General features: G+C 44.6%; 1 protein-coding gene across 3 annotated transcripts; it reads right to left on the reverse strand.

The window, feature by feature from the left end:
- Positions 1–28,564: 28,564 nt before the first annotated feature.
- Positions 28,565–119,297, reverse strand: LOC138750798 (interferon-induced, double-stranded RNA-activated protein kinase-like). 3 transcript variants are annotated; one of them, XM_069912935.1, is made up of 17 exons: positions 119,202–119,297; positions 118,964–119,107; positions 114,294–114,423; positions 102,808–102,950; positions 96,111–96,240; positions 90,668–90,753; positions 65,193–65,241; positions 63,353–63,381; positions 61,720–61,750; positions 60,766–60,794; positions 59,860–59,979; positions 59,044–59,127; positions 56,955–57,138; positions 39,989–40,123; positions 36,038–36,142; positions 35,371–35,433; positions 28,565–31,434 (listed from the first exon to the last, which is right to left on the reverse strand). In XM_069912935.1, the coding sequence occupies exons 2-17, from the start codon at positions 119,092–119,094 to the stop codon at positions 31,330–31,332; spliced, it is 1,554 nt and encodes a 517-aa protein (XP_069769036.1). In that variant the 5' UTR covers positions 119,095–119,107; positions 119,202–119,297; the 3' UTR covers positions 28,565–31,329. The 3 variants fall into 3 exon arrangements, with proteins under 3 accessions (XP_069769036.1, XP_069769037.1, XP_069769039.1); XM_069912936.1 differs by lacking the exon at positions 59,860–59,979; XM_069912938.1 differs by lacking the exons at positions 96,111–96,240; positions 102,808–102,950.
- Positions 119,298–122,070: the final 2,773 nt, after the last annotated feature.

Raw genomic sequence — 122,070 nt, forward strand, 5'->3', positions numbered from 1 at the left:
AAAACTATAATAAAAGAAATAATATAAAGATAGTGGGCCTTAAGGAAGATGAAGAAGGCAAGAATATGAGAGAATTTATAAAAGATTGGATCCCCAGGGTCCTAGGAAGACCAGAATTACAGGAAGAAATGGAAATAGAGAGGGCACATAGAACATTAGCCCCGAAACCACAACCGCAGCAAAAACCAAGATCCATTTTAGTAAAATTCTTAAAGATATACAACAAGAGAAAATATATTGGAGAAAGCAAAGAAGAAAATAAGAGAAGACAAAAAGCCACTGGAATACAAAGGTCAAAAAATTTTTTTCTATCCAGACATAAGTTTTGAACTCCTGAAGAAGAGGAAGGAGTTCAATACAGCAAAAACGATCTTATGGAAAAAAGGATATAAATTTATGTTAAAGTACCCAGCGGTACTTTAAATAGTACTTAAAATAGTTATTCCAGGGCAACAAAACAGACTATTCTCGGATCCAGAGGAAGCACGAAAATTTGCAGAACAACTACAAAACAAGCAGAGATGAAGACATGTAATGAGAGTAAAAATGACCACGAACTATATGTATGTGTGTGTATGGGTATAAATATATATATAGAGGTGTATGTATATATGTGTATACATGAGTGTATCTGTATTTAGAGAAAAATATATAGAGTATAGATAAGAAATAATAAGGGAATGAAAGGGAATAGAGGGAATAAAGAGGGAATTAAAAGAGTGACCTTTGTTATATATGAAAATTGAAATCTTTTCCAGGGGGGGCTGGGGGGGGCTGGGTGGGGTTACGGTCACTGCAAAATCAGTTGACGTTTGCGAGTGAATTCGCAAATCCAAATGGAGAGGGGAGATGTGGTGGCCCGACAAGGGATAAAGGGCAACTCAGGAGGGGGAGGGGAGAATGGGGTTAAAGAAGTTTTAAATAGGAGAATAAGGAAAATCTTTGATGTTTTAGAAATGTTGTCTTATAAAGTGTTCAAAACAAGAAAGCAGAAATGGATAAGAAGGAAAGGTGATGATGGAGAAACGGAAAGGGAAGATAAACAAAATATGAAATGGCTACGTTGAACTATATGACTTTAAATATTAACGGAATACATAACCAAATCAAAAGGAAGAAACTGCTAAATTTACTGAAAAAAGAAAAAATTGATATAGCATTTGTGTAAGAAACACATTTAACTGAATTGGAGCACAAGAAATTAAAGCGAGATTGGGTAGGACATGTAACAGCAGCGTCGTATAATTCAAAAGCAAGAGGAGTAGCTATATTAATCAGTAAAAGTATACCAATTAAAATAGAAGAGGAAATAATAGATCCAGCAGGGAGATATTTAATGATAAAATGTAAGATATATTCAGAGTTTTGGAATCTACTCAATGTATATTCACCTAACGAAGAAGATCAAAAGTTTATGCAAGATATTTTTTTTAAGATAGCAGATACGCAAGGGAACATATTAATAGGAGGGGATTTCAACCTGAATTTGGATTCAAATATGGATAAAACTGGGAAAAAAATTAACAGAAAGAACAAAGTAACCAAATTTATAATTAAATCGATGCAAGAAATGCAACTTTTGGATATATGGAGGAAACAACACCCAAAGGAAAAGGAATATTCATATTACTCGGGTAGACATAAAACATACTCAAGAATAGACCTATTTCTGTTATCAGCTCGTATGCAAGATAGAGTAAGAAAAACAGAATATAAAGCTAGAATATTTTCGGACCATTCACCCTTGATATTGACAATAGAGTTAGAGGACATCCCTCCAAGAATGTATAGATGGAGAATAAACTCCATACTACTTAAAAGGCAGGATTTTAGAGAATTCATTGAAAGACAAATTAAAATGTACTTTGAAATAAATATAGAATCAGTGAAAGATAAGTTTATACTATGGGATGCAATGAAAGCTTTCATTAGAGGGCAAATAATAAGTTATGTAACCAAGATGAAGAAGGACTATAATCAGAAAACAGAGCAGTTGGGAAGGGAAATAGTAAATATAGAAAAAGAATTAGCAATGAAGGAAAATACAACTAAAAGAAGAGAATTGGCAGATAAAAAAAATAAAATATGAAACACTACAAACATATAAGGTGGAGAAGAACATAATGAAGACAAAACAGAAATATTATGAACTAGGGGAAAAAACGCACAAAATTCTAGCATGGCAGCTTAAGACAGAACAAGCTAAGAAAATGGTATTGGCATCAAGGAAAAAAGACAAACAAATCACATATAATCCAATGGAGATCAATGAAAACTTTAGAGAATTCTATGAACAATTATACCAAACTGAAAACGAAGGGAAAGAAGGCAAAATAGATGAATTTTTAACTAAAATTGAACTACCAAAATTACAAATAGAGGAACAAAATAAATTAACAGAACCATTTGAAATAGTAGAAATACAAGAGATAATAAAAAAACTACCAAATAATAAAACACCAGGAGAGGATGGATTCCCAATAGAATTCTATAAAACATTTAAAGATTTATTAATATTTCCCCTCCTGGAAGTAATCAACCAGATTGACAAAACACAAAGCTTACCAGATTCATGTAAAACAGCAATAATTATAGTAATACCAAAGCAAGGGAAAGATCCACTCGCACCAGCGTCATATAGACCAATATCATTATTTAACACAGATTATAAGATAATAGCTAAACTATTAGCAAACAGATTAGCAGAGTATGTACCTAAAATGGTACATAATGATTTATTAAAAAAAGACGCACAACAGACAATATTTGTAAATTTATTAACTTAATTCATGCAGTAGAAGGGAGTAAAGCGCCAACACTAGCAGTTGCTTTAGACGCAGAGAAGGCCTTTGACAGAGTAGAATGGAATTATTTATTCAAAGAATTGCAAAAAAAATTCAGTTTACCAGAGAAGTATATTAATTGGATTAAAGCATTATATAAGGGGCCATTGGCGAAAGTGACAGTAAATGGATATATATCAAAGCAATTTAACTTAAGCAGATCAACAAGGCAGGGATGCCCACTATCACCCTTATTGTTCGCGTTAGCTATAGAACCACTAGCAGAATTGATAAGAACAGAAAATAAAATAAAAGGGATAAAAATAAAAGACAAGGAATATAAAGTCAGTTTATTTGCGGATGATGTTATAGTATACTTAACAGAACCAGAACTATTAATAAAAGAATTATATAAGAAATTGAAGGAATATGGAGAAGTGTTGGGTTACAAGATTATCGTAAATAAAAGTGAAGCAATGCCAATGAATAATGCGGATTTCTCAAAATTTAAGAAGGAATCACCATTCAGATGGCAAATGCAAGCAATAAGATATCTAGGTATACAAATAAATAAAAATCTCGGCCATCTATATAAACTCAATTATTATCCACTAATGAAAAAATTACAGGGAGATTTAGAGCATTGGAAAGATTTACACTAATAGGAAGGATAAACTGTATTAAAATGAACATTTTCCCAAGGATATTATACCTATTTCAGGCATTGCCAATACACTTGACAGAGAAATTCTTCAAGGAGTTAAAGAAAATAATAAGGAAATTTTTATGGAAAGGGGGGAAACCGAGGATAGCACTAGATAAATTAACAGAATGGTATAAACAAGGAGGCTTACAACTGCCAAACTTTAAAAATTATTATAGAGCCGCACAATTAAGATACCTATCAGATTTTTACCAAACAAGGGAAAAGCCAGATTGGACTAGATTAGAACTAGAAAAAATAGGGGAAAAGATACCTGAACACATATTATATTAATGGGATGAAAAATTGGTACAACATAGGAGTTCTCCAGTATTACATCATCTGCTCAATATTTGGAAGAAGATTCATGTAGAAAGGAATAAAACAAATTACTAATTACCAAAACTAATAATGACGCAAAATCAGTTACTCCCTTTTACAATAGATAACCTTTCCTTTAGAGAATGGGAGAAAAAATGGATCAAAAGAATAGAAAATTGTTTTTCAGGAAATAGATTATTATCCTTTGAACAAATGAAAGATAAATATAATATAACTCAAGATACAGTGCTGGCATATTACCAATTGAGATCCTACTTGAAGGACAAATTAGGAAGCAGTCTGAGGTTACCAGAGGGAAGTAACTTTGAATATGTGATTACAGATACAATGATAATCAAAAGATTTATAACAAATATGTATATTAAACTGTAAGAAAAGGAGAATGAGGAAACAAATGGTAAAACTAAACAAAAATGGGAACAAGATTTAAATATAAAGATAAAAAAGGAAACATGGGAGAAGTTATGCTCTGGAACGATGAGAAATACAATAAATACGAGGTTACGTATGATACAATATAACTGGATACACAGGCTATACATTACACCTCAAAAGTTAAATAAATGGGACCCAACAGTATCTGACAGATGTTTTCGTTGTAAAAAAGAAATGGGAACAACAATTCATGCAATCTGGACATGTGAGAAAGTAGAAAAATTTTGGGAAGATCTAAACCAGATATTAAATAAAATTACAGAAAACAATATACCAAAAAACCCAGAGATCTTCCTCCTAAGTAACATAAAAAACAAAGAATTTGGACTTGATTTGGATGGTGCACAAAAAAGATTTGTTAAGATAGCTCTAGCCGTAGCAAAAAAATGTATTATGTCAACCTGGAAATTGGAAGATAATTTGAGAATACAACAATGGTATATAGAAATGAATAAATGAATTCCATTAGAAAAAATAACATATAGTTTAAGAAATAATATTGAAATATTTGAACAAATATGGGAGCCATACATGAAACACAATAGAGAAAACCTACTGGGGACATTTACCTAAATTAACGAAAGGAGAAGGAAATGAAAAGAATTGACTCAGTGGAATTTCTTTTTTATTTTTATTGAATGACAACATTGTTTGACTGGTTTAATATATCTTAGATTTTGTACTTTAAATGAATGGGGGGGGGAGGTAGGGAGGGTGGGATGGGAGGGGGGAGGGGGGGAGAAAATGACACTGTATATATTTGAAAAGGAAAATGTATGTATCTTGGTCAATGTGGTTTATGGTTGGAAAAATAAAAAATTAAAAAAAAAAATACCAAGTGACTGAACCTTCCTGATTGACCGCCCATGTGGAACCTTGCAAAAGGCCTTACTAAAGTCCACATAGCCAACATCCACAACCTTTCCTTCCTCGACTTACCTGGTAATCTCAAAAAATTCAAGAAGATTGGTTAAACACACACAAAGCCATGTGGATGATCCCTAATATGTCCCTGACTATCAAAATACAGTACTTGTATATCCAATCTCTTAGAACAACTTCCAACAACTTACATGCTACTGACATCAGGCTCATCGACCTATAATTTCCTGGGTTATTTTTGAAGCCTTTTGTAATCAATGGAACAGCATGAGCTACCTCAATCCTCCAGCACCTTAGCTGTGGTTAAGCACAATTTCTGCACTAGCCTCCTTCAAGGTCCGAGGGAATACCTTGTCAACCCTGTTCAACCTTGTTTTCAAAAAACTCTGCCTTATAAACACGCAGTTCACAAAAGTGCTGGAGAAAGTCTGCAGATCACACAAAAGGTCAAATGTCAAAAAAAAACCTGAATGAAAAAGTGAATGAAGGAAAGGGAACATAGGCCAACAGGTAAGAGGTCATCGGTGGATACAGGTGGGAGGGAAAGAAGGAGTGAAGTGATTGGAGAGACAGCAGAGGGCTGAGAAGGGTAGCTCTCTGATAGGAGAAGGAAGGGAAGAGGTGGGAGCTGGAGGAAGCAAGACTGAGGGGTAGGGAAGGACAGAGACTGAGAGAATGGGTCAACAGAAATTGGGGGTTGATTTTTGTTTTGAAAATTTTATTTAAAAGTTTTCCAATCATGTAATAGTATCCAAATTACTAATCTCAAGTCTATTACATAACGATATAAACCCCAACCCCATCCCCCACTAAACTAACACCAAAAGAGGACAAAAAAAGAGAGAAAGAAATTAAATATGTAAGAAAACATAAAAGTAAGAAACTACAATAGAAACCTGGTTTCTGGAAGTTCCCCCTCACCACACGGAATTCATCGTTTTCAACTTTTAATACTTGGAAAGAGGTTAACGAAGTTTGAGGATTAAAGAAAAGGTCAATAATTTAATTCCCTCAATTCTTAAATACGGGCTCCAAATTTTCAAAAATGCATCATACTTAGTTTTCAAATGATGAGCGACCTTCTCCAAAGGGACACAACAATGATTTCTGCATTCCGACGTTCCAAACCCGAATGAATATCTGATTTCCATGTCACTGATCTTCATTTTCTTGCTACTGCTAAGGCAATCTTTGAAAATTGTTTTTGATATGTAGATGATTTCAATTTCAGTCTTATCCCTTCAATATTACCTAATAAGAATAACATTGGAGTCTGTGGAAATTTTTAACCCATTCGAGATAAACCACCAAATTTGACCAAAAAGGTCTCTTTAGACTAAGAAAAATGTGAAGTATCTACCTCCTGACCACTTGATCAGATAAATCTGACCAATTTATTTAGCTTTTGTGGAGTAAGATATAGTTGATGTAGGAGATTATACTGAACTATATAATCTATATAGATATAATCTATATCTAACATTTTTAGTATTAGTCAGACTATCCCGAACACAACACTGACCAATTTGTTTCATCAATATTAACATTCAAATCTGTCTCCCAACATTGTCTAGACTTTTGAATCCCTTGTTTAATAATTCCCTTCTGCAATAAAGTATACATAGCTGAAATAAATTTAATATATCTACTACGTATTAATATTTCTACATCACTGTAGCGGCGGCTACTCTGCTCCTGCAATAACACACAACCAGACGGGTTGAGCTCAGTGAGCAGACTAGTTTATTGCAGGCTGTTGGGCTGCACTTATACTCCCAGTCTGGACCTGGCTGAGAACCGCGCTGGAGGGCACTGACGTCACCCGGGCATCACGTGGTCCCCAATCGGGGTTTATGAGCCACAAGCTGGAAGGAAGGGAAACCCCCGATGGCACCATTTTGGTTGGCTGCCCCGCCACGTGGCTTACAAGCTTGCCTTGTGGTGAGTCGCCACACAGCCCCCCACAGAACCGGCGCCAATGTCCTTTTTTGCTGGGTGGCCTCGCTTCTTGAGCTGGGCAATGACCATGGGCTCGGTGGGATCGAGGTGCGCTGGCTTCAGCCTGTTCGTGGTAAACAGCTCATGCCTGCCACCCAAGTCCAGCGTGAACATCGAGCCAGAATGCTGTATAACCCTGTACAGCTCGTACGGCACCTTGTACGGTTGCTGCAGAGGTGTCGCGGTTGGGCCTCGCTGAACGAAAATGAACTCCGCAGAAAGCAGGTCACCAGGAACGTGAGTCGGGCGGGTGCCATGCCTGGGCGGCGGTGGGGGTTCGAAAGAGTCCAAGCGTGCCCTGAGGTGAGGAAGTAGTTTATGTGGCGACTGCTGGGGAATGTGAGGTGCGTTGACGAGCTCATCAGGTAGTTCCAGCGGTGCACCATAGACCAGCTCAGCTGATGATGCCTGCAGATCTTCCTTGGGAGTGGAGTGGATGCCCAGGAGCATCCAAGGTAGTTCGTCCGTCCAGTCGGGACTGGTCAGGTGGGCCATGAGTGCCGACTTAAGGTGGCAGTGCAGACATTTGACCAGTCCATTGACCTGCGGGTGGTAGGCCGTGGTGCGATGTAGCTGGATCCCCAACCTGTTGGCGAGCTGTGCCCAGACCGTGGATGTGAACTGGGCACTCCGATCACTGGTGAGGTGAGCCGGGACGCTGGACCGGGCGACCCAACAATGCAACAGGGCTCAGGAGCAGGAGTCAGTGGAGGCGTATGGCATCGGGATCACCTCGGGCCAGCAAGTGGTGCGGTCCACCACCTTAAAGAGGTAACGGTTGCCCCAGGAAACAGGTAAGGGCCCAACGATGTCCACGTGAATGTGGCTGAACTGTTCCCGGACGTGCTTGAACTCCTGTACGGGTGCTCTGGTGTGCCTGTGCACCTTGGACTTCTGGCAATGGGTGCATGTTCTGGCCCAGCCTGTGATCTGCTTCCGCAGCCCATGCCATACGAACCGTTCTGCCACCATCCGGACCACAGACCTGATTGAAGGATGTGAAAGGTTGTGGATGTGATGGAAGACCTGCCTGTGCCACTGCTGCGGAACCACTGGCCACAAGGTGCCCAAGGAGATATCGCGCAGGCTGGTGATGTTATGGCCCAGGAACTGCATGGACTCTTACCCAAAGTGCCACTTGGCTGGGTTGATGGTTAGGCCGAAGTCGGCTATCAGGGAGAAATGGGCATGTAGGTGGGCCTTGTGTTGCGCCCAGTCCTTGCTGGCAACAAGGATGTCATCCAAATAAATAAAGAAGAAATCCAAGTCCCTGCCCACCGAGTCCATGAGGCACTGGAAGGTCTGAGCGGTGTTCTTGAGCCCGAACGGCATGCGCAGGAATTTGAACAGGCCAAAGGGGGTGATGATGGCTGTCTTGGGTATGTCCTCAGGGTGTACCAGGTCAACTTTGGAGAAGACCCTCGCGCCATGCAGGTTGGCCGTAAAGTCCTGGATGTGAGGGATGTGGTAACAGTCAGGCACGGTTGCCTCATTGAGCCGTCAATAATCTCCGCAGGGACGCCAATCGCCGGAGGCTTTCGGGACCAGGTGGAGCAGCAAGGCCCACAGGCTGTCGGACCGCCGAATGATCCCCAGCTCCAACAGGTGCGAAAACTCCTCCTTCGCTACCTGGAGCTCATCAGGCGGGAGCCGGCATGCCTTGGCATGAACCGGCAGGCCCTGGGTGGGGATGTGGTGGAACACCGCATGGCGTGGCGAGGCAGCGGAGAATTGTGGTTTGAGGAGTGTTGGGAACTTGTCCAGGATTTGCTGGAACTCGTCTCTGGGCATGCTGATCGTAGCCATCTACGGTTGCTCTGAGCAGGAGACGTCGAGGTGAATGGCCTGGAAGTTACGGGCGTCGACCAGGCGCCTACCTCGAATGTCCACCAGAAGCCCATGTGCGAGGAGGAAGTCTGCAGCCAGGATGGCAGTCGGGAGGGACGAGACGGTGAACCTCCACGCGAAATTCTGTTGGCCGATCTGCAAGTGGATTGTCTGGATTGCTGTTGCATTTGCCGCACGGAGGAGAGGTCCACGAGGTCTGTTCCTGGATTCAATGGCCGTGGCCAATATGACGCTGATCTGGGCTCCAGTGTCAACGAGGAACCGCCAGCCTGCAGATAGAGAAGGCTGTGTCCTTGGCCAGCCGCCGCAGCCATTAACAGCAGCCAGCCTGGTCGTTTCCCTGGAATGAGCAGGGCTGATGACACTTCCGAGTCTTGGCTCCCCAGCACTGGTGGTAGAAGCAGAGGTCTGAAGTGGATGCTGTGGCCTTAGTTACGCTCTTGGGGGCCCCTGCAGGGGCTGGGTACTCTACTGCAGCACTAGGGATGGGCTTGGCGTGGTCATGCCCGTGCCTCGTGACCTGCTGGACCACTCAGCCTTCCGAGAATCGTGCGAGCCATAGCTCTTGGGCCTTCTGGGTGATCTTCCTCGGGTCAGTGAAGCTCTCCTGAACCAGAAGCAGGTGAATGTCTCCGGGCATATGTTCGAGGAAGATGCGCTCGAAAAGTGGGCAGCTTGTGTGCTCACCCATGAGCGCAAGCATCTCGTCCATCACTTCCATCGGGGACCTGTCCCCCAAGGCATCGAGGTGCAGCACCCGAGCAGCACACTGGTGTCTGAATAGTCCGAGGGACCCGGTAAGCACTCGCTTGATGGTCTCGTACTTGTCCTCGGTGGGTGGGTGCTGAACAAGGTGCAGCACGCGTCTGGTGGTGGCCTGGTTCAGGGCAGTGACCACATGGTAGAATTTAGTCATGTCAGACGAAATCTGGCGTAGGTAAAACTGGACCTCCACGTGGCCGAACCAGGTCTCTGGCTCCTGAACCCAGAATTCAGGCAGTTTCACGGCTATAGCACTGATCCCAGGCTCGCTCATGATGGGCTCAAAGATGTTTGAACCAGTTGGGATCAACAATTGTAGCAGCAGCTACTCTGCTCCTGCAATAACACATGCAATCAGATGGGTTGAGCTCAGTGAGCAGACTAGTTTATTGCAGGCTGCTGGGCAGCACTTACACTTCCAGCCCAGACCTGGCTGAGAACCGCGCTGGAGGACGCTGATGTCACCCGGGCGTCACGTGGTCCCCAAGCGTGCGTTTCTGAGCCCCAAGTTGGAAGAAAGGGAAACCCCCAATGGCATCATTTTGGCCGGCTGCCCCGTGTAAGGTAAAAACATCATGAGATGGGACCGGAGGAGGAGTCACGTGATGGAGTAGTGGCCGGACGGTGAACTCCAGCCCTCTCCAGAAAAGTCGGGAAAAACAAGAGAAAATACAAAGGCACAGAAATACAAGTTAAAGAAAAGTGAGTATAAAGGTGGAAAGAAGATGGAGACAAAAGAAGAAAAATCAAAATCAACGGTAAGAAGAGAGGAAGAGAAGACAACGGAGGAAAAAGGTGAAGGCCTTACCTGTCCGAAGAGGCCCGCTGTGGAGAGAGGAGCCCACTACCTCAGGTCGATAGAAAAAGAACTACAACAATGGCTCACAGAGCCGAGTAAAAGTGCGCAACCGCGCATGCGCGAGGAGTCGCGCATGCGCGATGCGCATGAAAAAAAACACACCGACGGGAGGGGGGACCAGCAGGGGAGTCGATCTCCACAGCCGGCAACGACAGCTGCAGAACACCTGCAGCAAGAAGAGACCACAGAAGACAATGGAAACAAGAAAGAAGAGAAGGAAAGGGCAACAAAGAAACAACAGATGGCCAACCCAGAGGAAGAAGAAGAGGAAGAATACAGTGAAATAGATAAAGGGAAAGGCAAGGTAAAGGATATACTTGCTCTTGTTAGAGGATACATGGAGTCATTTAAAGAATGGCAAACACAGGAATTCAATGATTTAAGAAGAAGAATAAACAACACAGAAGAGAAAGTGAATAAAATAGATATGACCTTAACAGAAATGGGGAAAAAAATGGACAAGATGGAAGAACGGGCAGTAGCAGCAGAAATGGAGGTAGAAGACTTAAAAAAGAAATTGGAGGAATCTAATAAAAAAACTAAAGAGACACAAGAACTACTAGCTCAAAAAATAGATATAATGGAAAATTATAACAGAAGAAATAACATAAAGATAGTGGGCCTTAAGGAAGATGAAGAAGGCAAGAATATGAGGGAGTTTATAAAAGAGTGGATCCCTAAGACCCTAGGATGTCCAGAACTACAGCAAGAAATGGAAATAGAAAGGGCACATAGAGTATTGGCCTCTAAACCACAACCACAACAAAAACCAAGATCTATTGTAGTAAAATTCCTAAGATATACTACAAGAGAAAAGGTACTGGAGAAGACAATGGAAAAAGTAAGAGAGGGCAACAAACCACTGGAGTATAAAGGGCAAAAAATCTTCATTTATCCAGATATAAGTTTTGAACTCCTAAAGAAGAGAAAAGAGTTCAATACAGCAAAGGCGATTTTATGGAAGAAAGGGTATAAATTTACACTGAAGCATCCAGCGGTATTGAAAATATTTATTCCAGGACAACAAAACAGACTATTCTCGGATCCAGAAGAAGCACGAAAATTTGCAGAACAATTACAAAAATAGACTGAGGGATGAAGACGGGTAATGAGAGTAAAAATGATCACGATTGATATGTATGTGGGTAAAGACAAAAATAGACTGAGGGATGAAGATGGGTAATGAGGGTAATAATTACCACGATTGATATGTATGCGGGTAAAGAGGTATAAGAGTGAATAGAGACAATGGGCATACGTGAAATTATCTGTAATTAGAGGAAAACATAGATAGTATAGACAAGAATTAATAAGGGAAGGTAATGGAATAGAGAGAATAAGGAGGGAATTAAAAGAGTGACCTTTGTGACATATGAAAAGTGAAATCTTTTCTGGGGGGGCTAGGGGGGGGGAAAAGAGCGGTCACTGCAAAATCAGTTGACGCTTGCGAGTGGATTCGCAAATCCAAATGGAGAGGGGAGATGTGGTTGTCCGACAAGGGATAAAGGACAACTCAGGAGGGGAAGGGGAGATTGGGGATAAAGAAGATAGAAATAGGAGAATAAGGAAAATGTTGGATGTTGTAGGAATGTTGTCTGGTAAAGAGTTGAAAATAAGAAAACAGAAATGGAAAAGGAGGAAAGGTAATGATGGAAAAACGGAAAGAGAAGATAAACAAAATATAAAAGGGCTACGCTGAACTATATGACTTTAAATATTAATGGAATACATAACCAAATTAAAAGGAAGAAACTACTAAATTTACTGAAAAAGGAAAAAATAGATATAGCATTTGTCCAAGAAACACACTTAACTGAATTGGAGCACAAGAAATTAAAGAGAGATTGGGTAGGACATGTAACAGCAGCATCGTATAATTCAAAAGCAAGAGGAGTGGCTATATTAATTAGCAAAAATGTGCCATTTAAAATAGAAGAGGAAATAATAGATCCAGCAGGGAGATATGTTATGATAAAATGTCAGATATATTCGGAGCTTTGGAATCTACTTAATATATATTCACCTAACGAAGAAGATCAAAAGTTTATGCAAGATATCTTTTTGAAGGTAGCTTATACGCAAGGGAACATACTAATAGGAGGGGATTTCAATCTGAATTTGGATCCAAATATGGATAAAACGGGGAAAAAAATTAACAGGAAGAACAAAGTAACCAGATTTATAATTAAGTCAATGCAAGAGATGAAACTTGTGGACATATGGAGGAAACAAAACCCAAAAGAAAAGGAATACTCATACTACTCGACTAGACATAAAACATACTCAAGAATAGACCTATTTTTGTTATCAGCTAGTATGCAGGATAGAGTAAGAAAAACAGAATATAAAGCGAGAATGCTATCGGACCATTCACCCTTAATACTGACAGTAAAGCTAGAGGACATCCCTCCAAGAATGTATAGATGGAGATTAAACCCCATGCTACTTAAAAGACAGGATTTTAGAGAATTTATTGAAAAACAATTAAAAATGTACTTTGAAGTAAATACGGAATCAGTGGAAGATAAGTTTATACTATGGGACGCAATGAAAGCATTCATTAGAGGACAAATAATAAGTTATGCAACCAAGATGAAGAAGGACTATAATCAGGAAACAGAGCAGTTGGAAAGGGAAATAGTAAACATAGAAAAAAAATTAGCAATAAAGGAAGATACAACCAAAAGAAGAGAATTGGCGGATAAAAAAACAAAATATGAAACATTACAAACATATAAGGTGGAGAAGAATATAATGAAGACAAAACAGAAATATTATGAACTAGGTGAAAAAACACACAAAATCTTAGCATGGCAGCTTAAGACAGAGCAAACTAAGAAAATGGTATTGGCAACAAGGAAAAAAGACAAACAAATTACATATAATCCAAAAGAAATTAAGGAAAACTTCAGAGAATTCTATGAACAATTATACCGAACTGAAAACGAAGGGAAAGAAGGGAAAATAGATGAATTTTTGACTAAAATTGAACTACCAAAACTACAAATAGAGGAACAAAATAAATTAACAGAACCATTTGGAACAGTAGAAATACAAGAGATAATAAAAAATTACCAAATAATAAGACACCAGGAGAGGATGGACTCCCAATAGAATTCTACAAAACATTTAAAGATCTATTAATACCGCCCCTCCTGGATGTAATTAACCAGATTGATGAGACACAAAACTTACCAGATTCATGTAAAACAGCAATAATTACAGTGATACTAAAACAAGGGAAAGATCCACTCTCACCAGCGTCATATAGACCAATATCTCTGCTAAACACAGATTATAAGATAATAGCTAAACTATTAGCAAACAGATTAGCAGAACAGGTACCGAAAATGGTAAATTTAGACCAAACTGGATTTATCAAAAAAAGACGCACAACAGACAATATTTGTAAATTTATTAACTTAATTCATGCAGTAGAAGGAAATAAAGCACCTGCAGTAGCAGTTGCTTTAGACGCAGAGAAGGCCTTCGACAGAGTACAATGGAATTACTTGTTCAAAGTATTGCAAAAATTCAGTTTACCGGAGAAGTATATTAATTGGATTAAAGCATTATATAAGGGACCGTTAGCGAAAGTGACAGTAAATGGACATGTATCAAAGCAATTTAACTTAAGCAGGTCAACGCGGCAGGGATGCCCACTATCACCATTTTTGTTTGCGCTAGCTATAGAACCACTAGCAGAATCGATAAGAATAGATAATAATATAAAAGGAATAAAAATAAAAGACAGGGAATATAAAATCAGTCTATTTGCGGATGATGTGATAGTGTACTTAACAGAACCAGAACTATCAATAAAAGAACTATATAAGAAATTGAAGGAATATGGAGAAGTGTCGGGATACAAGATAAACGTAAATAAAAGTGAAGCAATGCCTATGAATAACGCGGATTTCTCAAAATTTAAGAAGGAATCCCCATTCAGATGGCAAATGCAGGCAATAAGATACCTAGGTGTACAAATAAACAAAAATCTAGGCCAATTATATAAACTCAATTACAATCCACTAATGAAAAAATTACAGGACGATTTAGAGCATTGGAAAGAGCTACCACTAACACTGATAGGAAGGATAAACTGTATTAAAATGAACATTTTTCCAAGGATACTATACTTATTTCAGGCATTGCCAATACAACTGACAGAAAAATTCTTCAAAGAGTTAAAGAAAATAATAAGGAAATTTTTATGGAGAGGGGGGAAACCGAGGATAGCACTAGATAAATTAACAGAATGGTATAAACAAGGAGGCTTACAATTGCCAAACTTCAAAAATTATTATAGAGCCGCACAATTAAGGTACCTATCAGATTTTTATCAAACAAGGGAAAAACCAGACTGGACGAGATTAGAATTAGATAAAATAGGGGAAAAGATACCTGAACACATATTATATAAATGGGACGAAAAATTGGTACAACATAGAACTTCTCCAGTATTACACCATCTCCTCAATATATGGAAGAAGATTCATGTAGAAAGAAATAAAACAAATTATCAATTACCAAAACTAATATTGACGCAAAATAAGCTACTCCCTTTTACAATAGACAACCTTTCCTTTAGAAAATGGGAAAAAAAAGGGATTAAAAGAATAGAAAATTGTTTTTCAGGAAGTAGATTCTTATCCTTTGAACAAATGAGAGATAAGTACAATATAACTGGAGATACAGCGCTGGCATATTACCAACTGAGATCCTACTTGAAAGATAAACTAGGAAGCAATTTGAGTTTACCAGAGGGAAGTAACCTTGAATATGTGATTACAGATACAATGTTAATCAAAAGATTTATAACAAATATGTATATTAAACTGCAAGAAAAGGAGAATGAGGAAACAAATGGTAAAACTAAACAAAAATGGGAACAAGATTTAAATATAAAGATAAAAAAGGAAACATGGGAGAAATTATGTTCTGGAACGAAGAGAAATACAATAAATACGAGGCGGCATATGATACAATATAATTGGTTACACAGACTATACATTACACCGCAAAAGTTAAATAAATGGGACCCAACAGTATCTGATAGATGTTTTCCATGTAAAAAAGAAAGGGGAACAACAATTCATGCAATCTGGACATGTGAGAGAGTAGAAAAATTTTGGGATGATCTCAATCAGATATTAAATAAAATAACAGAAAACAATATACCAAAGAATCCAGAGATCTTTCTCCTAAGTAACATAAAAAATAAAGAATTTGGAATTGACTTGGAAGATGCACAAAAAAGATTTGTTAAGATAGCCCTAGCCGTAGCAAAAAAATGTATTATGTCAACCTGGAAATTGGAAGATAATTTGAAAATACAACAATGGTATATAGAAATGAATAAATGTATTCCATTAGAAAAAATAACATATAGTTTAAGAAATAATATTGAAATATTCGAACAAGTATGGGAGCCTTACATTAAATACAATAGCGAAAACCTACCGGGGACAAACATTACCTAAGTTGATGGAAGGAGAAGGAAAGAAAAGAATGGACTCTGTAGAATTTCTGGTGTATTTTTGTTGAATGACAACATTGTCTGACTGGCTTAATGCAACCTAGATTGTATACCTAAAATGGATGAGAGGGGGTGGGGTGGGGGGGTGGCTTGGGAGGAGGGAGGGGGGGGGGAGAAAAAGTCACTGTAAATGTGTGGAAAAGAAAAAGTGTATATCATGGCTATTGTGATTTATGGTGTGAAAAATAAAAAATTAAAAAAAAAAAAAAAAAAATGGGACCAGAGAAGGACCTTGTACGCTCAAGTTAAGTTTGGCACTAACAAGCTGATGAGCAGCAGACTAACAGTGAAGGGTAGCAACAGCTTATTCATTGTACAGTGTAATGGTATGATAATTTACTAAGTGTGTGTCCTGAGGTATAAAAAAACACCACTTGCTGATATCAGGAGAATGCGCCTTCTCCAACTAACACTGTTAGTTGCAAGTGTTACAATCCAGTAATAAAGAACCTTGATTTCGACTCAGTCTGGTGTCTGACTCACTCATTCTCGAACAAAGCAGACCTAACAATTTGGTGACCCCGACGTGATGGGTGAGTGGACACTAGACGACAGTTTCTGTTTTTCTTGACAATCATCTCAGCCGGCTGACAAAAAGGTCCAGAGAAGCCTGTTTTAACAAAATTCTCTCTCTTAAAATCTTTATGATTGTCAGTAAGAACTGGAGATCGGACAAATTGGACGATCATAATTGAAGGTCGTCACCTGCCAGGATTGTAACACGCAAGTGTTTACAGACAAAACTATAAAAGTCCTTAAGGTGTTTTAGTGACATTTGATAAGTGCTTCGCCGACAAACTACTAGAGTTTAAAAAGTCTTTATTGTGACGTTGCAAAGTCAAATAGAGTGCGAAGGTGGTCTAAGAACAATTGGGGACCTGAGTTTTCTGCCCTAAACTGGTTAAGAGGAGAAATCTCCCACGTGAAGGTTGGGCTTTGAAAGAAAACGAAGGTTCAGGCTTATTGGTCTCAATTGTATAAGACTCACTTATAAATGTCCGGTAGGTATGATAATGTCTGTACACTTGAAAACTTAAGAATTTATTTCCCAAATTCGCCGTGGTGGAATACCACAGCGGACATTAGAGACCTTGAGACGACAAAAAGAGTACTCAGAGATGCCTGCCTGGTGAACAACGACGACGACCAAAGACTGCAAAAGCTGTGTCCGGATCAGGTAGGAGATATCAATGAAAAAGTTGACAGAATCTTAAGAGACACACGGTTTATGAAGGTATTCCCAGCATCACCAAGGGGATAAAGTTACGTAAATTCATAGATTGGTACAGGGAAACTGGACAAAAATATAGCCCAAAAACTTGGTTTCCTAGTTGTAACCTAACTTTCAGACCTCTTTGGGAAAACAGAGTGGAAGACGAACAATCAGAGTATACAGGACAGTCTGAGGTCCACCGGAGGACCAGACTTGGAGACTGTTTCACTAAAAAACTTTTGTCATCCGGCCTGCAAGGAGACATTTTTAAAGGCGATTTTTGTTAACATAGATCCTCTAAACGGACAAGAACCTAAATTAAGAGAGGCATTAGGAAGTGACCCTGCAGCAATGGCTGCACAGTTGCCTGCTAAGACCTTTGACCAAGTTATTAGGGAAATTAATCAGGAATTAGAGAAGCGAAATACCAGTAAAGAGGCATTGGAGAAACAAAGAATTCTCCGAAAATGTGTAGATCGCTGGAGGAAGATGGGGTGGTTACCCGGGAGCGCCGAGATGTTCCTGACAGGTGAGGGAAACAAAATTCTAAAGCGTAGGGTCTTAGATAAGCTGGAAGAAACAAAACACAGAAGGGAAAGGAAAAGTACCTGTTTCCGGTTTCCAGCCACGAAATGTCCGGGTTTGCTCTCTCCCTCCCTCCTTTCTCTCCCCCTCTCTCTTCTCCCCCCCCCTCCTCTCTCACCCACTCCCCCTCCCAATCCCAATCTGTGGCGGTGCTGCCCTGAAATCCCCAGGTGGGGCAGGGCAGAGAAATACAATTTGGTTTTAATTTTGTGCCCACAATTCCAGCTCCGCATCAAATGGGATCCTGTTTTATCATCTCTCCCTCCCTCTTTCCCGCACCCCCACCATTGTGGGATCAGGGCAGACGTTGTGGGCTGACGTGTAGCTCACTCGAGGTGGGAGGGAAGGAAGGAGTGGTGGTTCCCAGTGGTGGGAGACCCAATCTGATCCAGACCAGTGATCACAGGATGAGAACCTTTTAAAGGTGTAACCATGAAACGGAAGTGTTAATCTGAAGACTTTTCTCCCAGTGGGGCCAGTGCAAGGCATTTTCTCTCTCTATCTCTTGTGCTCTGTGTATCTGCCTGTCTATCTTTTTCTCTCGCTATGCTCTCTCTCTCTCTCTCTCTCTCGCTCTCTCTCACAGTCTCTCGATGTATGTGATGTTATGTATGTTCTCTGACAATAAATCTCTCCGACATGATCTGGTTTTACGGAGACTTGTCAGGGCAGTCATGCTTCCCCGGGCTCTAAGCTTAATTAAGGTGGCAGGCCATTCCCTATAAAACACAAAGGGAAAGGAAACACGGCAGCTGACAGAGCAGCCAAACAGGTTACCGGATATCAAGAACCTATACAGGGGATGATTCTGAGGTCCCATGGCAAAAAAGAGGAATTAGAGAGAAGAGAAAATAGTAGCAAGTTAAGTGACCAAAAAGAGGAGGAGGGAGAGGGACCCCCACCAAATATTGAACACCTGATAGAAATACAGGAAAAAGCTAGCCCAAGTGAGAAAGAGGAATGGATGAAACGCAGTGCTACACGACAGGAGATCATCTATGACAATCGGACAGTGCATGTCTGGTGCTCCCCGATAGGTACGATAGTTGCCCCCCGCCAATTACTTCCGCTATTATTTGAAGAAGCACATGGGCCGACTCACATTAGCGCCACCAAAACTTATAATACGCTTAAACAACATTGGTGGAATCCCCACTTATGCGAGCACATTGACAATTTTAGAGCTGAATGTACTATCTGCAATGGGCATAACCAAAGGATCACCTTACCCCACCCGCTTTTACGATTTCCAGTACCGACAGCCCCATGGAAAGAGATCTATATTGACTATACAGATATGGGTACTGACCTTAGGACAAAGGAAGGATACCGATATCTGTTAGTGGCGGTAGATAGGTTCTCACGGTGGGTGGAGGCTGTCCCAATGAAGAGGGAGGATGCGGATAGTGTAATAGGCTGGCTGACGCGAGAGTTGATACCCCGCTACGGGGTCCCCAGCAGAATATGCTCTGATAATGGGTCCCACTTTAAGAATGAGCTGATCCGACAGGTTGAAGAATACTTAGGGATCAAACACCGTTTCGGTAGTGTCTATAGGCCTGAGAGCCAGGGGCTAGTAGAAAGGGCAAACAGGACGATAAAATCCAAATTAGGAAAGGTTTTGGGTGGGACCAGGTTGAATTGGGTCAAGGCATTGCCATTAGTACTGATGTCTATGCGACAAGAGAAGGCCAAAGATACCTTCCTGTCACCACACAAGATTCTAACGGGTCGACCCATGCCCGGTCCAAAGACTGATCCAGCCTGGGTAAAGATTTGGGAAGAAAGGGAAGTGGAACTGGACCATTATATGCAGATGCTGGGTAATATGGTTGCTTTAGTTTCACAACAGGTGGCGAATGCAAATAAGGAGAACCCAGACACTGAAGGAGTTCCAGTGAAGGAGGGAGACCTGGTGTATATCCGTAAACCTGGGAAGGTACATTGGACTGAAATTAGATGGATTGGACCATACACTGTTACCGCCGTGACAGATAGGTTGGTAAGAATTGACAAACCAGGGGATAATAATTGGCATCATTTTGCCTTTTGCTCCAAGGCAAAACAACAAGTAGCGAGTATTGGAAAATATGATGAAACTCATGTGGACAATGCCAAGGGCCCTATGGGCATTCCTGCTGATGGGTTGCCAAACAAGCCAACAGAGTAGTTCGGATCCATGCGGGGCCAAAGTTATTCTGAAGATAGATAAAGACAAGGATAGCACCTTCCAGTTCGATCTATGCTGCACTTCTATCTCTAATAACACAGGGCCAGATGGGTCACTCACTAAGGGGCTGACAAAACTTAAGGCATTGGTGAAGGAATTAAAAGCCCAATCTTGAGTCTCTAACCCTGTTTTGTCCTGGTTACATGGAGTGTTTGGGAAATGGGGCACAATGTTGGGACAACTTTTCCTAGGATTGTTCATTTCTGTATCCATTTTTATCACTTGTGGCTGTTGTATTCTATGCATTCGAACGTTGGTCACAAGGACCATTGAGAGAGCCTTTGCCAACCGCGATGAGCTGCCTCCAAAATATCAAGCTCTACAAGCTACGGAGCGGGACTATCTCACGTCACAGGAGGCGTCAAAAATTACTGAGATCGATCCGGAGTCTGATGGAGAATGTGACGAGGAGGAGGGATTATAAAATAGATTGTAGAACAAATATTATAAAATAGATTGTAGCACAAATGTTAACTTTTATCTTAACTAATTACTAATGCTTAGAAGGGATAGCTAGTTATTTGCTTGGGGGAAAACGGGGAGAAAACTTGTAAACGGGCAATGGGATCGGGGAAACGGATGGGGGGTATACGCTAAAGAGGGTTGGGGGGAGCCCTCGCCCACCAGTCGAAAAACCCCGTGAACAGAGCCACATCACGACATTTTGGTAATAACATTGTTGGACCCAGTTTATCTCTTAAATAAGCCCATAATTGATCATTACAATAAAGGGTATTATTTTGTATCCTATATTTAGTTTTAATTGGTCAATTGTCATTAAGTTTCTTCCTACATAGCAATCTTCTGCCTATCTAATTCTTTTCCAAAGCCAGAAATTAAGAAATTGGTTATCCATTGAAAATGGAATTTCGATTTTGCATCAGAGTCATTTTAGATTGGACAGCGCTCCTTGTCCCAATTTCATCATTTACTTTATTCCAAATATTAATCAAATGCTTCAACAAAGGTTCTTCCTTCTCCCTAGATAATAACTTTGCTTCCCATTTATATATAAAATCTGCAAGTTTCCTCCCCTATTTTGTCTGTTTATATTTTAATCCATACTGGCTTTTCTTCTTCATCAAAGGAAGTTTAAAAATCTCCATTGAGCTGCTTTATAGTCATTTTTAAAATTTAGTAGTTTCAAAACTCCTAACTCAAATTTCCAAGTCAATTTATATAAAGAGACTCTCAAACAGCGAGAGGAGACAACCATCTTCCTGGACAGGCTGCGTGAAAAGGTCGGTAACCTGGCTCCAATCCCACCTTCAGATACGGACAAGCCAAGTCCAACATCCTCAAAGAACTCAAGGACTGTGAGAGCGTGTTTGTACACAGAGGACCCCACTGTTCACCCCTGCAGAACCTATTCAACTCTCTCTTATCCTTCCAAAGAATTTTTCTAATATGTTTATTTAGATGTTGAAAAAACTTTTGTGGTTTCATTATTGGCAATGTTTGAAATAAATATTGTAACCAAGTAAATATATTCATTTTAACACAATTAACCCTACCCAATCATGTGATTGGCAACATCCTCCATTTATTCAAATCTTCACCGTTTCTTAAGTAAGGGTACATAATTAGAGAATGTATACAAATTGAATTTAGTGTAGCCAACTGCAACAACACACACATACACACAGTGTGGCAGGTTAAGGTCACTCACTTTATTTGGGCTGGAAAGGCTGCTTTTATACTGTTCAAGTTTCTGTCGTTTTTTGCTGATTGACTGAGTCAACCAGATGAATAAAAATAGCGGGGGGTTGGGGCGAACGTCCATGCATATGAATGCCCTTCTTCCCCAGCCTGTTTCTGCTGAGTTAGTTGGGCAGCTTTACCAACGCCATTTTAGGGCTGTTGGTCTGATGCTGCCCCAGCTTCTACCCCTGCTGGTTCATTGTCCTGGGAGTTTCTTTAGTGATCTCTGTCCCCATCTCCGCAATTGCGGGCTGCCACATGACCCCCCCCCCCCCCCCCAGAACTGGCGTTGCAGTCTATAGTGTCCGTAAGTATATTCCCCAAAATCTTTTGTGGTCTGCCTCTGCGTCGAGGTGTTGGTGTCCCCATGGGTTCTGCTGGGTCCGTGAGGGCAGGCTTGAGTCTATCTGTAGTGAAGACCTTTGGTTTGCCACCGATGTCCAGCTCGAAGGTGGCTCAGTGGTTCCGGATTACTTGAAAAGGACCTTCGTATGGCTTCTGCAGGGGTGAACGGTGGGGTCCTCTGTGTACAAACACGCTCTCACAGTCCTTGAGTTCTTTGGGGATGTGGACTTGGCTTGTCTGTATCTGAAGGTGGGATCGGTTACGGACCTTTTCGTGCAGCCTGTCCAGGAAGATGGTTGTCTCCTCCTGCTGTCCTCTGGCCTGTGGGACGAAATCCCCGGGAACCATGAGTGGGGCTCCAGAGAGTTCAGCAGAGGATGCGTGGCGATCTTCTTTCGGCGCTGTTCGGATGCCCAGTAGAGCCCATGGTAGCTCATCCACCCAGTTGGGGCTCTTGAGTCTGGTCATGAGGGCGGTTTTGAGGTGCCTGTGGAAATGCTCCCCATGCCGTCGTATGGTGCAGCTGAGGACCCCACAGGTTGGCAACATCAGTCCACAAACTGGAGGTGAACCATGTACCTCAGTCGGAAGTAATGTGCTGTGGCAGTCCGACTCTTGCAATCCAGGACGAGAGGACCTGGATGGCACAGGACCTGGTGGATGATTGCTTCTGGCCACCAGGTGAAGTGGTTCACCACTCTTAACTGGTAGCGGAAACCCTGAGAGACTGGCAAGGGTCCCACTATGTCCATGTGAATGTGGTCAAACCTGCATTCCATTGACTCGAAAGGCTGTGGGGGGGATCTTGGTGTGTCGCTGCACTTTGGCTGTTTCGCAATGCGTACACACCTTGGCCCACCCCAGGACCTGTTTCTGCAATCCATGCCACACGTACTTGCTGGCCACCAGCCAGACCGTAGTGCTGATGGATGGGTGTGCCAGCCCGTGGATGGAATAAAAAATTTGTCACCTCCATGCTGTTGGAACGATAGGTCCATGGTGGCCACGTCTCACAGGAGGGTGATAGTACCTGTGCCAACTGGAACGTCCTGAAGCCGAAGGCCTGTGACAATGGTCCTGTACTGCGGGATCTCATCATCCTGCTGCTGTGCCCAGTGCTGCCAAGTCCAGACCATTGACCAGGGAGTGGATGCTGTAGCTTGACAAAGAGTCCGTGACCACGTTGTCTTTGCCCGAGATGTGCTTGGCGTTGGCGGTGTACTCTGAGATATAAGACAAGTGTCTCTGTTGGCAGGCTGACCAGGGATCGGAGATTTTAGCCAGGGTGAAATTCAGTGGTTTGTGGTCCGTGAAAGCCCTTCCCTCAAGAAAGTACCGGAAGTGGCAGATGGCTAAGTACAGCACCAGCAGCTCTCTATCGAAAGCACTGTACTTTAGTTCAGGGGGCCGCAGATGTTTGCTGAAGAAAGCTAGTGGGTACCAACTTCCTTCTATCTGCTGCTCCAGGATTCCACCCATCGCTGTTCCTGAGGCATCGACTGTGAGGGCCATGGGTGCATCTGGTCGGAGGTGAGTCAGGAGTGCAGCTTTGGCCAAGGCTTCTTTGGTTTCCACAAACGCACGTGCGGATTCGTCGTTCCAGGTCAGGTCCTTCTCCTTGCCAGACATCAGGATGAACAGAGGGTGCATAACTTGGGCAACTGCTGGGATGAACCTGCGATAAAAGTTTATCATCCCCACGAACTCCTGCAGTCCTTTGGTTGTACTGGGCTTCAGGATGCTGCAGCTGGCCTCTACCTTGTCAGGCAGTGGTGTGGCCATTATTATCTAAATATGTCTAAATATTTTATCCCATTCACCAGCCATTTAAATTGAGAAACTTGTTGACATTGAGTGTAATCCCCTATAGTAAGAGGCATAATTTCACTTTTAGCCCAATTCACTTTATAACCCAAACCCTAACCATGTTCCTCTAATCTTAAATATAATTTACATAGTTAGCCTATTGGTTCTGTCAGATCTATCAAAACATCGTCAGCAAATAAATACATTTTATATTCTTCTCGGTTAACCTTAAATCCTTTAATATCAGGATCAGCTCGAATTATTTCTACAAGAAGTTGATTTGTTAAAATAAATAGCGCAGATGATAAAGGACATCCTTGCCTACTAGATCTAGTCAATGGAAACCATGTGAAGACCTGCCCATTTGTAACTTTAGCTTTATGGTTATTGTATTGTAGCTGTGCACTACACAAAAGAAGACTCACACACGTGGTGTGGTCAGGTCAAGATCTGAGTTTTATTAGGGCTCAGGCCCGACTTTTATACTTGCACTGTTCCTGCCATGGCCCCCCCCCTTGGCTGACATCGCATCATGCATAACAAAAGTGGGTTTCCCGTGCATGGGTACTTTCCTGTATAACAATGCCCTTCTTCCCTGCGCGCTGTCCCTGTCTGTTGGCTGCACAGCAAGGCCAGCGCTATTTTGGGGTTTCTGGACTTTAAGCTGCCCTTGCTGTTCACCTGCCGGTTCATTTGCTGGGGCCAGTGCTGTTGCGCGGGCTGCTGGTGTTTGGTAGCGCTTGCCGCCCATAGGGCTGACTGGATCGCCACAGTGGCGGATCTCCACATGACACTATATCCCCCCAGAGCTGGCGGTTTCGACCTGGTTATTGTCCTTGGTGCTTGGAGGCAAAGTCTCTGCAGCCTTCAGTGGCCTGTCTCTTTGGCATGGTGCTGGTGTCTCGACCGGACGAGTCAGGTCCAGGTGTGCCGGCTTCGGCCCGTCTGCGGTGAAGACCTTCCTCTTGCCTCTGACCTCCAACTCAAACGTGGCCCCGTTGTTGCAGATGACCCAGAACGGACCCTAGTATGGCCTCTGCAGCAGTGAATGATGTGGACCCCTGTGAATGTAAACATACTCACAATCCTGCAAGTCTTTGGGTATGTTGATCCCTGTGCCTGGAAGGTGGAATTGGGACCAGGTTGCTGACTCTTTCCCTTAGCCTGCAGAGGAACGCTGGCAAGTCGTCCTACTGTCTGCCTGGGGATGGTACAAATTCTCCCGGGACTACCAATGGAGCTCCGTAGACAAGTTTGGCCAAAGAGGTGTTGAGGTCCTCCTTGGGTGCCTTGTGGATGCCCAATAGCACCCATGGTAGCTCATCTACCCAGTTGGATCCTTGGAGTATGGTTATGAGCATGGTTTTGAGGTGCCTGTGGAAGCGCTCCACCAACCCATTGGTAGGCTGTTGTCTGGCGAGGTCAGACCACAGACTGGAGGGGAACTGGGCCCCTCTATTGGATGTGATGTGGGACAGTAACCCGAACCGTGCCACCCAGAATGAGATGAGGGCCATGGCACACAAGGTTGTGGACGTGTCTGCCAGCAGGACTGCCTCTGGCCACCTGGTGATCGACCATCATGAACAGATAGCAGAAACCCTGGGATACTGGTAAGGGTCCTATTATGTCCATGTGAATGTGGTCGAACCTTTGCTCCACAGGCTCGAAGTGCTGTGATGGAATCTTGGTATGCCGGTGTACCTTGGTTGCTTGACACTGTGTGCACACCTTCGCCCACCCGCTGACCTGTTCCTGCAATCCATGCCAAATGTATTTGCTGGCTACCAACCAGACCATGGTCTTGATGAGCACGTCTGTGGATGGAATTGTAAACCTTCCATCTCCAAGCTGCCGGGACAATAGGTCTGACCTGGCTGGTGGCCACATAGCACGGGAGGGTGGGGTTACCTGTGCCAACTTGGATATCCTGGAGCTGCAGTAGCAATATGGGAGTCCTGTATTGGGGCATCTCCTCATCACTCTGCTGCGCCTCTGCCAGGGCCACGAAATCCACTCCCCTCTATAGCACGTGGATACACGCTGGATAGTGCGTTGGCCACATGTTGTCCTTGCCAGATATCTGTGGTGCACTCTGAGATGTAAGACAGGTGTCATTGCTGGCGGGCTGACCAGGGATCCAAGATTTTAGACAAGGCGAAAGTCAGAGTCGTTCTGTGAAGGCCGTGAAAGACCTGCCCTCTAAGAAGTACCTAAAGTGGCAGATGGCTAAGTACAGCGCCAGCAGCTCTTTGTTGCAAGTGCTGTAATTCAGTTCTGGAGGCCGCAGATGTTTGCTGAAGAAAGCCAGAGGCTGGCAACTTCCTTTGATCTGCTGCTCCAGAACTCCGCCGATCACTGTTCCTGGAGCAACCACCATCAGGGCGGTTAGAGCATCTGACCTGGGATATGCCAGGAAGTGGCACCCACCAGGGCTTCCTTGGCCTTCACAAAGGCTTCGGATGACTCCTCGTCCTATATGATGTCCTTTGTCTTGCTTGCCATGTGAGCGAACAAGGGCCGCATGATCCGGGCAGCTGAGGGGATGAACTGTGATAGAAATTGATCATCCCCACAAACTCCTGTAGTCCCTTGGGCCTAGGGATTTTCCAGATGGCCTCCACTTTACTGGGAAGCAGTGTGACTCCTTCCCTGGTTATCCTGTGACCCAGGAAGTTTATGGGCTCCAATCTGAAATGCCATTTGACTGGGTTGATCATCAGGTGGAAGTCATTCAGTCAGGTGTAGAGTTTGTGGAGGTGCATCATAAGCTCCTGTTGGTTCCTGCTCGCGACCAGGATGTCGTCCAGGTAGACAAAGGTGCCATCCAGGTCTTGGCCCACTGCATCCATGAGTCACTGGAAGGTCTGTATGACATTCTTCAGCCCAAATGGCATTCAGAGGAATTCGAAGAGGCTGAATGGGGTGATGATGGTGGTCTTGGGGATATCATCGGGGTGTACCAGGATCTGATGATATTCCACGCTAGGTCCAGCAGGTTAGCTGCAAAGTCCTGGATGTGCGGCATGGGGTACCGATCCGGTGTTGTGGCTTTGTTGAGCTGGCGGTAGTTGCTCCATGGTCTTCAGACCCCAGTTGCTTTGGGCACCATGTGCAGGGGAGAAGTCCATGGGCTGTCTAACTGCTGTACGATGCAGAGCTCCTCGAGTTTCCTGAATCCCTCCTTCGCCAGCCGGAGCAAGGCATCTTGCCCTTGCGTGGAGCAGCAGACCCTGGGTCAGGTTGTGGTGCTGTACTCCATGTTGGGGCATCACTGTGGTGAATTGGGGGGGTGAGCACTGTAGGGAACTCGGCCAGGACACTGGCGTACTCGTTGTCTGATCTCTGTACTGAGTCCAGGTGTAGTGCTGGGAGCCTGGCATCATTGAGGGGGAAGGTTTGAAAAGTTTTAGCATGGACCAATCTCCTTCATTTGAGGTCCACGAGCTGGCTGTGGGCATGCAGAAAGTCTGCCCCAAGGAGCAGCTGTTGCACTGTGGCCAGCGTGAACATCCATGAGAAGAGGCTGCCTCCCAACTGCAGGAATAGGCGTGGGCTCAAGTGGAGCACTTCTTGCAGTCATAGGTCCATATTGTGCTGTTGTTGGCAACCCTCATCATGGGGCTCAAATGCCTATTCCTGGTGTCCTGACCGACTAGGGCAGGTCGCTGACCTCTGCTCCTGTGTTCACAAGGAAGCATCGTCCGGACTGCGGGGGGTCCCAAATGTACAGGAGGCTGTCTTGGTGGCCAGCCATCATGGCCATTAGTGATGGCTGGCCCCTGGTGTTTCTTTGACACATGCATGGTGGCCTGCACTGGTGGGCTCCAGCGCCCCATCTCTGGTGATAAAAAACTACAGGTTGTCTGGATCACCTCCTCTGGGGCACTGCTGTTCTCTCAGCGGGTCTGCATGGGTCTGGCTGCGAGGTTTAGTGACAAGCCCGACGTACGCCGAGCACTCTCTCTTCTGTTTCTGCAGAATGTCCACTCGTGCTGTGACTTTCCGGGGGGTACCTGAAATCTGCATCAGCCAGGAACAGTTGGATGTCCTCAGGCAGTTGCACAAGATATGCCTGCTCCAACATGATGCAGGGCTCGTGTTTGCCCAGCAAGGCCAGCATCTCGATCATGAGGGCTGACGGGGTCCTGTCCCCTAGCTCGTCCAGGTGGAGCAAACGTGCCCCTTTCTCACACAGTAAGAGCCTGGAGATCTCGATCAGCAAGTCCTTGAAGGCAGTGTACATGCCTTCCGATGGGGGGTTCCTGGATGAAGTTGGCCACCCGACCTCCTGTGTCCTGGTCTAGGATGCCCATCACATGGTAGTACCAGGTGAACTCTACTGTGATCTGCCGGATCTGGAACTGTGCCTCAGCCTGGTCAAACTACACTCATGGTCGATTTGTCCAGAAGGTTGGCAACTTGAAAGCAACCGTGTTGATTGCTGCCGACTCACTCATCATTGGGTTTAGATACCATCGTTTAGTCACCAATTGTAGCCACACGCTACTCGAAAGACACACACACACGTAGTCAGGTTAAACTCTCAGTTTTATTAGGGCTCAGGTCCAACTTTTATACTTGCACCGTTCCCGCCGTGGCCCCCCTTGGCTGACATCACATCATGGATAACAAAAGTGGGTTTCCCATGCATGGGTACGTTCCTGTATAACAATGCCCTTCTTCCCCGTGCGCTGTCCCTGTCTGTTGGTTGCGCAGCAAGGCCTGCGCCATTTTGGGCCGACGGGAAACCATCCTCTCCCGAAGACTTATTACTTTGTAATGAGCTTAATGCTTCCCCCACTTGCCTTGATGTGAAAGTTCCCTTTGCTCTTGTAAAGTTAACACCCAGTCTGTGACAAAAATCCTCCATTTTGTTATCATCTCCCTGCGATTCAGACTTATACAAATGAGAATAGAACTGTTTAAAAGCCTCATTATTTTCATGAATAATCACACCTGACTCAGTTTTAATTGCATTAATAGTTCCTGAAACTTGTTCTGTTTTCACTTGCCAACAAGTACTTTATGAGCTCTTTCACCCAACTCATAGTATCTCTGCTTAGTTCTCAGTATAGCTTTCTCGTTCTATGTTTGTAATGTGTTACATTGAAATTTCTTATTGGAGAAGTCGATATTGATGCCATCTGGTTGGAAACTGCTGAGATGAAATACAAGGTGTTGCTCCTCCAAATTATGGGTGGCCTCAATTTCACAGCACATGGTGCCACAGGCACTGTAGCAATGGTTTGTGGAATTAAAATGGTTGACCTCTGGGAGGTCCTTGCTGTTGCGGAGTACAAAGTGAAGGTGCTCCTCAAAACATTCTCCCAGTCTATATTCAACCTCTCCGATGTAGGGGAGCACCAGATGCAGTAGATGACCCCTTGCAGATTCACGAGTGAAAGGTTGCTTCACTTGGAAGAACTGTGCAGGGCCCCGAATAGGGTTGCGGAAGGAGGTGCTCAAGTGGAGCACTTCTTGCAGTCATGGGGGTAGGTTCCAATGGGGCGATTAGTAGAGAGGGATGAGAGAATCACAGAGAGAGAGTGATTCCTACAGAAAGCAGAGAAAGGAAGGTGGGTCTGGGACTACGCTGTCGCTGGCAGAAATTGTGGGGGCTGTAGGGGAATCATACCCTTGTTGCATCTTGGGATGGAGCGGGCCATAGAGGGGATGCAGGCGAGGGCTGAATTAATAGTAGAGGGGAAGAAGGACATCTCAGATGTTCTGGAAAGGAAGGCCTCATCCTGGGAGCAGATGTGTCGGAGACAGAGGACCTGAGGAAGGAATAGATTCCTTACAGTGTGGGAAGAGGTGTAATTGTGTAAATGTTACTAAGTTGATAGAAGATGTGCGTAGGTAGTCTCCCAAAATGTAGATCGAGGAAAGGGAGAGTGTTGCTGGAGATGGACCAAGCAAATTTGAGGTCGGGATGGAAGCTGGCAGCAAAGTGGATGAAATTAATGAGCTCATCGCAGGTGCACGAGGCAGCACCAAAGTGGTCGTCGATGTGGTGGAGGAAGGGTTGAGGGGCCTTGCCTGTCTAGGCTTGTAACATGGATTGCTCCACGTAGCGAACAGGCAGGTATAGCTGGGCCCAGGCGGGTACCCCTGGCTACCCCTTTAACATGGAGAAAGTGGGATGAGTCAAAGGGGAAGTTATTGAGGACAAGTTCTACCAGGGGAGGCACAGTTGTTCACTTCACGAGAATCAGTGGAGGGGGGGGAGGTCATCTCCTGTTCCCAATGCAGCCTGCTTTCTTTCGGGGACACTGGACACAGATTAGGAGATCGCTTCACTGAACACTTTCTCTCTGTCCGCTGCAACAATAAGGATCTCCCAGTCACCACCCATTTTAATTCCACACACCATTGCCACACTGACGTGTGTCCATGGCCTCATGGACTGCCAAGTTGAGGTCACCCACAAAATGGAGGAATAACATTGTATCTACCTTTTCGGCAGTCTCCAATCAGACAGCATCAACACCATCTTCTCCAACTTCCATTACCTCTCAGCCCTGTGTCTCTCTCTGCCTATCCCTCCTGTATCAGAGCTCTTCTTTTTAATCCTCTCCTCTCTCTCTCCCCATCACTTCTCAATTTCTACCCTCCCATCTGTATCTACCTGTTACCCTGTGCTCCTCTCCCCCACCCCCCCACTTCCACCACTTTTTATTGAGGCATCTGCCTGATCTTCAGTGCTCCTGAAAAAGGCCTCAGGCCGAAATGTCATCTGCCTTTAACTTCCCACAAATGCTGCATGACCTGCTGAGTTTCTCCAGCACTTGCATGCGCTGCCCTGTACACCTCAGCGTCTGCAGGGTTTCCTGGTTACTCTCGTACAAACATGCAAATGTTCACACTCAGGCATACCCTACAGCAGTAGATTGGGCCCACCGAACCAGTGCCATCCCTTCAGTCGCATGATTTCTGGGCGTCTGCCTTAACAAGGGGCAATCGTCAGCAAACAACAAATCACATGGACCCTCGTGTGGCTAAAGGTGCCCAGAAGTGGTCACAAGGAGACCATGCAGACTCCACCCAGACAGCATTGGTCACCTGAGACTCGGGAACTATAAGGTGGCGGGTGAAGGGGTTGAGCAGGGTGAGAAGGTGGCTGGCCTGTCACTCGTTACATCAATTCAAAGATAACTAGCTGGGGACTGCAGACAAGTAACCTTTGAGTGAGCATCTTCGGGGAATGGAGCATGTATTTAAAAGTGAACTGTAAAAAAATGCTTGGAATGATTTCTCTGTAGAAAAGGCACTGCTTGGATCCCAATCCCAGTTGATTATCTATTGGTCTGAGCATCCGACGAGATCAGTGTCTGTTTCACCTCGTCTGCCTCTGGCCGGTCCCTGGCATTTTCCAACAACATTTGGCGAATTAAGGCGCTCTGGTGGGAACAGACAGAAAGAGATTTTCTATCGATTTATTGGCGAAATACATAGCGCAGAACAGCCCAGTGTTGGTCCTCATCCCACCATTGTACTGACCTATGTACACTTACTCCACAACAATTTCACAGCCCGTCATCCTCCCTTTTCCTCACGCCCATGTGACTACCCAAGAGCCTTTTAAATGTCTCCATTCTACCAACCTCCCTCACCACCCCAAGCAATGCATTACAGGCACCCACAACTCAGTGTACCCCTGACGTCTCCCTTGAACTTTACTCCACTCACCCGAACAGATGTCCTCTGATATTGGTCACTATTGCCCTGGGAAAAGGGTGCTGCCTGTCCACCTGATAGAAGTGTCTCCTAATATTATATTCCTCCATGAAGCTGCCTTTCATCCTTCATCACTCCAAAGAGAAAAGCCCTAGATCACTTGACCTTGCTTCATAAGATACGATCTCCAATCCAGGCAACATCCTGGTCAATCTTCTCTGCTCCCTCTCTAAAGGCTCCGCATCTGTCCTGTAATGAAGCAACTAGAACGGGCACTATATTCCACGTGTCACCTAACCAGAATATCATAGAGCTGCAAGATCAACTCGTGGCTCTTGAACTCAATCCCCCAATTAATGACAGTCAACAAACCAAATACCTTAACCACCCTATCAACTTTTGTCGCAGCTTTGAGAGATTGATGGACTTTGTCCCAAAGATCTCAGTTCGTCCACACTGCCAAGAATCCTGCCAGCAACCATGCACTCAGCCTCAAGTTCAATTCTCTACCAGGCATCCACAACACCTGCTACCTTTGTCCAAGTCGCTTATAAAAATCACAAAGACAGGAGTCCCAGAACAGATCCATGCAGACCTCCACTGGTCACCGAACTTCAGTCAGTGTACACTCCTACTACTACCCTCTGCCTTCTGCAGGTGAGAAAGGAAAGGGTTAACAGATAGTGATAGTGTAGGTAGGTTTTGAAGCATTCTAGAAGGCGGGGATGGCAATTCAAAAGGACCAATTAGCACAACGACTAACTATAGGAATTTACTCTGACCAATCAACGAGCAGGTCTGATAAGAGGCTGTTAATCTTTTGTAGCAATGGAATTTGTAATTAGTAGCAATTGAAGAATGTATTGTGTAAACATTTCATGTGTAAATTGAATAAAGGCAAGCTGTAAAACATGAGGTCAGTCTCTGCCAACCTTTATAGAGAGAGCATCTTTGTAAGGCTTTGTGCAGATAACTCACAATTCTGCAGAATAAAGAAAGACTGACCAGACAAAAGTTTTAGTATCATCATTTTGTAGAGTCCACCAAACGAACTGGAATCCACACAGACAAGCCAATTCCAAAGCCAGGCAATCATGTTTCCACGATCCCATGCCTCCTGACTTTCTGGATCACCCCACCAGGGGAACTCTTGTCAAATGCCTTACTGATATCCATATGCACCACATCCATCGCTCTCCCTTCAATTTGTTTTATCACCACCAAGAAAAATTCAATGTGGCTCATAGTCACGACCTTCCGCTTCACAAAGCTATGTTGACTATGTTTCTCCAAATGCTCATAAATCCTGTCCTAAGAATCATCTCCAGTGGTTCACCCATCATTGACACAAGATTCACTGATCTATAATTGCCAGGATTATCCCTGTTACCTTTTGTTGAACAAAGGAACAACATTTGCCATCCTCCAATCATCTGGTATCACTTCTGTGGCCATGGAGGACACAAAGATCATCATCAACACCCGAGTATTCTCTTCTCTCGTTTACTGTAGTAATCGGCGGTATATCCCAACCAGCACTGAGGACTCCCTCGTTTCCTGTAGTAATTGGCAGTATATCCCAACCTGCTCTGAGAACTCCCTCATTTCCTGTAGTAATCGGCAGTATATCCCAACCTGCTCTGAGGACTCCCTCGTTTCCTGTAGTAATCGGCAGTATATCCCAACCTGCTCTGAGGACTCCCTCGTTTCCTGTAGTAATCGGCAGTATATCCCAACCTGCTCTAAGGACTTTCTGTATCTATCTTAAAGATTTTCAGAAGCTCTAGCACTCCTCTTTCTTCATCTCAACATTCTCTGGCACACTAGCCTGTTATAGGCTGGCCTCACATTAATCAAGGCGCCTTTCCCTGATGAACACTGAAGCAAAGAAATAAGGACCTTCCCTACTCCCTCCCCTTCAAGGAACATTTCCCCCTTTATCCCTGAGCAATCCTACCCTCACTCCTGTCATCCGACCACTCTTAACATATGTGTGCAACGCCTTAATCTATTTGCCAAGGTCTTCTTGTGTCCCCCTCTAGATCTGCTCATTCCCTTCTCAAGTTCCTTCCTGGAAACCTTACAATTCTCAAGAAACCTACGATATTTTTGCTTCCTAAATTTCTATACTTCCTTCTTCCTCTTCATCAAATGTTCCACCTCCTTTGTCAACATCTTGACTACCAAATCTACCATCCCCTCCCAGCTTCAGTAGGACAAATTTATCCAGAGTCTCGTGCTAGTGATCCCTAAATATCCTCTACATTTCTGTTGCACATTTTCCTACAAACATCTGTTCCCAATCAATGCTCCCATGTTCCTGCCTAATACAATTGCAATGAGCCTTCTCTAATTAAACACTTGCCAATTTTATCTGCTTCTATCCTTGTCCATGTCTAATTAAAAAGTCAGGGAGATATGGCCACCATCTCCAAAAAAGTCTTTGTTCATTACCCAGTATGAGATCCAATGTGGTCTCTCCTTTAGTTGGCCTGTCCATGTAGGGTGTCAGGAATCCACACAACCATACATATTTCAGCACAGAAACAGGCCCCTTCGGCCCTTCTAGTCTGTGCCAAACCATTTTTTACCTAGTCCCACTGATCTCTACACAGCCAATAGCCCTCCATATCCCTCCCATCCATGTCCATATTTTTCTTATATGTTAAAATTGAGCCTTCATCTACCACCTCAGCTGGCAGCTCATTCCACACCCCCACTACTTTCTGTGTGAAGAAGTTTCCCCTCATGTTCCCCTTAAACCTTTCCCCTTTCACTCTTACCCCATGTCCTCTGGTTTGTATCTCACCTACCCTCAGTGGAAAAAGCCTATTTACATTTACTCTGTCAATCCCCTCATAATTTTAAATACCTCTATCAAGTCTCCCCTCATTCTTCCAGGGAATAAAGTCCTAACCTCCTTAACCTTTCCCTGTTCCTGAAATCTGGGCAACATCCTAATAAATCTCTGCACTCTTTCTACCTTATTGCTATCTTTCCTGCAGATGGAATGATATGGTTGGTGTAGCAGTTAGCACAACACCTTTAGAGCGCCAGTGATTGAGACCTGAGTTCGAATCCCACGCTGTTTGTAAGAAGTTTGTATGTTCTCCTGGAATCTGCGTGGGTTTTCCTGGGGGGGGGGGGGGGGTGGGGTCTGGTTTCCTCCCACCATTTGAAATGTACCGAGGGATGTAGATCAATGGAGTGTAAATTGAGCAGCAAGGACTCGTGGGCTGAAATGGCCTGTAAGCCTAAATTTTTTTAAATTTAAATTTAAAATTTAGGTGATAATGCTCTAAATTTGGCATCACCAATGTCTAATACAACTTGACAATAACATCCCAGCTCATATACTTTGATAATGAAGGCCAAGATGCTGAAAGCTCTCTCCAACCCTATCCACCTGTGATGCCCCTTTCAGGGAATTATGTATCTGTATTCCCAGGTCCCTCTATTCTGGGGATCCTTGGAAAACGTCAAATTTTTCCCCATCCAAACCCTATGCATTAATGAGGTGCCAGTTGAGTTGAAGACACCCATGGCAACAGCATGTTACTTTCCCACCATCCCAAAATCTGCCAACTATATCTGTTCCTAAGTGGCTATTTGAGGCCCGAAACATACTCGCAAATGACAACAAAATGATGCAAATTTACCTCTATGGGAAGTTCTTCAACAAACTTCTCATCGAAAACACCTTTTCGAATTTCTTCCCAGCACTGAGCAAAACAAAAATCATCAAAAAAGCCTGAGACATGATCGCTGCCCACCTGTCCCACACATCCCTTCTTTGCCTCCAGGTGGCAGCAGGGAGCGCACTGCTCTCCCCAACCTGGGGTTGCTGCTGGCAATGGCAGATTCCTTGGCAATCGCTTCTGGAAATCACACAGCAGAGCAAACAGAGGGCAGGGGGCAAAGTGCAAGGGGAAATCCCTGAAGCTAATTCAGCTTTAGCACCCAAGGCATTAACTGAGTCAATTCAGTCACCATGCTGTGCTGTGGAGGAACATGTCCCCTTAACTCCTCCATTCTCCCCATCTGTCCTCATCACCTTACGTCCTTCACTTCATCCCCCCTGGACTCTCCTTCCCATCACTCCTCATCGGGACCCTTCCTTCCCATTCCTTACCTCCCATCACTCCCCACCCAGCCCCCTCCCTCCCCAGGTCCCCTCCCTCCTCCCCATCACTCTTCCCCCGGTCCCCTCCCTCCTTCCCATCACTCCTGCCCCTACGCCCTCCCATCCCCCTGCCCCTATGCCCTCCCGTCCTTGCACATGGTCCCTGTTGTTTGTTCCCTGGCCACGTGTAACAATAGACATACCTTTATTTTTTCCGATGCAGTGCCATAATATATCCACAGTAGATCGAAGAAAATCAGTCCCAGGGCAAAGATATCAACCTTATAGTCATAATAATCTGCTCTGCGCTGTAAAGAGAGGGGGTTGGCAATGAAGATGAGAAATGGGCCAATCACAGGTCAAAATTCCCCATTTTGGGATCATTTCTTCCACATTCCTCCCACTATTCCCTTAATCCACAAGGAACACGCTGCTACATTTCCTACAATGAGGAGATGCTCCCTCCTTGCCTCTTTCTCTTGTTTTGACAAATATAACAGCCAGGATCTCCTTGCATCCTAGACTGTGTTTTTGCAAGGAAAGACTGGAGGGGCCTGCATCGAAGCTTGGCTCAAGCTGCTGTGTGAAAGAGGATTCTGCTCTTCTCAGGAACGCCCAGAGATGGGCATCAGCTGCTACTGGAAGATCGTCAGCTGGTCTGCCTGGAACATGTAGATCTTCCAATAACAATGGGGTGTCCATTTGGGGGCACCGCTGCTTGTCAAAGGCCTCGCACCAGGCCCGGAACTGCTGACGACTGGCTCATGGGAACCAGGTGTTGAGACCGGCAAGGATGTCTGTGACCAATAGGGCTCCCAAAGGGGGTCTCGGGTCCCGACAGCTTCCTAATTACTTCGGTGGGGGGGATGGGGGGCGCGGGGGGTGGTTGGAACTGAGGGCCGAGGAGGCAGACTCAGGCGGCTGGAGGTCTGAACTATGGAGGTTGCGGGGACTGAGGTGGGGAGGGGCCTCGAAATCCAAGGGGGCTGTCTTTCTTATCTTTACAATGGCACTGCTCCAGTGTCACCTCGTTGTGTGCCTTTACTGGGCAGGTAATGGAAACCACTATTATGTTCTTTGTGTACACAAGGGAACTTTGAACTTGACACACTCCAGGATGCAGAACTCCATGCCAGTGGACACTCTGAAGCTGAACACAGTCACCATGAAGGCTGGGTGGGGAAGGACCACAGTGTACAACAGTCCCTTAATAGCTCCATCAGTCACTCCAAAGCTACACTTCAGACTTGTAACTGGCCTGATTCCAAGTGCTCGACTGAGGACAGGGAAAGGGAGGTCGACCTTTATTCCAGGATCACAAGGGAAGGAGTTATATCAGCGAGTGAGTCACCAGTGGGGGGACGGGTCAGCTCCCCATCGGCAGTTCCATATTCGTCTCACCACATCCCTCAAATGCATTATTTAAGGAAACGTGAGGGCCACTGATGCCTTGTAATGGATGTAAAGAAAGATGTGCACTGCACCATTTTATGAATCGATTTCTAGAAGACACCTCAATGACAGGCTGCAGCCTCCTGCTCCCCAGGATCAGCCCCACCACTTTCCCCACCTCACAACCAGCAGTGAGGCCTGCGTTTGACCAGGGCTGAGAGCCAGGCCGCGGGGCTGAATCCAGTGGTCAGGTCCTGGACCTCCTCCGAGTCACTGACAGTAGCAGGGTTAGAGTTCAAAGAGATTCCACATTACCGCTTCAGTTCAGCAACATTTATAAAATTAACAAATGTGAACAAATTGGTAACGCATCAAAATAACGCAAAATTCCAATTATCCATAGCGGTCGGTCCCATGGTCTTACAGCAGCAGTGACTGGTTATTTGAATCCAGTGCTGTCTGTCACGAGTTTGCCCCTTCTCCCAGGGGATTGAAAGTTAAGTGGTGAATTTGGGGGGACATGGACTTTTGGGTCACAAGAGCATGGTACTGTGCTGCACGTCCACACTCTGGTGGCAGACTGGAAGCCATCCCAAACTTCATCGCTATGCCAACACCCTTCCCATTCACTTTTATTTGAATGTTCCCTTGAATTATAATAAAGTTCCAGTGGGTAAAAGGATCACAAGGGTCTCGTTGAATGGTGCCACACCAACAACCTTGTGCTCAACATCAGCAAAATCAAGATCATTGTGGACTTCAGGAGGAAGTCAGAGGAACACGACCCAGTCCTCATCGAAGGGCTCAGTAGTGGAGAGGGTCAAGAACTTCAAATTCCTGGGTGTCAACACTTCCGAGGATCTGTCCTGTAGCCTCCACATTGATGCAATCATGAAGGAGGTTCACCAGCGGCTATACTTTGTGAAGTGTCTGAGGAGATTCGGTATCACCAAAGACTCTCGAAAACTTCTACAGGTGTACCGTGGAGAGCATTCTGGCTGGTTGCATCACTGTCTGGTATGGAGGCGCCAACTCTTAGGACAAGAATAAATGGTTGTTAACTCAGCCTGTGACATCACAGCCACCAGACTTCACTCCATCGAGGACATCTACATGAGGCGGTGTCTTAAAAAAGCAGCCTCTATCCTCAGACCCCCACCACCCAGGCCAGGCCCTCTTCACTCTGCTACCATCGGGGAAAAGGTAGAGGACTAAAGACGAGCCCTCAGTGGCACGAGGACAGCTTCTTACCCACTGCATCAGATTCCTGAATAATCAATGAACCAAAGATACGGCCTCACTTTTTGTGGACTATTATTGCTTTTTAATATTATTGTTGTAAGATGGTTATAATATGAATGTTTGCCCTGTGATGCTGCCACAAAACACCAAATTTCACGATGTGTTCATGACAATAAATCCCAAATCTGATTCTGAACACAGGAACCGAGGTGCTGCCGAGTTTCTCCAGCACTTTTTCTATTGCTAATTATTGGAGAGCAGATTATCAGTGTTTTACTGGCAATTAGAAATAACTAATAGCATTAAAGTGACATAATTAACAAACAGACCCTTTGCCTTGAGAAGGATGGTGGGCTGTTGTGGTGACACATGGCACAGGATGTGTTGCCTAATGCATCGGGACTGAGGGAATGGTTGGAAGTCGGAGGTTCCAAACCCAGCAGTGGGACAACGTGCACAGTGACATGGATTGAACCTGCCTTCACCCGACACATTGTCCACCCACACTTGGTGAGTAACAGAGCTGGTTTCCCCGTCCTCAATCCCTGCTCTGGGCAGCGTGCATTGGAGACGGTCGAGGAAAGTCCCAGGGATTTTGGATGTGCATAAAGACGGGACAGTTCTCCCTGATGCTACAGAGAGCGAAGAACTGTTGTCACTGCCTGCAGCATTGGCAAACCAGGGCAAGTGTGAGGAGACTCCGTCTATGGCACCTGCTTCAGGAGGTCGGAGAAGGTGAAAGCTGGCAATCCCCAGGATGTAACGGAAGACCCACGTCCACGTGTCAGACGACGTCTCCTGGACCTAACACATTAAGGCAACTGTAAAGAAGGCACATCAACACCTCCGCTTTTTGGGGAGATTTGGCTCGTTGCCGAATATGCAATCAAACTTCCATGGGTTTAATGTGGAATCTATACTGAGTGGTTGTATCACAGCCTGGTTTGGGAATTCGACTGCCCAGGAACGCAGAAGGCCAAAGACCATTGCAGGCTCCAACCTCCCATCTATTGAAGACACCTACTGTACGCAAGCCATTGCCTTAAGGAGGCAGCCGATACCATAGAGGAACCCCTCACCCTGGTCACAACCTGTTCTTGCTGCTCCCTACACACAGGAGGCCAGCCTCCAGGTCCAGGAATAGTTTTATCCAACAGCTATCAAGCTCTTGAACCTTCCCGTCCTGCCCTAACCCCAACCATAAACGACTGTGGGACCACAGAAAGATCTGGCTGCACTAGTGCATTATTTGATTGGCCTGCACTAACTGTAAATCAATCTTTTAGAATCATTCTCTCTTTCCCTACTGTTATTTAATGAATACTGAACTATTGGAGTTGTTTATTTTAAACAAAAACAGTCCCTATTTTTTGCAGTAGGTAAGAATTTCAGTACATTGTAATTATGTGTATTGTATAAAAATAAACCCATCATATCCCAGGGTCAGCAGTGGATTGATAGGTCAAATGATCATCTCTTGCGCTCCGTTTCAATGATTCGGGGAAGATGAGGACCCTCACCTGTTCTGGACTCATGTATGCAGGTGTCCCCACATTCACAGTGTGCAACCCCTGATTGCATACTCTAACCAGGCCAAAGTCACCAATCTTTGCTTCCAACTTCCCTTCTTCTTCCGACAGCAAGATGTTCGCTGGCTGTTTCCACCAAAAGAAAAATTATCCCATTAAGTTGCAGAACCTGTTTAAGTTTACACACGAATAGGTACATACAGCATGGTCACAAGCTATTTTGGCCCACGAGCCCGTGCCCTACAACCCCCGGTACGTTTCGAACAGTGGGAGGAAACCAGAGCCCCCTCCCCCACCCCACCCCGGGGAAAATTCCTTACAGAGAGCGTGGGTTGCGAACCCGGTCGCGATCGCTGGCGCTGTAAAGGCGTTACACTAACCACTACACCATCCTGGCTGCCCTAAAACCATTACATATTTTCCACTCAGAAGAGTCAAACTTGAATTATGATGTGATTGAGTTAGAACCAAGTCCCACCTTCAAACCAAAGCCTTTGGGTTGTGGGCCACGTGTTGAATGCGGCAGGCTTAGAACACATCTGGCAGCTCCAAACTGGGCACCCAGGTGGTGCTGTGGACCTGAGCAGTGGTACCAACCTGCTGACCGAGCCCACCCCCTTGTCTCCTGTTTCCTTCAAACCAGCAGGCCAGCGCTTGTTCGACAAGCTGTGCAGAAGGCCATAAAAACCAAAGCAGAGAGCTGGAAAATCTCAGCACATTGGGCAGCATCCACAGAGGCAAAACTTGTACATCCACGCTTTGGGTCTTGGCGCCACTTAGGGACTGAGAGGGAAGATGGTCAGTATCGAGCAGGATGAGGGAGGGTTGGAGTAGAGGCTGGTAGATGTAAGGTGGTGGGGTGGGAAATGATGGGCAAATAGAACTGGGGGGCAGTGGGTGGGGAAACGTGTACAGAGGTTGAAGAAAGTGAGGCAGATGAAGGTGTGGAGGAGGAGAGAAATGGGGGCTACCTGAGAAGGGAACATTCACTGTTCACACCAAGCTACCCAAGTGGGGTAGGAGATGTCATTGCTCCAATTTGTGTTTGCGACACCCCCCCCCCCAGCCCCATGGAGAAGGCCAGTCATGGACAGGCTTGTCAGGGAAAGGGAAGAACAGAACGCTGGGAGCTTAGAGACAAACTCCCCACAAGTGGGGCTGGAATAAACAATCTCTCGACCGACGGACCAGGTCGACGTTCTACTGTCACAGCCCCATCTCCCCATCAATGGTGATGGATAACAGAGCAGCTAACAGGAGGAGGACCATTCCCACCCTCCACAATGGAGGGGCCTATCAGGGGAGTGCTGAAGAAATGACTGGCATGTTGAACAGATGACCCACCTCAGCTTCATTCCCACACCCCCCAAAGCTCATTATCATCTGACTTTACATCTACTAACAGCACTCCTCCAGTCCACACACACACACACACACACACACACACATAAAGATCTAAAATAAATCTATATAAATAATTTAAGATAATTTACTCAGTTACAGGATACTGTTCATCAGTCTCATGGTGACAGACGTATATGTAGGCAAACTTTTTGGAACTAGTGACTGTAAAGTCTGGTCCTCAGGTTGGGATTCTAAATTGGAGGAAGTGAGAAAGGATCAAGGAAGAGTGAACTGGGATAAGCTGTTTTCGGGCAAGGATGTGTTCAGTCAGTGGACGGCCTCCAAAGAGGAAATCTTGAGAGCGCAGAGTTTGCATGTTCCTGTTAGGATTAAAGTTAACAGGCGTAGAGAACCGTGGTTTTCAAGGGATATTGGGGACCTGGTTAAGAAGAAGAGGGAGGTGCATAGCAGGTGTAGGTAACAAGGAGCTAATGTGGAAAGACAATGCATCGCCTCGATTTTTGAGGGGGACAGTTTACTCTCCTGGGCACAAATTGGTCTACACACGGTCGGGGAGAAAGTAGCAGGAGACATTACTTACAAATGGAATACCAAATTAATAATGAAAAAAGCAGACATTTAATCCAGATTACTGGGTTAAAAGTGGAGTTGTCCCCTAAAATGCCCCTAACCCAGAACAAATCAATCCCAATGACTATGGGCACCTGGTGAAAGAAGGGGATTAGGTGCATTGAGGACTGTTATGAGAAGGGGCAGCTCATGTCATTCGAGCAATTAAAAAACAAATTTGACCTATCAAACAAAACCTTCTTCTGCTACCTTCCATCAAGATTTTTTCTGAGGGACAAATTAGGTCCATCTATGGTCCTGCCGCTGGGTAGTGACGCGAAGGCTCTAATTCGAAGGGGGATCACATGTAAATTCATCTCTGCTATGTATCTATCTCCTATTCCAAAATCAGGTCTCTGTAAATCGAGGCAGAGATAGGGGTCAGATTTGGGAACAATGATTCCAAAACGACGCGGGTCCAACCTCTGTCAGGACAGCACGTTGGCAGTTATTAATGCCAGATACAGGAAAGTGCAATTCAATTTCTTGCACCAACTGCATCTTATGCCACAAAAATTACAAAAGGCAAAACCAGAAATCACCGAATTCTATTTTAGATGTGGCGTAGAGAAGGAGCCTACTCGGAGGAGTCACGTGATGGAGTAGTGGCCGGACGGTGAACTCCAGCCCTCTCCAGAAAAGTCGGGAAAAACAAGAGAAAATACAAAGGCACAGAAATACAAGTTAAAGAAAAGTGAGTATAAAGGTGGAAAGAAGATGGAGACAAAAGGAGAAAAATCAAAATCAACGGAAAGAAGAGAGGAAGAGAAGACAACGGAGGAAAAAGGTGAAGGCCTTACCTGTCCGAAGAGGCCCGCTGTGGAGAGAGGGCCCCACTACCTCAGGTCGGTAGAAAAAGAACTACAACAATGGCTCACAGAGCCGAGTAAAAGAGCGCGATGCGCATGAAAAAAAACACACCGACGGGAGGGGGGACCAGCTGGGGAGTCGATCTCCACAGCCGGCAACGACAGCTGCAGAACACCTGCAGCAAGAAGAGACCACAGAAGACAATGGAAACAAGAAAGAAGAGGAGGAAAGGGCAGCAAAGAAACAACAGATGGCCAACCCAGAGGAAGAAGAAGAGGAAGAGGAAGAGTACAGTGAAATAGAAGAAGAAAAGAAAGGCAAGGTAAAGGATATACTTGCTCTTGTTAGAGGATACATGGAGTCATTTAAAGAATGGCAAACACAGGAATTCAATGATTTAAGAAAAAGAATAAACAACACAGAAAAGAAAATAAATAAAATGGATATGACCTTAACAGAAATGGGGAAAAAAATGGACAAGATGGAAGAACGGGCAGTAGCAGCAGAAATGGAGGTAGAAGACTTAAAAAAGAAATTGGAGGAATCTAATAAAAAAACTAAAGAGACACAAGAATTACTAGCCCAAAAAATAGATATAATGGAAAATTATAACAGAAGAAATAACATAAAGATAGTGGGCCTTAGGGAAGATGAAGAAGGCAAGAATATGAGGGAGTTTATAAAAGAATGGATCCCTAAGGCCCTAGGATGTCCAGAACTACAGCAAGAAATGGAAATAGAAAGGGTACATAGAGCATTGGCCCCTAAACCACAATCACAACAAAACCAAGATCTATTGTAGTAAAATTCCTAAGATATACTACAAGAGAAAAGGTACTGGAGAAGACAATGGAAAAAGTAAGAGAGGGCAACAAACCACTGGAGTATAAAGGACAAAAAATCTTCATTTATCCAGATATAAGCTTTGAACTCCTAAAGAAGAGAAAGGTGTCAATACAGCAAAAGCGATTCTATGGAAGAAAGGATATAAATTTACACTGAAGCATCCTGCGGTATTGAAAATATTTATTCCAGGACAACAAAACAGACTGTTCTCGGATCCAGAAGAAGCACGAAAATTTGCAGAACAATTACAAAAATAGACTGAGGGATGAAGACGGGTAATGAGAGCAAAAATGATCACGATTGATATGTATGTGGGTAAAGACAAAAATAGACTAAGGGATGAAGACGGGTAATGAGGGTAAAAATGACCACGATTGATATGTATGCGGGTAAAGAGGTATAAGAGTGAATAGAGACAATGGGCATACGTGAAATTATCTGTAATTAGAGGAAAACATAGATAGTATAGACAAGAATTAATAAGGGAAGGTAATGGAATAGAGAGAATAAGGAGGGAATTAAAAGAGTGACCTTTGTGACATATGAAAAGTGAAATCTTTTCTGGGGGGGGCTGGGTGGGGGAAAAGAGCGGTCACTGCAAAATCAGTTGACGCTTGCGAGTGGATTCGCAAATCCAAATGGAGAGGGGAGATGTGGTTGTCCGACAAGGGATAAAGGACAACTCAGGAGGGGAAGGGGAGGTTGGGGATAAAGAAGATAGAAATAGGAGAATAAGGAAAATGTTGGATGTTGTAGGAATGTTGTCTGGTAAAGAGTTGAAAATAAGAAAACAGAAATGGAAAAGGAGGAAAGGTAATGATGGAAAAACGGAAAGAGAAGATAAACAAAATATAAAATGGCTACGCTGAACTATATGACTCTAAATATTAATGGAATACATAACCAAATTAAAAGGAAGAAACTACTAAATTTACTGAAAAAGGAAAAAATAGATATAGCATTTGTCCAAGAAACACACTTAACTGAATTGGAGCACAAGAAATTAAAGAGAGATTGGGTAGGACATGTAACAGCAGCATCGTATAATTCAAAAGCAAGAGGAGTGGCTATATTAATTAGCAAAAATGTGCCATTTAAAATAGAAGAGGAAATAATAGATCCAGCAGGGAGATATGTTATGATAAAATGTCAGATATATTCGGAGCTTTGGAATCTACTTAATATATATTCACCTAACGAAGAAGATCAAAAGTTTATGCAAGATATCTTTTTGAAGGTAGCTAATACGCAAGGGAACATACTAATAGGAGGGGATTTCAATCTGAATTTGGATCCAAATATGGATAAAACGGGGAAAAAAATTAACAGGAAGAACAAAGTAACAAAATTTATAATTAAATCAATGCAAGAAATGAAACTTGTGGACATATGGAGGAAACAAAACCCAAAAGAAAAGGAATACTCATACTACTCGACTAGACATAAAACATACTCAAGGATAGACCTATTCCTGTTATCAGCCCACATTCAAGGGAGAGTTAGGAAAACAGAATATAAACCTAGACTATTATCGGACCACTCACCCCTGTTATTGGCAATAGAGCTAGAGGACATCCCGCCAAGAATGTATAGATGGAGATTAAACCCCATGCTACTTAAAAGACAGGATTTTAGAGAATTTATTGAAAAACAATTAAAAATGTACTTTGAAGTAAATACGGAATCAGTGGAAGATAAGTTTATACTATGGGATGCAATGAAAGCATTCATTAGAGGACAAATAATAAGTTATGCAACCAAGATGAAGAAGGACTATAATCAGGAAACAGAGCAGTTGGAAAGGGAAATAATAAACATAGAAAAAAAATTAGCAATAAAGGAAGATACAACCAAAAGAAGAGAATTGGCGGATAAAAAAATAAAATATGAAACATTAAAAACATATAAGGTGGAGAAGAATATAATGAAGACAAAACAGAAATATTATGAACTAGGTGAAAAAACACACAAAATCTTAGCATGGCAGCTTAAGACAGAGCAAAATAAGAAAATGGTATTGGCAACAAGGAAAAAAGACAAACAAATTACATATAATCCAAAAGAAATTAAGGAAAACTTCAGAGAATTCTATGAACAATTATACCGAACTGAAAACGAAGGGAAAGAAGGGAAAATAGATGAATTTTTGACTAAAATTGAACTACCAAAACTACAAATAGAGGAACAAAATAAATTAACAGAACCATTTGGAACAGTAGAAATACAAGAGATAATAAAAAATTTACCAAATAATAAGACACCAGGAGAGGATGGACTCCCAATAGAATTCTACAAAACATTTAAATATCTAATAATACCGCCCCTCCTGGATGTAATCAACCAGATTGATGAGACACAAAACTTACCAGATTCATGTAAAACAGCAATAATTACAGTGATACTAAAACAAGGGAAAGATCCACTCTCACCAGCGTCATATAGACCAATATCTCTGCTAAACACAGATTATAAGATAATAGCTAAACTATTAGCAAACAGATTAGCAGAACAGGTACCGAAAATGGTAAATTTAGACCAAACTGGATTTATCAAAAAAAGACGCACAACAGACAATATTTGTAAATTTATTAACTTAATTCATGCAGTAGAAGGAAATAAAGCACCGGCAGTAGCAGTTGCTTTAGACGCAGAGAAGGCCTTCGACAGAGTACAATGGAATTACTTGTTCAAAGTATTGCAAAAATTCAGTTTACCGGAGAAGTATATTAATTGGATTAAAGCATTATATGAGGGACCGTTAGCGAAAGTGACAGTAAATGGACATGTATCAAAGCAATTTAACTTAAGCAGGTCAACGCGGCAGGGATGCCCACTATCACCATTATTGTTTGCGCTAGCTATAGAACCACTAGCAGAATCGATAAGAATAGATAATAATATAAAAGGAATAAAAATAAAAGACAGGGAATATAAAATCAGTCTATTTGCGGATGATGTGATAGTGTACTTAACAGAACCAGAACTATCAATAAAAGAACTATATAAGAAATTGAAGGAATATGGAGAAGTGTCGGGATACAAGATAAACGTAAATAAAAGTGAAGCAATTCCTATGAATAACGCGGATTTCTCAAAATTTAAGGAGGAATCCCCATTCAGATGGCAAATGCAGGCAATAAGATACCTAGGTGTGCAAATAAACAAAAATCTAGGCCAATTATATAAACTCAATTACAATCCACTAATGAAAAAATTACAGGACAATTTAGAGCATTGGAAAGAGCTACCACTAACACTGATAGGAAGGATAAACTGTATTAAAATGAACATTTTTCCAAGGATACTATACTTATTTCAGGCATTGCCAATACAACTGACAGAAAAATTCTTCAAAGAGTTAAAGAAAATAATAAGGAGATTTTTATGGAGAGGGGGGAAACCGAGGATAGCACTAGATAAATTAACAGAATGGTATAAACAAGGAGGCTTACAATTGCCAAACTTCAAAAATTATTATAGAGCCGCACAATTAAGGTACCTATCAGATTTTTATCAAACAAGGGAAAAACCAGACTGGACGAGACTAGAATTAGATAAAATAGGGGAAAAGATACCTGAACACATATTATATAAATGGGATGAAAAATTGGTACAACATAGAACTTCTCCAGTATTACACCATCTCCTCAATATATGGAAGAAGATTCATGTAGAAAGAAATAAAATAAATTATCAAATACCAAAACTAATATTGACGCAAAATAAGCTACTCCCTTTTACAATAGACAACCTTTCCTTTAGAAAATGGGAAAAAAAAGGGATTAAAAGAATAGAAAATTGTTTTTCAGGAAGTAGATTCTTATCCTTTGAACAAATGAGAGATAAGTACAATATAACTGGAGATACAGCGCTGGCATATTACCAACTGAGATCCTACTTGAAAGATAAATTAGGAAGCAATTTGAGTTTACCAGAGGGAAGTAACCTTGAATATGTGATTACAGATACAATGTTAATCAAAAGATTTATAACAAATATGTATATCAAACTGCAAGAAAAGGAGAATGAGGAAACAAATGGTAAAACTAAACAAAAATGGGAACAAGATTTAAATATAAAGATAAAAAAGGAAACATGGGAGAAATTATGTTCTGGAACGATGAGAAATACAATAAATACGAGGCTGCGTATGATACAATATAATTGGTTACACAGACTATACATTACACCGCAAAAGTTAAATAAATGGGACCCAACAGTATCTGATAGATGTTTTCGATGTAAAAAAGAAAGGGGAACAACAATTCATGCAATCTGGACATGTGAGAGAGTAGAAAAATTTTGGGATGATCTCAATCAGATATTAAATAAAATAACAGAAAACAATATACCAAAGAATCCAGAGATCTTTCTCCTAAGTAACATAAAAAATAAAGAATTTGGAATTGACTTGGAAGATGCACAAAAAAGATTTGTCAAGATAGCCCTAGCCGTAGCAAAAAAATGTATTATGTCAACCTGGAAATTGGAAGATAATTTGAAAATACAACAATGGTATATAGAAATGAATAAATGTATTCCATTAGAAAAAATAACATATAGTTTAAGAAATAATATTGAAATATTCGAACAAGTATGGGAGCCTTACATTAAATACAATAGCGAAAACCTACCGGGAACAAACATTACCTAAGTTGATGGCAGGAGAAGAAAAGAAAAGAATGGACTCAGTAGAATTTCTGGTGTATTTTTGTTGAATGACAACATTGTCTGACTGAATTAATGCAACCTAGAGTGTATACCTAAAATGGATGAGAGGGGGGGGGGGGTGGGGGGGTGGCTTGGGAGGAGGGAGGGTGGAGGGAGAAAAAGTCACTGTAAATGTGTGGAAAAGAAAAAGTGTATATCATGGCTATTGTGATTTATGGTGTGAAAAATAAAAAATTAAAAAAAAAAAAAAAGAGAGAAGGAGCCTACTCCTCCGGGTAGATCTAGGGGACATTTTGGAAAAAAAATTTACAGGGGTGGATCCAGCCTTGTTCCTGCTGGGGGATATTATGGACGTGAGTCCGAGGTTGTCCAAACACCAAATTCAATTTGAGAAGGTCATCTTTGCGGTGGCCAGGAAGTGCATAACGGTTACCTGGAAATCTGACTGTCAGCTAAGCACAGCACGATGGTGCATGGAGATGCAGAGCTGCGTTCCCCTGGAGAAAGTGACTTAGAATTCAGGAGGGGGGGTCACAATACATTTGTTGAGGTGTGGCAGCCATGTGACACATTGAAGCACAGGTGTGACTTGCCTCCTCGGGGCCTTTCTCAACAGGAACACAGTGAATCATAGGATCACAGGTGCAGAAAATTGGGAAACAATTCCTCCCCACCCCCTTTTTTCATGCATTTGTCTTGTTTGACTAAGTAATTGATTTTTATGCTTTTATTGATGTTGAAGTGAGAGGGAGGGTGAAGGATGGGGAATGATAAAAGAGAAGACAATGATCTGTGTAAGAGGAGGATGGTTCCTCCACAATACTTGTATAATATGAGTTTGTAAAACTATGAATAAAATTTTCAAAAGAGTTTAGAAGATGTAAGAAAATACTTAAGAAGGAAATCAGGAAGGCAAAAAGAAAAAAGACACGAGGTTGTTTCGGCAGAAAACGTGAAGGTAAACCTGAAGGGGTTCTACAAGTATGTTAAGGGTAAAAGGACAGTAAGGGACAAAATTGGTCCCCTAGGGCAGTGGTTCTCAACTTTTTTCATCCCACTTTAAGTAATCCCTATGCCATCAGTCCTCTGTGATTAGTCAGTTGATTAAGGTGAGATGTGGGTGGGAAGGGAAGGTTGAGAACCACTGCTCTGGACCCAATAGTTACTGAAATAGTTTGCTTGAGTAAAATTGTCATTGGTCCATTTCCTTTGGAGTTCTGAAACCGTGCACAGAACGAGTCAATGAGGGACGATTAAAACAGTGGTTTACAAACCTTTTTCTTTCCACTCACATCCCAACTTAAGCAATCCCTTACTAATCACAGAGCACCGATGGCATAGGGATTGCTTAAAGTGGGATGTGAGAGGAAAGATAAAGGTTGAGAACCACTGCCCTACAGGATCAGAGTGGTCAACCATGTGTGCAGCCTCACGAGATGGGGAGATCTTAAAACAGTTTTTTTGCATCAGTATTTACTCAGGAAACCGGCATCGTGTATAAGGGAAACAAACAGAAGAGTGTCATGGAACATAAGGAAATTAAGGAGGAGGTGTTGCCTGGTGTCTTACAGCAAATAAAGGAAGATAATCCCTTCCCCAGGCCAGACATGATATTGCCTTGGACCTTGAGGGAGACTAGTGTAGAAATTTTAGGGGCCCAGGCAGATGGATTCAAAATGCCCTTAGCCGCAGGTGAGGGGCCAGAGGATTGGAGGGTATCTCATGTTGACCCATTGTTTAAAAAGGGCTCCAAAAATAAACCAGGTAACTATAGGCCAGCGAGCCAGTGGTGGGTAAATTATTGGAAGGAGTTCTGAGAGACAGGAATATATAGGCATTTGGATAGTCATGGATTGATTAAAGACAGTCAGCATGGCTTTGTGCGTGGTAGCCATGTTTAACTAATCTTATAGAGTTTTTCCAAGGAGATTACCAAGAAAGTAGATGAAGGAAAGGCTGTGGATGTTGTCTACATGGACTTTAGTGAGGCCTTTGACAAGGTCCCACATGGAAGATTAGTTCAGAAGATTCAGACACTGGTATTCATGGAGAGGTTGTAAACTGGTTTTGAAAGTGGCTGTGCGGGAGAAGACAGAGGGTGGTAGTGGATGATTGCTTCTCAGACTGGAGGCCTGCGACTAGTGGTGTGCCTCAGGGATCTGTGTTGGGACCATTGTTGTTCGTCGTCTACATCAATGATCTGGATGATAATGTAGTAAATTGGATCAGCAAGTCTGCAGATGGCATTAAGATAGGAGGCGTGGTGGACAATGAGGAAGATTTTCAAAGCTTGCAGAGGGATCTGAACTAGCTGGGACAATGGGCCAAAAAATGGCAGATGGAGTTTAATGCAGACAAGTGTGAGGTGATGCATTTTGGAAGGGCAAACCAAGGTAGGTCATACACAGTAAATGGAAGGGCACTGAGGAGTATGGAGGAGCAGGGAGATCAGGAAATACACATATATTGTTCCCTAAAGGTGGTGTCGCAGGTGGACGGGTTGTAAAAAAACCCTTGGCATCTTAGCCTTTATAAATCAAGGTATTGGGTGGAGGAGTTAGGATGTTATGTTGAAGTTGTTTAAGACATTGGTGAGGCCAAACTTGGAATATTGTGTGCAGTTCTGGTCTCCTAATTACAGGAAGGATATCAGTAAGATTGAGAGAGTGCAGAGAAGATTTACTAGGGTGTTACTGGGTCTTCAAGAGTTGAGATACAGGAAAGAATAACGACAAACTTCATAAAGAAAAATAATGTATAAGTAAGAACTAAGGAGGGGAAGAAAAGGGAAGAAAGGAAGTAAGGGTGGAATAAAGAAGGTGAGCTTTGTTACATGTGAAGATAAAAGTCTTTTCTGGAGGGGGTTGGGTGGGAGAGAATAACAATCACTGTGAAATCAGTTGACGCTTGCGAGCGGGTTCGCAACCCAAATGGAGAGAGGAGTTGTGGTTGCCCGGCAAGGGACAAGGGGCAACTCAGAGAGGGGGGGGGGGGGACATTTGGGGTTAAGGGAATTTTAGATGTGGGAATAGTCAAAATATGTTATGTTTTAGAAGTGTTGTCTTACAGTGCGTTCAAAAAAAGAAAACATAAATGGATATGGGGGAAAGGTGGTGATGAGGATGCAGAAATGAGAGGTAAACAAAGTATGAAATGGCCATGTTGAACTATATGACTCTAAATATTAACGGAATACATAACTAAATCAAAAGGAAGAGGCTGTTAAATTTACTGAAGAAAGAAAAAATTGTGGAGGAAACACATCTAACTGAAGTGGAACACAAGAAATTAAGGAGAGACTGGGTAGGACACGTAATGGCAGCATCATATAACTCAAAATCCAGTGGTGTAGCTATATTAATCAATAAAAATGTACCAATCAAAATAGAGGAGGAAATAATAGAACCAGCAGGGAGGTATGTAATGATAAAGTGTCAGATATATTTAGAATTTTGGAATTTGCTCAATGTATATGTACCTAATGAAGAGGATCAAAAATTTATGCAAGATTCCTTTTTGAAGATTGTAGATACGCAGGGAAATATACTGATAGGCGGGGACTTTAACCTTAATTTGGACTCAAAGATGGATAAAACTGGAAAAAAGACTAGCAGAAAGAACAAAGTAATCAAATTTATGGTTAAATCGATGCAGGAAATACAACTTTTGGATATATGGAGGAGACAACATCCAAAGGAGAAGGAATACTCACAGTATTCAAGTAGACATAAAACATACTCAAGGATTGACCTGTTCCTGTTGTCAGCCCACATCCAAGGGAGAGTTAGAAAAACGGAATATAAAGCTAGATTGTTATTGGATCACTCACCCGTTATTAGCAATAGAGCTGGAGGACTTCCCACCAAGAACGTATAGATGGAGATTAAACTCCATGCTACTTAAAAGACAGGATTTTAGAGAATTCATTGAGCGCCAAATTAAAATGTACTTTGAAATAAATACGGAATCAGTGAAAGATAAATTTATACTATGGGATGCAATGAAAGCCTTCATTAGAGGGTAGATAATAAGTTATGTAACTAAGATGAAGAAGGACTACAATCGGGAAATAGAACAGCTGGAAAGGGAAATAGCAAGTACAGAAAAAGAACTAGCAACAAGGGAAGATACAACAAAAAGAGAATTGGCAGACAAAAAAATAAAATACGAAACATTACAAATGAACAAGGTGGAGAAGAACATAATGAAGACAAAGCAGAAGTATTATGAGCTAGGAGAAAAAACGCACAAAATACTAGCTTGGCAGCTTAAAACAGAACAAACTAAAAGAACAGTATTGGCATCAAGGAAAAAGCACAAACAAATTACATATAACCCAATGGAGATCAATGAATACTTCAAGGAATTCTACGAGCAATTATATCGAACTGAGAACAAAGGGAAAGAAGACAAAATAGATGAGTTTCTAGCTAAAATTGAACTACCGAAATTGCAAGGAGGAGCAAAACAAATTAATAAAATCATTTGAAATAGAGGAAATACAGGCTATATTAAAAAAAGTACCAAAAAATAAAACGCCGGGAGAGGACGGACTCCCAATAGAATTCTACAAAACATTATATAGACTTATAATAAGACTTATTAATTCCTCCTCTCCTGGAAGTAATGAACCAGATTGAAGAAACACAAAACATGCCAGATTCATGCAAAACAGCAATAATTACAGTAATACCAAAGTTGGAGAAAGATCCACTAACACCAGCATGGTATAGACCAATATCTCTATTCAACTCAGATTATAATAGCTAAACTATTAGCAAACAGATTGGCCGACTGTGTACCAAAAATATAAAACTAGATCAAACTGAATTTATTAAGAAAAGACAAACAATGGACAATATCTGTAAGTTTCATTAACTTAATCCATGCAGTACAAGGAAACAAGACTCAAACAGTGGCGGTTGTCTTAGACGCAGAGAAAGCCTTTGACAGAGTAGAATGGAATTATTTATTCAAAGTACTACAGAGGTTCAACCTACCAGAGAAATATATTAATTGGATTAAAGCATTATATAAGGGACCATTGGCGAAGGTGACAGTAGATGGATATATATCAAACCAATTTAAATTAAGCAGGTCAACTAGGCAGGGATGTCCACTATCTCCCTCACTGTTCACGTTAGCTAAAGAACCCTTGGCAGAACTGATAAGAACAGAAAATAAAATAAGAGGGATAAAAATAAAAGAGAAGGAATATAAAATCAGTCTATTTGCAGATGACGTCATATTATACTTAACAGAACCAGAATTATCAATAAAAGAATTACATAAGAAATTGAAGGAATATGGAGAAGTATAGGGGTACAAGATCAACGCAAATAAAAGTGAAGCGATGCCAATGAATAATGCGGATTTCACAAAGTTTAAGAAAGAATCACCATTTAAATGGCAAACACAAGCAATCCGATACCTAGGTATTCAACTAGATAATAATCTAGGCCATCTATACAAATTAAATTATCAGTCATTAATGAAAAAATTACAAGATGACTTAGAACATTGGAAAGATTTACCACCAACACTGATAGGAAGGGTAAATTGGATTAAAATGAATATCTTCCCAAGGATACAATACCTATTTCAATTGTTACCAATTCACTTAACAGAGAAATTCTTCAAGGAGCTAAAGAAAATAATAAGGAAATTCTTATGGAAAGGGGGGAAACCGAGGATAGCGCTAGATAAATTAACAGAATGGTACAAACAAGGGGGCTTGCAGCTACCAAACTTTAAGAATTATTATAGAGCAGCACAATTAAGATACCTATCAGATTTTTATCAAACAAGGGAAAAACCAGATTGGACCAGGATAGGGCTAGATAAAATAGGGGAGAAAGTACCAGAACATATACTTTATAAGTAGGATGAAAAGCTGGTGCAACATAGGAATTCACCAGTACTGCACCATCTGCTCAACATTTGGAAGAAGATTCACGTAGAGAGGTAAAAAACAAATGACCAACTACCAAAATTAATATTGGCGCAAAATCAACTAACCCCTTTCACAATAGACAACCTTTCCTTTAGAGAATGGGAGAGAAAAGGGATCAAAAGAATAGAAAATTGTTTTTTGGGAAATAAATTATTATCTTTTGAACAAATGAAGGACAAATATGGTATAACTCACGATACAATGTTTGCATACCACCAACTGAAAACCTATTTGAAGGACAAATTGGGAAGCAGACTGAGGTTACCAGAAGGAAGCAGTTTTGAATATATGATTACAGACACAATGATAATTAAAAGATTTATAACAAACATGTACATCAAACTGCAAGAGAAAAAGAACGATGAAATAAGCTGTAAACCCAAACAAAAGTGGGAACAAGATCTAAACATAAAGAATGAAACATGGGAAAAGCTATGACCCGAAACTATGAGAAATACAATAAACGCGAGGTTACGCATGATACAATATAATTGGTTACACAGACTATACACCACATCCCAAAATTTAAATAAATGGGACCCAACAGTATCAGATAGATGTTTTTGCTGTAAGAAGGAAATGGGAACAACAGTACATGCAATTTGGGAACGTGAGAAAGTGAAAAAGTTTTGGGAAGATCTAAATCAGATATTAAATAAAATCACAAAAAATAACATACCAAAAAATCCAGAGATCTTTCTTTTAAGTAATATAAGAAGAAAAGAACTTGGCCTCGATTTGGATGAAGCACAAAAAAGATTTATTATGATAGCCTTAGCTGTAGCAAAAAAATGTATAATGTCAACCTGGAAATCAGAAGATAGCCTGAGAATACACCAATGGTACATAGAAATGAATAAATATATTCCATTGGAAAAAATAACATATAATTTAAGAAATACATCACAGTATTCAAACAAATTTGGGAACCGTACATGGAACAAAACAGAGAGGTCCTACCGCAGACCTCCACCACCTAAAATGACAGAATGAGAAGACGACGAAATGAACTGACCACAGTGTTTAAAAGTAAATGACACAATTTTCTTGTTTATTTTCATTGTGCGATGACATTGTTTAATGGGTTTAATGTATTGTATATGTTGAACATTTAGTGGGTGGGGAGGGGGGAGGGAAGAAAAAGGGGAGAAGATGACACTGTATCAAGAGGGAAATGTTTATGTGTATTTTGGCCGATATGTGAAAAAAATTTTAAAAATTTTTAAAAAGGATTTGAGTTACAGGGAAAGGTTAAACAGGTTAGGATTTTATTCCCTAGAGCGAAGAAGAATGAGGGGAGATTTGACAGAGGTTTGCAAGATTGTGAGAGGTATCGACAGCAGATGCAAGTCGGCTTTCGCCACTCAGATTAGGGGAGGTCAATACGAGAGGCCATAGTTTTAAGCTGAAAGTAGAAAAGTTTAGGGGCAACATTAGGGAAAAGTGTTTCACTCAGAGTGGTGGGAGATTTGTCTGTGCTGTAGTGTTCTATGGGCTGTAGCTAGAACCTATTTCCCAACCTGGCAGGCCTGATTTTTATGGTCCTGATGGTAGCAGGTCAAAGATCCTATGTGCTGGATTGAAAGGGTGCTGCATAATATTTTAAGCCCTATTTCAGCAGAGAAGCCCATCTCCAACTAATTTGATCCATTCGACTTGCTAGCAAGAAGCAGCTGAGAACACTGGCTACAGTGTAGGCGATGGGAGCAGGTAACATTCCAACTGTATAAAGAAGATCCACACTCCTGTACAAATCCTGCCCCTGGCCACGCCATTCCAGTGTATTGCAGCACTGACTACACGCAGAACTGCCCAGGACAACCTAATCCAACCTGTGGCTAATCAGTCAGCATGAACACTGGGGATCGCATCGTGACCCACATCCCTGCTGAATAATGTACCACACTCCTCCCCCAGCACTTCACCCTCGCTCCATGACCTTGTCTGCTGCTCGCATGCAGACTTGTGCTCAGCCCCACCCTCACGACCTTCCCGCGAACATGCGCTCACTTGGGAAACTGGTTACGGTCCACAATTCCCGCTGCGCTGCCTACACGTCGACCTCCTCAGTTCACACACCACCCAGCTCTGAAAGTAAATACCATGGGGAAAACTGATGGTGGATCTGCCCTCCCAGAACTCCGTGCGGCAGAGAAAGGGCTGTATGCTTGGCTGCAGCAATGGAGCATTTATGGAGGGGGTTCTCTGCCGCACGGGATTCTGCTCACCGAACCCTTGCTCCCCCCAGCATGTTACTCCCATCAGTCACATTCCTTTTACCTCTGCATCCCTTCGATACTCTCCCCCTCCCATCCCTCTCCCCTTCCCCTTCCCTTCCATCCCTCTTCCCCTCTCTCACTCCTTCCCTTCCCTCACCCCTCCACTTCCCCTTCTCCCCCTCCCTCACCCCTTCCTCTTCTCTCTCCCCATCCCTCTCCCTCACCCCTTCTCCTCTCTCTCTCCACCTCCCCCTCCCTCTTTCCCTTCCATCCATTTTCCCCTCTTTCACCCCTTCCCCTCCCTCTTCCCCCTCCGTCTCCAATCCCCATCCCCTCCCATCCCTCTTCCCCTCCCTCTTTCCCTTTATAAATATTCTTAATAATTTTAAATAAAGTTTTTTAAAAAAGGAATAAAGAATGGAGAATGTAGTTAAACCTAACTGGAAGCAATCGCGCGGGTAAACCACAATATCAACAAACTGACCTTCAGGTCTCGATGGACCATCTTCTTCTGATGAATGTAGTGAACTCCATCCAATAATTGATGCATTAAGTCCCGAGAAATTTGTTTCTGTCGGGGCAGATTGTTTTGGAATTCCTCCATCCAAACTCGTAAATTTGTCTTATATAACTTCATTTGAATATACAGGGTCTTCTTGTTATGAAAGCTGATTTCAAAATCGAAAACAAATGTGTTTGAGAAAATTATGATTAATAAATTGTATTGTATGAATTTTTAATAAACTTTATGCTGTTACACACAATGGGTAACATTTAAAATAAACCTTGAACAGGTAATTTCATACTGAAGTGTCTTAAACAAAGTAAAATTCACCAAAATTTGTCACAGAAAGGTTATCAACATGACTGGACACACAAACAGGATAATAATACATCAACCCTGTATTCCAAAATCCTGATGGCTCCAAATCTAGTTCACTGTGTCCAAATACACCAGGGCCGTTTTCTCACATTCCCTTAAAATCACCAGGCCCCACTCCTGTGTTCATTACAACTACACCAGGCCCCACTCCTGCATTCATTACACCAGGCCCCATTCCTGCATTCATTACACAAGGCCCCACTCCTGCGTTCATTACACCAGGCCCCACTCCTGTGTTCATTACAACTACACCAGGCCCCACTCCTGTGTTCATTACAACTACACCAGGCCCCACTCCTGTGTTCATTACAACTACACCAGGCCCCACTCCTGTGTTTATTACAACTACACCAGGTCCCACTCCTGTGTTCATTACAACTACACCAGGCCCCAACTCCTGTGTTCATTACACCAGGACCCACTCCTGTGTTCATTACACCAGGTCCCACTCCTGTGTTGAATACATCTACACTAGGATCTCATTTCTGAGGTCCCACCAACTAACTGAGGGCCTGATTCCTGTGCTCATTGTAATGACACCAGCCCATTCCTGTGAACATTTCAACTCCACTTGGTCCAACTTTCTGTCCCTTTAAAGCCTGGTCTCATCCCCTATCCCTTTAAAGCCTGCTCCCACTCCCCGTCCTTTTAAAGCCTGGTCCTACTCCCCGTCCTTTTAAAGCCTGGTCCCACTCCCTGTCCCTTTAAAGCCTGGTCCTACTCCCCGTCCCTTTAAAGCCTGGTCCTACTCCCCGTCCCTTTAAAGCCTGGTCCCACTCCCCGTCCCTTTAAACTTGCAGAGATGTAGTCCCACATTCCTTTTAAACAAATGTGTGTTTCATTATAAAATGGCCACGATGCAGTGTAACAAAAAAAAGGAAGTAAACTAAAATTTGTTGGTGCCCAGTATCTCTTCCAGTCCAACATCACTGAAGCTCTGAAGGAAACAGGTTGTTGGAGTTGACACACCAGGATGAACTGGGAAGGTTTGGAAGTTTCTATTTCCATTTACTCTTCAACCCTCATCAGAGCCAAAGGAGAGGAAGTGATGGAAGCTGTTGGGAGAAATATCCAGGAGGGGCTAAAGATTTTGTGAAGGCGGTGGGGTTTCTATCAATGATCATTTCATTGAGAAAGCTGCAGGAAACCCAGGAACCTCTGTAATGTGCCTGCTGGGAAGTTTGCTTCACATCACGACACATCCCACAGAGCTCTCGATTTGGGGGAAACTGCTCTGCTGCTCCCCATGCAAGAGGCCAAGGGTTTTAATTGATCGTTCGAAGGTGCAGCCCCGGCGCCAAGCCTATTCCTCGAATGCTTTCCATCAACTCGGCACCTCCCAAAATGCTCTGGAGGTCAAATCGTTGTTGTCGTTGCAGAGCAGGGCCTGGGACAGCCAAATTGGAGCCGAGCAGGTCAGCCAAATGTTGGTGAAAAGGTGCACGGTGGGTTGGACTTGGTCAGGTTCAGGCAGTTCCTCATATCTCGAACGTTAAGCTGCAAGGACAGCTTGTCTACGCTCTCATTTGGAAGAAGGCACCTCTTCCTCGATAAAGGTTCCGGGAGCTTTAGTCTGGATTACATGCCTTGAATCCTGGTTAAACCACAGGCATTAGGACGAAGGACAACCTTCACTTTATTTAAAATCCTTGGCACAGTAATCAATCTGAACACGACTGTCTCCAGTTACCTCTCTTCCAACCAGCAAGTGTAGTATCGAACAATGTTGGGATGATCCATCTGTGCCAATGACTTGACTTCACGCAGTGAATTCCTAAATAGAAGAGAAAAGAAACATGTTAGAAGGAGGGTCCTTAAAGGAGCAGCCCCTCGCCATCCACTATTGTGCAGTCGGCTTCCCCGTTCCTCCCCACAGGTATACAGTGGAAATGTGAGCCATTGAATGACTCCGAGCCCTGGACTGGTACAGCAGGCTTTATCAGCCCACCAAGTCCGTGCCAATGAGCAACCCACTATTTGCAGTGAACCTGCACTGATCCCTGGTTATTCTCTTGCTACATCTCCATCAAAACCTACCCCACCAGCCCCCTCCATAACCCTAACACATAAAGGCAAAGGGGGCCAACCTTTTACATTCCATGCGTCAAAATAGACAGAGACAAGGAGGTCAGGCCCAGCTGGTCGCCATGTTGGATTTGGCTCAGGCCTTTTAATACTGAGAGCACGAACGGGAGGAGGAGAGTGGACAAAGCAGAGGTGTTTGGTTTAGTTGGGGTGCGCCGGCCGGGGAAGAGGGGATGAAGGTGCTGGTTGGGGAAGGAGGAGTTGATGGCGTTGGCCAGGGAAGGGTGTGGTGCAGGGCACTATTAGTGTAGAGGGGGGCGTGGGTAGCGTAGAGGGGGGCATGTATTTCAGTGTCGGGGGCGTGGCTTCCAGTGTGGGGTGTTTATTTCCGTCGGGGGTGTTTATTTCCGTCGGGGGTGTTTATTTCTGTCGGGGTGGGGGGGCGGTTGGGTATTGGAGAGGAGCAGGCAGCAGACCGTACTCATCCTGATAAGGAATTTCCTTGATCGCGTAGAACTCATCATCAAGCCTCTTCTTTGCTTTGTAAACTTTCCCAAATCCTCCTGCAGCGATCTCCACCAATTCTTCAAAGTCCACCAAGCTGCAGGTGTTCATTTCATCAGGGAAGGAGCACAAATAGAAACTGGTCACTCACGTTGCACAGAGGTTTCCCCAAGCATTATCCATCTCGTTATGGCCCCAGGACACTTAGTGACATTTTCGAGGCTTGTGGCCCATTGGTTATTCTGCCCACCTGCAGCACTAGCATCACTAGGGAGTTGCAGACCACACTGGATGATGCCATCAGAGGGGGGTATCACCAAAGTGCACCATGTGGTCTTGTCTCCACGTGCTCCAAGCTCCAAACACCAGAGGGAGGGGGAAATGTGATGGTGTGGCAGATGTTGGAAATCCACGGCAGGTATGGCACCACTCCCCCCTCATCCCCCACTGAGTGAGGACACGAGCGGCAGCATGTGTCTCCCTCCTGCTGTTCCCCTAGTGCCCCCCTCCCCATTTAGGTTTGAGGCCAACTCTGTCTGAAAAGAATATAAAGTGACAACGAAGAAGAGTTTGAAGCCAAGTTATTTCATCTCCATTTTGAGACATTTCACAGCGGAAGTACAGAGGAAAAAAAAATAATCCTGCCCTTCAGCTTATCAATCCCCCCCATTTCCATCACCTCCCTCCTTATCTGGCACCCCAAGTTGCAGCAGCCGGTTTACCTACTCAGCTGTATGCCTTTGGGATGGGGGAGGGAAGCCGAGTGAAACCAGCACGGTCACAGCGAGAGCGTGCAGGTTCCACACAGACGGTGGTCGTGGTTAGGATCGAACCGAGGTATCTGGAATGCTGAGGCAGCTGGCCTTACTTGCAGAGCACTCACCTCACATTACCTGTACTCTCTCTGCTGTCCTGTAAGTTAGAAAGATGAACCAGAGATTAGTTTCCTCCCCTGTTACTTGTGAAGAAAACATTTCTCCCTCTGTGGCCTGAATGTTTGGATGACGATTTGTACCAAAAGCAGTCAAGGTCAGGACTAGATGCTTGGGTCGCTAGGGCAATTGGAGGATGCAGAGAGAGCATCGGGAAGTCTTGCGAAGCTGGCGCCTCTCCCTGTGCTGGTGCGCAGCTCACAGTGACGCATTCTCACTGCAGACCTTCTTCCCGGGTACCAGAGGCAGCTTCGCCTTCCCAGAGAGATAATGTCTGTGGCAGCAACGTTTGTCCCTTCAGCCTTGCACAGGCCGAGGAACAGGGCTGGAACCAACCTCAAATCAGTAAACAGACAGAAAGGAAAATAACAGCACAATTAACGGGTGCTTGGCACAGAGCAATCTCATGCCGCAAATTTTTAAGTTAGTTTGCAGACTCCCGGATGTATGCTGCCTGGAAGACTCCGTCTTCCATGTGGACAAGGAACGTATAAGACTGTAGCCCCTGCTTTGGGAGGGGGCTCTCCCAAGCTCTGGCTGCACTTCAGTTCCACGCTCCCAATCTTGGTACAGGGTGGGGGCGAGAGAGGGACAGTCAGCTGGGAGGATCGCCTCGCTGGGTCTAATCCAGGATGGAGGGAGCACACAGCGTCTGCTAGGTCACTGGAAGGGCATGGGAAGTGGGGTCACCAGGGCTGGAGATCAGCCTGAATGGTGAGAACTGCATTTAATCCAAAATAGTTGAGCGTAGTTAATAAGTAAATAAAACTATTATAAAAGATAGAAAGGACGGAACACAGGTTTCGTGGGCTGGACAACCTTCTCTACACAATAACCCTGGTCATGCCAGACACAATGCACAAGATTCAAACAGTGATTTAATATTGACAAATGAGCTCTCGTACCTGAGAAGATGTCCAGGTGGGTGCTAAAGGCCTAAAGTTGGAACAAGAAATGATTATCAGTCGTGCCGTCAGAATAAAACAGTCATTCGCTCTTTCAGTAACCACACCAGAACCAAGCAAAAACATGGCTAGATCAAAGGAGGTCTTGGGAAACCATACCAGAAACTCAACATCCACACACTTACCAACCACGCCACCATCCAGATCATTACCACAGCTGGCAAACAATAGAGGGCCACGCCACTGGTCACAGGAATTGCATCTGAAAAGCAATCCTCCACCACTGCCCACTGCCAAGCCAACGTTGGTCAGCTCACACTGGGTTCCATACAATCCAACCTTCTGAATCACCCCCAGCATGACGGAGCTTGCCAAAGGCCTTACTAAAGTTCAGATTGACATCTACTGCCCTGTCCTCATCAATCTTACTAGCCGGCCCTTGAAGGAAAAATTAGTGAGGCATGATTTAGTGTTGAAGGACTTTGGTCCTTGCCTTTCCAAATTCACACGTCCTTCCTCAGAATCCCCTCCAATAACATAGCCATGACTGACACAAGACTCATTGGATTGTAGTTTCCAGGCTTTTCCCTGCAGCCTTCCTGAAATAAAAGCATAACATTCACCACCCTCCAGTCTTCTTCGACCTCAACTACTACTAATGATGATGTAAATAACCCAACCAGCGATTTCCCCCCCCCCCACCCCCACCACTATGTCCTAGGATCCTACTTGATCAGACCCTGTGGATTTATCAACCTTGAGGTGTTTTAATACCTCCAGTCCCTCCTGTAACAAACTCAGATCTAGACATCACTGTTTACTTTCACGAGTTCCCCAGCCTCCATTTCTTTGTCCAAGATAAATGCAGACAAGAGATATTCATTTTGGACCTCTCCCATATTCTGTAACTCCACACACTGACCACATTGACCCCCAAAGCCATATCATCTCTGGTCAACTAGGCCTCCACTGCTCCTGCTAGCCGTATCCTTCATTCATGAGAACATGCCCTTTTCCCTGACAGGAATATGCCCTTCATGCCAATGGGAGCACGCTGATGGAAACATGCCTGACAGGAACGCGACCTTTGACCCGATGGGATCATGCCATTCATAAATTCTATCTCCCTTTTAAAAGCCCCTACTTATCAGAAAAACCCTTTACCTGCAAATAGCCTTCCCAATACCATCATAATTGGCCTTGTGTGCTCCAGTTCTAATCTTATCCATAACTAATCACCACATAATCCAATGAGGAGTAAATATTACCCAGGACTCTCCAAGGGTCATTGAATCTCCTGAAACCAACTTTAAGAAAAAATGGGTCATCTACTTTTACATTTTGCCATAGATGGATCTGGACCGCAGCGCGAGATGGATCTGGACCGCAGCGCGAGATGGATCTGGACCGCAGCGCGAGATGGATCTGGACCGCAGCGCGAGATGGATCTGGACCGCAGCGCGAGATGGATCTGGACCGCAGCGAGAGATGGATCTGGACCGCAGCGCGAGATGGATCTGGACCGCAGCGCGAGATGGATCTGGACCGCTGCGCGAGATGGATCTGGACCGCAGCGCGAGATGGATCTGGACTGCAGCGCGAGATGGATCTGGACCACTGTTGTAGACAGCACCTTTTAACTCTGGATCCACTTGAGCTCACCTGTAAAGCAAAAATTAAGAATAATCATTGTGGGATGTCTCAGGACACAGAGGTGAAAAGCACAATTAAAACCGTATCCCTTCAAGGAACAAAATCGTGATTTGCAATGGAACAAGAACCCTTCAGCTTTTCGCTGATTCAATAGAACAAAAGCAAAAAATGATGCAAATGCTTAGCATATCATGTGGTGACTGTGGAGAGAGGAACCAGTCATGTTTTAGGTTTGGGTCCCTTCATCTGATGGGAGCTTCCAGCATTTTCTGCTTTAATTTTGGATTTCCAGCTGCTGATTGGGCCTTTGTTGTGCCTGCATTATAACAGTGAAGCTGCCTCTTGCTTGACTTGCCACAATTCTGGTCTGGACCGTGCTGAGTGAGCAGACAGAATTAGACTGAGTGAAAGACATGGGTGAGTGAGTGCCAAGCGTGTGAAGAGGAGATGGAGGGAGGAAGCAGAGATGGGGATGCAGGGAGGGAGACCTGGAACGAGGGAGCAGATGCAGTAAAAGCAGAGAGTGGAGGATGCAGACCATGTCTGTCAGCAGGAAGGTATGTCCGAGTCAACAAGTAACACTCCCTCAATCAATCACACAATCTCAAGCAAGCGGAAAATTCTCTTGTCTGGCATCCACCAATCCCCATGGGCACTGGATACCAGGGGTTTTGCCACATTTAAAGCAGACAAATCTTTCTCCAGTGCTGAATTGAAAACCTTGAGAGTTCAGGGCAGTGAAACCTTCCTGCTGACCAGGGATGTTTACACTAGTATATCCTGAACTTATACTTTTAAAGATAGGGATAGAGAGACAGATATTTCCACAGCAGAGGATGCCAAGGAGTTCTTTAAAGAGTACCAAATACATTTTGAAGAAATAATTTTTTTAAGTTAGGAAAAGGGTTTGACCATTTAAACCCATCTGCCAAAACTGCTCATCCTGAGGCCTGAATTTTTCAACTTAATTTAAATTAGAGATGCCGCATAGTGACAGCCCCTACCAGCCCAAATACACACACCCTTGTGACCAATTAACCTACAAGCCCAGAATTGGAAGGTGGGAGGTAACCACAGCACCCGAAGGAAACCCACACGGACAGGGCGAGAATGTCCAAACTCCTTACAGGTGAATTCAAACCTGGGGTCACTGGCACTGGAATAGCATTATACTGATCGTGCCGCTCAAAATCACCGCGACAATAACCAATTTGGTGTCGCCATGGTATCTGTGAGATTGGAAACCATTAATAATCTGGAAGATTAATTTTGGGAAAGCCACTGTTTCTCATGGGCAAGAGCTCCAAAGATCTAGGCTCCATCCTGACCTCGAGTGCTGTCTACGTGGAGTTTGCAGGCCCATGGTTTCCCTCCCACATCCCAAACATGTGGTGGTTGGAGGCGTTATTAACCACTGTAAACTATCCCGAGCGTGCATGGAAGTGTGATCATTGGCAGAAATGTGAGGAGAATTGGCTCGAAATAATGTTTTGTTTTTTTTTGGTTTTTTTTTTACACCATAAACCACATTAACCATGATACATACGGCTCGAAAGAATGTTAATGGGAGAATGGGATTCCTCTGTGAAATGGCACAGATTTGAGGGGACAAACGGCCACCACCTCTGTCATTAAGGAATATGGAGTCATCGCGGCATAATGTGTGGCTCCGATATTGGCAAGGGCACCACAGGGGGTGGATGTCAATTCTCAACACCTGTGCCACAGAATCTCCCAGGATCACCCTTTCAAATCTCCTACAAATATCCAGACACCAGGGACGAGAATGTTTGTTGTACACTGATGTGATTAGTACTTACTAGGCTGGATATAGAAGGTTCCAATTTGTAACCATTATCGGCATCTTCCCTATGAGAGAATGAGAAGGGGGGGAAAACCAATGAAACACCTCTTAATTCACTCCTGTTCCGAGCAAACAATTCATACAGCCAGCCTGGCAACTCCCATGGAAATTAAATACAGCTCTCCCAGGTTCATCCTACACCTATATGAATGAAGCCACAGTGGGTGAGATGCAACCAAATAAACTGGAAACATAGTACCTTGACCAAGCAATCCAAACAGAAAGGCTGAAAATCCTCTCCAGGTCTGGCATCTTCTGTGGAGAGGGGAAACAGCTAACGTTTTGGATCTGGAACTGATACAGGAATATCAGAGCTGAGGAACAGCTTCTTTCCACGGTCAGTGAGAATGCTGAACGACCAAAGGAACTTGCTCACACTAACCAACCGTGACTCTCATATGTACAAAGCAATATTGATTTATTAGTATTGATGAAATACTTGTCCTGCATATGTATTGCTTGCCTCTGTGTGTTTTATGTCTGGTTGTTTTGCACCGAGGACCAGAGAACGCTGTTCTGTCGGGCTGTACTTGTACAATCAGATGGCAATAAACTTGACTTGAAAAGAAAGTTGTTTGTGGTAGCAGAGAAGGTGATGAGGGAGAGGATGAAAGGGAATTTCACTTTTGAAGCCGCTTTTAGGTGTTTCGAAGATTATGCGCCTGCAGGCGTGGCTAGCGGAGTTCAGCTGGCACATTTAGGTGGCCACGGAATGGACTTGAACGTGCCAGCTGACTGCTAGCCATCTAGCAGCAAAAACTGGCTACTCAGGACAGTGGCTCAGTCCTGCCCATGCTGCCTTGATGCCTGACAACAACTCAGGCATGACTTGACTCGCGCTGCCGGTCTTTCCCCTCTCGCCCACCCGACACCCACTGCCGGTTTCCCCCCCGCCCCTCTCCCACCTGACTTCCACTGCTGGTCTCCGCCCCCTCCCTCGCCCGCCCGACTCCCGCTGCCGGTGTCCCCCTCCCTCCCTTGCCCGCCTAACTCGCCAGGTACCAAATACTGCCGGGTCCGGAGAAGTTAACTCCACAACGTTGTTTACACAGGCCCCGGCTACATCGTTACTTTCTAGCTACATCATTACTTTGACGGGTGGTTAGTGCTGGTGTCCTGCTAATGAGGACTCCCCCGTCCCGCTCGAAACGGTACCGCACGTCGGCAGCAGGAGGGGGTTGTTTAACGTCACGCTCACGAGGAAGCTCACCCCCCCTCCCCCGACACCGACACCAGGAGCATCAAAATACGGAGCAACAATCAGTAACTGGGTTAGTTTCACTGAAATAGACACCAGTTGTTTCGGGACAGAATCGTCTTTACCCTGGCAGTGACACTGGATAACGGGGACGGGACGGAGACGGGAGAGCGGCTGGGCGCTACTTTTAGTTCTTTTTAAAAAAACTGACTTTCAGCTGAAACTAACAAGGGCTGTGGTGAGTTACATTGAACAAACACATCATGCGAGGGGAAGGGAGGAGGATGGGGGGGGGGGGGTGTTGAGGGAAATGATTTTTAACCACCTTAAATAAATATCCAGGTACCAAATACTTTTAAAACACACGCACGCGTTCAAACTTTTAACAAACCATGAGTGTACAGACGCAAAGCATTTCTCTCTCCACCGATCTATCTCCCTCAACACTCTCAAAGAGTCGATGGCTGATGACGTCACTGCAAAAAAGCGGCTACAAATGACTGAACCAGTTGCTGAGGTAGACTAATTGGCACAATTATGGTACGAGATGAAATAGCACAGTCATGGCCTGGCAAGTCCTATGGAGATATACTGTTCTGTGATTTCGACAGGGAGAAAATGCACCATGCTGCAGGTGCAGGAAATCCAAAATAAAAACAGAGCCTGCCGAAAGTGGCCAGGACTTCAGGCAGCATCTGCGGATGTGACAGTCCTTTCAAATGGCCCTCTGTCTGAAAGGAAACATCTATTTCTCTCTCCTGACCCACTCAGCATTGCCAATAAAGATCAGTTGGCCCAAAAGGCCTTGTGCTTCTGAAGGGCAGAGTCAGAAAAGGTGAAAAGACACTGAGAGCAACCCAGAACTGGAGCAGCACAGACACCTATAGAGGTGGCAGAGATAACGGTGGAGCAGGTGATGGGATCAGGGGTTGAGAAGGGGGCACAGTAAAAGCTGTCACATTGGTCAGTGCAGGAGTGAGTAAGGGCACCAGCTGGGTCGTGGTCTGCTGCCCTAGAGAGAACTGAACTAGCATTCGAGAAAGGGGAACAGCTTCAACAGTTGAAGATGAAAATTACGCAGTGGCAAGAACGCCACTGGTTGGTCCGTGCTTCCCAATTTACACTCAATTAACCTCCACCCCTGGTGGGAGGAAACCGGGGCCCCCGGGAAAAACCCACGCAGACATGGGGAGAACGTACCAACTCCTGACAGACAGTGCGGGACTCGAACTCCGGTCCCGATTGCTGGTGCCGTAAAAGGCGTTGTGTCAACTGCTACGCCAACCGGGTTGCCCGAGGGTTTCAAACCTCAAACATGAACACTGTTTTTCTCTATCTTTCTCTGATGCTGCCTTAGCTGTAGAATGTTTTCAGGATTTCCTGCCCTTGTTTAGGACATTAAACCAGAGACTGGTTTGCCCAAGAATGGCAGCTTTACTCACCTTTCCTGATCCAAATATGAACTAAATTTCATTAACAGAAAAGAGGAAGGGTGTTTGCCTCACAAGCTGAATACTGAGTAACTCCGCATGCTCTCTGCATCTCAAAACGCCTTTAAAATAGGGCACGATTTTTCAAATGCGAGTCATGTTAAGAGTTTTGTGGACATGAGGACATCTAATCAAAAACTCACCAGGAAAGACCCCTAGGACGAGAAAAAAAAAAGAAAATTCCGCGATAGGTAGGGCCGCAGAATAGTGTGGTGGCACCCGGAGTCACTCCAAAGCAACAATGGCAGTTCTCTGTTTGGCCTCCTGCAGGTTGCTCCCAGAGGCACATGGAAATTCTTTTCCATTGATTACACACCGCACACTAAACCTGGGAGAGGACAAGGTTTTCCTGAGCACACAAAGCTGTATTAGACACAGGGCTAATACTCTGAACGCAATCATTTGGCCCATCATGTCCACTTTAAGCTATCCGATTTGTCTCACTCCCCTAGTTTTTCTGGGAATTAATTTTTCCCTTCAAGTCCTTGTCTAACTTGCATTTGGAATATAAAATAGCAGCATGAATAGACCACCTTGCCGTTCAAACCTACCCCGACATCCATGTTCATTAAGGCTGATCTATCCTGAGGAGAGTCTTGTATCGCTTATGATAGGTCAGGTCGATGCAGAGGATTGTTAAAACAGCCAAGAAGATTACTGCGGTTCCCTTTCCTCTATTGACATTGACTGGGAGCGTGGCCTAAATAGAGAATTCTACAAGACCCTTTCCATCCGGCACACAGTATCTTTGACCCACACTGTACGGAGCATCAAAATCAGGACTGCTCGCTAGGGAATGGTGCAAGATTGATGAAAAGTGTCCTGTAATGGAGTAAATCTGTGGTGATATGTAATTACACCACTAGGTCACCAGGGATTATCCCAGTGACCTTGTATATAAAGCAGTCTAGAGCTACAATCTAGCCTTCCAGGTTTGTCTTGCAGAGAGACAAGACCTCTTAGTGTACATATTAGTTTATTAAAGCTGTCTTATACTCACACTGCTGGTGTGGTATTGTCAGTACAATTTAATAAACTAATATCATAGCTACTAGGATGGAAGCTGCTGCTGCTCCAACAAACATTCCCGACCACCTGGAGACCTTTCCTGAGGAATGGAATCCGGGGACGACCAGCACGCACGTGCATCAAAGGACAGAGACGGCGAGGGACCGCTGTACTGGAATCATGGTGGAATGCAGGGAAGACCACAGAAGTACGATAGGACAGGTAAGAAACGGCCAAGAGCCCTGCCTGCCCGTGGGTTCGCCGATACAGGTGCCGCTGACTCTGAAACCCAGTCCGATCAGAACGGGGCCCTACAAGCACAGGTGGAAGGATCTCCACAAGTCGTGCTCCCGATCGCCAGGTATGTGCAGAATTCCCGACCACTCCGTCACTCCCCCTGCAGCAGTTTCCCCAGTACCACGGAGACCTGACGCTACTGCTGGGATCCCCCCTAAGCCCGCTGCAAAAGTCCCAAAGCCAGAGACTCAGACTCAGCCAACAGCCCCAAGCACCCAGGTTACTCCTCCAGCAGACACAAGCCCCACAGAGGCTCTACCAGCAGCTCCCAGTACCCCAGGGTCTGCCCTTGCTACACCTGGAGACTGGGAACGATCCCCTGGGGTTCCCCCACATTACCTAAGGGACCAGAGACTGCAGCTTACCATGTACTGCGACCAGACAGGCTGGAGCTCGACCCCAGAAATCCCAGAGCTGACACGCACTTTGGCTGCTGGCAGAGATGCTTTCTGAATTACGTGGAGGGTGCTGAGGCATCAGATAAAGAGCTATTAATGCTGCTGTTAGCGCAGCTGGGAGACCACCCTTACTCCCTTATACAGGATGCCAGGTCCTACCAAAAGGCAATGAGCACTTTACAGAAGCATTACAGTAAGGGGCATAGCGAACTCCACTCCCGCCCGGTACAGGCTCATGACCAGGTCACAACAAGTAGGGGAGTCTGCCAGAGACTTTATACTCTCTCTCTGAAAGACCTGGCGAGAGGCTGCAACTTTAAAGCAGTATCAGCTCAGGAGTATGCGGAGGACCTTATTAGGGACAGAATTGTTGCAGGCACTGAGACGAGACATCGATTGCTGGAGAAAGGAATGGTGGGGCTAGATGAGGCAGAGACTATTGCAGAAGCTTTAGAATGCTCCAGGAAAGAATTGGAGGAGTACTCACAGGACCCTGGGGCTGGGACAAACGCAACACTGCTGGACTCTCTAGCCCCACGAAAAGAAAAGTACGCTGCCTCACAGGAATTCACAGCAACAGCAGTACACCTTGGGGGACCCAAGTGCTTTTTCTGTGGACAAAGAAAGTACCCCAGATCCCTCTGCCCTGCCAGAGAAAATGTCTGTTCCAACTGTGGAAAACTCGGGCATTATGCAAAATTTTGCAGAAGCCCCAAGGCCATAGCTAAGGCCCATTCTCATGCTAATGAGAGGCAGGAAAGCTCTTCTTTCTCCACAGACAAACAGAAGAAGAATGCCATGTGCAGCCAGCCATCTTGGACAAATGCTACAGAGCAGAGGACATAGTCTTCAGGAGATGAATATGATGCTGAGTACTATCGGATGGAAGGACATGCCAGACTTGCTTCCCTATGTATGAATCAGGCGAGTCCACACAACTTATCTGATGCCATTGTGTGCATCAAAATTAATGATGTGAGGGTAAATTGCTTAATAGATAGTGGAAGCACTGAAAGTTTCCTTGACCAGGGGTTAGTTAACCACCTTTCCCTCCCCACATGCCCGAGTGAGCACCAGATCCTGTTAGCAGCCAGCAGCCTTGCGGCTGAGGTAAAACAGTTTTGCAAGGTTACTCTAGAAATCCAAGGCACAAAATACAAAGGGTTCAAATTACTAGTGCTCCCTCACCTCTGTGCCCCGGTACTATTGGGGTTAGATTTTCAGTGTCAGAAAGCATTACAATAGTGCACAACGGGCCTCACCCCCCCACTACGCCTTACGAAGAAACAACACTGCAGCCTGTCTGTCCTGAACATAAACCCTGTGAGAGATGAGTAACACTGATATAAAAATATGAAGATGAGGAAACTAGTATAGATATATGGGTAATGAATAAAGCCAGCATGAATAGGATAAGAATAGATATTAGAATGTAGGAAGTAAAGTTAGTCTGAATAAGATAAGGGTCTTCTAGCCTTAGACAGAATTAGCAAGTTCTGCATGTAAGAAGTTAGTCAGCCCTGAGAGTCAGGAAGGTGTGAATAAGGACAATGACATGATGGGACACCTACAGGATACCCCTTGGTCCTCCAAGTTCACAGAAACAGCACGTAGGCAGACAGGATTGCCTAATGCCAAACTCATCCAGGACGCAGAAGAATGTAAGGGGGAGGGTATTCCTATTCTGAAATCAACTGTATAAAAGTTGGGTGAGCCCCAGTGTGTGTGCGTGTATTCCCAGGGTAAGGGGAAGCACCCAACTTTGCACTGTTGTATAATAAATGTTCTTTGTTCTCAATTTTTGTCTCGAGCAATTTCTGTGAAGGTACTTCTGTTTCTAACAACCCCCTCCACTTTTCACATACCTGACCCCAGAATGCACACCAATAGCCACAAAGAGCAGGAGGTACAGCCCGAGGGACAGAGCCTTCATTAGGACAGAGGTCCACAGGCTACTACAGGAGGGCATCATAGAGCAGAGCACCAGCCCCTGGAGAGCCCAGGTGGTTGTAGTAAAGTCAGGAAAAAAACTGTGCATGGTAGTGGATTTCAGGCAGACAATCAACAAATTTACACAACTAGATGCCTATCCCCTGCCACGCATAGCAGACATGGTCAACAACATTGCGCAGTATAAGGTGTTCTCCACCATAGACCTGAAGGCAGCATACCACCAACTGCCCATTAAAAACAGCGATCGCATTTACAAGGTATTTGAAGCACACAGCAGGCTGTATCAATTTCTGCGGCTCCTCTTCGGTGTCACCTATGGAGTGTCCTTGTTTCAGAGAGAAATGGACCGAATAGTAGATGAGTTCCAACTGAAAGCGGTGTTCCCCTACTTAGACAACGTGACAATCTGTGGCCACTCAGGGGGATCACGACATGAATTTAAAACGCTTCTTCCAGGCAGCCGAGGAAAGGAACCTAACATACAACAGGGACAAATGCGTCTTTAGCGCCAGGAAGTTGCCAATCCTGGGCTACATAGTGCAGAACGGGGAAATCAGCCCAGACCCAGCCCGTATGCGCCCTCTCCTAGACCTCCCAGTGCCACACATGCTGAAAGCACTAAAGAGGTGTTTGGCACTGTTTGCTTACTGTGCCCAATGGGTCCCCAACTACGCTGACAGGGCCCGCCCACTTAAAAAAGCCTGTTTTCCCACTGTGCCCAGCAGCCACCAGAGCATTCAGGGACATTAGGAACCACATCACTAAAGCTACCATGCGGTCCATAGATGATCGATCAAGTAGAAATGGATACATCAGATGTGGCTCTGGCAGCCACCCTAAACCAAGACGGACAACCTTTTTCTCCCCTGAGGTAAGACACTCAGCAGTAGAGAAGGGTGCCCTAGCCATTGTGGAAGCAGTAAGGCACTGGCGACATTATCTGGCCTGCAAACATTTCATCCTCGTCACAGACCAATGGTCTGTGGCTTTTAATTTCGATAACCAGAACAGGGAGAGAATTAAGAACAACAAAATCCTGCACTTGTGGATAGATGAATATTCCCGTTTCCCCTTCGCAATCCCGTGTTCTGATGTATCAGCAGCCACTGTTATAAAATGTCTCCAACCCATCTTCAGCATATTTGGGTACCTGAACTACATACACACAGACAGGGGTGCTGCATTCATGAGCGCAGAAGTACAGCAATACCTGCACAAGAGAGGGATTGCTACCAACTGCGCTACAAGTTACAATCCCAAGGGGAATGGACAAGTCGAAAGGGAAAATATCACTATCTGGAAAACAGTCCTCTTGACCTTAAAAGCAAAAGACCTACCTGTTACTAGATGGCAAGAAGTGTTGCCAGAAGCCCTACACTCTATACGTTCTTTGTTGTGTACTGCCACTAACATGACCCCACATGACCGTATCTTTTCTTCCACAAGGAAAGCCACGATGGTCACAGTGCTGCCTAAATGAATGATGACACCAGGACCTGTTCTCCTCCGGAAGCACTGCAGACCCCACAAAGCGGACCCGCTGGTGGATCAAGTGGAGTTGAGGCACGCGAACCCTCAGTACGCCTTCGACACATTCCCAGATGGAAGAGAAGACTCGGTGGCCACCAGGGATCTCACGCCTGCCGAATGTGTGAGCAATGCGGAGGAAACACAGATGTCTACAGATCAACAAGGAGCACAGCAGCAGTCACTAGAACAGTCGTCCATCGAGTCACCCTAGAGGACAATACCACCCACCCCGGAAATCAGGACCCTGAGTTCACTGTCCCCACAAAATATCACCACCCTAGACTTGATGGCAGGACCTAATCCCATACAAGAGGATCCCCAGCCCACATGGCCACATGACCAACCAGTATTTCCCACTCCCATACCTCCATCAAGAAAGGCTGAAAGGCAGACCGGACTCCCCACCCCTTTACCACTACCGAGGAGGTCCAGAAGGCAACAAAAGCCACAAAAACTTTGGACTTATGAACTTACAAACAAGGAAAGGAGGACGGGGGTGGGGGGAATAACAATTTTTTAAGGGGGGGGTGAATGTGGTGATATGTGGTGACCTAGTGGTGACACCACTAGGTCACCAGGGGTCATCCCAGTGACCTTGTCTATAAAGCAGTCCGGAGCTACAGTCTAGCCTTCCAGGTTCGTCTTGCAGAGAGACAAGACCTCGTAGTGTACATATTAGTTTATTAAAGATGTCTTATACTCGCACTGCTGGTGTGGTTATTGTCAGTAAAGTGGTGAGATTGATGAACAGTGTCCTGTAATGGAGTAAATCATCCCAAAGATTTATATACTTTAGTTTGATTATTTATGGGTTCAAGTGTGCAGCGTGGTCCAGAGAGACGCTATTTCACTGGGGTGTGTATGTACGACAATAAACCTGAACTCTTCTGTGGCAGATCTTCACAGCTATTCATTGCCTGATCTTTCAGTTGGCATTAATGGATCTGCTTCTGGATCACACCGTGCGCGGATCCCTAATCCAGAGCTTTTGACAAACCACGTCTTGCTTCCTCGTTGCTGGGGAAAAATAAAATTCCAACCTTTTGTTTTTGGAACAGTGGATTATCAGGATTTGGAACTGATGGACTGAAAGAGTCAGGAGAGATTTTTTTTAAAAAGGGAAAAGGGGATAAATGTCTGAAGAGGAAGAAATTTCAGAGCTACGGGGAAAGAATGGGTCTAAAGAGCTGACACAACCTGGGGCGCGGTGGTGGGGGGGGGGGGGGGAAGTCCCGTAGCTGAGCTGAATCAATCCCTCGCTCCCTAATCCTCACATCAACACCCTACGATTGTTACTAAGTGTGAAGAAGGACGCGAGAGTCCTTGTTACAGACCCTCCCCACCAGCAGCAGCAACACAGGGGACTCTCTGACTTTCAGGCTGTTCCCAGGGACGCCTGCACATTCACGTCCAGGTTTATCATCATCCACATGTATTACAACTGGATGAAATGGCATTCTTCAGTCCTCAGTGCAGAGAACATGCGCACAGACAGACATAGCACCCGCACACACAAACGGTTCACTTGCTGTGTATATAGAATACATATTCTATATGTATACATACATATAGAAAGATAAATAAATATTGTTAAGTAAATAGTTGAGCCTGGGCGGGTTTGTATGAGCAGTTCATTCGTTGCTCAGCAACAACTCACCCTTTGGCCCGCCCGCAACCTGTCAGTCTTTCAGCAGATGGGGATGTCAGTGATGGAGTGCTGCCGAATTGCACACTGCAGGCTGCAGGGGGACGTGCTGAGGGGTGCCCAGAGGATCGGGCACCCAGAGGATGGTGGGGAAGGGCCCCAGTCTTCTATTAGTGAGCATTGAAGGGTTGAGGTGAAGTGGAAAGCCCTCAAACAACCAAGGAGAGAGTAATGACAAGGTGCCAATGGTGTTAAATAGAGGACAAATGCAACAATGTAGTGTAATGGAAAAGTGTGGATGTGAAAAAGACTCAATAATTTATTGTGAAAAAGCTTTATTTTTGGAAGAATAAATGCTTAATTAATTTTACCCTATTAATTGGCTCTGACTTGCATTCATGAAAAGGTGAATTTTAGCTGTGTAGAAGAATCGGATTAAGTGTAAAAGACATTTAAGAGAATTACAATGAACCGCCAGCCCAGAGTGTACCATTAGACACCAAGTCCTCCCACCACCCTGGCTCATCTCGCCTCACCCTTCTCAGTGGCTCCCTCAACTTTCCTCCTGACAGTAAGTACCAACACTCCCTGGAGTCTCGCTTCCACTCAGGCAATGAGCAGCCCTCAAATACTCATGGCCCCTTGTTCTGGATTCCGCATAGTAAAACCATGTCCTCCATGCCTACCCACAAACTTCCTGCAAATCTCTAAACACCAAGGTAACCCCAAAGCCTCAACACCAAGGCCCGCAACCCAACCTGCTCATTTCTCCCTTTCATTCTCAATTTCCTACTGTGAGTAACGAAACAGTTCTTACTCTGGACAATGTGGAAGTTCATGCTTGTCCATTTCCTTGAAGGAATAAGACAGTTTCTTCTTTTGCAAATCGTTTAAATTTCCGACTGTACTTTGTGAACTGTTGGCTGACTGCAACCCATCAAGGAAAAAATAATTTAAAACAGAGAACTCCTTACATTTGAAAAGATAGCCAAGTGTGAAGATATGGAGCCAGAGTTTCTCAACTGTGTTCTCTGTGGGGATACAACCACCAGCCGACTGCAGGGGGCAATCTCTGTACCTGCAGGAAGACCACCCAAGGGGCTGACTCCACCTGGCCGGCTGTCAATCAGCCGACCAGAATATAGACCTGAGCCAGTCACATGGGGAGCCGCCAAGGCATGAACTGGTGGTCAGACTTTGACTGGAATAAAGCCTGTTGTACAGTCTTTTGAGTTTTGTGCTTGTTTGCTGCTACCTCAGGGCACCACATTCATATGATGTCAACACAGCGTTTGGCTTTTACCCTAAAACTGCTTGTGAAAGTGCCATAAAGATAATGCAAAAGCTCAATAGGTCAGGCAACGTCTATGGAAAGGGAGACAGAGTTAGCTCTTCAAGTTGACGACCCTTCATCAGGAGTGAGGGAAAGATAGTCCTGGAAGTAGGTGATTGAACAAGTACCTCAGTTGCACAGGCCACCAGGTGTGACTGAGCTTTCCTGTGTAATTGCGCTGGACATGAACAGATGTGCTTTCAAATGACAGAGCAACCTGAACATACGAGTTGAAGTATAAACCCTGCAATGGGGAACGTTCTTCGTGCATGATCCTCCTGGGAAAAGGGTGCTGGGTATTCTCTGCAAGGACATGAGTGAGCCTGGGGAATCCCACCTAGGAAGGCTCTTGCCTGCTGCGAGGGCCTAAAGAAGAAAACAGATGGTCTTCTCTCCCGGGGGATGAATTGACTTGTGTACAGTGAAAGGTTTAACATACTAATTTTTTAAAAATTTAGCACGATAACAGGCCATTTCGGCCCATGAGCCCAGTCCCCCAATGAACAGACAACGCCGGTACATTTCAAATGGTGGGAGGAAACTGGAGCCCCCAGGGAAAACCCATGCAGACACAGGGAGAAAGTACAAACTCCTTACAGACACCACGGGATTCAAACCCAGGTCCCCATCACCAGCGCAGTAAAGTTGTTGCATTGACCGCTGCACCAACCAGGCTTCTCTGGTAAGTCAACCAGCAGGTGGTGCAAAATTACACAAAAATTGGAGGGATGGAAGGGATTATAGAGAGAGAAAGGAGTGTAGGGGTTAGATGGGGTTACAGAGAGGGGGTTTAGGGCCAGAGGGGGTTATAATAGAGAGGGAGGAGTGTAGGGGTCAAATGGGGTTACAGAGAGAGGGGGTTGAGGGCCAGAGGGGGTTATAGAGAGGGAGGAGTGTAGGGGTTACATGGAGTTACAGAGAGGGGGTTATAGAGAGGGAGGTGTAGGGGTCAGATGGGGTTACAGAGAGGGGGTTTAGGGCTGGAGGGGGTTATAGAGAGGGAGGAGTGTTGGGGTCAAAGGGGTTACAGTGAGAAGGGGTTCATGGCTGGAGAAGGGTTACAGAAAGGGGGTGTAGGGCTGAAGGGCATTATAGGGAGGGAGGGGAGTCAGGGTCAAAGGGGTTACATAGAGAGGGGGGTTTGGGCCAGAGGCTGTTACAGAGAGAAGGAGGGGTGTAGGGCTGGAGGGGGTTATATGGAGGGAGGGGATTCAGGGGCAGAGAGAGGGTTATGGAAAGAGGGAAGGGTGAAGATTCAAAAATGGGAAAAGCACGAGTCTCGATTACTCAGTGCACGGAAAGTTTTCCCCTCCTGGGAAATGACATCCAGTCGATTCCCTTTGTTCGGCAATTAATGACCTAAATCAACACACATGCTCACAAACAACGAACTTCGCCGAATGGAACATGCTGCGTCTACTGTACCCTCATGCAAATTAATTCTTCAGAGTTCACAGATTTGTTGGAGTCAGTCAATAGATCCCTCTTCTTCTCATCCTGAGCCACCTGGGTCTGGAAGGGAATATGACTTTAATCAAGTAGACGCCAAGACAGAAGAAGATGAGGGCGTAACTCACACAAAGTTGTTGGAATGTGATAAGGATGCGTCCTTGTCTGTTTCCTGCTTTTTGATTTGTCTTGTAACCAACCGTACTGTGTGAGAGGGAGTACATATCCAGTAGCAAATGATTAAAGACTTGTTTGTTTTGGGTTAGAAAAGCTTGTTCTCTACCTGATACGGGCAGAGTCTCGGTTGTGGACTCTCCAAGGTTAACCTAGTTAATAAACTCTTCTGAAACGATCTCCCGGGCTGTGTTTTCTACTTAAATAATTATAGAGTCCCGAAGAAATCGGCGACAGAATCTGGTGCTGCAAGCAGGATCCTCGTTTGCAGGATCACGGACAGAAGTGAGCGGGCAACGGCCCTGACCAAGAACCCAGCTGAAAGGGGGTGAAGCAGGCTCACACACCAAGACCCCTTTATAGAAGGGTGAGGTAAACGTCGAGACCTCCGCAAGGACAGAGTGAGACAATGATAAGACTTAGGTAAATTGAACTCTAAAGCAGCCCAGGGCGACTACGTGGAAGGAAGAGACACCGGTGACGTGCATAAAGGTGGAAGAAAACTGTTGTCGCTTTGCTATCTCGTGTATCCTAATTCTGTTAAGTCTGCAGACAGATGGGAAATTGTCAGACTAAAGAGACAGAGCCCGGTCGAGCAGCTGGTTCCGTTCCCGGGATAAAGCCTAAGCCTGCCATGGGAAGATCTACGAAGGCAAGATCGAAACAACGCAAACGAAAGGAACTGGTAGGAGACCCACTGCAGCCTCCAGGCTCGCCAGCGGACATCGTAATGAATGAGATGGGTAATTAGAACTATGCCATACGGTTCAGTAACAATCTCTACGGATGGTACCAGGGAGACTGGCCATATAAGGGAACACTTGACTTAAAAGTAATATCCTACTTCAAAGATGACGTTCAGTCAAGAGGAGGGGATCCGACGTGGGATGTTAATTATTTTAGAGACTGTTTTATAGCCTGGACCAATGTGGCAGGGCACCACCAACCTTGGCCTAAATCGCCGCAGAGTAAATCACCTTCAAGCCCCACAAACCAACCACCTCCATATCCCAACCCGAACATGAGAGCCCCCCAACCTGTCCTGCTGTATCCACAAACTATGACAGGAAAGGATGGGATGATCTAATTCAGACCGCCACCACCTATGGCCACCAACAAATGCCGGGAGCTGCCTTGCCAGTGGGGGCGGCAGCTGGTCTAATACCTCCACCTGTACCTGCTCCTGCAAGTGTCCCACCCGCACCCCTGGATGAGACCACGCCGCCCAGGGATTCCCCCAGTGAGAGGGAACCTCCCGAGGATGGAGGGCGCTGAGGAAGAGGAAGGGAATCCCAGGACACAGGTCCGTACCCGGAGTCAGACCAAAGCTGGTCTACCTGATTCTACTACTCGATACCCTAGAGTTATGATAGGCAACACCCCAATCTTGAAACCCTGGACACCAGCTAAGGCGCAGGATATGATCACTATGCCCCTGACCCCGTTAAAGCCCCCCACTAGATTTCACTCCTTGCTGGACCAGACCTGGTCACCTTTACCATCCCCTACTAGGAGATGTCTGGTCGTTACTTCAGGCCACTTACGGCTCTCATTGGCAGGCGGTGAAAGAATCATTCACTGTACCGCCTGGAGAGAATGGGGATTGGTGGACAGACGACACTATGGCAGATAATGGTCCACTGGTTGCACAACAGGGGAAGAGAAGCTATAATGCGGAGTGCCAAAAGACACGGGGATATTGGAGAGGTCACCCACTGTCTCCAGAAAACAGGAGACGAGATGATGGAATTCGTAATTCGATTTAAAAACACCTGGGAGGAAAATGCTGGGGTGCCTCTACATGATAACCAGACCTTTGCGGTACAAACCTTGCTGAATTGTATGCTGCCCCAAAATGTAAAAATATATAAGATGAAGCAATTGGATTGGCAAGGAAAGAACTGGGGGGATACTATCATGGCAGAGGTCGACAGCATCGAGTCCACGCTGCTGAAGATCCAGCTGCGCTGGATGGGTCACGTCTCCAGAATGGAGGACCATCGCCTTCCCAAGATCGTATTATATGGCGAGCTCTCCACTGGCCACCGTGACAGAGGTGCACCAAAGAAAAGGTACAAGGACTGCCTAAAGAAATCTCTTGGTGCCTGCCACATTGACCACCGCCAGTGGGCTGATAACGCCTCAAACCGTGCATCTTGGCGCCTCACAGTTTGGCGGGCAGCAGCCTCCTTTGAAGAAGACCGCAGAGCCCACCTCACTGACAAAAGGCAAAGGAGGAAAAACCCAACACCCAACCCCAACCAACCAATTTTCCCTTGCAACCGCTGCAATCGTGTCTGCCTGTCCCGCATCGGACTGGTCAGCCACAAACGAGCCTGCAGCTGACGTGGACTTTTTACCCCCTCCATAAATCTTCGTCCGCGAAGCCAAGCCAAAGAAATTGGCTAATATGGACAGGGAAGGACTGTTTACGCAAAAGGAAAAGCGAGACAGACAGTTTTATATGCACATGAAGGGAGAAGAGAGAGGACAAGGTAGATCCCGAGATAAGGGTAACGATCAGTGCCACAACTGCAGAAAAAGGGCCCATTGGGCGCGGGAGTGTAAAAGTCCATCCCGAGGTAGAGGCTGGCAAAAGGAGGGTACCCGATGCCCAGAGGAATTCAGACCCCAGGTAGATTCATACTCTAACCTGAGCCAGAACTGTGACGCTTATGGCCAGTGACCCCAATTCTCTTTTCGACAACCGAACCCATAGGGGTGCCCAGAGGAACTGGTGGTGTAGGGTCCCCTCATCCAATTGTCCTCCAGCGGAGAGACCCAACCCATGATCAGTGTAAAATTGGGAGAGGGGGAAGAGTTTAATGTTGGTTGATACCAGAGCCACCATGTCCTTTGTACCGCCATCCTTGGCAGCACTGGGGTATATGGTAGTCCCATGGTAGATCCGCTTTCACAACCAATGACCCTAATGGTTGGATACACCAAGAAACAAGAAGAGCTTATTGTTTCAGCCATTACCCCAGTCCCCATATTAGGAGACAGGCTCTGTGCAAAATGAATGCGACGTTGTACTGCACAGAGGAGGAAATATTTATGGATTTGCCCACCTCTCACACATATCAGCTCATCCGCACAACAGCAGACGATGAACTCGATATGAACAGAAATCCAACTCACTTTGGTTGGTGGCTAGAGACTATCCCCTTTCTTGAACAATTGGAAGAAGTAATGAGGTTATTACAAAGGTCACAGGAATTTTCGACCCTGCAGCAACTGGGTGCTGTCCTGCAAATTGTGGCTGAGGTAAAGGACCTCCATGTGTCATCTAGGTATTTTGCGCCCGGAGAGGAGGTCCCACATATAACGGGACAAGGGGACTCTGAGGAGGTAACTGTGGGTCCGCAACTGCTTTTCAGACCAGAGGGCATAGGGGCACAGGCCAAATTAAGCCTGGACCAGACATCTCGTTTCCGACTGCCACGCACAGCCCCATACGTCTCCTTGGCAGTGCGTCAACCTCATCAGCCGAAAGACATGGGACAGATGGTCACGACTTTGCAGAAACACGATCGCTGGCTGCGAGAACCCTAACACCGGGCAGAAAGGGCTTGCGAGGCATACGCTGACTTATGGTTGAAAGAAGGAGACTTCAGTGTAGACATCCTCTTTCACTTCCCTGACACCGGTAGCATTCAGGTGGGAAAGAAAATAGTGCCGGCGTCCTTCCGCCAAACCTGCAGAGTCAATCCACTATAGATGGCCGGCTGCCCTAGTGCAGGTCTCCATGGAAGTGTGGGCACAGTCAATTACGCATGTGGGCTTTGTATATACTGCCCCGTCACATAAGGTTACAGTGAGGGAGAGAGCACCCCTGCCAGCAGTAAAACAATATCGCCTTTCTCTGGCCGCTGTTGAAGGCGTACGAGGCATCAAAGACGACCTGGAACGACAGGGAGTGCTTGTTCAAACACAAAGCCCCTGCAATAGGCCAATCTTGCCCATACCAAAGAAGGACAAGAACGTCTGGAGATTTGTCCAGGACCTCAGGGCCATAAATGACATTGTGGTGTCAACCGCATCAGGGGTCCCAGACACGAACACTGTCCTGTGCGCCATACCTGCCACCACCACAACTTTCTGTCATTGACCTGTGTTCTGCCCTCTTCTCCATACCACTCGCAAAAGAGAGTCAATACCTCTTCGCTTTTACCTATGAGGGCCAACAGTATACATGGACACGCCTTGCCCAGGGCTATACCGAAAGCCCAACCGTATACCCAGTCGCCGTGCGAAGAGACCTGACGGAGCTCACCCTGCCCAGGGTTCGACCCTTTTGCAATATGCGGACGACCTGTTAGTAGCCTCCCCCGACGAGGCTGCATGCATTGAAGATACTGTCGCTTTGCTACAACTCCTCGCCTGCCGGGGCCACCATGCCTCCATGCAGAAAATGCAATTCTGCCAGACGGAAGTAAAATATTTGGGATATATTTTACAGGAGGGAGAGCGAAGAGTGGGCCCAGAAAGGATAGCAGCTGTATGCCAGATAAGTAAACCAACCACAAAAAAGGGAATCCTGGCTTTCCTGGGCATAGTGGGATACTGCAGAGAGTGGATACCAGAATATCGAGAAATGGACGCAGCACTAAGAGCAGTTACTGTGAAGGGAGAACCGGAGGAAGTGCAGTGGACAAAGGAAAGAGAGCAAGCCTTTCCGAATCTTAAACAGGCTCTGACACAAGCCCCTGCTTTGGGCCTCCCTAATTATGAGGAACCCTTCACGCTATATGTAGCAGAGAAGAAGGGATTTGCTTGCTGGTGCAACAGCACGGAGGAGGGAAGAGGCCTGTAGCCTACTACTCCACCAAACTCCTGTTAAGATTAATTGGGATGCCCCCGTGTCTGCGGGCGGTGGCTGCCACGGCAGAGATAGTAGAAAAATCAGTATCGCTGGTGCAGGATCGGCCATGCACAGTGGTCACAGATCATGCTGTACTACTGTTGCTCAACTTGACATCGACATAGCATTTCACTACAGCCCGAAGGACAGGTACTGCTATCCCGACCCAATTACACTTACAAAAGATCAGGCTCTTACAACCCTGCAATTGTCTGAAACAGAAGAGGAAGATCACGAAGGACACGACTGTGTGGCACTGACCGAGCATGTGACCTGACCTAAAGACTGACCCAATAGAAGCAGATATCACCTTATACGTTGATGGGTCTTCACACCGGCTCCGGGATGAGATGCTATATGCGGAGTACGCCATAGTGAATGATGATGAAACTATCGAGGCATATGCCCTAATGGAAGGCACCACTTCACAAATGGCAGAACTGTTTGCCTTAACTAGAGCGTCTGTATTGGCAGACGGAAAAAGAGCAAATATCTATACTGATTCTCAGTACGCTTTTGGGGTGACCCACAATTTCGGCCAGAAATGGAAAAATAGAGGGTTCATTCCAGCCATTGGGAAGGGGATAAGACATGCGGAAATGATAGAGGGCCTAATAGAAGCCATCCAACTCCCGGCAGAGTTGATGATTGCTAAATGTCAGGCTCACATCAATCAGAACAATCCTGTGTCAAGGGGAAATGAGCGGGCCGACATGGCGGCCAAACTAGTCACCAGCCAACAGAACCCCATGTTACCCATGACCCTCAAGCGAGAGGTCAACACTCCTGAGCAATACCAAATGATACAGGAATTAGAATTGAAAACTGCACAGGAGGGGGTTTCTGCCCAAGAACGGCATACGTGGGAAACCTACAGATGCCAGATGGTCAAAGGCATATGGAAAAGCAATGATGGTCGAGTGGTGTGTCCAAGAAGTCTGTACCAGCCTATAGTGCAATTAGCACATGGACAAGCCCATTTGGGAAAGGCAGGAATGCTACATAACATAAAGCAAATTTGGTTTGCACCTGGAATATCTACCAACATAGAACGGCAGGTGAGAAACTGTCTGATCTGTCAGCAAAACAATCGGGGGCACTCGCCTGCCATATTTGATAAACTTCCCCCTGCTCATGCTCCTTTCGAGAATTTGTAGATTGACTTTGCCCACATGCCAGCTTGTAGAGGGTTTAAATATCTATTCGTGATCGTTGACATGTTCACACGATGGATAGAAGCGAACCCGACAAAAAGGAATGACGCTCAGACAGTAGCTAAGATTCTGATGAAAGAATTGATTCCCCAGTATGGGATCCCACAGGGAATAAATAGCGACCAAGGCTCCCACTTCATGTGGAAGATAGTGACTGCAGTAAGTGAAATAATGGGCATAGATTGGAAATTCCACATACCGTATCAGCCTCAATCTTTTGGTATGGTGGAGAGATTAAATGGAGAAGTAAAAAGGGGACTGGAAAGAAAGTGTGGCGAGACAGGACTACCCTGGCCAGAAGCCTTGCCTATAGCATTATACACCCTACGCAATCAGGCAAATCGGAATACAAAATTGACACCACACGAGGCTCTGATGGGGCACCCCATGAACATGGGAATAAGACCCCCCATGATGCCAGATGAGGTTACCAAGGTTTGGATACAGGAAAGCACCCTAGCATATGCCCAAGGGTTGTGTGAGGCTGCCCTATGAATGTAAGATAAGATGAAAGCTGCCTAAGGACCATGGCTGGAGGAAAACACCCACCCATTTTTACCAGGAGATCAGGTAATGGTGAAAGCACTCACGACTGTTCTTTTCTCCCCTTGGTGAAAAGGACCCTCCCAAGTCCTCCTAGTTACAAGAACCGCCTTAAAGTTAGATGCACTGGACGGCTGGATCCACGCAACCCGGTGGTACTGGGTTGGGCATGATACAGACAAAGGCGATGCTTGCACGGACAGCAATCAAGATACTGGGGGGATTGACGGAAGTAACCACAGAGGAGACAGTCAAGATCTTTCCCGAGAAGAACCCTGATGCTAAGGGATGCTGGGACAATTCCACTATGTATCGTAGAATCATCTGGAATGGGGATCAGTCAGGGTTCCTGGGGTGCGGGGCGTCACCAGAACTAACAATAAGACCTCTCCAAAACAAAACCGAGAACCTTACAATGACCTTTAGACCCCTGAGCCCCCCTGGAGCAAAGCGTGGTGAGGGGGAAATGTTTTCCCCAACTTATTGCGATGGATTGGTGTGATAGTACAGATCTATCACCAATGTATATAGTGTATATAGTTACAGTATCTAGACTGTGCTTACAGCAATTGCCTGAGAGCTTAGCCACGCCTACTGTCTGGGCCTTAAAGGGTTGTGTCCCTAGCCAGGTCGGATTATTCCGGACTGGTCGGCCACCTGTGAAGAGCTCCTGTCTTTTGCTAATAAAAGCCTTGGTTTGGATCAACAAGTCTTTGGTTCTTTCGACGAGCTCTACAATATTGGGGAATGCAAAAAGGGAGTGCTCAACACGAATTATGCTTACGTCTTTTACCGAGAGGATGAGGACTTAGCCCCAGTACCAACAACGGCGGGCCCCACAGCAGTAACCATAAACCTCCTATCCACAAGGACAGCCGCTAGTCCCCCTGCAGACACACCAACACACTTTGAGACTTGCCAGAAGGTGCTGCAGTCGTCCCCGCTTATAAACCTCACCCTCCATATCCGGTATGATATCTCAGACAATACTAGAGCCTGCCAGAATGTCTACCCTGGACTAAAGGTGGCTCAACGCCGTGGTAAACAGGGACTAGTAGGAGTCCTGGGATGTGTAGGGACTGGAATGGGAATATTGAATGCTGCAGATATTGAGACGATACAGAAGGTAGGGACTAAGGTTGGGGAAGGAATCAGAATCAAAAATGCATGGGGAAACACAGTGCTGGAGGAGATAGAATTGGGATATCGAGCCCAAATGCGAAGATGGACCCATACTGCGCGACTGATGGCTGAGATAGGAAATGTCTTGGGGGAAACCGGGGTGGTGCACAGCTATACGAGCTGTGTGCTCTCAGAGATCTTGATTGAGTTACTTCGGGCAGAACTAGAAAGAAAGGCATTGTCTCATCATACGGCAACTTGGAAAGTTATGTTTAACCTGATGCAGTATTGGCTCCACCCAGACCCGCAGCATACACGCTGTGACGGTAGGGGATGCAATGTCACCATGCAGCTAGTGAAAGGACAGAATGCATCCACCTGGTGCCAGTTCGTGCTAATCCCCCAACTGTTCGGAGCACAATTCTGGGAGCCGATATTCCGAGGAACCTGGGTAGATGAGGACGGTCGCGCACACACTGAACAGTCTTGTGCGCAATGGTCTGATGGGATGCTATGTCCGCGACATTCTGCTCTGTATGACCCGTGCACTATGAAACATACAGAGGGCACGTGCACTTGGCTGCTAGTGGCCGTAAACCGGACCGTTGTAGTGGAGGTGCGATCCCATGAAGTATGTATGTACGGGCATTCGGAGATAATCATGAACAGCCAAAAGATATTCTCTCCCCCTTTTCCTGGTTGTTTAGAAAAGGTCTACACAATCCATATCCCTCGGGAGAATGATCTTTTTCGCATAGGTTCTATGACACAGGTTAGTGAAGACAGAGCTGCCCATCTCGCCCCCTTACTCAGGCCGACAGTGAATTATAGCCAGTTGCTAAAAGAAAATGAGCAAATCACCATAATGCTCCAGAAACTAGGTCGCACCTTAAGGTTGACCTGACTTACAAGGAGGGACAACTGGTGTGAATAGCCGTCCAGGTCACGCAACTTAGTGTCCATCACTGGTGGGGCATTTTTAAGGGATGGTCACCCAGAGCCTCGTCCACCCTACACCTTGCATGGCACCCTGTTGTGATTATGTTCATGGCCCTAGTGGCCTTATTTATGGTGATCATTTGCATGTGGGTTAGAGTGCGCACACTCATGGGACAGGTTAACGAGACAATAAAAAGGGTACAGCAGCGAGTGTATCAAGAGGACATATCCAATCGTCAGGACAAAGAGGATGCTCCCTTAGTGGTGTAGATCTTTGATCTACAAGGAGGGAACTGTGGAAGGGAACATGACTTTAATCAAGTAGACGCCAAGACAGAAGAAGGTGAGGGAGTAACTCACACGAAGTTGTTGGAATGTGATAAGGATGTGTCCTTGTAGGTTTCCTGCTTTTCGATCTGTCTTGTAACCGTACTATGCGAGGGGGAGTACATATCCTTTAGCAATTGATTAAAGGCTTGTTTGCTTTGGGTTAGAAAAGCTTGTTCTCTGCCTGATAAGGGCAGAGTCTCGGTTGTTAACCTTGTCAATAAACTCTTCTGAAACGATCTCCCGAGCTGTGTTTTCTATTTAAATAATTATAGAGTCCCGAAGAAATCGGTGACACCTGGTCTTCTGTTATGCTGATGAGAAAGAACGTTCATTTCAGTCATCAGTCACAAACTGGTTTACAGTTCTGTAAGTGTTATTAGAATTAGTTTTGCTCTCTCAAGTCAAGTTTATTGTCATCTGATTGTACAAGTACAACCCAACGAAACAGCGTTCTCCAGTCCTCAGTGCAACACATGCAGACACGCAACCAGACATAACACGTACAGACAAATAATACATATGCAGGACAAGTGTTTCATCTATACAAATAAATAAATATTGTTTTGTACAAATGAGAGTCTCAGATGGTTCGTGTGAGCAGTTCCTTTGGTTCCTTAGTTCTCTCTGAGACAAAGCTGCCAATGTGGGCACATCAAGGTCCCACAAAAGCAACAACTGCCCCTGACTTGTTCATTTGTTTACATGTGTATAGATTTTTTTTTGCACTCTCAGTAAGTTAAAATTCTGCCTGGCCAGCAGGAAAAAGAATCTCAGGGTTGTCAGTGAGGTCTGGACTCTGACAATAAATCCAGAATCTGACCTGAGCACGTGTTAACCTGTCTAGTGAGATCCACAGGAACTGCTGGAGTCTTGAGAAAACAATGAGAGGGCAGCAGGATAGGCAGCATCCATGGAAAGAAATGGTCATTTTATGTTTGGGATCAGGACCCTCTTTCGAGACTGGATAAAAGATCTTCTTAATAAAGAATCTCAACCTGAAACATTGATTGACCACTTCTCCCCATTTCAGACCATTGACTGACCACCCAAGTCCCTCCAGCTCCTCATCGTTCGAACCACATTGGTGGGTGCAGGACCAGACTGAATAAAGATGGCTAACTTACTTCCTTCAAGGGCGCTGATGGGTTATTATAATAATCCAGTCCTTGCGTTGTCACTGTTGCTGGAAACAGCTTTCATTTAAATTCCAAATTAATTTAAATATTTTATTCAAATTCCACAGAACCCTGGTCTTGGCTCATTCATCTCAGAAATCTCACTGCTCACCCAACTATGGGATAGATGACACTTTTCTTATTCTAATATATCCCAATTTCAAAGTATCATCTTCCAAAAGCATGAGCTCTGATATTCTGAATTTCATTCTCTTTAATCCAACAAATCCAACTCTGTGGCTGCTATTTTATGCAGTTTTAATTCAGTGATAAAACAGATAAACATTTTGCATAGCTTCGTATTAAAACTTTCATAATGATGAATAACAAAGTATTTACTGTGTAATGATACAAAGATAATATAAAGATACCATCTTAAAGAGATACAAAAGCTTTTAAAGAGATACAAAAATCCAAAGAAAAATTTCTCATGCTCATGCTTCCTTCACATCTTGTAGAATGAGAGCATGCTGTTAGCCTGGGCGGATATTATGACATACAACTTCATAGTCACTATGGTAACACTACAAGCCATAGGTCTCTTAAAGAGGCGAGTCGACTGTCTGCCCCTCTCACGGGGCTATGTCCGGACCTATGCATTGTTGGAGAGCGCGCAGCGACCAAGGGGACGGTGGCCAAGTTCCGGGACTGGTTGCCCCCCTCCCAGGATGTGGTAGATGATGAAAATTGTGTTTTAATTTGATGTAAAATACTATGTAATAGAGAGGCGGTCATGATTACTGCTTCTCGCGGTTTCGTTGCCATAAGTTATGGTGGTTTTTGGTTGAAGCTCAGTGTGTGTTTAGTGTCTTATAGTTTTAAATAAAGTTTTGTATTTTTTTAAAAATCTGGGGCAGAATGGGAACAGACTGTGTGAGGGGGAGAGAGGTGGGTTGGGGACAAGGAATAGGAAAGAAGGAGTGATTGTAAGAGAGGGAGAAAAGGAAGGTGACATTGGGAGAGCGGGTGAGAAAGAGGATTGCTAATGAACTGAAATCTTGCCTCACCTGCTGGGTGTTTCCAGCATTTTTAAATGTGGGACATCAACAGTTTTAAAAATAACTTTCATGATAGGAAAGGGAAGGGAGGGAAATGGTGGGAGAAGAAAGGAAGATAGAGGCAGCATGGGAGGGAGAGAAAGAGTGGGAGGAAAGAGGTGAGAAAAGGAGTGAGTGAGAGAAGGTGAGACAGGGATGGATTAAGGAGGGGAAAGGAAAGGGAGAGGATAAGATCAGTTAAAGTTAAGGAGGAAGAGTCAGGTGGGAGAATGGGGAAAGTGGAGCAAGTGGTGAAAGAAGGCCAAGGAGGGTACGGGGGAGGGCAAGGAGGGTACGGGGGGCAAGGAGGGCCGGCGGGGGGCAAGGAGGGCCGGCGGGGGGCAAGGAGGGCCGGCGGGGGGCAAGGAGGGCCGGCGGGGGGCAAGGAGGGCCGGCGGGGGGCAAGGAGGGCCGGCGGGGGGCAAGGAGGGCCGGCGGGGGGCAAGGAGGGCCGGCGGGGGGCAAGGAGGGCCGGCGGGGGGCAAGGAGGGCCGGCGGGGGGCAAGGAGGGCCGGCGGGGGGCAAGGAGGGCCGGCGGGGGGCAAGGAGGGCCGGCGGGGGGCAAGGAGGGCCGGCGGGGGGCAAGGAGGGCCGGCGGGGGGCAAGGAGGGCCGGCGGGGGGCAAGGAGGGCCGGCGGGGGGCAAGGAGGGCCGGCGGGGGGCAAGGAGGGCCGGCGGGGGGCAAGGAGGGCCGGCGGGGGGCAAGGAGGGCCGGCGGGGGGCAAGGAGGGCCGGCGGGGGGCAAGGAGGGCCGGCGGGGGGCAAGGAGGGCCGGCGGGGGGCAAGGAGGGCCGGCGGGGGGCAAGGAGGGCCGGCGGGGGGCAAGGAGGGCCGGCGGGGGGCAAGGAGGGCCGGCGGGGGGCAAGGAGGGCCGGCGGGGGGCAAGGAGGGCCGGCGGGGGGCAAGGAGGGCCGGCGGGGGGCAAGGAGGGCCGGCGGGGGGCAAGGAGGGCCGGCGGGGGGCAAGGAGGGCCGGCGGGGGGCAAGGAGGGCCGGCGGGGGGCAAGGAGGGCCGGCGGGGGGCAAGGAGGGCCGGCGGGGGGCAAGGAGGGCCGGCGGGGGGCAAGGAGGGCCGGCGGGGGGCAAGGAGGGCCGGCGGGGGGCAAGGAGGGCCGGCGGGGGGCAAGGAGGGCCGGCGGGGGGCAAGGAGGGCCGGCGGGGGGCAAGGAGGGCCGGCGGGGGGCAAGGAGGGCCGGCGGGGGGCAAGGAGGGCCGGCGGGGGGCAAGGAGGGCCGGCGGGGGGCAAGGAGGGCCGGCGGGGGGCAAGGAGGGTACGGGGGTGGCAAGGAGGGTAAGAGGGGGGCAAGGAGGGTAAGAGGGGGGCAAGGAGGGTAAGAGGGGGGCAAGGAGGGTAAGAGGGGGGCAAGGAGGGTAAGAGGGGGGCAAGGAGGGTAAGAGGGGGGCAAGGAGGGTAAGAGGGGGGCAAGGAGGGTAAGAGGGGGGCAAGGAATGTAAGAGGGGGCAATGGGTTATGAAAGGGGTGGGGTGAGGAGGGGCAAGAGGAGTTGAGGCAGGGAGGGGAGGGGCAAGGAGAGGGAAGGGGATAAGAAGGGGGGCAAGGATGGGGAGGCGGAAAGGAGGGGAAGGGTGGTGAGGAGGGGGAGTGGGATGGGGTGAGGAGGGGGAAAGAAGGGGGCAAGGAAGGCCAACTTCAAAAGAACCAATTACCAAGCTACTGAGTTGTTTTTGAATAACTGGTTCTACCTAATAAATAAAATAAGAAACAACCATACCTTTTGGAGTTCTCTGCTGCAGACTCTTCTACTGTACCATTGGGCTCTTTCTGATTGTTCACATCTTCTTGTAGTTTCTCCAGATCCTCATTCAATGAAGAAGAAAGAAGGTTAATCGTGGTCTTAAGATTCAGAGTTGTACAGCACAGGTGCTGGGCCTGTGGCCCATGATGACCATTCTGAAGTGTCTACCCAGCTTCGCATCACATTTCCCTGTACTTGGACCTCTAACATTGGTGTCCATCTAAACACTGTAAGTGTGTCCGACTGCAGCACCACCCTTATTTGGGTGTTGGACCTTACCCTATTCGGCAGTTGCTCAACATGCAGAGTTATTTTACACCCTTATCCAGGCACAAGTGGGGCTGCCACTGATAATTACCATTACATGCAGTGGGGGAAGGTTATAAGTGTCATAGAACCATGCCATGCGGAACAGGCCCTTTGAACCAGCTTGTCCATGCCGACCAATTTGGCAGCTGAGCTTATCCACATGCCTGCAGTTTGGTCCCTCTCCTTCCTGTCCAAGGTTTTCTGAACATCAGATTTTTGTCCTTGATTCTAGTTTCTTCGGGAAACTCATTCCAGACACAGGTCACTTTCTGAGCAGAAAAAGTTGACCCTTCAGTCCTTCGTAAATCACTCCCCTAAACCTAAACTCTCTCATTTTAGATTTGAGGGGAAAAAAGGTCCATTTTAAGACACAGATATATTTCTGAACAACAGGAGAATTAATGGTTTTGGGGAACAGGTAGGTCAGTGGAGCAGAGTCCATGACCAGATCAACCGTGACCTCATTGAATGGTGGAGCACATCCACCGGGCTGGACAGCTGATTTCTGCTCCTGTGCTGTACCATCTTCTTTACGCTGGTCCCACTTTATTCTCCCCACCATCCCATCAGCAACCGGCGGATTTTACTATCCTTCCCCACACTGTACAGCAGGCAATTAACCTCCTGGCCTGTACGCCAGCAGAAACCCAACCCAACGCCAGAGGTCGGGTCGCTGGAATCAGGAGGCAGCGGCACTACCTGCTGCACCTTGCCGAACTGCCTGGCAATATCAAGTTGGTTAGCGCGGCGCCAGTGACCAGGGTTCAATTCGGGCACGGTCTGCAAAGAGTTTGCACGTTCTCCCTGTGTCAGCTGGGGGGTGTTTGGGAGACAAAGGTTCACAGGCTGGAAGGGTCTGTTTCTGTGCTGAAAATTTAAAATTAGATCACAGTCTTTTGATCCATTTCTGTAACAAAAAATCTCTCCTGACTTGCTGACAGTGACATAGACCAGAAGAAAGCAACCCGGCTGCCAGTATTATGAAGCAGAAAGCAATAAGCAAAGCACAATTGCAACAACCTCTGGGTGGTTTCAGACATTGACTTGGGGAATTTCCCATTGGGGATGGGGAGTGGGGTGGGGTCGGGGGGGGTGGGGGGGAGAGTCGCTCCGTCTGTGATCCTGCTGGGTCAGAGGAGAGGTGCTGTGGCCTTGGTCAACCCAGGATACCTGAAAAGCAGCTTGAACATTTCCTCGCACAGCCTCCAATCTCCACCGAAACATCTCTCCCCCCCCCCCCGCCATCAGCACCCCAAGATGGCACCAATACCTTCCCCCAGTGATTGTACCTCCCCATCCCCACCCATCACTGACCCTGCTGCCAACATTGTTGTCCTGTTCTCCCCGCACCTAAAAATATTCCAGTTCCTCCCCCGTTTCCAATCTATTTACAAGTATAAGCAGTTGGTTGCAGAGTAGTCCATTTGCAATTAAAATTTACCCTTCCCACATTGAGAATCAGAATTTATTGTCATGAACAAGTCACAAAATTCATTGTTTTGTGACAGCATCATATAGTGCAAATATTTATATTTTTTAAAAATTTAAATTTCTTTTTTAAAATTTAGACATATAGCACGGTTACAGGCCCTTTCGGCCCACGAATCCGTGCCGCCTAATTTATACCTAATTAACCTACACCCCCCCACCCCCCTTCCCCTGTACGTTTCAAACCGGAGCCCCCGGGGAAAGCCCACGCAGACTTGGGTAAAACATTACAAATTCGAACCCCTATCCCGATCACTGGCACTGTAACAGCATTGAGCGAACCACTAGGCTGACCTGTGTCGCCAAATCACCTCATATAAACCACCTGACAACAATAAAAAAAAGTGCACAAAATGTCAAAGTGAGGCAGTGTCTTTGGTTCATTGATCATTCAGGAATCTGATGGCAGTGGGGAAGAAGCTGTCCTTGTGCTGCTGAGTGCTCGTCTTCAGGCTCCTGTACCTTTTCCCCAATGGTAGCACAGTGAAGAGAGCATGGCCTGGGTGGTAGGGAGTCTTTGAGGCTGCTTTTTTAAGACAGACTCATGTAAATGTTCTCGATGGAGTGAAGTCTGCTGCCTTTGATGTCGCAGGCCAAGTTAACAACCCTCGGGAGTTTATTCTTGTCCTGAAAGTTGGCGTCTCCGTACCAGACAGTGATGCAACCAGCCAGAATGCTCTCCACGGTAAACAGTACGAGAGTCATACCGAATTTCTTCAGCCACCACACAAAGTATAGCCGCTGGCGAGCCTTCTTTGTGATTGCATCAACGTGGAGTCTCGAGGAGTCACGTGATGGAGTAGTGGCCGGACGGTGAACTCCAGCCCTCTCCAGAAAAGTCGGGAAAAACAAAGGAAAACACAAAGGCACAGAAATAAAAGTTACAGAAAAGTGAGTATAAAGGTGGAAAGAAGATGGCGACAAAAAAAGAAAAATCGAAAGCAACGGTAAGAAGAGAGGAAGAGAAGACAAAAGAGGAAAAAGGTGAAGGCCTTACCTGTCCGAAGAGGCCCGCTGCGGAGAGAGAAACCCGCTCCCTCAGGTCGGTAAATAATGGACTACAAAAATGGCTCGCAGAGCCGAGTAAAAGTGCGCAACCGCGCATGAAAAAAAACACACCGACGGGAGGGGGGACCAGCTGGGGAGTCGATCTCCACAGCCGGCAACGACAGCTGCAGAACACCTGCAGCAAGAAGAGACCACAGAAGACAATAGAAACAAGAAAGAAGAGGAGGAAAGGGCACCAAAGAAACAACAGATGGCCAACCCAGAGGAAGAAGAAGAGGAAGAGGAAGAGTACAGTGAAATAGAAGAAGAAAAGAAAGGCAAGATAAAGGATATACTTTCTCTTATTAAAGGATACATGGAGTTATTTAAAGAATGGCAAACACAGGAATTTAAGGATTTAAGAAAAAGAATAAACAACACAGAAGAGAAAATAAATAAAATGGAGATGACCTTAACAGAAATGGGAAAGAAAATGGACAAGATGGAAGAGCGGGCAGTAGCAGCAGAAATGGAGGTAGAAGACTTAAAAAAGAAATTGGAGAAATCTAATAAAAAAACTAAAGAGACACAAGAACTACTAGCTCAAAAAATAGATACAATGGAAAACCATAACAGAAGAAATAACAAAGATAGTGGGCCTTAAGGAAGATGAAGAAGACAAGAATATGAGGGAGTTTATAAAAGAGTGGATCCCTAAGACCCTAGGATGTCCAGAACTACAGCAAGAAATGGAAATAGAAAGGGCACATAGAGTATTGGCCTCTAAACCACAACCACAACAAAAACCAAGATCTATTGTAGTAAAATTCCTAAGATATACTACAAGAGAAAAGGTACTGGAGAAGACAATGGAAAAAGTAAGAGAGGGCAACAAACCACTGGAGTATAAAGGGTAAAAAATCTTCATTTATCCAGATATAAGTTTTGAACTCCTAAAGAAGAGAAAAGAGTTCAATACAGCAAAGGCGATTTTATGGAAGAAAGGGTATAAATTTATACTAAAGCATCCAGCGGTATTGAAAATATTTATTCCAGGACAACAAAACAGACTATTCTCGGATCCAGAAGAAGCACGAAAATTTGCAGAACAATTACAAAAATAGACTGAGGGAGGAAGACGGGTAATGAGAGTTAAAATGATCACGATTGATATGTATGTGGGTAAAGACAAAAATAGACTGAGGGATGAAGACGGGTAATGAGAGTAAAAATGATCACGATTGATATGTATGCAGGTAAAGAGGTATAAGAGTGAATAGAGACAATGAGCATACGTGAATGTATCTGTACTTAGAGGAAAATATAGATAGTATAGACAAGAATTAATAAGGGAAGGTAATGGAATAGAGAGAATAAGGAGGGAATTAAAAGAGTGACCTTTGTGACATATGAAAAGTGAAATCTTTTCTGGGGGGGGCGGGGTGGGGGGAAATAGCGGTCACTGCAAAATCAGTTGACGCTTGCGAGTGGATTCGCAAATCCAAATGGAGAGGGGAGATGTGGTTGTCCGACAAGGGATAAAGGACAACTCAGGAGGTGAAGGGGAGATTGGGGATAAATAAGATAGAAATAGGAGAATAAGGAAAATGTTGGATGTTGTAGGAATGTTGTCTTATAAAGAGTTGAAAATAAGAAAACAGAAATGGAAAAGGAGGAAAGGTAATGATGGAAAAACGGAAAGAGAAGATAAACAAAATATAAAAGGGCTACGCTGAACTATATGACTTTAAATATTAATGGAATACATAACCAAATTAAAAGGAAGAAACTACTAAATTTAAATGAATAAATGTATTCCATTAGAAAAAATAACATATAGGTTAAGAAATAATATTGAAATATTCGAACAAGTATAGGAGCCTTACATTAAATACAATAGCGAAAACCTACCGGGGACAAACATTACCTAAGTTGATGGAAGGAGAAGGAAAGAAAAGAATGGACTCAGTAGAATTTCTGGTGTAATTTTGTTGAATGACAACATTGTCTGACTGGCTTAATGCAACCTAGATTGTATACCTAAAATGGATGAGAGGGGGGGTGGGGGGGTGGCTTGGGAGGAAGGGGGGGGGGGAGAAAAAGTCACTGTATATGTGTGAAAAAGAAATAGTGTATATCATGGATAATGTGATTTATGGTGTGAAAAATAAAAAATTTAAAAAAAAATTTAAAAAAAAATCGTGGAGTCTCCAGGACAGAAACTCAGAGACGTTGACACCCAAGAATTTGAAGTTTTTGACCCTCTCCACTAACGAGCCCTCTAGGAGGACTGGGTCATGTTCCCCTGAAGTCCACAATGAGCTCCTTGGTTCACTGTTAATCACCCAGCAAGAAATTCTTACAGTGACAAGGACACAGAGCAGATAACTCCCCGTTTGGATAGCTGTATCGCAAGCCACATCGACCTGGCTTCCACTGTCCTCTTATAAATGAAACAAGTAAATTATCCCAAAATATGAATATATATTTGTTTTATATTGCATCTTTCTGCATATGTGTGATTGTTATGTGTGGGCACTGTGATCTGGAGCAGCGCTGTTTTGTCTGGTTGAACATGTAGTTACATGATAATGAATTAGTTAGAATACGTCACAATCTTTTACTTGGTAAATACCTTTGAAGGTGATTGAAGATTGTGAATTTTCTTATAGGCAAGTTCTGCTGCTTTCCGCTTGGCTTCTTGCTTGCTTCCACCAGTGGCCTTTGGATATTCATAATTATTGATCACAGCACTGCAACTAAACCTGGAACACAATGCCAGATGCTTTCACTGTTGATACATCAACTCTGCAAAAATGCAGGGCCGTTGCCACGCAGAGGAGTGGGCCAGACTGGTTTTGAAAGTGCTCTCCATAACAAATATTAAAAAGACGGTTTGAAGGCTCAAAAATTTCATTGTCAAAAATGCGTAGAAATAGCACTAAACGACCAAGGCGACCAAAAAAACAAACTGAAGAAGCCATAGCACAGCCAGGAACATCGAGTGAACGCCCAATCAGGAGAGGCACAGGAGGGGCCTCGGGAAAAGTCAAGGGAAGAAAATAGCCTGAGCACTGATGTGACAAACCCATAAACTCCTGACGTATGTTTGATACCTTTGTTGGGAGCGTCTGGAGGGTTATGTGTGATTGTGATTGGACATCGGCAGTGTTCCCCTTAAGTAGATCGAGTAGGCGGGGATTCCCCCTGTCCCCAGCACTTTTTATTTTAGCGATTGAACCGCTGGCAGAGATAATAAGATGGGATCTGGATAAAAAGGGCTTCAAAGTCGGGCGAGCAGAACACTAAATTAGTCTATTCGCCGATTATGTGTTATTGTGCCTATCAGACAAATCTTTGGAAAAATATGAAAGAATATCAGGCTACAAAATAAATATGGATAAAAATGAGATAATGCCATTGGCACATTTTGAATATGAAAGATACCAAAAAGGAAGCAAATTTAAATGGAAGACAGATGGAATAAAATATCTTGGAATAGCAACTGACAATAACTTGCAAAATCTGTACAAACTAAATAATGTTCCTTTTTTGGGGAAGATAGAAGACGGACTGCAGAAATGGAGAGATTTACCAATTACTAGTGGGAAGGGTTAAATGCTTCAAAATGAAAGTGATGCCAAGACTGCAGTATCTTTTTCAATCGTTGCCTATTCTGTTACCTAAAAATGTCTTTAAATTATCGAGCAATCATATTAAACAGTTTCTATGGAATAACAAGGAGACATGGGACTACGTGGGACTGGGAGGACTTAGACTTCCAGATTTAAAAAAAAATACTACCTAGCTGCACAGGCTAGATTTCTGGCAGCCTTCTTTGTGGAAGTCAGCACCTTGGATTCAGATGGGAATGTACTCAATGGGGGAGAGGGAAGCAAAGGATTTTATCTATAAATGGAGTGTCAAATCTCTAGGAAAAAAAAGGCAGATAATAATATGATTAGAACGTGGCAAGAAATCAATGAATGAATAGGAAAAAAAGTAGGGATATCAATAAAAGGATCGTGTGTAAAAATGTGTTATTGCCTATGAACATGGGCAATAGAATATTAAATTTGTGGTATGACAAAGGTACGAGATATATTAAGGACTTTTACATGGAAGGAACTCATGTCCTTTGAACAATTAGAACACAAATACAGAGTGTCTAATGGGACCTTCTGTTTTCTCCAGCTTAGATCGTTCTTAAGAGAAAGATGGGGATCAATGTTGACCCCACCTGAAATTACTGAAACTGAACGAACGGTTTGGATGGGGAATACATCCAAATTTATAACAAAAATATACTATGCCCTCCAAAGTGAAAGTGCAAAACCAGGGTTGCAAAGATCAAAGGAAAGATGGGAGTCGGACTTGGGTGTGAAGTTTTCAGAAAGAAGCTGTTCAGATTGGTGTGAGGACAGCATGACATCAATTATAAATGCAAGATATGGACTGGTTCAGTATAATTTTTTAATATATCTTATCCCACAAAAGTCACACAGATCAAAAGCCGAAATTTCAGAGATGTGTTTCAGACGTGGGACTGAAACGGGAACTTTTTTTACATGCCACGTGGTCGTGCATGAAAATGAGGCCATTTTGGCAAGAAATTGCAGAAAAATTAACCACGGTAATAGGAGTGGCCTTCACAGGCGACCTGAACTAAATGCGCCAAAGGAGGACAAAGGGATTAATCGAGAGCAAAAATAAATTACGAAAGTAAGCTTGCGGCAAATATAAAAACCGACTGCAAAAGCTTTTATAAATATGTCAAGAGGAAAAGATTGGTGAAATCCAGAGTAGGTCCCTTGCAGTCGGAATCAGGGGAAAATATAATGGGGAATAAAGAAATGGCAGACCAATTAAATTCTTACTTTAGTTCTGTTTTTACAAGAGAGGATACAAATAACCTCCCAAGGATGTTGGGAAACATAGAGACTAATGCAAGGGAGGAACTGAAAGAAATCAGTATCTCGAAGGACATGGCCTTGGGGAAATTGATAGGATTGAAGGCAGATAAATCCCAAGGGCCTGATAATCTACATCCTAGGGTACTTAAGGAAGTGGCCATTCAGATAGTAGATGCTTTAAGAATTATTTTCCAGAACTCGATAGACTCAGGATCAGTACCCATGGATTGGAGGGTAGCTAATGTTATTCCACTATTTAAAAATGGGGTAGAGAAAAAGCAGGGAATTATAGGCCGGTGAGCCTTTCATCAGTAGTGGGCAAAATGATGGAATCCATTATTAAGGATGTAATAGCAGAGCATATGACTAGCAGAGAAGGGATCGGACAGAGTCAACATGGATTTACAAAAGGTAAATCGTGCTTGACAAATCTATAGGAATTCTTTGAGATGGTGAAAGGTAAAAAAGATGGGGGAGAGCCAGTGGATGTGGTGTACCTGGACTTCCAAAAGGCCTTCGATAAGGTCTCGCATAAACGACTGGCTTACAAAATCAAGGCTCATGGGATTGGGGGCAAAGTATTGATGTGGATTGAGAACTGGCTGGCAGGTAGAAGACAGAGAGTTGGGATAAATGGCTCGTTTTCTGAGTGGCAGGTGGTGACCAGTGGGGTGCCACAGGGATCTGTACTGGGACCCCAGCTGTTCACAATTTACATTAATGATCTGGATGAGGGGATTGGATGTAATATCTCCAAATTTGCAGATGACACTAAGCTAGGAGGGGTTGTGTGCACGGAAGAGGGGGTCAGGAAGCTCCAGTGTGATTTGGATAAATTGAGGGACTGGGCAGATACATAGCAAATGCACTACAATGTGGATAAATGTGAGGTTATCCACTTTGGTAATACAAACCGGAGGGCAGATTACTATTTGAATGGCATTAGATTAAGAAATGGGGAAGTGCAGAGAGACCTAGGGGTACTTGTACACCAGTCTCTGAAGGTGAGCATGCAGGTACAGCAGGCGGTTAAAAAGGCAAATGGTATGTTGGCCTTCATATCAAGAGGGTTTGAGTATAGGAACATTGATACCTTACTGCAGCTGTACAGGGCCTTGGTGAGACCACACCTGGAATATTGTGTGCAGTTTTGGTCACCTTATCTAAGGAAGGATGTTCTTGCAATGGAGGGAGTGCAGAGGCGATTCACCAGGCTGATACCTGGAATGGCAGGAATGACTTATGAGGAAAGATTGCGCAAATTGGGATTGTACTCCCTGGAGTTTAGAAGATTGAGAGGGGATCTCATAGAGACATATAAAATTCTGGCAGGACTGGACAGAATGGATGCAGATGGGATGTTTCCAATGATGGGAAAATACAGAACCCGGGACCACAGTTTGAGGATAATAGGCAAACCATTTAGGACCAAGATGAGGAGGAATTTCTTTACCCAGAGGGTGGTGAATCTGTGGAATTCATTGCCACAGAGGGCAGTAGAGGCAGGTTCATTAAATATATTTAAGAGGGAATTAGATCTATTTCTTCAGTACAAGGGTATTAAAGGTTACGGAGAGAAGGCGGGGACAGGGTACTGAACTTTAAGATCAGCCATGATCTCGTTGAATGGCGGAGCAGGCTCGAAGGGTCGAATGACCTACTCCTGCTCCTATCTTCTATGTCTATCAAATCTCATTTATAAAAATAGCACTGGTGGTAGCAAAAAATTGTATCGTGATCACTTGGAAATCCAACTCCCCTCTACTTATAGCACGATGGACTGTGAAAATGAACAGCTGTGGAAAAAAGATCACATATAACTTAAAAGAATAAATATGACCCTTTTGTAAAGGTCTGGCAGCCATACCTGGATCACATAGGGGTCCAGATCCAGTAATAAGAACTATAAATGTTACTATTACACGTACCCAAATGTAGTTTCCCCAACTGTACTTTATGTATTTAAAATATATGTAAGCTCTGATGGTGAACGGATCTAGAGGTATGGAATGTGGTCTGTTTTATTTTTGCTTGTAAGAAAAAAATTTATTTATTGTGGTATTGAAGATACTACAAAATATTGTGATATTTTTGGAAAAAAAATCAAAAATAAAATATTCAAAAAAATCCCTGCAAAAATCAAACCAGCCTGTACATCTTTACTTTGATATGAAAATATTTCAATATACGACAAGGAGGTAAAATAAGCAGCTGCCAGGATCATGTGCAGTACCCAAAAATATTGGAGAAAGACAGCACGTCAGGCAGAATCCATAAGAAGCAAAAGAGAGTTGAGGTCTCGGGCCTGAGCCCTTCATCAAGGGTGTCAAACATCAGGCCTGGGGAAACACAAGGAGGAGACCTGAGGGAAGATTCAGGTCACAATGACTGAACACTTTCAGGATGCTGCTTTAGGGCCAAATATAGGCCAAGGCACCAGGAACAAGTGCCCTGCTGCCTCAAATTCAAGAGGAATGCTCCCACAACCGGTCTGCAACAAGACTTGAAGAGAAACTGCTTTCTCACCATTAACCAAGGTGTAAAACACAAAAGTCTGCAGACACTGTGAAGTAAAAGGTCTTTTGAAGTAAAAACAATACTGGAGAAACTCAGTCGGTCAACCCGTGTACTTTATGTCCCAAAGATAACAATACAGAACCAACGCTCCGGGCTTGGGCCCTTCATCAAGGTATTACAAAATATTGGCAGGTGTCTGAACCAAATGGTGGGGGGGGGGGGGGGTGTGGCAGGGGGAAGAATTGGTTGGCCACTGATGAGAACAGAGCAAAGGTGCTCATTGAAGCAATCTCCCAGTCTGCACCCAGTCTCACTGATGCAGGGAAGGCCACGGATCCCCAACATGAAGTCTTGCAATCCAGATAACCCACTTGATTTTCCATCTGGGCCCTCTCCAACCAGATGGCATTAACGTTGACCTCAGGTTTCTATTAGCTACTCCACATCCCATTTGCTGTTATGCCCTCCCTCTCTTATCCACCTATTACCTCCTGTCTTTAGGACCGTGCTCCTCCCCCTGCCCTTCCCCCTACCATTTTGTTTGGACGCCTGCTGACATCTTTCATCCCTTGATGAAGGGCTGAAGCCCAAAACGTTGGTTCTCTATCTTTACCTTTGCTACATGAAGGAAACTGTTCGACTTGCTGGGTTTTTCCAGTGCTGTGTTTTTAATTAACCAAGTGTGGCGGCCTGCCACCGCCGCGATCGAGCTGGCGAGCACAACCAAAGGCTAGCAGCCCACGCAGCAGCACTGGCCCCACAAGCGAACTGGCCCAAAATGACACTAGCCTTGCTGCACAGCCAATAGACAGGGAGAGCGCCCAGGGAAGAAGGGCATGGTTATGCAGGAAAGTAACTGAACGCAGGGAAACCCGCTTTTGTTATGCGTGTGCTGACGTCAGCCAAGGTGGGGCCACAGCGGGAACAGTGCAAGTATAGAAGTCAGGCCTGAGCCCTAATAAAGCTCAGAACTCAACCTGGCTACACAAGGATGTTTGTATGGTGGACCCCATTCTCAAAGAGTAATGCACTGAATGGGAAAGCCAGATATGCAGGGTCATATCAGGATATAGATCGGTTTAGCAGAATGTAGTTCAGATTAGTTGGAAATAAGGGTAGAGAAATGGCAAATGGAGTTTGATCCAGAGAAGTGTTGCACTTTCGGAGGGAAGAAATGGCAGGGGAGAAGCACAGGCTAACAGGCAGTGAGCGGACATGGATAGAAGGACAGAAAGGTGCAGAAAGGAAAGGTGAGAATTGATCGGGGCGGGTGGGGGGGGGAAAGAGGTGGGCTCAGTCAATACGGAGACATGAATCGTTAGAGCAGTGAAGATGGCAAACACATATCTTCTTTGGTCATGGCATAAAAGTGGAGAAGTCATGTTGCAGCTGGATCGAATTTTGGTTTGGCACCACTTGGAGTATTCCAGGTACCACAATGCAGGAAGGTTTTAGAGTGGTTCGGCCAGTTGGTCAGACTTGGCGGGTTTCCTCTGGCTGAAAGAAGTTTTATAAAATCCAGGGATGGGTAGAAAGAATAGATCATTTTCCCTAGGGTATAAACATTAAATACGAGGAAGAGTAGCTTTACAGTGGATGGGAGCAAGTTTTGTTTTTACACACAGAGAGTGGTAGGTACCTGGAAATGTGCTGCCAGAGGTTGAGGTGCGGCTGATGGAAACAAATAGAGATGCTTAAGAGGCATTTAGACTGTCGTATGAACAAGCAGGGAATGGAGAGATGTAGATCATGGACAGACAGATGTGCAATTTAATCTGGCAGAGATACTGTGGGCCTAAGGGCTGATTTCTGTTCTGTAAGAAGGCTCAATAACCAAGAGAGTTTGATAAGGTTGAGAAAATATGGGCAAAAAAAAACATATCTATCCAAAACTACACTTACCTCTGGATGTGATCCAACCCCGTATTGAGCTGATTCATATTGTAGTGAATACGCAGGCCTTCCTTCTGCCCATATTCATTGAGTTTGCTGATGTAGTTTTGTATGCCAGCTGGGTTCAGTGGGCTGGGAGTCCTGGCAAAAGACTACATCGAAGATAAGTCAGGACCTGCTCCTGTTTCTACCACCAGCTATCATAAAGTGCCCAGTTGAGAAGAGGACATTGAATAGTTTGGATTCCTCGAGGTGGAAGTGACCTCCATTGCACCATTCCTATAGAAATGCCACATAACGAGACTGTCCATTTGTTCTTCATCAGAAGGAACAGAAAGTAACATAAACTAAGGCTGGGTTAACTAATGTACCTGATCTCTCAGCCAGGTTCTTAGCAAATGTCTGTGGCTCATTAGTAACAGCCATAGTCATTTGCTTTTAAATAGAGACTCTGGAGGAGTTGAAAACAGACAAGGCTTGAAAAAGTTCTGCATCACTCAAGAGAAAGGAAAACAGTCATTCCTTCTCCCCTTATTGAACCAAGTATCACTTTTCCCAGTTGATTATTTCTCTCTCCACAGATACAACCTGGCTTGCTGAGTATTTCCTGTTATTGGCATAGATTTCTACTACCCATTTCATGGTTAAGAAAAATGATCAGTCTCTAATTAAAATGAATGACTGATTTAACCTCAACTTCCACATCTAGGAGAGTGTTCTGCATTATGCCATCTACTCATGGACTCCCCAGTCTTGGAATACATTCCCTCTCAATCTACCATCTCACCATTACCTTCAATGCCCCTTTATAATTTTTTATTTAACACTTCACCATAACCACGTCAGTAACAATATATACACATATTCAGTATTAATATGTACACAGTGACATTTTCATTTTTCCCCCTCTCCAATCCCCCTACCCCCATAACTTAAAGCTGGAAAAAGAGAAAAACAAACAAAACAGAAAAGAGAAAAATCGTGTCGTCCGATTACACTATATTTAACTATTTACTTAATTGTAACTTGTCACATCAAGAGATGGAGGTGTGAAATTGTTGGTTCCTAATAAACGTTATGTAAGGTTCCCAAATTTGTTCAAATAAAGCGCATTTGTCTTTTAGGTTGTAGGTAATTTTTTTCTAATGGAATACTCTTGTTCATTTCTATGAACCATTCTTGTATTTTTAAAGGGGTTAACATTTTCCAAGTTATCATTATGCATTTTTTGCTGCCACTAGTACGATCATAATGAATAGTTTTTGAGTTCGGTCTAATTTTAACCTAATTCTTTATCTTTTATGTTGTTTAACAGGAAGATTTTTGGGTCTTTTGGTATCTTATTTTTTGTAATTCTATTTAATATTGTTTAAATCCTCCCAAAAGGTTTTCACTTTTATACATGTCCAGATTGCATGTACTATTGTACCAATTTCTTGTTTATAACAGAAGCATTTGTCCAATAGTGTTGGATTCCATTCTTTTAATTTTTTGAGGTGTTGTATATAATCTATGGAGTCAATTGTATTGTAAATATGATACCGAATGTTAATTGTTTTAGCCATGGTACCTGCACATTGTTCCATCCATGTTTCATTTTTTATCCATATATTAAATCTTTTTCCCAACATTGCTTGGGTTTGTATATTACTTCATCATTTTCCTTGTTTTGTAATTCACTATACATGTTTGTGATAATTCTTTTAACTGTTACAGTGTCTGTGATTACATATTCAAAGCAACTACTCTCAACTAAGCCCAGACTAGCTCCCAGCTTCTCTATTAAATGTTTTCAATTGATAATACAAAAACATTGTCCCATATGATATCCCATATTTATCTTTTAACTGTTTGAATGTCAATAAGTTATTTCCCAAAAAGCAATCTTTTATTCTTTTAATTCCTTTTCTTGCCCATTCCTTGAAGAATAAATTATCTATTGTAAAAGAAATTAATGGGTTTTGCATTATCAACATTTTTGGTATTTGATCATTTATCATCTTTCCTTCTAGATGTATTCTCCTCCATATTTTTAATATATTATGTAGTATTGGTAGATTGTTAAGTTGCACCAGTTTCTCATCCCACTTATAGAGTAAGTGTTCAGGAACATTTCCCTCTCATTTATGTCTATCTTAAAAGAAGCCGAGTTTTCTCCTACCTGGTAGAAGTTTGACAAAAATCTTAATTGGGCTGCCCTGTAATAGTTTTTGAAATTTGATAAGTGCAGTTCCCCTTGTTTATATGTCCTTGTTAGTTTATCCAAAGCTACTCTTGATTTTTTGCCTTTCCATAGGAACTTTCTTATTAATTTATTCCAATTTTTTAAAGATTTCCCCTGACAATGTTTGGAATAAGTACTGTAGTCATGGAAATACATTCATTTTGATGCAGTTTACTCTCCCTATTAGAGTTCTTTCCATTTCTCTAAATATTCTTATATTTTTCTCATTAATGGTTGATAATTTAATTTATACAAATGATTTAAATAATCTATTCTGATACCCAAGTATCATATAGCCTGTGATTGTCATTTAAAAGGAGATTCCTTTTTACATTCTGTATAGTCGACTTTGTTCATTGGCATCACTTCACTTTTATCAATATTAACCTTGTGTCCTAATATCGCCCTGTATTCTTTCAAATTTGTGTATAACCTTTTTATTAATTTATCTGGGCATGTTAAGTATACTATAATCTGAAAATAAGTTAATTTTATGGTTGTCAGGGGTTTTAGCAATTTATTTTGTTCTTCCAATTGTAGTTGAGGTAATTCACTATTTGACAAGAATTTGTTTATTGTGACACTCTTCCCGAGGATTTAGATTTGTTATAGTAGCTTATAAAATTTCCTAAAATCATTGATCTCCTGTGGATTATATGAAATTTGCTTATCCGCCTTCCTTGTTGCTACAATAGTCCTTGCTACTTCCTCTGCTTTTAATTGCCAAGCCAAAATTTTGTGGATTTTCTCTCCTAATTCATAATGTCTTTGTTTTGTTTTCATAATATTTTTTCCACTTAGTAGGTTTGTAATGTGTCCTATTTTAATTTTTTCTCCATCAATTCTCTCTTTTTTTCCCCCCCATATCCTCCCTTTTCATTAAATCTTTCTCTATGATTACTATCTTTCTCCAACAGTTCTATTTCCCAGCAGTATTCTTTTTAATTTTGGTCGTATAACTAAATTATTTGCCCTCTAATAAAGGTTTTAATCGTGTCGCATAATATAAATTTGTCTGTTACAGAATTTGCATTTGTCTCAAAGTATATTTTGATTTCTTGCTCTATAAACTCCCAAAAGTCTTGCCTTTTTAACAACATGGGATTCAACCTCCATCTATAGCTTTTCGGCAGAATATCCTCCAGAGCATTTGCCAACAATAATGGTGAATGGTCTGATAAAAGTCTTGCCTAATATTCAGTCTTTTGGACTCTCCCTTGAATTTGAGCCGACAACAAAAACATCAATTCTAGAATAAGTTATAGTATGTTATACCTGTTATAGTAATATGAATAATCTCTTTCTTTTGGATGTTGTTTTCTCCATATAGCAATTCTTTTCATATCTTGCATTGAACTTGATGTAAATTTGGCTGCTTTATTTTTTGTGGTATTTTTCTCAGTTTTATCTATTGATGGGTCAAGGTTAAAATTAAAATCTCCTCCTAGTAAAATATGTCCTTGTGTATCTGCTATCTTTAAAAAAAATGTCCTGCATAAATTTCTGGTCATCTTCATTAGGTGCATAAATGTTTAACAAATTCCAAATTCTGAATAAATCTGGCATACTGTCATTACATATTTACCCGCTAGGTCTGTTATTACTCTCTCTATATTAATTGGTAAATTTTTATTAACTAGGATAGCTACTCCCCTGGCTTTTGAATTGTACGATGCTGCTCCTATATGACCTACCCAGTCTCTCTTCAGTTTGAGATGTTCTGCCTCTGTTAAGTGTGTTTCTTGTACAAACACTATGTCTATTTTTTCCTTTTTTCATTTCTCTAAAATGTATTTTCTGGGCCAATAAGTCATGTGGCTTGATCTTTGTCCCTATCTTTCAGTTTTTCTCTCAACTCGTTCACCTCCATTTCCACACACTGTCTTCCACTTCACTTTTTTTCATTTGTCATTACATTCTCCATTCTGTGGCTCTTTTAATCTGTCTCTTGTAGTCTTTCTCATAGCTTTAAATTCAAATATTGTTTCCATTAAAGTTTTTATTTCTTTATCAAAGTTCTCTTTATCCACCATCTGGATTTGTTTTTTTTTCGTAGTTCTTTATCTTCTTCTAGCACTTTTTTTTTGCTCATGTCTTCGCTCAATAATGAGCCCGTTTCTGTCAATGCCTCTCCCGCAGTTTTCCCGTTGTGTTAGTAGCAGCCTGCTGCTGGCGTCTGCTCTCTTCAGTGTCTTTTTTAGAATGCTGGCATTTTTTCTGTCTCCGTGAGCCACCTTGCAAGATGTTGTCCCCGAGCTCCCCACTTACCAGCTTCGCCAATCGGGCCCTCCTCTTCAGGAGAGCTCGCGGATTCTGGTAAGGCCGCCACCTTTGTTGTTGGGTGATTTCTTTGTTTCTTCCTTGCTTGTCTTTGAAGGCTTTTCTTTCTTCGGAGTCATCTTCAGCCTTTTCTTGTACCATTTATTTAACGACTTTTTTTTAAATGTTTTATTTCAAAGCTTTGCTCGTTTTGTCACTAACTTTCTCTGTGGAGGGGTGGTTTTACCTGACCAGCCACTACTCCATCACTTGACTCCTCCACCTTTAATGCTCTTATTTTGTTGAAGTTAATTTAGACAAGGCTGCCCCAATTTAGACCAAGGACTGGGGCGTTACTCTCTTAACTCCTAGTAAACAGGAGGGCGCTTGAAAACTTGGCTGCACGGTACACCAACAACAACCTCACAATCAATGTTAGTGAAGCCAAGGTGCTGATTGTGGATTTTAGGAGGGGAATACCAGATGTTTATGATATAGTGATCACTGGGGGGTTTAGAGATGGAGAGGGTGAGGAAATTTAAATCCTGGGGAGTCACTATTTCAGACCCAACCCATGAATGCCATCATGAAAAAAATACATCAGCACCTCTAAGTTCTCAGGAATTTGCGGAGGTTCGGTACGACATCGAAAACTTGGCAAACTTCTACAGATATGTTGACAAGCTGCATCATGGCCTAGTATAGGTATGTCAATACCCATGAGCGGGCCTTTAAGAGCAGTCAACACAGCTCAGGACATCACAGGCAAAACCCTCCCGACTATTTTTTTTTAAATTTTTAAAAAACTTTATTTAAGATTTTATAACATGAATAAAATATAAGATTACATTAAAAAAATTAAGAATAAGATAATGAAATTACAATACAGCATCAGTAATCTAAATAAACTATACCCCCCCTTTCCCCCCAAAATAAACAGTGAAGAATTAATAAAGTTAGTAATATATGTAAGAAAAAAAACCCACTTACAAAAACAAAAACATAACAGATTAAAATACTAACAAAAAGAGAAGTAATTAATACTAAAATATCACACTTAAAAACATATTTAAATCAAACTTAAATGCATATATTTAACAAACGGAGTCAAAATAAAACATGTATTTAACTCAAACTTAATATAAAAAATTGATGGCATCACCCTGTACAAAACCAAAGGCGAGAAATCAGACTGCTCAAACTACAGGGGAATCACGCTGCTCTCCATTGCAGGCAAAATCTTCGCTAGGATTATCCTAAATAGAATAACACCTAGTGTGGCCGAGAATATTCTCCCAGAATCACAGTGCGGCTTTCGTGCAAACAGAGGAACTACTGACATGGTCTTTGCCCTCAGACAGCTCCAAGAAAAGTGCAGAGAACAAAACAAAGGACTCTACATCACCTTTGTTGACCTCACCAAAGCCTTCGACACCGTGAGCAGGAAAGGGCTTTGGCAAATACTAGAGCGCATCGGATGCCCCCCAAAGTTCCTCAACATGATTATCCAACTGCACGAAAACCAACAAGGTCGGGTCAGATACAGCAATGAGCTCTCTGAACCCTTCTCCATTAACAATGGCGTGAAGCAAGGCTGTGTTCTCGCACCAACCCTCTTTTCAATCTTCTTCAGCATGATGCTGAACCAAGCCATGAAAGACCTCAACAATGAAGACGCTGTTTACATCCGGTACCGCACGGATGGCAGTCTCTTCAATCTGAGGCGCCTGCAAGCTCACACCAAGACACAAGAGAAACTTGTCCGTGAACTACTCTTTGCAGACGATGCCGCTTTAGTTGCCCATTCAGAGCCAGCTCTTCAGCGCTTGACGTCCTGTTTTGCGGAAACTGCCAAAATGTTTGGCCTGGAAGTCAGCCTGAAGAAAACGGAGGTCCTCCATCAGCCAGCTCCTCACCATGACTACCAGCCCCCCACCCACATCTCATTCGGGCACACAAAACTCAAAACGGTCAACCAGTTTACATATCTCGGCTGCACCATTTCATCAGATGGAAGGATCGACAACGAGATAGACAACAGACTTTCCAAGGCAAATAGCGCCTTTGGAAGATTACACAGAAGAGTCTGGAAAAACAACCAACTGAAAAACCTCACAAAGATTAGCGTATACAGAGCCGTTGTCATACCCACACTCCTGTTCGGCTCCGAATCATGGGTCCTCTACCGGCATCACCTACGGCTCCTAGAATACTTCCACCAGCGTTGTCTCCGCTCCATGCTCAAAATTCATTGGAGCGACTTCATCCCTAACATTGAAGTACTCGAGATGGCAGAGGCCGACAGCATCGAATCCACGCTGCTGAAGATCCAGCTGCGCTGGGTGGGTCACGTCTCCAGAATGGAGGACCATCGCCTTCCCAAGATCGTGTTATATGGCGAGCTCTCCACTGGCCACCGTGACAGAGGTGCACCAAAGAAGAGGTACAAGGATTGCCTAAAGAAATCTCTTGGTGCCTGCCACATTGACCACCGCCAGTGGGCTGATATCGCCTCAAACCATGCATCTTGGCGCCTCACAGTTCGGCGGGCAGCAACCTCCTTTGAAGAAGACCTCAGAGCCCACCTCACTGACAAAAGACAAAGGAGGAAAAACCCAACACCCAACCCCAACCAACCAATTTTCCCCTGCAACCGCTGCAACCGTGTCTGCCTGTCCCGCATCGGACTTGTCAGCCACAAACGAGCCTGCAGCTGACGTGGACTTTTACCCCCTCCATAAATCTTCGTCCGTGAAGCCAAGCCAAAGAAGAATATAAAAAATTAGTAAAATTAGTAATATTATCTATCAAAAATTCTTAAACAATAATCAAGTCTTAAAAAAGAATTGTAGCATAAAAAAAAAATGAAAAAAACACTCTCTATAGAAATAAACTTTCACCAAATATCAACTAACTTCACATCTATCATCATATTAGTCACATAAACCACCATCTTAAAACAAAATTCAAACCTCATTAAGCATTGTACAATTCAATTTTAGTACTCTTCCACCATTTTTCCCTTTTACTCTTGAATACTTATCCAATAAAAGCTCCAATACCACATTTAAATATCCCCAATCATTACATTAAAATTCACATATCCAAATAATAAAAACACATTTACAACAAAAACTATATCTTCAACAAATGGAGCAAAAAGCACAAACAAAATTCAAGCCTCATTAAGAATTGTACAATTCAATTTATAACTTTCACCATTATTCCCTTCGTTCTATAACTAAAATAAAATACAACAGAATTACCGCTCCTTTCACCTTGAAGTTAAAGAAAGAATAAAAAGCTTTTTAAAACAATCAAATACTTTCTTATGCTTATAAAGTTATTAAAACCTTTAATATTTAAAAAAAACAAATTTAAATTTAAACATTATTTAAAAGAAAACACAAAAAAGGAAAAAAAAAGAAAAAAAAACCCCTTCCACTTATCCCCTCCTAGAACTACAAGAAAAAATATTTAAAAAAAATTTTTAAAAATAAAAAAAAAACCTTCACTCCTCAATCCAAAAATTAATAAGAAAAAAAATACCAGGCAGGAGGCAACTGCTACCTCCTCCTGGATCAACCGCTCATTGCGGTAAGTCCCACAAAATATTGGGTGTGAGATAACTCATACGTAGCTGATGACTTCTGGAAAAGAGTGCCCACCCAGCTCCCTCTCCCAACTCACGTTTCACTTAAACTATCATCATTATTTAAAATTTTCTCAAAAAAAACTTCTTTTTATTATTATTTTTTTTTAATCAACTTTATCACTTCGACCACCATTATTTCCATTTCTCCTTGGAATTCGATTCCCATCTTGTGTCTCCACTCTCTTTGGGGACCGTGGAGGACTACATCTTTCCTGAAATTGTGTAATTGGTAACGATTGAGCAAAATCCATGGCTTCCTTAAGATCATCAAAAAATTTGGTTGGTAACCATCTTGAAAAATCTTCAATACCATCTAAATGTTGCTTTATAACCTTTTTTCCACAACACTTCTTTCACAAAGTTAAATTCACGTCGCTGAGACATAACTTCTTGACTCAAATCCGGATAAAAAAAAAACACGATTATTCTGAACCATCAAAGGAGATCTTCTTTGTTGTGCACTTCTTATGGCCACACGCAAAATTGTCTCTCTATCATAATAATTTAAACAACGAACCAAAACAGGTCGTGGCTTTTGTCCAAAAGGAGGCTTTCTTCTCAAAGTTCTTTGAGCACGTTCCAGTATTAAGCCTCCCGGGAACTTATCTTGTCCTAATACTTGTGGAATCCACTCAGTAAAAAATTTTCTTGGATCTGATCCTTCCATATCTTCTGGTAAACCAACAATTTTTATATTATTCCGTCTGGATTGATTCTCCAAATAATCAACCTTTTTCACTAAATTTTTATTCTGAATTTGTAAAGTTTCAATTGTTTTATTGACATCTTGTAATTGATCTTGTACCTCAACTAAACCTTGGTCACAAAAATCAAGTCTTTCACTCGTTTTAAGGTTAAAAGCTCCATAATCAGCCATCTGTTGAGTATTAATATCCACCAAGGTATTAAGTTTAGTATCAAGTTGATCTAAAATTTTAGCGAATTCTTTCAATGTAACAGCTAACTTAGATTCAAGACTCTTAAGAAACTTATCCACTGAAGTAGATTCAGATACAATAGGGTCCTGTTGTTTCTGAATAGCCAAAGGATCTTGTATTCCCTCCCTTAATTTAACTGCTTTTCTTGCAGTGTGACTTCGTGTAGAAACCCCTGCCATAACCTCCCCAGTAATATCTGTAGAAATTTTCATTTCAGGTGGTGCACTTCGCAGCGCCACCGCTACATCAGTCAGTGGACGTCCCTTTAACTGCAAGCCTTCAGCTGGCGGCTTCCCAGCTGTTTCAGCTGTCAAAGGCTCTGTAACAGCGCTCATAGCGGGCGTTGATTGAAATACATGGGCCCGGCTAACCTTTGTTCTAAGGGCTGCCGGGTGCCATTTTTAAAGAGCCCTACCAGCAAAGAACGGAGCCGCTGCTGATTCCTGTGCTTCTCCTCCTGGGTCCATTCCACTCTGAGTCCTGGCTTCTTGTAAACAGGTAGGCTCTGATATCTTCGGAAAATGTAATTTCTTAATGATCTGTTGCCGTTTTTTCTTGCTTTTTTTCAACAATTGTACCATTGGAAACTAGTTTAACAGCTCTAACTATATCTAACCTTGAAAAGGTTTTAACGGGCATTTAAAGACAAAACAATACCAAAGAGTCGGGAGAGGGCTGGAAGGCACGACTATTCCTTACGCCATCTTGCCATGCCCCCCCCACTATTGAGAACATCTAAAGGGAGCGCTGTCGTCAGAGAGCAGCAGCAATCATCAAAGACCCACACCACCCAGCACGTGCTCTGTTCTCACTGCTGCCATCAGGAAAGAGGCATAGGTGCCACAAGACTCACACCACCAGGTTCAGGAACAGCTGCTACCCCTCCACCATCAGACTCAACAAACTCAATCAGGGACCCATTTAAGGACTCTTGACTTATTTATTCTTGAATATTTATTTTCAGTGCTGCACAGTTTGTTTGCACTTCCTTATTTTTCTCTCTTTGTACAGTTTTTTTTGACATAACCGATAAGTAGACTTTCCTTCTCGCCACAGGAAAAGGAATCTCAGGGTTGTATGTGATGTCATATACAGCAAAACCCCAGAATTCAAGCACCCAGTTGAAAAAAAAACGCAAAAAAAAAAGTTACGGAAGTTTAAAACTGGCATGCCTCCCCGTTAGTTCGCCAATCACATAACACACAATCTCAAGCAACCAGAAAATTCACTTATGCAGCATCTACCAATCCCAGGAGGTACTGTACTGGATACTAGGGATCTTACTGTATTCACTTTTAGAATAAATCTCAAGTTTGAAACTTGAACTAATACTAATTTCCTAAAGACACGGGTTCCTTTTATGGACCGTTACCACAGTCTAAAGTTTTAGGGTTGTTAGAAGCTTTGCTGCTGTGCTGTCTAGTTCCAAGTTGTCGTCACTTAATACCCACATATTAGATCTTTCCCAACCTTGTATCATGGTAAATTAACAGGGGGGGGGCGTATTTTTCTTGTAATTTGTATTTCAATATACAATTATATTGTTAATTTTTGTATTATTACAAACTTTAAAATGTCTTTAAAAAAAAAAAGATGTGAAATTTTAAAAAGATATAAAGAAATTTGAACTGGACTCTTGATGCAAGTTTAGTTAATCTTTCTGCTTTTAGGGGGGGGTCATGTACCCAGCAACTTTCCCCATTCTCCAGACACACCCATGATTCTGGACTCCACTTCTCAAGCATTTGGTTGTCAGTTTTACCCACACAGCCCAGGTTCCATGGATCTCATGCTTCATGACCTCCTTAACAATTCTCTCATGGGGGACCTTGTCAAATGCCTTCCTAAAATCCATATAGTCTACATCTACTTCCCGCATCAATTTCCTTTGTTACCTCCTCAAAAAAACTCAATTACATTTTTGATGCACGCCATTCCTCTCACAAAGCCATGCTGACTATCTTTAGTAGACTGTACTTCTCCAAATGCTCATAGATCTTATCCTTAAGAACCTCTCCAATAGTTTGCACACTACTGATATAAGACTCACTGGTCTATAATTCGCACAATTCTCCCTATAACCTTTTTTAAACAAGGAGACTACATTTGCCATTCTCCAATCCTCCAGCAGCTCCCCGTGGCCAAAGAGGACTCAAAGATCAGAGCCACTGTCCCATATCTTGCGGCCCTGAATTTATTGTATGTGGCTCTTACATTAAGCAAGTTTAGCCACCTCTGATCTATACCAATAAATCCCAATTCTCCATTTATCAAGAGTTCCAGCCTCACCTTCCCTTCAATCCTGACTGTAATAGTGCCCCCTTGACCAAAACAGATAAAATCCAACAAGAAATAGGTGCTTCAAATCAAATCAGAGCACGTTTAAAGTGGCAGCTTCAACGTAACACATAATACTCACCAGATTCGACTCGCTATGAAGATTTAATGCTTCACAAGCACATTTGGCTGCATTGTGTTTTGCTTTCTTCTTGGTTTTGGCCTCGGCTTTGGGATATATGTCATCCCCAATTTTTGCACAAGTTGTGAATCTAAAACAAAGCAAACAGCCAGGGCCAAGATTAGCAAGTTTGCAGATGATACTAAGATTGGAGGTGTTGTGGACAGCAGGTAAGGCTTGCGGAGGGATCTGGACCAGCTGGAAAAATGGGCAAAAAAAGGCAAATGGAATTTAATGCAGACAAGTGGGAGGTGTTGCATTTTGGAAGGACAAAGGTCATACACAGGTAGGGCACTGAGGAATGCGGTAGAACAGAGAGATCTGGGAATACAGATACATAATTCCTTGAAAGTGACATCACATGTGGATAGGGTTGGAAAGGGAGCTTTTGGTATATTGGCCTTCATAAATCCAAGTACTGAGTACATGACTTGGGATGTTATGTTAAAGTTGTAGTTAGTGGTGAGGCCAAATTTGGAGTATTGTGTGTAGTTTTGGTCATTTAACTACAGGAAAGATATCAATAAGATAGAAAGAGTGCAGAGAAGATTTACTAGGATGTTGCCCAGACTTCAGGAACTGAGTTACAAGGAAAGGTTAAACAGGTTAGGAGTTTATTCCCTGAACTGTAGAAGAATAAGGGGAGATTTAATAGAGTATACGAAATTATGAAGGAGATAGACAGAGTAAATGAAAGTAGGCTTTTTCCATTGAGGGTAGGTGAGATAACAAACACAACAACAAGGTGAGATACAAACCAGAGGGCATGGGTTAAGGGTGAAAGGGGAAAAGTTTAAGAGAAACTTAGGGGGAACCTCTTTGCGTAGAACGAGCTGCGAGCGAAGGTGATGAATGTGGGCCCAATTTCAACATTTAAGAGAAATTTGGACAGATACATGGATGGGAGGGGTACGGAGGGTTATGGACTGGGTGCAGGTCAGAGGAACTAGACAGAATAGTTCAGCACAGACAAGAAGGGCTGAAGGGCAAGTTTTCTGTGGTCCTAACCAATCAATTTTCTCATGCCCATTTCGCGATCCAAGAAGCATTTCAAAGTTCCTCTGGACTTGACCCAAATTGTGCTCATTGCACAATTTCCCCTTGGACTGATTGGGAGCACTAATAAAGGGAAACACTCACATGAAGGCTTCAACATCACATTTAAATAAGGTTTAAGTTCATCAAATTAACATGAAGGATCCACATTGTTTAAATGGGGTAGATGGGGAGAAAGTGCATGCATAATCCTCCAAAATTCCAGATTCCAGGTCTCATGGATTGGAAAAATAGAGAAAGAGTAAACTGAAAGCATCAGACTACTTCACATCAACAGTTTGAAAAAGTTTAGGGTTAAAGAAATGACAACAGGGCACTGTTTGGGCAGATTCAAAGACTTATTGGCAGAGGGGATACTGCGCCTGGGAAATTTATTTCGAGAATGTACTCTTGGTGGAGGGTCTTCTTCACCTAAAATGCCATTGATTAATCCTCTTTTGGAGTTTTCAAGAGATAATCAGTTCTTAAATCCTTGGTATCGTAAAAGAATTGTTAATGTGGAAACCGTTATGAGAGAGGGCAATTAACATTGTTTGAACCATTGAGGAACAAAGATGATATACCAGGGACTTCTCCTCCTTGTTATTTTCAATTAAGGGCATATTTGAGAGGTAAATTAGGGCCAGCAATGATTTTTGTCCAATTGTACTGAGGTAGAACTTCTTATTAGGGAGATCAAAAAAATTATTTCTTTGGTATATTCATTATTGCAAGTTGGAACTCCTAAATTAGGATTGTATAGATGTGGGCAGAAATGGGAAACAGATTTGAATATTACAATAGATCAATAAATTTGGGAAAATTTATGTAGAGGTTCTATGACTAATACTATTAACTTAAGGTACAAATTAGTATAATATAATTTTTTTTACATCATTTATATATCACACCACAGAAGCTGAATAGATTGAAATCAGATTTATCAGATCAATGTTTTAGATGTGGTGAGGATGTAGCACCTTTCATACATTCAACATGGTCTTGTCCAAATGAGAGATTCTTTTGGGTGTCTATCAATAATTTTCTACAACAAGTTATAGGAGCTGTTTTTTTTCTGTTAAATCCTGATCTGTTTTTATTAGGAAATATTGAAGGTACAAATCCGAAATTGAAATTATCAATTAAAATTTGTTAAATTAGCATTAGCAGTTGCAAGAAAATGTATTGCAATCACTGAGAAATCGGATATACCTTTAACATTGCCAAGGTGGCATGCTGAAATTCAAAGTCGTATCCCTTTGGAAAAAATTACTTATAATCTAAGAAATAAATATTCTACATTTTTACAAATTTGGCACCTGTATACTCAGGTAATGGGATTAAATTTGTAGTGATATCCTTTTTACCCCTCTGGCCCTGCAGAACCCTCCTCCATATGTTCATGTTAGAGTTGCACTGCACAACATCTCTCTCTGCAATCCAAGATTCTTTGTTACTTTTTCTATCTTTTTTATACATATTTTTATTTTTCAATTTGTATAATTTTTCTATTTTTTTGGGTGTGAGGTTGGGTAGGAGGGAGGGGTTTTGGAATGGGTTGAAAACCACCATCTATGTAATCAATTTGTTCTCTTATGATATCCATATATTATAATCATTCAAGTTACTGCATGTATGAAGTATTAAATAATATATTCAACATAAAAGACAAATGAAGAAGTTTGAAGCATTGGGATTCAATTTTTGGAAATATTTATTTGTTGTTTATTATCATTGGATGAATGACCAGAATATTCCCAATTAAAATGTTTAAAAATGAAAAAAAAATGTACTCTCTACTCCAAGGCGAGAGCCCCAAGCAGGAGTTACACAGATGATCAGAGAGATGGGAGTCAGACCTGGACATCACAAGGAGTTGAGAGACACTGGTCAGACTGGTAGAGACCATGTGATAGAAGTGATTAATTCTAGATACAGACTGGTTCAATACAACTTTCTCCACCAGCTCTATCTCACATTGCAAAAGGACACACAAGGCGAAACCGGAGGTGTTGGAGATGTGCTTAAGGTGTGGGGTGGAGGTGGGATCGTTTGTTCAAGCAACCTGGCTCTGTGTAAAGGTGGGCCCATTTTAGCAGGATTTAGCTAATACTAACCAGGATAACGGGAGAAGCCTTCCCACCGGACCCGACGTTGTATCTTTTGGGGAATCTTACGGACATAAACTATAAACTATCTAAATTCCAAATTCAATTCGTATTAGCTGCCTTGTCCACAGCAAAAACACGTATAGCGATGACCTGGAAGTCTGACTTTCCTCTCCTTATCAGTCAGTGGTCTACAGGGAGGAACCGCTGTATTCCCATGGAAAAAATCTTAGAACCCGACACAGCACAGCCATATTTGCCACACACAGGAATGTAATTGTAGCCGCGCTCCGACGAAAATACCATTAGGTGAATTAATAAAGAAATTATATAAGGGAGTGGCTTCACTGCTTCCCCGCACATCCGCTGGAAGCACTGACACTGCATCTGGGTTTTTTTTTTGTGTTGTGGCCGGTCCGATCATAAACCAGTGGTTGGTTTAAATTTTTCTTTTCGCGGGGGGTTTTCTATATGGGGGGGGGGGGGGAACATCACATGTTTGTAATTAGTTGGTGGTCATTTGTATATATTGAAGAAATGTGTGTGGCTACTTTTTTATTGATGGAAAATTAAAAATATTCAAAAAATGAAAGGGAAATCATGTTTAATAAATGTATGAGCTTTTTAAGATATAGTTAAAGTAAATAAGACAACAGCAGTGGATGAGGTACATTTAAGCTGTCAGGCTTTGATTAGGTGCCACACAAGAGCATGGATCACTAAGGGTTAACGAGCAAGTTCAAAAAACATTTGGAGGGTAAATGGCCTTTATTACTAGGACAAGATATAGGATGTACACAATTCAAGGACTAAACCCAAATCATCTTACTGCAGTTAATAGATCTAGGGTGAGAATGTACTTTGGAATACTAGGCTGGTCTCCCAAGCCAAGGAAGAATAAGCTGGTGATAGAGTGACTGCACTTAAAGTTTACCATACCAGTTGCTGGGAAAGGGGCTTTGCTGTACAAGGAGAGACCAAGTAGATGGCGCTGTCCTCTTGATAAGCTTAGGAGAATGAAGCATACAAAATTATGGGGCTTGACAGAATAGTTGCAGAGGTGATGTTTTCCCAGCTAGAAGCAGGGATCACACACACAGCACGAAAGAGTTGATTATTCAGAGCTGAAAAAGGAATAAATTCCTTCACTCAGACTTAATCTTTAGGATTCTCTACCCAAGATGGCACTGGAAACTCAGTGGCTGAGCCCATTTAAGATCAAGATTGATATCTTTCGAAACTAAGGGAATCAAGGGTTTAATGCAGAAACATAGGAATGAAGGAATGGATCTTGTTGAATGACAGAACAGAAATTAAGGGCCAAATGGTATGGAAGAGTGCCGAGACCTTAACGGATTGTACACCTGGAAGAGGTTATAGGCGGGAGTGAGTCAAAGTGATGGGGAAAGGACATGGCCACGGAATGGATCAGAGTGTTATATTATCCAGCTATGAAGAGATCAAAGAAACATGCTTCTAACAACTTACACCAGGTCATGAGGTGGTCCACTCTGTGACTCGAGCCAGATCAAGGGCTTTTCGATGCGACCTGCATAGAGCTGGAGTTTTTCCATATACAAAAATGAAACAGTGGAAGATGTTGGTCCTGTGGTTGTCATTTTCTTTCAGGAGCTATAAATAAAATTAAAATGTTCATTTTAAAGGGTGCAGGATACCTGCTGAGCTATCAAGCCACTTGTAAATTAACAAAGCATCATACACTCACCTGGACAATAAAGTTAAATTTTAACGATCAACCAAAACTTGAAATACCTTGAAGGTGAAGATTAAGATTAATGAGAAAATGGGATAGGGTAAGAGAGAGAAACTGATCACTTTAGTTCTGGAATTCCACATGATATCAAATTTATTGTCATACACATTGCACAATGTACATTTTAACTTTTCTTTAATTTAGACATACAGCACAGTTACAGGCCATTTCAGCCCACAAGTCCGTGCCGCCAATTTAACCTATACCCCTGGTACATTTTGAAGGGTGGGAGGAAAACGGAGCATTTGGGGTAAAACCCCACTCTCTTTCCTCTTCTCCTCTCTCCCCCCCTGCTCCCCCGCCCCCCTGCTCCCCCCGCCCCCCCCCGCCCCCTGCTCCCCCCCGCCCCCCTGCTCCCCCCCGCCCCCCTGCTCCCCCCCGCCCCCCTGCTCCCCCCCCGCCCCCCTGCTCCCCCCCGCCCCCCTGCTCCCCCCCGCCCCCCTGCTCCCCCCCGCCCCCCTGCTCCCCCCCGCCCCCCTGCTCCCCCCCGCCCCCCTGCTCCCCCCCGCCCCCCTGCTCCCCCTCCTCCCCCGGCCCCTCCTCCCCCGCCACGGCCCCTCCTCCCCCGCCACGGCCCCTCCTCCCCCGCCCCCGGCCCCTCCTCCCCCGCCCCCGGCCCCTCCTCCCCCGCCCCCGGCCCCTCCTCCCCCGCCCCCGGCCCCTCCTCCCCCGCCCCCGGCCCCTCCTCCCCCGCCCCCGGCCCCTCCTCCCCCGCCCCCGGCCCCTCCTCCCCCGCCCCCGGCCCCTCCTCCCCCGCCCCCGGCCCCTCCTCCCCCGACCCCACCCTGGCCCCCTCCATCTCTCCCCCTACCCCCTCTCGTTCTCCCCCTACCCCCTCTCGTTCTCCCCCTACCCCCTCTCGTTCTCCCCCTACCCCCTCTCGTTCTCCCCCTACCCCCTCTCGTTCTCCCCCTACCCCCTCTCGTTCTCCCCCTACCCCCTCTCGTTCTCCCCCTACCCCCTCTCGTTCTCCCCCTACCCCCTCTCGTTCTCCCCCTACCCCCTCTCGTTCTCCCCCTACCCCCTCTCGTTCTCCCCCTACCCCCTCTCGTTCTCCCCCTACCCCCTCTCGTTCTCCCCCTACCCCCCTCTCGTTCTCCCCCTACCCCCTCTCGTTCTCCCCCTACCCCCTCTCGTTCTCCCCCTACCCCCTCTCGTTCTCCCCCTACCCCCTCTCGTTCTCCCCCTACCCCCTCTCGTTCTCCCCCTACCCCCTCTCGTTCTCCCCCTACCCCCTCTCGTTCTCCCCCTACCCCCTCTCGTTCTCCCCCTACCCCCTCTCGTTCTCCCCCTACCCCCTCTCGTTCTCCCCCTACCCCCTCTCGTTCTCCCCCTACCCCCTCTCGTTCTCCCCTACCCCCTCTCGTTCTCCCCCTACCCCCTCTCGTTCTCCCCCTACCCCCTCTCGTTCTCCCCCTACCCCCTCTCGTTCTCCCCCTACCCCCTCTCGTTCTCCCCCTACCCCCTCTCGTTCTCCCCCTACCCCCTCTCGTTCTCCCCCTACCCCCTCTCGTTCTCCCCTACCCCCTCTCGTTCTCCCCCTACCCCCTCTCGTTCTCCCCCTACCCCCTCTCGTTCTCCCCTACCCCCTCTCGTTCTCCCCCTACCCCCTCTCGCTCTTCCTCCCTCTACCCCTCTCGCTCTTTCCCTCCCTCTACCCCCTCTCGCTCTTGCCCTCCCTCTACCCCTCTCGCTCTTGCCCTCCCTCTACCCCTCTCGCTCTTGCCCTCCCTCTACCCCCTCTCGCTCTTGCCCTCCCTCTACCCCCTCTCGCTCTTGCCCTCCCCTCTACCCCCTCTCGCTCTTGCCCTCCCTCTACCCCCTCTCGCTCTTGCCCTCCCTCTACCCCCTCTCGCTCTTGCCCTCCCTCTACCCCCTCTCGCTCTTGCCCTCCCTCTACCCCCTCTCGCTCTTGCCCTCCCTCTACCCCCTCTCGCTCTTGCCCTCCCTCTACCCCCTCTCGCTCTTTCCCTCCTCTACCCCCTCTCGCTCTTTCCCTCCCTCTACCCCCTCTCGCTCTTTCCCTCCCTCTACCCCCTCTCGCTCTTTCCCTCCCTCTACCCCCTCTCGCTCTTGCCCTCCCTCTACCCCCCTCTCGCTCTTGCCCTCCCTCTACCCCCTCTCGCTCTTGCCCTCCCTCTACCCCCTCTCGCTCTTGCCCTCCCTCTACCCCCTCTCGCTCTTGCCCTCCCTCTACCCCCTCTCGCTCTTGCCCTCCCTCTACCCCCTCTCGCTCTTGCCCTCCTCTACCCCCTCTCGCTCTTGCCCTCCCTCTACCCCCTCTCGCTCTTGCCCTCCCTCTACCCCCTCTCGCTCTTGCCCTCCCTCTACCCCCTCTCGCTCTTGCCCTCCCTCTACCCCCTCTCGCTCTTGCCCTCCCTCTACCCCCTCTCGCTCTTGCCCTCCCTCTACCCCCTCTCGCTCTTGCCCTCCCTCTACCCCCTCTCGCTCTTGCCCTCCCTCTACCCCCTCTCGCTCTTGCCCTCCCTCTACCCCCTCTCGCTCTTGCCCTCCCTCTACCCCCTCTCGCTCTTGCCCTCCCTCTACCCCCTCTCGCTCTTGCCCTCCCTCTACCCCCTCTCGCTCTTGCCCTCCCTCTACCCCCTCTCGCTCTTGCCCTCCCTCTACCCCCTCTCGCTCTTGCCCTCCCTCTACCCCCTCTCGCTCTTGCCCTCCCTCTACCCCCTCTCGCTCTTGCCCTCCCTCTACCCCCTCTCGCTCTTGCCCTCCCTCTACCCCCTCTCGCTCTTTCCCTCCCTCTACCCCCTCTCGCTCTTTCCCTCCCTCTACCCCCTCTCGCTCTTTCCCTCCCTCTACCCCA

The sequence above is a fragment of the Narcine bancroftii genome, unplaced genomic scaffold (assembly GCF_036971445.1).
Source record: "Narcine bancroftii isolate sNarBan1 unplaced genomic scaffold, sNarBan1.hap1 Scaffold_271, whole genome shotgun sequence".
NCBI classification, from domain to species: domain Eukaryota; kingdom Metazoa; phylum Chordata; class Chondrichthyes; order Torpediniformes; family Narcinidae; genus Narcine; species Narcine bancroftii.

Coding starts and splice junctions, on each gene's coding strand:
- LOC138750798 (XM_069912935.1), bottom strand. CDS start 119,094: ATGACAACCACAGGACCAACATCTTCCACTGTTTCATTTTTGTATATG. Junction 102,951..114,293: donor TTCATAGCGAGTCGAATCTG/GTGAGTATTATG, acceptor TCTTCGATGTAG/TCTTTTGCCAGGACTCCCAG. Junction 63,382..65,192: donor AACCTTCTATATCCAGCCTA/GTAAGTACTAAT, acceptor TTTGCTTTACAG/GTGAGCTCAAGTGGATCCAG.